This window comes from Numenius arquata, chromosome 1 (assembly GCF_964106895.1).
Source record: "Numenius arquata chromosome 1, bNumArq3.hap1.1, whole genome shotgun sequence".
Lineage (NCBI taxonomy): Eukaryota > Metazoa > Chordata > Aves > Charadriiformes > Scolopacidae > Numenius > Numenius arquata.
In genome coordinates, this window is record NC_133576.1 from 32,063,959 (window position 1) to 32,208,137 (window position 144,179).

Consider the following 144,179-nt stretch of genomic DNA (forward strand, 5'->3'; position numbering starts at 1 on the left):
CACAAGGCTGACATTTCAAATCAGTTCTTTATCAACACATGCTTCTTGCTTGCCGTTACGATAGCCTCAAAAAATGTTACAAAGAGCTTGGTCAGTGATGATAACCTCTGCAGAGCACTGACCTACAGCGAGGAGAGGAGTGTTTCCAGATGACTACAGTGTATTAGCAAATAAGTAGTTTGTGCTTGCACTTGACTACACTGTCACCCTTTTCAATGTTTCACAGTTGGACTAACACTTTGTGTATAATAGCTCCACCCTTGATTTTTCTGTTTCAAATGAATTTATAACTTCAGCATAAAACCTCTCTCTAGGCTAAATGTCTGCAATAATAAACTGCCTGCCTGCAATTAATTGTATTATTTAGTCCAAAATTTTCAAAATTATCCAAATAGCCTGTGAAAATTCATAGTGGACTGAGCGTGTGACCCTTTGGTTTGGGTTGGACATTCTTTTAATGACAAAAGGTGAAATGTTTTAGAAAAATTTCACCAAATGTTTTGATAGCAAAGCACAGTGGTTGCTTATGTAGATTTTCAAAGCATTTAGGACTTCACAGAAGTGGTAGTGATATTCTAAATATAAGGAAACGTTTGAGTTTCAGATACTGCTATTTCTCTGTTTAGACTATTTTCATAGCAAGAAAGTGGCATTTATTAGGCTCTATAGTGCTTCCATGAGCATCTGTGGTTCCCTGCTTGCGTCTTTGATGATTTCTGGCTTGCAGTTAAGGTAATCATTAAGTAGGAAGGACCTCATTTTAGATGTGCAGTTATATCTGAACTAGGCTTAGGGGTGAAAATGATGGAGCTGTCGCAGTGGCATCCATGGCAGTAGCATAGTAGCTTCTGCATTGCATGTTCTTTTCGTTGTAAATCAAGCTCCATGAGCTTCCTGCCAAGTTCATCATCTTGTGGGAAAAAGAATGCAGAACTGGGACCCAAAAATGTATATACAGTTTTACTGATGTCCCAGTCATGGTTTCCATAGCGCTGGGGAAAGACTGATGTGGAGACTTCGCATTTTGGGACAAAACATGGGATAACAATAAGAGCTGTGACTGCTGATAAACATAACATTGAGGCCCCTTCCCTTGAGATATTCAAAGTGAAGCTCAACGAGGCCCTGGGCAACCTCGTCTAGTTGGGGGTGTCCCTGCTGACTACGGGAAGGTCGGACTAGATGACCTTTGGAGGTCCCTTCCGGCCTGAACCAATCTATGAATCTATGAATCTATGAATCTATGAATCTGTTTCTTTCCTTGTATAGTGTTAATTTCAGCAGTATTCATATACATGTACATGCATGTGCCTGTACACAAACCTCTCATTTTCCCCTGAATTGATAGCTTTCTGTTTATTAGGAGCCCTTGTCCTCTGCCCATGAGGGGCTCAGGAACATCTCCATGCACTGGAGAAGGATTGTGAGTTTCATTACTCTTAGCCTAGCCCTGACAGATGAGTCTGTAATCTCAGCCACGTATTTCTTTGGTAAGGCCGATTCCGCAATCTTCTCCGTAAACTTGTTCTGTTGCCTAACATTTCCAATAGTTATAACATTTGCCTAATATTAAACCTAAATTCCCCCGTGCTGCATCTTAAACCCATTACTTCTTGTTCTGTCCTTGTTCTCTAATGAGAATAATTGGTCTACGTCCTCTCCATAACAGCCCTTTGCATATTTGTAGACAGTAATGCTTCCCCTCAGTCCTCTTTCCTCCAGACCGAGCAGGCCCTGCTCTCATAACCTTTTCTCAGAGGTCTTATTTACTAACTCTTTAATCATTTTTGTTGCTCTCATCTGAACTCTCTCCAATTTCTCTGTCTGTTTTAAAATGCGGTGCCCCAAACTGAATGCTGTTCTCCATGCGAGGCCTAGCCGATGCTAAGTAGAGCAGGATAATTATCTTGCTTGTTTAACATGAGGTATTCCTTAGCGTGGCTCTTGCCTCGTCTGCCAGAGCTTGGTCCTCTGGTCTCTCCATCCATTTGTTATCCTTTATAACCCCAGAGAAAAGAGGAGGTTTCTAACGCAACATTTTTAGGGCAAAGACAAATAAATTAAGTCCCAATGAATAATTGTCCCCCTTTCCAAAGGGAGACACCCCCCTTCCCATCTGTTTACAACATGGAGGAGCTGAGCTGTCAGGTCGCGAGGAGGCCCAGGAGATTCTGAGGTCCCTCACCCCACCCCAGAGCTGCTCCTCGCCACATGCCATCCACAGGGCTGGAGCACCTCTCCTACGAAGACAGGCTGAGAGTTGGGGTTGTTCAGCCTGGAGAAGAGAAGGCTCTGGGGAGACCTCACAGCAGCCTTCCAGTATCTGAAGGGGTCCCACAGGAAAGATGGGGAGGGACTCTTTGTCAGGAAGTGTAGCAATAGGACGAGGGGTAATGATTTTAAACTGCAAGAGGGTAGATTTAGATTAGACATCAGCAAGAAATTTTTCTCTCTGAGGGCGGTGAGACACTGGGACAGGAAGTGTTCAAGACCAGGCTGGATGGGGCTTTGAGCAGCCTGCTCTAGTGGAAGGTGTCCCTGCCCATGGCAGGGGGCTTGGAACTCGATGATCTTTAAGGTCCCTTCCAACTCTAACCATACTATGATTCTCTGATCCCCTTCCCTATGCCTGCCCAGGGGCTGTCACCTCCCATGCTGTCCTCTTGCCTGTGCCCTGTGTGCCACTCATGGTAGCCCACGCTGTTGGAACGCTTTCTCTGTGTGCGGTTAATGGAGACCAGGGCTGCCATGACCTGGGGCTGCTAGAGCCCCCAGCCCCTGGGAGGTTTTGCTTGGTGAGCAGCTTGGCTGTACTTCTCACGCAGGCATGAAGCTGGCAGTTTCCCCACTGTCTCCACGTGGACATCACCATGCAGTTTGGTGTTACTCCCCGGGCAAGACCACGTGCCGAGCCCAGGATGGCTGCTGCAAGGCCACGTTGCAGAGCAGTGCCTGGGCAGCCCTGACGAGAGCCCAATATCGGCTGAGATGCACCCCACCATTTTTAGTGAGGATTTACCACTGCCCTTTTGGCTTTGTGACTAGGCCATGGGATTTCTCCAGTCCGCTGCAGCTCTGGAGACCTGCACAGGGAGCCTCGCACAGATGGGAAGGATGGGTCTGGGGAAGGGGGGATGGCTGCCACCGGCATGCTGGTGGCAGAAATAGCAGGGTCAGAGGAGTAAGAGGACATTAATTTTTTTGGTCACACCCAGCAAGTGGAGGATGTATTTATCTTAATTCAGAAACGGTTATCAAGGCAAGGGTTTTTATTTTGTCTTCATGCTCATACCGTGAACGGTTTGCTTGAGCATCGTTCTGGATACTTGTTTGGGCACATGGTGTGGAATATCTGAGGGGTGAGGCCACCTTGCAAGGGCTCCCCAGCAGCATAGGAGCTGCTGGGGCAGTGTGGCCTCACAGCTGGTAGCTCACTGCCCGTGGCAGGCAGGCAGGCACTGTTTCCAAGCTCCCTTGCAGATGGCAGCTAAGAGTTTTTTTCCAAGTTCTGTGCCAGCTCACACCAGCGAGCACAGAGGTGCTGCTACCCTCAAAGATATGTGATCCACAGAGAACCCAGAGAAACACAGGATATCAGTTGTAATAGTAGACACCACAGATTTGCGTAGGAGCCTTTAGCAAAACTTGGGTCTCTTTATGTTACAATTTACGTCCATAATACAGGGACAGCAATACTTTCCAAGGAATGCCGTGTGAGATACTTAAAATGTCTGACAGGCTATGGAGCTGAATCCAGAGCCCTCTCTTTCAAACATCCCTTTTGACTTTGCAGTTTGGAGACGGCCCTGGAGACCCTCCGACTGAAGCGCTGCTGAAGGTGATTACTTTTTTCAGAGAGCAAGACAATACCTGCTGACACACTGTTTTGCCTGCAAAAGAATTAAAAACTCAGCGAATGAATTCTGCATAAATGTTTCAGTCTCAGACTTCAAGGGAGAATGCAAGTGGTAAAAATACACCCGCAGCCCAGGCTCTGTGTTCAGCAAAGGCGCTGGGCCAGAGCTTCAGCTTTGCTGAGTCCACGTTTGTTGAAGCAGAGTGAGGAACTGGTTACGGCTTCCTAACTCCTTGCCTGGCTGCCAGCCCACAGCCAGGCTGGGGCAGCCAGGGAGCTGCTCTGGCACGTAGCATCTAGAGGCATCTCCAAGGCCTTAGTCACAATGAATATGGATGGACAGTGTATAACCTGGGTGCATCCCCTGCACTCTCCTTTCTCTTTCTCGTCTCTGCCGCTGACATGCCCCTTGGAGCAAAGGTGGCAAGGGAGCAGCTGCGTGCTCTGAGGGAACATTTCAGTGCTGGCGATCAGTCATGCATGCAGGTAGCACAGCTTTTCTCTTTTACCTCAGCACCTCTTAAGCGATGCAGAGAACGTGCCCACAATTTACGAGGCTCGTGCTGAATGCAGCCAGTGTCATTGACTGCTACATTTTTCCACATCGGTGCACCAGTATGCTGCTTAATAGACCTCTGGCATAATGTGCAATGGTACCGAGCTCTATACCTTAGAGCTAAAAATGAGGAGACAGGAAGAGATGAACAGCATAGTTGTTTTTCATGCTGCTCAAAGTGAAATTAAACAGGAAGTAAGTCACCTCCTGAAGAGACTAGACACAAGAAGAGTTATCTCAGTTAAATTAAAAAGAATGATTAAATGCCAGATAGTTAAAACACATATGGTAGATACTGCACAAGCACTTTTCTTCCTAAAAAAGTGACCACATTAAGTTACCAACTGACTTTAAAACTACCGAGAAAGTGTAGTTGTGAAAATCGCTACCGCTAGTTTACCTTCTGGCAGGAGTGGGAGAAACCAGCTTTGTCTGGGCATATTCCTTCATACAGTATTAAAGTACTGTGGCTTGTATAGAGCACCTGAACATATGAGGGCATGGTGTCTGATTTGCTCCATGCTTGGCTGATGAACTTGCATGGCCCTCACAAAAGCTTCACATATTGAGCAAAGAACTGTGAAACCTAAACCCAGCTGACTGCATAGTCTGCTGTCTCTTTTGGCTTTGCAAAGTTATGGGACACTGGATTCACGTAAGCTGATTGGAGGTGGGTGACACTGGAACAAGGTCTCCTCAAACCTCTTCTCAAATCCAGCATCTCTTCGGCATTTCCTGTTAGCCAGAGTCAATACACCTGCCAGACGAAATCCTTTTCCCAGGGAATTTCTCTTGCTGTCCCAACGCTAACCCTGTTCTGCCTCAATTACAGCAGGTAAGCTAGACCAGAATGGGCCCTCCAAAGCATTAGAGGGTTTTCAGCACAGCCTACGTGGCAAATATCTCTATATCAGATCTTGTATCCAAGGAAAGATTTTTTTTTTTTGGCCTTTCTGATATCATCCCTTTCACTTCTCACCAGCTAGCACATTACTCATATTTGAAGGAAAAGTACAATTCATTTTAAAGACCATCCCACTCCGTATCAAATACTTTCCATTCATCTCAGCAAGTATCAGCAAGTTGTAAACCTAACTGCTAAGGGACAGTCCTACAGGGAGAGGGTCTCGTCCCATCTCTAAGCTTGCTGATTCTGGAGTTCAGCAATTTTCTCGCTTTGTGAAGATTTGCCTCCTCCAAGAAATATGTGGAACTGACCTACTGCACAAAACCTTCCCCCACAACCCGTGTTTCTTCATAAAGAGGAAAGAATCGCTGTATTACAGCAGAATAAAATTGTCTGCACAGAAACCTGGCACAGTATTACTACCCCACATGGACTATTTCATGCAATCAGGCCTTAAGTTAGGATCTAACAGCTACGGGCCTTTCAGTTCCCCAGTCAGTGGGAAGGTTTGGGAGAATTTCTTCGTAGGCTCTGGCTCTTTCAAACTCCCAGCATTACTACAAATTCTCTGACTCAGTGGAATAGCAGTTAAAAAATAAAGGAGGGGATTGAGAACTTGTCTCTCTGGTGTCCTAGGCTGGAGAGTGAAGCAGAAAAACTTTATTAACCAGATCAGCAGCACATAAACTCAGTTCTTTGTTCTTCCTTGCTTGTCTTGGTTACTTCTCCAATTGCTGTCTGAGGGCAATAGGGGAAGGAGAACACCACAGCCTAACATTTTCGGTTCATATCAAAAGCTAACCAACGCAACTTAGCTTCTTTCTCCCCCACCCTTATAAATGATAGTGATAACTTTTATAGGATAGGATAGGAAGGGATCAAACAGCTGTTATTATACCTTGCTCCTTTGAAATATATAGTTCCAGTTGCCCATATCTACTTTGCTACTCAGCTCCTAACAACATGATAGGCTATCTATAACCTTTTAAAAAAATAATCTAAAGCCTGAGTGGGACAGGAAGACGCTGTATCTTTTAGAGACCACCCCTAAAAGCAGATTCCTTCTAAATCCAGCTATTCCAGTTAATAGGACTTGGCACAGCCACTACGTCTACTATCCCAGACCTTAAAAGATAATTTATAACAGAATTTTGAATGTTTCCTGGCTCAATGCATTTTTTAATATACTGAATCATTTGCATCAGTGTCTCTGTTCACCTTATATTTCATGAGTAAGTAAATTGTGGAAGGTTAACCTTTTCTATAAAAAATAGAACTTTATGTGGAAGTCAATATTGGCACAGTCTGTAGAAGAATTGTGTCTCAGCTGTATCGGTGAATGTTTTGTCTGGTCTTTCTTGCAATTCTTCTGGTTTTACTCAGTCCTTCCTTCCTTCCTTCCTCCCTTCCTTCCCTCCCTCCCTTCCTTCCTTCCTCCCTTCCTCCCTTCCTTCCCTCTTTTTCTCCCTTCCTTTTTTTTTTTCCTCCTAAAGCTAAAAAAATTTCATAAATTAACTTTAGTATCAAATTCTTTAAATTGTCAAGTCATACTCTAGCTAGCTTTTCCCTCTATATAGTGCTTTGCACCATGGTGAACAATTATTTTTATGGCACGTCCCTTCTTGAGTAATTTATAGCATTTAAAAGCTTAGATGATCTTGTGGGCTTCTTGGTTCCTTGGTGCTTAAGTGGACTCTTGGCTCTGTAGCAGTGATTCCAGATCTAGCAGGCAGCAGCGTGTCACCTCAGTGCCTGATTGCTACCATACTCATCCAAGGACATAACTAGCCGTATGAAAGATTTCTTCAAAGACTGATGCACGCAATTAACTGAATTACTTCAACAGGGTGTAGATAGGGTAGATTTAAAGTGGAACCTGTTACTGTGCCAGTGGCTGGATGAGGATCCTGCTGTGCCAGTCGAAGGGGAAGAAAATCCTTCTCTGCCAGTTCTCAGTGAAGAAGTTCTTGCTGTGACAGCAGATCTAGCTCACATGCTTGATTTAATGTCCTCAATTACCATATCTTTGTAATTATCGTCCATGTCTGATAAGTCTTGTGGAAACTATCAGGTCTTGAGTAGAGGATCTAGGAGTCTTGTAAGAATATAATGTCTTAAATTGATCTTTCTGTTTAATGTTTCATCACTCTGCTACCGATTGATCATTCTTTGAATAAAATGATAGCATAGCTGTATGCCAACACTTGTGATTCATTTTCACTTAGCTAATCAAAATGTTGTTTCACAAGACCCTGATGATGTTCAGGATGCCTTTTAGGAGGTATTACCTTACTCCAAGCTGGCTGACTCAGATGGTCTATTTCTTATAATGTTACCAGACCAAACCCCATGATTTATGAGGCATGCTTTCCTCTAGCAAATAGTTCTTATGGGGCTACAGAACTGTTTCATTGCAAACTTTTTCAACTAGTGAGAATTCATAGTAAATTTTTTTTTTTCAGTTGAAGGAACTGCAGCATCTCATTGTATCCTGGATCAATAACTGCACATTTTCTCTTTTTACATGAAACAGGGATTAGCAGAAAATTTCTAGCCTGGTCCATACAGATCAACCATTCATTGTTAGCTAGCCAAGTCAAGCATCGGCTTTTGCTCTGTCTCATGCTGAAACCATAATGCAAAGATTCAGACACTGACTTGTTTTTAGGAGGGCTTCTTTTAGCAATGGGAACAAATTAAAAGAAAATGTTTTGCTGCTTCTGTAGTCAGGGACTGGGTTCATATTTGTAGCCAGGGATGTGTCTCTTACTTTTTTATGAATACTAGTTGGTCTTTTTACTGATGTGTTCCTAATAAATTAAAGAATGTAATGCAGTTTGATTTTTAGCAATGAAGTAGTAAGTAGGAATCACCTTTAGGAAGACTTAAGCACTGAAGTAGGATGAAGCAGCGAGTCAGGATACTCTAATGTAGTTAAGAGACTGTAGTTGTCAGACTGCAATAGTAGGCAAGTGTTTCATAGGTCATAGGGACACAAGTGAATTTTACACAGAAAACTAAGCGTTTTCCTACAGTTTTATGTCTGGTATAATTATGTTTTCAATTTTTAGCATTTTTTTATATATTCCATGAGCCTCAGTAGCAGTAGCATTGGGAAAATTGCAGTGTAGCACTGAACACTGTCTGCCTACAGCAAAGATGAAGTTCATAAAGGACACAGAAAGCACAGAGCCCCTGTTAACCTTCTGTGAATGAAGGTTTGTTAGTACGCTCTGAGAAAGCAATCTTTTTCCCCCTAGGTCTTCGTACAGTCTCGCATGTTTTCTTTTCTAAAGAGAGAAGACACCACTGTAGTCATTTTATAACTGTCATCAGCTTCAAAAAGACTGTAGAAGCATCTGATAGGGCCAGAATTGTGATTCATGATGTCAGCCACTGCCTTTCCTGTTATTTTTTAAGAAGCGCGTTAAACAGCCTTTCAAACACTGGCAGGTTGGATATAAGCCTGACTTAGTGTGGTCAGCGGCTGGAATGGCCACTGGATGATGTCCTGGGAAGTGGTCAATAATCCATATTGGTTTGGGGGTTTTGTGTTTGGTTTGTTTTTTTGGGTTTTGTGGTTTTGTTTGTTTATTTGTTTGTTTTTGTTTGGCTTGGGTTTTTTTTAAATTAGTAATGTAATTTTTAACAGCTGAGAAAACAAGCATTTCTCTGAGTCCAGTGATTCAGCTGTATTTTCCTGAGTGTGATTACAAATACTATCATTTAAAGTGTTATGCATGTGCCTCTTTTACAGACCAATACGTCAGACTTCTAACCACTTGCCTTTACTTTCTACAACATTGATGGTCCTTTGAGTTAGTGATGCTTGTGCAATTCCAGATGAGAGCTCCCAGTGCTCACATGGTACCATTTCTTCCTGATTAAGCAGAACAAGTGAGCACCTGATTGACTTTTACCATAAATGCTGACATTCTGCAGCCAAAGTGGGGAGGGGAAAAAAAAATCTTTCAGTGTTTAAAGCACACAGGCCATTTTCAGCAAGGATTTCCATTTCAAGAGATTTGTTAGTGTAGTCTTAGATTAGTGTATGCATCGAAAGCTTTACTTAGGAAGATTTTCATCCTTTGAGGCACACACATACCAAAGCTCTTTGTTGTTCCATATCCATGATTATATGCTGAATAATGAATATTTTTAAAAGCCTTATGCAGCCACACTGTGACACCTCACCAATTTCAGCCAATCCTACTATCTCTTTTTTCTTTCTTTCTTCTTTTTTTTTTTTTTGACATTTCCTAACGTAAAACTTTTAGGAAAGACTTTTAGCAATCTAGAAGTTCTTCAGTGCCAGGCAACTGAATTGCTGAGATGCTGATTTAAAAAAAAAAAAAAAAGGTATCTTATGCTGATTTTGTTTTAGAACAAGCTGACTAACTGCAATTGAGGTTAATTGACCTTTATAATGGATACACAGGACAGTACTAAAGCTGTATACATAAACTGCAAGTTTATTTGAAAGCAAATTGTGTTAATTGACATTCATTGTGCATCTTTCTGTTGTTTATTGCTAGTTGCTCATGTGAATAGTTTGTTGATATTATAGATAGGACAAACATTTGTTTCAGATAAATAGGATTTTCAGTTGAATAGGTTTTAATTAAATGATTCCCTGTACTCAATTTCGAAACTGTGAAGTACTGTGCAGTATCTAGCTAATCCTGTTATCTCAGATCTTATATTGTTGAATCATGTCTCACACAAATTTGTTTATTTTTGGCAAATAATGTCTAAATTCTCTGCCAGTTGTGCCAGATTTAGGTCTTTTTCCAGAGTAAAATATGAAATTATGGTGCCTCAGAGACTTGAGTTTATGCAAGAATTGTAGGTGGTTGGTCTGTCTCACAGGACAAACCAGTGTTAACGGTAAACACACATTCACTCACTGCTATGTTAAACACGCAAGTCAGAGTATATACAGCTTCTCACATACACAGGTCCCCTTCTGCTGAACGGGAAGCCATCTTATTTCCTTTCACAGACCTCACTAACCACCTGTAGGGCCTGTCCTATGTAGCCATAGTCCTAATGCTTTTCACAACATACAATATTTTTGATCCCTTAACTAAGTTTTAGGTATGTCCACAGATTCAGTCCAAAGCAGTCAATTTTCCCATTTTTTTTCTCTGTTGAAGGGAAGCCATAGCTGACAAAGTCACTAGTCACTAATGGTCACTAACCACTTCCACTAATGGTGGTTTTCCCTTCACTCTGAAAGCAAAATGAAAAAGCAACCCCTCTAAAGCTCCGGATGGAAGCCTTTTCTAGGTTACAAAACATGTTTTGATAACAAAGTTAAATGATCAAAGATTGCAAATGCGTTTTGTCTAAAAATAAAGCAGAACTAAGAAGACAGGTAGATGTCCTGTAGGCATGTTCATAGCATTAATTGAGTGGTGCAGAGCTATCAGTTACACTAATAATCTTTTAGCTCCTTCTATACTTCATCGCTGTCTTTAAATAGCCATGTAACTAGACAGAGAGGCAAGGAAGTAGAATAAGTATTTACTGTATATTTTTACCACAAAAGGTATTTAAAGAGAAATAACTGTTCTTCCAGTAAGTTACATTTTATTTTAATATGCTGGTGTAAAGAATGATGCTAGTCATTCACCTCTTATGTTAGAGATGAGAGCAAACTTAGGAGACATAGTTAGGTAATATACAGAGAGATTTCTTTGAAATCATGCAAGTTCCTCAGTTTTGCTGTATTCATTTTTCTCTAAAGCATATTTTCCCCACATGAGTGGCTTTCTCTTTCCATTTCTTTTTTATTTGCACTCTGTAAAGTGTAAGGTTATTGCCGATAATATTTTAAGAAGTGCTTTCCCTGGAGGATGTTTTTTTGATAGCCAGCAAGGGACTGCTCTCAAATATGATGGTGAACATTTTAGAGAGATTTGTGATATAAGGTGTGTCACAGGCACAACTTACGAGTACCGGTTTGTTTTTTTCCACAGGAACGTGGCAAAAGGCTGGGGCCTGATTTTCAGCTCTGGCTGAGCTAACCAGCTCCTGGAGCAGTCACTGAGACCTGCACTGAGTACTGGCCATTCAAGCAAAGCAGGTCAGTAGTGTCCAGACGAGAGTGCTTTGAAAACTGAGAGAGTAAAAGCAGCAGAGGCTGTCTGTCAGTGACAGCAGAGTATATACTGCTGAATTCAAACTTGATCCCAATTCACTGAGTAACTCCTAATGCTTGTATGTTAGTGTTAGTTCACACTCAGGGTAGCTATGATTCACACAATTTGGCTCCTTCTGCAGGAAAGCTAAGGTTTGGGAATGATTCAGGTGGAAGTCCTCTGATGTCTTCCCTCCCTTAGCCATAAGATCATGACTGGTACCCAAACGGTGTCAGCCAGCTTCCCCACAGTCTGTCAAAACTACCTGGTGGCCCCACACATTCTTGACCTGTCTCCATGTCCCATTGCTGAGTTGCACAACATGTCTACACCTTTGGTGTTCCACCCACGTATGGCACACAAGAGAGCCCTTCCATATGTGGAGAACACCTCCAGAATCCGTGACTGAGGAAGGGAGACAGGTATTCTGGAAATACTGGATTGCACAGCTTCTATAATGGGAAAGTAATGGGACAGTAGTAAGGGTGCATGTAATCCTCACTCATTGTGAGCACAGAGAAGCCATAGAGAATCAAACTTCGAAATTCGAGATCCCTGAACATAGATCATTTGAGAAAGTCTGGGGTTTGCCACAGCCCCATGTCAGAGCACCAGTGAGTAGGGGGGAGTTAATGTAGTTGGTTGGCATGGGGAATGGGCCTTAGGAGGTGTGGACATCTGGGCTCTGTGCAGGGAACACGCGTTGTGGGACACTGGCCAGGTCCTTGTAGTGGCATTTCTTGGCCTTTCGTAGACAGGAGCAAATAGAAGACTTGACACCACTTTTGCTGCTCTTCCAGTGAACAGAGAAGCGCTTCTTCTAGGGCCAGGTAAAATATACAGCTTTCGAGAATGACTGGCTAGTTGTCAGTCTGCAGCAAGGATGCTAGCTAACGCTAGCCCTCTGGCCAGCCCTCAGCACTTTAGAGGCAGATAAGCAGCTGCAGGCTGATGGGTTGATCAGGTGAGCCAAACACTGTCTCATACAAATTGAATGCTCTATGCAGTCTCTTCCACATTCTACCCTGAGTTGTAGAGAAAAATCTGCTCATCACCTACCAGGAACCAAAGATCAGGGATGCAACTGAACACTTCATACAGGAACTCTTAGACCAAAAGAACATGCTTATACCATCCTGTGTAACATATTCTTGGAAATGACCAATGAGTGTCTTTGCACAAAGCAGTAGTACAACATACATAGCCAGCAGACATCAGTGTGATGCAAATAACATCTTCAGTGGCTAACGTAACCCAAAACCTCATCTTTGAGCTGGGAAAAAGAGGCAGAGGGTTTGCCATGCTGTTACTAGACATGATGGAAGTACTTCTCTCTGACACGAAGGAAGACTCAGCCATCTATGATGACATGTGACTCAGTTGCAAAACTGCCATTGAGGCTGTCTTAGGACAGACCCCACGCTGCTAATGTGATTCAAGGCACTGAAAGAGTCTACGGCACGTCTTCCTTTAACTGTTGACACCACAGATTTGTGTGTGTATGTATATGCATATCTGTGGGCAGAAGGAACTAACTTGACTTGATAGAACAGCTGATTTCCAGGAAAGGGGCAGGTTGTACTTATCCAGTGAACCTGGTGACATCTAGAAAGTGGCCTGTCTGGTTTACAACACCCGAGGTATCCTTTTTTTCTTTCAATATTGCCTTGTGCTCTCTGCACCAGCCTTTTTTTCCAATGGCTCCACCAGTGTGACGCAGAACCCCTGACGATGTCAAAAATTATTTTAATTGCCAGTACCTGGGAGAAAGCACTATGGTATAAAGGCCCCTTTTATATCATAGCTGGTGAGCTGTGGGCTTCCTCACATCACAGGAGAGACTGGCCAGTCAGTGGTAGGATTGATGAAGTACAGGATGGATAACTGGGCGGTAAGGTGGGTGGAAAATTGGCTGGACTGCTGGGCTCAGAGGGTTGTGCTGCAGCTGGCAGTCAGTAATTAGTTGAGTCCCTCAGAGGTTGATCTCCTCCAAAATTTGCACAGATATGCCCACGTTCTGCCTTATGCTTCATGTGCTCATTCACACCTCAGCAAAATGAATGCAACCCCCTCCTTGCTGCTCTGGCCTCTATGCTGATGCTTGTGTGCCCACTGACTTTCAGAAGTTCTGTTGCAAAGCGTGGAGAGCAGGATGCTGGCTCCCGGGATCTGCAGGCTAGTTGGCGTGGATCGCATACAGCACTATGTCTGGCCCTCTGCTACTCTCTTTGACGGTAGATCAGCTCTCCTTTAATGTGATGCCAGCTGTGAATGGCAGTGAAACGGGGCTGAGCGTGAGGCAACACTGCTAAAAGCGGTGTTAACTTTGACCAGAGGTGGTTCTTCCCTGGGGGTGAGGATGCCCGCCACCACCTGAATTTTTCTGTAGGTCACCTAAGTCTTTCTGGGTTACTGGCTTTCTGCGGTGGGCAGGTGGCAGCGCATGGTGCCAGCAGCCAGCCCAGCGCTGCAGCCCTGGGGGGAAGTCTGCCGCACCTGCACTGTGGCCCTCTGCAGCAGGGGAAATACCCACCGGCTAAAGGCTAGTAGGGCTAGCTTCGTTAGCTTCAACTCTACTATTTCTGGCTGGTTTTGCATCTCTTTGTATGCTTTGTAACTGCAGGGAACAGTGGACTCTCAGTTATCTCTGAGAGACTTACAAACCTTATAGTCCTCCTTAATTGTAGAGGAAGGTTAATAAAAATGAAAAGGGACACGACACCATTGAGCAAGTGACAGAGAGGAACAAAATCTCTGCTGCTTGCTTCTCTTCCCTGTCTCTGGGACATTTTAAAGATTACTCAAAAGTAGCTCAGTTCTCCACCAGACTTTCTCCAACAATTGCTAGAGTTATCTTTTATTCAGATTAGCCAGCACTAAAGCTGGTCAGAGGACTGGTTTTACTATTACAAACAGTTTAACTCATGATCAGTGTGATTAACGAGACCACTGAGAGATGAAAGAAGGTTGGGTGTGCTTCTTGTAGGAAACAAGCAATTTTTTTCTGTGTGGTACGAAATTTCCTCATCCCTTTTCTCAGAATAGCTTGAGAGAACATAAGTTTCTCAGTTTGAGATCTAATCTGCTCTGCCTTTGCAGGAAGTTACAAATGTCTTGAACAAGCTTTCAGTTAACACGTTTTTCTGAACAAGCCCTTTGGACAAAGCCTTACTGATTAGGAACAGCAGTGGTTAACCACAGCTCAAACCCATAGTTACCAACTAGTTAACTTACACGTTTGTCCTCTTGCCATCAACCCAAATTACGCAGGATTCAATTTCTGTAAAATAATAGCAGCTGTTGGGTGATCCGCTTTGTTGAAAGCTTTGTCTGCCTCACTGTAACTACTTAGTAAGGCCTATTTTCATTTGCAAACCTATGCAAATAAACATTTCTCAGAGTATTTGTATCACAGTACATCTCTGGTCTCTGTGGTTGTTAGTCCTTGACCCAGCTAATTGAGCTGTTTCTTGACAGTCATAATCATATTTAAACTGACCTCAACATTTTTTTACGGGTTCAGCAATTTCACAGATGTCTAGAAGAAGCAACCTGAAGACCAAGCGCCTCCACCACAAAAGCCAAAACATAAGTCCCTCTTAGAGGAATTCAAGCTGACTTTAATCCTCTAAAATGAGGAGATGATAGAAGCTAATCAAACTACATTATTTCAGAAAAAGTTATTAAAATTACATTAAGTAAAGTCAGTACTGCGTGTCATGACACACTACTGGTTAGAAAAGCATTAAAAACCAAATAAAGCTGCTTGATACAAGCTCTCATGTACTTCATCCTTTCAAGGGATTCTGCATCCCCACCATGCCTGGCAATATGGGGTCATTGCTGCAAAACAATGGCAATTGTTGCCAGCGTAAAAGGTAAGTTTAAACCAGAAACAAATCTTAGCATCTCTCATTCTTGTTTATTTTTCTAAACAGGCTTTATTTATTCCAAATCTTTGAAATCTAGTTAATGCAATCTTCTAAAACTGCCCTTTTTATACTATCACCTTCAAAGCAGATCTGTGTATTAGGAGTCTGACAGCATTAGCCATTTCAGAGAACATGAAAACTACAGAAAGCATTTCCATTGGAAAAAAAAAAAAAAAGGGGGGGGGGGGAGAAAAGCTTTCCATTTATTTATAGCTTCTTCAGAAATTCTCTTCTTGGGGTGGAACTTTCCATGTTTCATCTCTTCCGAAGGTGATTTTCTTTTAAACTGTCAGCAATATGTGGAAACTTCTTAACATAAATGCAAAATGCCTTAAATTATGAAAATTGTGTGACTAATTGGTGAGCAAAAAGTTTCTCTATTGATTTGATACACAGATTATTATGCATGATAAAAATGCTTGGTGGAGTTGCCATTTACTGTGTTAGTCGTACAACAGAGCAGTTTTTGAAATGTAATGACCACATTAAAAATCAAGTAGTTTTTAAAGGGCTCAAACACATGATTCTGTTTATTTTTGAAGGAAGTACTCTAAAAGAAGACACGCAGTTAAAATGTGTATTCCAGTGCAAAATATACTGGAAATGACAGTAAAATCTCATAGGAAAGACAACAGTGCACAATAACTATATTATCTTCCGAATTTCATATATAAACAAATACTCTATTAACAAACTTCACACCACACACAAAAGGCAAGAGCTTCACAAAAAATAATCATAAAAGCATAGCACTGATACTGTTTTTTTTGGCTCCAAGCTTGGATTCTGTGTATAATGCTTGGGAAGAATGAGAGCAGGTGCGAAAATAACAATAAAGAAATTGCCAGTGCATAAGCCATTCAGATGGCTATGTTCTCTAAAAGATAATGAACACAGAGAGCTTGATTCAGATTCACACTACATTTCTTTCGCACCTCCAGGATAAAGTGTAGGAGATGAGAGTCTACCTTAGAGCCCATTTTGGAGAAGAGTGGTATGAAAGAGCTTTAATATTAAAGAGAATTAGCTTGATACTTTTCAAAATAGGATGTGAATGTATCCACCTTTTTATTATGATGATATATCAGTGAAAATACATTCTGTACAAATATCAACACGACTGAAAACATAGACAGTGTCATCATTCTGTATCTTTTTAAAATAAATATGTACAATATTTACATGTTGGACAGTTCCAGAAATGATTATGGTTATGTAACACTACCTAAACCAATTCTCTATTATTATAGAAAATGCGTTTGCTGTACAAATATTTATAAATACGTATGTAAAAACTTTTTCAGTGAAATGTCTGTGGTTTCATTGAAAAGAAAAGCGTGAGAGATTATCAACTAACTTTTCGTTATCAAGTGTTCACATATTAAACAGTCTAGAGCATTGTACATCAGACAGAAGTAGATTTTCTCTGTTGAGGATATTTTGTGTTCTGCTTCTGTGCCATTATACGGGCAAATCTGATTGTCTTTTCTGAAAATCTGCAGAAAAGCAGCAGGGTTGAATCAGTTTGACTCGGCGATTGTTATTGACTGGACCATGTCAGACAGGGTTTCTGGGTCTACTTCTTCTTTACCATTATCTGAATTTTCTGATGAGATGTAACAGCCAGAATCTCTTGGGCAGTCATTTAACTGTGATTTGTCAAAACCATGGTGAGGGCTTAAGCTCTGCGTCTCCTCACCACCCTCACTTTTCTGCTGTTGTTCAACTAGAAAGGACAGAAAAAGACAGAGAAAAATTGTCAAAATAAGTATCCCGAGAAATAGTTTGAGATAGAAACATGACTTACCTTGAAGAACTGTAGAAACAGAGTTGTTATATACACATGACGAGATCAGTATCTTTTGTCTATCAGAAACAGAAACCTCAGCATCAAAGAACTAAAAAAATGATTATATGACTAAGTTAACGTTGAGGTTGGCTTTGATCCTGCAGTATGTTTCTCAGAGATGAATGCAGGAGACTTTGGCCTCATCCTTTAAACTAAGGTCCTTTAGGCTGTCCATAGGTGCAACAGTCACCATGTGTGGTCACCATGTCCACAGTAGATGTGGCAGCTTTTCCCCTCCCACACTCATGTATGCCAGAGCTTGCTTATGCAAGTAATCATGTAGCCTACTGTGCCTTGTTTGTGACACACTGTGTTATAGATGTTGTGTCTTTTGAATGTAACCCCCACCATTTTACCTACTCTGTGGACTGTGTAGTAAGATATAATGTGCTGGTCTTCAGAAGTGCTCAGCATAATGATGTGGTAATCGGGTTTTCTAAAGCACTGGACTTTTCAGTGGGAGTGGGTGGCTGATGGAAGCTTCCTAACCTTAGCTTGTAAATAGCTTGTCCTTGTTTAGCTGCTGTATGACTATTCTATTCAAACTCAAAAATCTGCAACTCGGGGAGAGTATTGACAGACCTCTCAAAAAAGCACAACAAGCTGGTGCTGTGCAGACAGGATGTACCTGTATATCGTGAATCTAATATAGCCTGTGGTTAAAGTTCATGTTTTCTGGCTCTGAAATACATGATGCTTACACGGAGTAAATTTCTTCAGAAAACAAGATATAAAACATAAAATCTTTCCCTTTCATACTTTTCTTTATCACCCTCCGTATTATTTTAATTCAAACCGTGGATTGATTTCAAAACAAAGTATAAATCTCACAGGAAACAGATGGGTTTACCCTAGATTTTAGCCCTTCAGAAAAACGGTACCTTTTTGCTTTTGCAAAGAAAGTTCCCTTACTTCACTTGACTTGTTACTCAATGGTTAAATAGTTAGCTTCAAATCTTTAGTCAGATTTAAGCTGTCTCAATTCAAGTACAGGCAGAATTGAAGTCCTGGTTCATGAAGGATTTTATTCTTCATCAAAATCTTAATCTAGTGTAGCTCCAGGGTAAAATACCAGAATTATAAAATTTCCACAAGGAAAATTCATACTAACATTTGTTTCAGTTGTTGGTGATGATAAGCTTTGGCAACATGGGAAAGATTTATAATTTGGATTATTATTTCTTTTTAAATCTTGTGTTGTATTGTATCACAAAGAATAAATTAGAAATTAAAAATTGAAATGTTTCAATCTGAAAATATTGAAATGGAACAGCAGGAGAGTAAGGACCTGTCTTTGTTGGGTAAGATTTCAATTAACTTATTTCACAAAACATTTTAATATATTGAGAAATATTTCTTGGTCCTGGTGGAAGTCTTGTCAATTTTTTTTTGTCTGATTAATTTGGTTTAATATTTTCTAACTTTCAGTTACCTAATTAAGTTAATAAACTAATATGATTTTGAAGAAAAGAATCCAACGTCTTAACTTAGTCATTTTTGCATGAATAAGTTATAGGCACAAGCTTATGTTAAAAAAGAAAAAATTAATTTCTGATTACTTTAAATGCTCTCCAAGGAATAGAAGTCCTACCTTGTTCCCAAATAAATGTAATGGTTAATTGCACTTGTGTGAAAGAGTACACCTTTAATCAGATTTAATTGATAACTGTAACTGTTTGATCTCCTTCTCACCTTACAGAACATAGTTTGTCATGTCAAATGTTATCTCTCTTTGCAAGGAAAATATTTGATCACGTAGGGTCCAATTGATTTCTGATTTAAGTCAGGAAGGAATTACAAAAGGCATTACACCAGTGAAGGTATTACTGCTGCTATTAGTAGCAACAGAAGTAGTTTAACACAAGTAACAGCAGATGCCACAGTAAAGCCTTGTCTAAACTGTGTCATTAACTCCTCACACCCATCCCACCGGGGCCAGGACGACCCAGGTCTTGGTCGCTGTGGGCTGACAGAGCTCAGCCGGTGGCTGGGTGAGGTCCTCCTGCATGGCAGCGGGCAGGGCTCCCCTGCCCTCTCCTGTAATCCCCTCATCAGCCTAATGCTGCTTGCTGGTGCTTTTATCAGCTTCTGTAGCATCATCTGCTGCCCTGGCAAGCAGTGACCTAGAAAGTGTTAATCCTGTTTACATTTTCAAGGTCAAAGAGGAACCTCCATCCTCTTTGTTTGTTTTACAATGGAAAGAAGACCAAGTAACTAGTGGATTAAAAACAAAATACAGTTCCAGTCAGTATATTAGTGCTCTGTAACTAGTTGTGATAATCTGAGTAGTTCCTATGTGAAAAACAGATCCTAAATTCTTTTGTAGATATGTCTTTCCCTTCCATGTTTCAGGGAAAAAGACACAGACAAGCCTGGAACTAAGATTTTTTTCAAAATCTGAATTTAGATCAGTTAGGGGAATAAGAAATTTCTATTTAGAAAACATACAGAAATGTAAAAATTCTGTCTCCTTCCATAACATTAGAAGAATTTTTTACATTAAAAACTGAAAAACAGGTTCAGGTGTTTGAGACAGTGAAAATATTATAAATATTATAAAAATATATAATGAATATATATATATAAAAAATGAATATATATAATGAATATATTATAAATATTATAGTGAAAATATATTCTGGTCGTTCTGACCAGAAAAAGTTGAAGAAAACTCTCCTATATTTAAGAAGAAAAGACTGAAAGCAAACTTTGGCACTTTTTTTTTTCTCTTTAAAGCAGCCTTAAATATTATGCAGTAATTACTAAACCACTTGCACAGGATACTGAGTATTATAAATATATGTAGCATACAACTTTAGATATTGCTTCTGGAGAAAAGAAACTATGCTTTTTTTTTTTTTTTCTTTTTAGCTTTTGACTCTTACATTCAGTTTTACTTAGCTCCTTCTTGTAACACGTATATGCTCAAGGTCCACATTAGTAGAGGTACGTTTACTGACTTAATCTTTTGGACATCAGAAGAAAGATACAATGCATAGGAAACAGGAATTGGTAAAATTAAACTTCTGTTAGATGTTGTAGAATCATCAGAAATAACTATCTTATCAACAAATGGAAGTCCTATCATTTTTCTACAGTAAAGCAGTTTCATATAAGATAAATAGCTTTCAGTCTCTATTGTCTATGATAGGGCCAGAAGAGTCCAAGATATGCATCATTTTGACGTATATATTCTAATACTACTTTAGACGGTAGGATTATATTCAGACTTCTGAAAAAAAATGTGAGGCCTTTACCCTCGGTAACAGATGTGTGATGCATACTTATCTTCCTTGCTATTTAGATTTTTGAAATGAATATTTGCTGTTCAATGACATAGATGTGCATGACATGCAGGGATAGATCTCTTTTTTTCCTTCACGAGGTTTTTTCCATTTTTTAATGAGTTTAAAATCCCGATTAGGAAGGCACTTTAAGCTTAGGTTTAAGGCAATTCAGCTCAAGACTGTACTGAGGTCACCCTGATTCCCATGCGGTTATGTCAGTTTAAACCAGATGAGTGGCAGGAGGCTTGGATTTTGTCTTGGGGAAAAAAAGGAAGGTCACCCAGAAGCAAGCCGTACTTCATGAGTGTGACGCCTGAGAGTTTGCCTTCATGAGTTTTGCCTAGAAGAAGTGGGCTAGGAGCACGGTGCTTTAGGCTGAGTCACTTTGTGCCTTCCTGGAAGGTGCAGCAGTGATGTACTGAGCAGCACAATAAAATAAATAGAACAAATTGTGTCTTCAAGGCTAGTGTTAGACCACCTAGGTACATATGAAGGCCCTGTATCAACCTGTAGTGTCTGTACCGGTTAAACCACCTAATTGTTAAAATGAAACGAAAACTCATAAGCATCAAACTCAGAAAGGATCATTTTGAAGTAATAAACGGCAATACTTGAACAAGAAGCAGAGAAACCTGTAGTGGGTCTGCATACACATGCAATACGTTGGGGACTCGAAGGAATAAACCTTTTGGAGGTATTTACAGATATGCAACTTAAAAAAATTGTACTCACTGAAGTTAGTGGCATAGCTTTTCAGGGAGGGATACTGAACTGATGTGAGAAGAGAGTATATGGTGAAAAGAGAAACAAAAAGGTTCTTTTTTTCTCTGAAATCTGGAAGCAAACAGATGTGCCTGAAAAAAGGTGAAAAATACTAATATGCATGCAAGGATGAGCTTCCTTGGGAAATCTGGAAATACTATGTCCAGGTCAACGAGTTGCACCACGGTACAGAAGGGGAGATTGTCTTTGAGCACTATTTGACCTTGACATGATATTGTGTAATCCCTTGTATTTAGAGGAACTGCCCAGCTTAAAATGGTACTCTTGATGCTAGGTCATCACATCAGGAATCCAACTGAGAACTGAAAGTTGTGTCCTCGGTGATCTACTATCTTGCTCTCCAAGTACAATGAATAAGGAACAAACCTTATCTGGCACTGAAAGTGGGATTTTGAGTATGATCTGGCACTTAAATATGAAAAGTAAAGTAAGGAAGTGGGTTTGGGGAGATAAGCTTGAAATATTACACATTGCACATATGCACCCTTTCTTTTTTCTATAAAATGAACTGTATGCACATATCCAAGGAAGTTTAATTCTTCTTTAACCCAGAATAGCTTTGGAATAATGTAACCCACTGGACTTCAGGAATTAACCTCTTGATTTACACCACCTCAGTGAGAAGAGAATCAAGGCTGTTTTGCACACACAAAAACGTATGTCCTGGGAAGCAGTCAAGAAAAAAGTTCCAAACTTCTTTTATTACGTTAGTCATTAACTATCCAACAACTGCTTCACTTTAAAAATAGCATCCTACAAAAGCACAGACATCCATCTCCTGTCTAGAAGCCATCTGGGAGAAGAATGGAAAGCTATTAAGAAATACTTGATGAAAAAGAGCTTTTTTTCCCCTCCCCAGCCATGAATTCATGGAAACCAGTCATTTTGTCCCAAATATATAGGTCTGATCAACTTATTGAAAATCTAAAAAGAGATCTGAAGGGGAAGAAGGTCACGAGCAGCTTACAAGACCTTGCAGTTCTAGGATAGCCTTGCTACCCGAAGTACTTGGAGATGGTGAATTTGGGCCTGGACTTCCAGGAAAGGTGGAAAGAAGGTAGTGCAGTGCCAGGAAGCAAAATCTGCTTCAAACCCACTATGTGGTAGCATTTGATAAATAAAACTTATGTTTTAATTCCTGGTATGAGGTGAGTAAAGTTTTTCCATTCAAATTCATTCATGTCTAAGTCAAATGTAAAATGAAAATATTCTCACTGCCAGAAATCCTACATTTTGGATGGCTTTAAGGAGCATATAATGCAGAAACTATTGCTGCAGGGCTTTTGGTTAGAAAACTCAATAACTGTTTATTCTGCAACATGAATTACATAGTCAGAAGTACGTTGCGTGAAGAAATCACTTCTTACAACATACACTATATGTCAAGAAAAAGCCAAGGGAAGAAAAAGAAATTAAAAGCCCTGTAAAAACATCTGGACATTTCACAGTATCAGATATCGCATTACAGAAATATTAAATCTTGTTTTACTACATTTATAGTAGACTCTAGTAAAATGAGGCTATGTTCTAGCACGCTTGGCTGTTCTGAATAATAGCAGAGTCACAGAAACTCAGAAACCCTGGCATTTCAACTCTGGACCATACCTGAGACTCCATCCATTAATCAAACACATGCTTCATGGAAGCACAAATGTAATGTAAAGACATGGAAATCTTCCAAACTCTATGAGAAAGGCAGGCTTAGAACAGTAAATATGGTCTATGACCTTAATATATTTTTTCACAAAGCTTATAAAAACTGTGAACTTTTACCTGGAAGATTGCTGAACTTATATCTAGAATACTCTTGGCCAGTAAACAGATTACCTTGTAGTTGTGGGTAATTATGCTGCTCACTTCTAAGCAATGCAGAAAATCAATTTTAATTAAAAAATCATTTATGCTGGACTGAGTCATGCCCATTTAGAAAAAAAAAAAATATTGACCTAGGAAAGTTCAGTTCAGATGCAGAATTCACTTTCACAGTAGCACCCAGCTCTTCCAACCCAATTTTCCAATCAGATTGACAGAAGGACAAAGAGGTCAAATGATTCAGATGAAGTCAGACTCATGCTGAGCTTATCCCCAAGATCATCTTGACTCCCCGTCTTTCGTTATAACGACTTAACAGATGGCTTCTATCAATTTTAGTCTTTAGTATCTTCCTTTTCAGAGCAAGTTGTTAAATCCTGTTCTGTCACTACCAGTCACGTGTCAGACGCTATGAACCTTTGGCAACCAGATAAGGCAAGGATTTGATTCATGGTTTAGTCCTCATTCAATACAGTATCCCAAACCAGGAAAATTATTTATGTGTGGCTTACCTTAAAATATACATGAATTTTATGAAACTCAATTAGACTTAAATGAATGCTTATAGCTGGTACGGTATATAAAGATGTTTTGGTTCTGGTCCCTGTAAGTACTCATAAATTCTGGGAATATTATTCAATATGAATAAATACCTATCTAAAGTGGATGGGAAGCAAATATTAATTTCAACTCTTGATCTAAGACTGCAGTGTCATTACTGATTTTGAAGCATGGGCCACTTTATAAGATTTAATGTTATTATTTCCAGAACCATTACAAGAATTTAAACTATTAAACTACCATACAGGTAACATCAGGGTCACTGTTTTGCCTGGAGAAGTGACTTAATCCCATGCTGCCAATTAGGAAGAACCCTATTTGGATAATTAAAGTAAATTTATTAATTTTCATTGTATGGGATAGGTAAGGACCTTCTTAAATTTGGTCCTTGCACAGGCGTATGCAGAATATTAAATGTTAAGACACCTCCAGAAAAAGAAAAACCTGGTGTCATCTTTTAAAAAGGTTAGGTGTCTAATGCTGCTTGCTATGCTTTTGTTACATGAGGAACATAAATAGTAAACCATATCCTCACTACTCCAGAATAGTTAGACACTCGTGTGGTCTGTTAAAAACCACATATTTTGGTTTTGTTTCTCACACTGATGCAAAACTCTGCAAAATTACAATCTAGCATTTTTCATTAATTTTTTTTGGTGTTAAATATTGATATAGAAAAACATACACAATAAAAGGTGCAGAAGGTGCAGCAAGGTTATCAAGAAGTACACACAAGTATACGTATTCTCAGTTTAAGGGCCAACTAGGAAGATGAACGTATTTTCAGATTATTTCCAGATAGATCCCTGCAATATGATTCTTGGAAAACGTAACACTTTTTTTCCTGGATTGACTCTTTCAATCACTTCTTCTTCATAGGCAGCCTTTCAAGAGTCCTTTTGTAGCCTGTCATCTCACAAAGCTATAGACCAGAAAGAAGTAGCGATCCTGGTGGGCAAAGAAAACCCTTTAAATGCCTTTCCAACATGTTTGCATGAATCTTACCTTTCCCTGGACACTGACTAAGAACAGCAAAGACTGCATGTACAAATAGGGCCCCAAAAAAGCCCAAACGAATAGTCAAAAAAATAGGTCAGCAAAGGTACGAAGAGGGAGATTAAAGAGCATCTGCAGGGAAAGCTGAATGGAGGAGGTAGCAAAAGGCGTTCTTAAAAGCCCAGAGAGATTTATGTATTGACACACATAGGGTATACACGTACATGCAGGTATGTGTATATGTATGTATATGTGCTGAGTGACAAATGGAAACCAACCTATCTACTGAGGACAGAAAAAGTGGACAGCTGACAAGAATTGATATTAAAATATCCCAGAAAGATTGCTTTTCCAGGTCTCCTTTTCTTTCTTTCAGATGCTTCTCAGTTGCGAGTGCACTTCTGACAAAAAGACTGCTCAGGATAGACAGGGAGTACACACAAATATTAATGAAGAGAAAAACATCTCCTGTTTTGGCTGAGTGTCTAATTAAGTAGATGCTTAGCTGAAGCTTCCAGGAACTTGACATAAATTATTTAAAATTAGAAGTCAGGCTAGAACTATTGTGAAAATATCATGAGAACAGTATTTTTTGTTCTGTATCCTAGTTTTTCACTCCCCGTGAAAAGAAGAAGTGAAGAAAACATAATGGTGATCAATAGCTATACATATACACACATCATACGATCAGCTTTCAGAAGCTCACTGGAAGCATGTGTCAGATTCATTTTGAGAGACGAAAGGAAACCAGCTATTAGATTTTTGTTGGTTGGTTTTGGGTGGGTTTTTTTGTGTTTTGTTTTTTTTTGTTTGTTTGCTTCGTTGGTTTGTTTTGTTTGTTTGTTTTTTTTTGGTTTTTGGTTTTGGTTTTTTTTAACAAAATCTTCCTAGAAATGAAACTGATTTGGATAAGGATTTAAGTGTGGGATGAAGTGAGTGATGGAAAAACTGTATTCTTCTGCAGAACGTCATTTAAAAAAATATAGAAAATTCTTTACTGTAGCAATTTGAAATAAGCTCTATTTTGGTTAAGATACTACCGCAGAGTTTGGGAGGTTTTATTTTCTGCTCTGGCACAGACCTTCTGACTTTTAGGAAGTCACTTAACCTCTCTGGGGGTTGGTTCCCCAACCATAAACAGAGTTGATCTCAAGCAATGGTTGCTACCAATCTCTAGTTTAGGAGTTTTAGTTTCTATAAATGAGAAAATTTAAATCATTCATGTGTTACTAGTATAGTAATCGTGTACATATCTAGAAGAAATGTACAGTTTGCTATCTGAACAAATACGAAAACCATCTGATTCCATGTTTCATCTTTAACAGAAAAAGTGATTTAACAGATCATTGGGAGAATCACTATTTCTTTAACTGTGTTTCTTTAATTAAAACTTGCACATTACTCTTAACAAAGCTTAAACACTTACTGTCATAATCCTGTAGATTTTCAATTGCTGATAACAATCTTGCCCTGTCTTCTGGGTTTGAAATATTTAATTCAATCAGGTGGCTCTCCTGTAGATCCTTTAAGTCCTCTAGAGTTTCATAGCCATTTAGCAAGAGGGTTGAGGCATATTCCTACAAAAAGAAACAAGAGAATCCTCTCATGTAAACACGCATCATGTTCAAAAGAGGAATAGGCACAATTTCTCTTATACTTTTTTGTCAGGTTGAAATGGGCTCCATGCTCCAGTCTGATCAACCTGCCTTTGGCATCAAACCAGAGTTGGAGAGCAAGAGAGAACAGAGGCAGAGATGTCTTGGGGTTCTCTTGACTGTCCCAGCATCTGTGGCTGAGTTGTCTAACTGAGTACGGCAGCAAATTGGACCAGGACAGAACTCTGCCAGGAATGACTGAATCTGTGGAGCTTCCAGACTTTTGTGGGTCGCCCCGTAGAGTACCTCCCATGCTGGGTCCAGGAGGGCTTCTGAGGTAGGGTATGCTCTGCCTGTGCACGGAAGGAGTCCTTCAATATAAGTGAGGGTGAGAAGCTGAGGGAGCCCTCAACTGTGCTGTGTTACACATGGTCCCCCCCTGAGCTGTGTGTTGACACTATATGAAACCTTTTGTGTACTCCAGGGAGAGGAGTGTTTGGATCAGCACAAAAGCAATAACTGTTATTAAAAATGTGGCCTGTAAATCATGACCTAATTATGCTTTGACACTCAGTGAAGAACTAGGGTTGCACAGAGGGAGAGGGGGAAAACACGAGCATAGTGCAAAAAGACTATTGCTCCCTAAAGATCACAAGAAATTAAAAACCCAAATTCTAAATGTTGTCACTGGGGTCAGACTACAGTCCTGTCCCTGAGGTGTCCACGGTCACACATCTCCTACCCTTAGGCACACAGTTGCAGTCAGGTTACAGTGACTTGACAGGTCACCACTGTGCCTCTTTGCATGGAGTCTCTTAGCCTAACTAAATGGTGTGGTAAAACACAGTTCTGTAAGCCACTCATATCAGATAAAAGACAGACACGAAGTTGCTTTGCTGACATCAACACTGCTGAAATCTGCCTTTCTACTTCTGCCTGTAAATGACATCAAAACCCGGGCGCACAGAAATGAAAATTTAAAATACAGCTGGGAAATACGTTGGCTGACCTGCAGGTGGACACAATCCAGGAGTTCTTGCAATGTTTTAGGCTTGCTCCTTTTGCTTCCTCGGTGTGGCTTTATCTTTCTGGGTGCAGCTTCCTCTTCCAAGATAATATCCACGTAAATGAACTTGAAGTTTCCTACTTTGTTGTTCAACATGCCTGTCCATATGCCCATGGGGGTTTTACAGATGATATCTATAATGTCTCCTTTCTAGAACCATAAAAAAAAAAGGACACCACTGCTTACACATCTGGTTTGTATATGTAGCTTTTCCTCTATGGACCAAAACCAGCATAAGGAACACTTTTCACCTTTTCTGTGCTCCCCTTGGTCCCTGAAAGGGGATAGGGTTGCATCAGCAATCAACTTTTGCCATGAATAGTGGGCATAGCTTTGGCAAAAAGCAAAGGAACACTGTGATGTTATTTTCCAAATATGTGCCAAACTATTTACACAATAATCTTATTACCCAGCATCTCAAGGAGCTTCAAAAACTGATAGCTGAGCTATGTGAAAGGTGGACTCTTACCCATTTTACAGTAAAACACTGGCTACATTTTTCAAAGGCAATAAAGAACATTTAACTCCCTTCATATCTTCCTGTCAGTCCTTCCCAAAGGACTGACAAATTTTCCCACTATTATTAACACAATTGACTGAGAAAATATTGGAAGGTGCCTTAGCAGACAGATCTAAAGTCTTCAACTCTCCACGCTTGTGTATGCAATTGCAACTGTGAGTGCAAAAAAGAATGACAACACAGCAACTTCAGGAGGTGCTTTTTGGCAAAGGTGTTCAGAGCCATGCTGTGGGAACCAGGGTCTCAGCTCAGCAAAGCAGTCACTCTGAGTAATTCTCATAGTCAAAATGCTCCCTTGTAAGTCACACAACTTGCTCTCATGACCTCAGAACTGACTCCTCTCTTCTGGGCAGGTACCCCAGAACTTATAAACATGTTGAAAGTCTTTAAAGAGTTGTCCAGTAAGTCCCCATGTACAGACTTAATTTGGCATGCTGTTACAAACTTAAAAATCAAACTCAGTTTGTTAAAATATTTGTTAACAAGTCCAAGACTTTCAAGTCTTTTCTGGTCTGGTCAAGAAATTGCAAGTAAGTAAAGCAGTCACCCTAGTTTTGGTACAAACCCAAGTATGAAATTCACTGTGTTCCAGTGACCTGGTTTTGTTAGCGTATGGAGCTCAGAGCTATAAGCATGTTTGAAATGGAAACTAAACAAACACTTTTTTAAAGGTCTATAAGCACACATATTATTCTACACACTCAGGGAGGCTCAGGAACTTCAGATGTGGATGCAGATCAGGATCAGGCAGTGGCTCTAAGCCAAGCTGCAGACACACTTTGAATTCAGATTCAGGGTACTGAAATTTTGTGAGATAAATTTAGGGGATTTCAACCCTAAATATTAGTTTATAATTCTAAAATACACCACCCAGTGACTAAAAAAGGAAGCTATTTGAGCCACCAGACATTTGCCGCTTCCTCACCAGCTAAACAGAAATAAATGCCCTAGGTATGGGTGGAAGTGGAGGGCAAGTAGCGAAGACTGCAAGTACTGGCAGAGCAATAGCTGTAGTATATATAGGCCAGAGAGGAGGAGGGGGAGACTGCAGCAAGACACAGATGCGGATTTTGACAAGAAGAAGAGGCTGTGAAGGAAAAGAAAAGATGCTGAAGTGTGAATATAATCTGGATATGAAAGTGTTTACAACGAAGGAAAAGAAAGAAGTCCAGATTACAGACAAGAGTAGTGTGAAGGATGATGATGTTGAATGTATCTGTGCGTGGAAGGAGAAGAAAAGGGCTGGGCTTTTTTAGCAATGTTCAACTGGGCCCATCTCTGGAGCTCCTTTTTCTCACTTGCACAGCCTGGACACACCTGCCATGTTGTCAGGGCCAGAGATTCATAGTTCAGAGGTATGCTTAAAGGAAAGCTTAATGGAACGCCAACTGTTTCATTAAAGACAATGGGTGCCACTGAGCTTATGATATATCCTAGTTGTGACTGAAAAAGCTGAGGATGCAACTTCACATCCCATGCGACTCAAGTTTTTCTTACTCCAGACGTAGTACATGGGAAGTAAAATGTATTTTACTGAGGAAAGCTGTGATATCCACTTAGATACCAAGATGAGATAACTATCTGGAGTCTATGTCTTAACAAGCCTGTAGCAGCAGTTGGCTTTGCAGCATTGTCTGAACTAAGTTCTTGTAGAAGCATTGCAAAATGAGACTGGTCTTGCTTTTAGAGCGTTGCGTATGCTCAACAGTTAAAAATGCATTAGTAAACATATTCTTTACATGTAAGAAATGTCCCCCTGGCATTCTCACTGGAAAAGAGGAAATCCTGGTGGTTGTCATACCTTGATTTTCAGAGAGTCAGTGTCATAAGGACTTGGTGTGAAGTCCGTGTGAACTTTGGCTCGACCACAGAAGGGCCCACTGTAAGGGACTTCGTCATCAAACCGGAGGCTGTCCCTGTTGCTTGTTCCATCCGAGCAGCTGGTCACCCCACCTTAAAGAGAATCAAGTTGAGAGATCTCCTGCACCACATGCCCAAACATGCAATTCTGCACAGCAGCCAAGAGGAAAGTGTTCAAAAGTACAGAATTAGAGAAAGAGTGTACTCTGTGTGGTTTTGACACATTCCAGGAAAAATACATTTAATAAAAAGCATACTGTGAGAGACTGAGGAAAGCAGGTAGGAGATCTTTCATTAACATCCTCCCTACAGTAATCTTTTTCTGGTGATGATACTAATAGACTACACATTTTGCTCACAGACTTTTTGAAATATTACCTCTGCAGATTAACAAAATGTACTCTAAAAGTGCAATTTAGGGAATTAATTCTGCTGAACTTCTCCTGTTTATTCAGAGAAATGAAAACAAGTGCTGTAGAAGTTATTTTATTTCATTACAGAGCTAGCTGAAACATCAAAGGAACCTGCATTGCAGAGGGAAATTTTAATCTTATCAACATTTCTGCCTGTCATTTTATCCAAGTTGAGCAATAAAATATCGGCAGAGTAATTCAAGCAAATTTGAGCAAGCTCTGCAATATCCCATCCAAATATGTTTTTAGATAAGAGCGGCAGTGTGTTGGAAGTAAACTCCCATATACAATTTTCACAAATCACATCATAGAAAATGATCATAAAAATGGTTTTGTTTGAGGTGATTGCTTAAGTGCATAGCTCCATCTCAGGGCCAGATTAACTACTAAGTGCAAATGATCTGGACTGCATCTCGAGTCCCCACTTAGGGCTCACGTGGTGCCTGTGGTGACGGCACAGCAACATCACCATGGACAGCTGTGGCCTGCTGCCCAGCAAATGTCCACAGCAGAGCAACAGATGGAGAGGTGGAGGCAGACTCCATTTCTCATCAGAGATTCACCTGCTCTCTGACTAGGACTACCCTGTTGGGGGAGGGTTTTCAGTGGGTTTGCGGAGAAGCAGACTGTGTCTCCCTGCATCATGACCTGAAGCCACCAGGTCAGGCCCCCATCACCCATCGTCTCAGGGAGACCTCGCACTTTGCCTCACATCTACAGCGTGTTGTATGAACTCACAATCACTACCCCCCAGAGAGGATGCTTGTGTGGCTGTACCCAGTGAGTGCAGCCCTATGGGTGCCAGCATGATAGCAGTGATAACCCCCAAAAATATTTATGGCGTATATACCAGCAACATCCCCTATAATCCATGTGTTTATTTTAATTCAGTTAATATTTCCACTCTTAAAACACTCAGCTTATTTCTGGTGAGAGGTATATTTACCTGAGCTGCCACGCATTTAATCAAATTACACCTTTGTCTGCCAGACTGAAGAGCTCTCTGCTATCACATTTTTGATCACCAGCTCTGATATGTCAGACTTAAACAATAACAATATTGATTGAGTGACTGAATAAGAAGTATGGATATCTGGTACTTACTAGATGAGCTTTGGCCACTATTCAGGCTATAGAGACTTTCCATAGAGTCACTGGCTTTTAGGGAGACCTTCTCAGTGTGTATACCACCACCAGGATCACTGTCATCTTTTCCTTCTTCATTCTTTAACACAAAAATCAAATGTTAACCACCAAGACAAACATTTATGTTTTTTTTTCTTTTAAATCATCATTGGAGATTACCTCATCATTACACTTGACTAAGAGCCACTCTATGAGAGAAAGCATTTTAGAAGTTGATGCCTGGTACTAAGGATGCCCAGCACCACCCCTAGGACTTTATGATCTTGGATAAATCCCCTGCCCTACTTGGATAAATCTCCTCACTGCCTCACTCACTCCATTCCACTCCTGCTCAAGCAGCTAAAGTGATTCTCCATCTCAGAAGACTGCAATATACCACAACCACAGCATCCACAAAGGCTTGTAACAGGAAATTCGCAGGAAGACAGATAAGGTGTTTTTTCTTATTGTCCCAGAGGAAGAAATACAAAGTTTAATTCTGAAAGCATGTGGTGAAGTGCTAGCTGACACAGCTGTGTTTTGCACTGAATGTCTGAAAATCGTGGGCACTTGGTGGCAGGCTGGCACCCCAGCCAGGACTTTCAGGAGACAGCTTGCACACATGTACGGCATCGGTGTGTTCCATCACCGTGCTCACCACATTGCCCGACCTACACATTGGCATCAAAATCCAGTGCATTTCAGAATTAACAGAGGCATGTTTCTCTCACAAAATCTAATGGTGTATGAAATTGGCCCCTTGAGTTTATAACGTTAAATCACACCTCAGGAATCACAGAGTATTCAAAACAATAAGTTCCATACTTCAGTCACAGGTAAGTGAGGGGCGATGTAACAACTAAATGAAATAAAGACGGAATTTCAAAGGAAGGAATTTCTTCAGCAGCTTTCATCATGTTGTCAATATGCATGATATCCTGATGCAACTGGAACATCGTGAAGTACTTAGGATGTTGCGTTATATTTGGGGAAATACTAATTATTCATCAGTTGGCTGACGAAACCAAGCAAAGATGTCAGTGCATGTATGAAGTAGAGACCCATACAGGTACATATAAGGCATAGCATTGAAATGGAAGACTGTATCGTTTTTTAACAAGGACAGTGCTTGTTACAGCAGTCAGTAGCATAACCCGTGGTTTAATCAGTGGGCCTGTATTGATTGTCATCTTCTCCTGCAGGAATGAAGATCATGCTACGTGTGTGTCCAACCAGATAATTCACTGAATTTCTGCCATGTGAATTGTTGCTGTAAATGTGCAGAAGGTAAATGCTGTAATTCTGTTTTTTTTCTTATAATATAAGAATCGTGGATTGCAACCTCTTGAATTTTAGCAAAAAATGCAAACTAAACTAATGAAATAGGAATCCTTGTCTTTGACCTCCAAAAACTGTCTAAAGGTATTCTGTGAAACAATATTTTCTACTTGTGAAGTTTCTTAGTTATTTTCCCTTCTTATTTGATATTGTCACATGTGTGAGATAGGATGCTTAAATATGACAAGTCCTTTTTCCTTATGTTTTTTAAAATTTGGAACTCACTGGCACAACATATTGAGAAAACAGAGTTTGCAGTGTCTGAAAACTTATATGTTTTTTATGTTTAATAAAGATAGGTTCACTAAGATTAGATAAGGTAAAAGCAGATAAGGCATATGAGTTGTCATGCTCTAGGATGCTGGCTGACCTCTACAAAATTGACTTTGGAAATAATTCGAGTATTGAAAGTTAAGTTCTTCTAATGAAGCATTTTTTACAGGTTGAGTATCAGCCTGCCAGTGGGGTTCATCTGATACTCCCTTCGGTCCACATCAGGAGATTTTTTTGGGGTGCTTATACAAATGCTCCTTGATGAAAAGCAAAATTAAATGACGTAAAAATCCTATGTTTACCTTCAGCCCTTACTGTGTGATACTGTAAAGAAAGGGTACATATCAAAAGCTGTTTTAATTCAGTACGTGTTACCATGGTTTTATAGATTGTCATAATTGAAGACAATTAAAACGTGAACAGGAAAAATGCACATAACATTTTTACGTCACACACACATCAAACATGAGATTCTTAAGCTGTATTTACCATCTCCTCAGAGAGTGCCTTGATGTACTTTTTACCCATCTTTTTCTTCATGGTAAGGGAAATAGCTCTCATCTTCTTACCCAAACTTCCTCCATTATTTGCTGCTTTTGTTTGTACTGCTTCCCCAATGTCACTTATAGTCTCCAGCTCAGATATCTGATTTGAAATAAAAAACAATTCACCATGAGAATGAGATTCAGTGTAGTGGAATAGGAATTACAGGAAAATATTAAGGACAACAATGCTGTTAGGATAACAAAAGTCTGTCGTAGCCATTTTCCTGGGGAATCGTGTACAAAAACAGATTTGCAGCACACCACTGTATGCATGAATGGCAGAAAGAAAATGTATTTTATACTATAAAATGTTGTTTCCCATTGTTTATTGTCCTTAATCCAAATAGGAATTGAGGGGGTTTTTGCAGAGGTCTTGAAAAAGAAAATGACACATCTGTGGGTTGCATACACATGCTGGTTACTTTGGGCATGCACCAACATGAAGTGCACTTCTGTCTTCTTGAAAAATTGTTGCTAATCTTCACATCAAAGTACCAAAGTTTAGGTGTCATTGTCTTATTCATCTTGGCAAGGAGTCAATCCACCAGACAGATCCAGGTACACAAGCAAAGTTCTCACCCGACTAAAATTTACACAATAGTTTCCCACTGGTTTTGCATAACTGTTGTGGGAAAGTGAACTGAAGAAAGTAAGACTTTGTGTTATACAGACCTCAGCTGAATCATCTGTCTTTGATACCGAGTGATGCCTGAAACGGTCAAAGCTTCCAAAGCTGCTTGTGCGCTGTAAAAAAAAGAGAAGACAAACTTTGACTCACTGATGGCGTTTTGTTCTGTTATTAAGACTTAAATGCAACTGTCAAGTCACCTGTTTGTTAAAAATTCCTCCCAGATCAGTGGACCATGAACAGCTACATTCAGCTGGAAACAAACTAGGAGGTGACTATAGGGGAAAAAAATCGTGACTGCACAGCCAGAAGCAGAAAAATGAATAAGAGAAACAATACTGCTTCAAACACTATGGATATGATTCTGAGTTCCTCTACATCAGTTTCACATTCCTTATACACAGATATCGATGAGTTACTTCTAGGTTTGCTAACTATGAGCTTAGGAAAATTTCCATAATATTTCCATAAATATTATACAAGTTATAGAGTCGGTGTAAACTGTGGCAATTTATACAGTTTACTTTCACAGCTGGGGACACTGTTTAAGGTTCTTTACCAATAGGAATCAGCAAGGACCATGGAGCATTATGAATACATTTTGTCCAAAGTGCATACGTTGCAGAGGGAGTAAGTAACAGAATAATCAGGCAGGCATTGTGTTTTTCTTTCCAATCCTCCAATTAAAAAAATCTGATTTTTAAGAATAAACAGGCAAAATTTTTCCCTGTGCCACAGCTTTGCTTAATATAAGAAAGGTTGCATCAGAGCTGTGCATTAAGAGACTGTGAACGGATTGCTTCTACTCCCTTCTAACGTTCACCCTTTGTCCATGTGGCTAAGTGACATGGAAAGGAGGGAGGTGGTGCAGCAGATTTTTGCGAGAGAGGTCACACAGAAATACCTGCCAGACATACCCAGGCAGAGTGGTCTGATGCTGCACTGCCCGTGGTAGCAAACTGCATAAAATTGGCATTGAAGACAAGTCAGAAGTCCCTTTAAGTGTGGCCCTAATAACAGCCAGAATTTGGACATTTATCCACTCTACAGTGTCTTTAAGAGCTTATTTTTATATCTTCACCAATATTCAAAGCTAAATCCAGAACAGCTTCTTTTTTAAAATTCTTAACTCTTCCATACTAATTGAAAGTCTTTTAATGCAGTACCAGAGTTCTTGAGTAGGGTTTACTATTAAGTACTATACAATACCATCTCAGGATATTTCTGTGTATTCAAAATCCCCACTGGAGGAAAAAAACACTGAACTAAACAGCAAATCACAAAAAAAAAAAAGACAAATGTCCTGAATGATTTAATAAGTGATTTCAGACTATCTGGCTACAGGTTTTCCTGTATTTATTCAGCCATTTACCTTGCCCTCATGATTTCAGCCAAACCAGTTCCTTCATTGATTTCTTCCCCCATCCCTAGCCACAAGAGCCATCTTTTCCTCTCCCCCCAGGTTTCTAAAGGACCCATTGTGGCCCCTGCCCCTGACATCTCCAGCTACCTCCTTTCACTCTCCATCCAGGAATGCCACAAGCCTTAAAAGGGCCTGTGAGCTCCTGGCTTTGCTCTACCATTACAGCTTTCCAATCTTCTCTGCCGGGTAGGAGTTCTCAAGAGGTAGCCTCAGAGGCAACTGAGGTAGACCATCTTTTGGGCAACAAAAGAAGGGAAGAAAAGGACAGTATTAATAGCTGGTCCCATTGCCTGCCTTCGCATTGCAGGTACATGCGCATGCATGTAGCATGAATGCATTGCAGGCAGCATGAACTTGCTTCCATAGAAGCTAAGGAGAAATCTCTCAGTGATGGTAAGAGGAGCAGAACTGCCCAAACACTGAGCGCTGCAGGGAGCGCCACCTTTGCTGGACCCATCCTCCAGTTCCCAACCCAGGCGGCAGGGTTAGTAATGCTGCAGGAGTGCTGTGCTCTGGAAAGCTGGAAAACCAAAGACCTGTTTGAGCTGAGACCTAAGTAATGATTTCAGCTTCTGGCAAATTTCTGAATGCTGGTACATCTCCATACCTGTTCTGCCCACAGCTACCAAGCTGCTGTCTGCTGCTCGGTCTCCTTACACTCTCCTCTCCTGGCAGCGGTCAGTCCTCTGTGGGACTCATCAGTAACAACGTCAGGATCCTGGTGCCACACAGGTGGCATCCAGGCTTCGCCACCGCGATCTTAAGGAAGGAGTTCATCGAAATGATACCAGCTAGCTGGAGCACACATAACTCCCCTGGGTGTTTCAATCCAGGAAGGACCTCATTTTAGTCTCTCCCTGCTCATAAATCACAGGGTTGCTATCCGTATTAGCTCCTTTATCTCTTACATGCAGCCACTTTTAAACTAAAAAGAGTTTGCCAGATGGGGGGTTGGGGGTAGCAGGGAGGAGGGGAAGAGGGAGAGGGTTGGAATATGACAGAGAAAAGCTACAGGAAACCATGTGAAAATGCATTTGTCTTAAAGTCTCCATTTGAGAAGAAGAAAATCAGCATCCCCTGGAATACAACTGAAAATAAAAGCTCCTTGCTATCTCATTTTCCTGTTTTCCGACACTTATTTATTAACCAGCTCCCTTCCAAAAAAAAAAAAAAATATAATATGGATGTAGCAATGGGAGACTCCTGAGCACAACCAGGTGCAAGAGGAAAGTGTACCCACATTTAGGGTCCATGTTCTAAGCACTGCAGCTTAAGAGAAAAAGAAATAGAATAATTTTTTTTTCACTACATTTCTGGGCACATCTAACCTGAAAAATATTTCCAGCCAAAGGTTATTTGAAGAAGTTGACCCAGATTTGTGAATATTTTTGGACATATAAAATGACATTTACTATCCACTGAGGGGAAAAAAAAAAAAAAAGGAAAAAGAAAAAATCACACAGCTCGCCTCTTAATTGTTTGTAATCTCTGAGAAAATCTCTGTTGGCTAAACATTGTGGTTTATTTGTTTGTTTTTACCCTGTGAAACTAAAAGGGACAATTTGGATTGTACACTTTAATTTTATCTAAAATTCCCATAAAGAACTTTGCTATTAAGTAGATGAACAATATCCTGTGACAAGGGGTTAGCTCAATAGTATGATATAAAAACACAGCCCCAAGGATTATGGTTCTATTAGACAGGATTAACACCTTTCACTGGCTTGTCAACCCAGCCAAATGTGCCCTGCAGCATGGAGCGGGAGGGATGGAAAGAGGGAGGCTGGGATTCACAGCAATATTGGGAAAGTATAAAATAGTCTCACACAGCGATCTCTAAACATACAATGACCTTTCTGTTGCATTCAATCACTTCAAGATGTCTAGTAGGAATAACTGTATATTAAAGTGCAGATGTGCTGCAAATACTTTAAAAGGAACAAGAGGAAAAACATTGTTTATAGTTGGTCTTACCTACAAACAGCTTGAGCACAGGGAAATCAGTTATTCTTTTTTGACCCTTGAAACAACTTTATATCCTACATGTGCAGAAGCCTTGGGCTATTTTGTAGTGTACTTCAATGTTGCTTCATCCCTATTAAATATTAATAAGGGTTACAGGATGATTTCCACTATTCTAGATAATGGTCTTGTTGCACCAGAGAGCACTAAATAGGGCTGCTTCAGCAATTCTCTATACTAACTTTTTCCATTAAGTAATCAATAGCTACCACCTTTTAAAAATGTATTCAACCCCATTATACTGATAACAAAAAGCAGATTTAGGAGCTCCGGGCTGCAAAGGGAACAGGACTATTACTTTCAGTAGTGTCAGTCACTACATTAGTGTCAGGGAACACCTACTTTGTGAAGATATGGACAGGTCTTATTTCCAGGTGAAGGGAAGCTTTTAAAGTAAATGCAAAGCTACTAGGAGAAAATATGCTATTGACTTTTGATACCAGGATTCAGCTTCCTTTAAAGTTAAGAGATTTTTCTGGCGGGATTCATGCAAGACCTACCAATAGATATGTTAAACAAATATGAATTTGCTCAGTAAAATCTAATGGAGGCAAGGGCAGGGGAGAAACACTTGGTTTTTCCCCACACAAGGACCGATCAAATAATTTCTACAAATCAATGCATTAACTTTCATTCCTTCCCCTTAGGTATACCAAATTAGCGTAACAGAAAATATCAAAGACATTTTTCAGCATTTCATATCCTTCTTCCATCTTTTCCTATATCTTCAATTCCCTTAAATCCAGGAACTTTAAATAATAATTTTAAAGGCATAAGTGCTATGTAGTTGCTGTTTATTTTAATTTGGACAGTCTTCAGTTGGTGATCTGGTTTGTCTGTAAATAGCCTATCATTTTCCCCAGAAAATAGTATGGTATACAAATAGAAAAACAACAAGAGATCCTGCAATCCGTATCTTTCTGTTATAAAACATCCTTCCCTTGTAGGGCATGTCATAGGAGAAGTCAGTTAGTTCTTATGATAAACCAGTCAGAGCTTCTTCATGTCTAAAGACAACCTTTGAGCCAAAACTGATGGCAGTTATCTTGCTAAATAATCATTATGGGTGATATTCATCTCATATTTTCTGTTAGGCAATTCACACTGCTGAGAGATCTGGTTCCCTGCTGTGAGAAATTCTGGCCCATTATGTTTTGCTTCGAATCCTATTCAAAATAGCTTTTAAATCCAGCATGACGCAATGGCTTTGTACTGACCCTCTCACACAAGTACATCTCTTCAAATTCCTCTGTGCATTTTCGTTTTTAGCTTCCATTCGTGCTTAGACTACCCAGATCATGTAAGCTGTATAGGGGCAAATGCAGTCCCCGAAAGTAACAAAAAAGGAGCTCAGCATGTTGCCCAATTTCCTAGCTTGCCACAGACACTTGTATTCTTCCCTCTCTGCCTGGAAGAAGCCACAGCAGCTCCCAAGAGGATGGTCTGTGCTTGCTGCTTTGATCAATGGAGATGCGGAGCCCAGGATTTGATTCATTTCTTCTATTCTCTGATGCTCCTAGTCCTTTCAGAGGGAGGAGGTTACTCTGAGAATGAAATTAAGAGTTACCAAAGTAGGGATGAATATTGCCACCCTGCTAGTTTATCTTCATGCATAGATAATCAAAGAAATGGTCTCCTACTTTCCCAGAAGACAAGGTAGCAATTTTTAGCTTTTCGGATGCTCAGTGAAAAAAAAAAAACAAAAAACAAACCAACAAAAAAAAACCCCTCACTTCTGTATAAAGAATGAGAATTTGCATATAAGATTCAGTAACTCATCAGAGTAGTACAGAAGTAAAAAAAAAAAAAAGAAGACAACGTGACCTCCCTACCTCAGGCTATTTTTCCTATTTACACATTAGTTACACATATAGAACTTCTGACCACTAACCAAGCTATTAATATAACTTTATATCCCACACGAAACATGGCCTAAACCTTGTACTTTGCCAGTCAAAAGCAATAAAAAAGATACAGCTTGTTCTTGCTAACTCAAATAGGGCAATCTACTGAAATGGCATTTTTAACTGGCTTAAAAATGACTCTATAAAAGGCTGGTTGTTATCATGGTCGGGTATTCGGTAACTGCATGGAGGTGGAGAGAGAGGGGAGCAAAGTGGTCTTTGAACAAAAGTGCTACCATGGAGAATCAGAGCAAACACCCTAATTTTAATGGAGGAAAATGATTGGAAAAGAAAAGCCGTAAAAAATGAGTTAATCATACTTAATGCTCCTCCAGGTCAACAAACTTCACTCTCCAAAGTAAACACTGAGCGGCTGTTTTATCAGTACTGCTATCTGGTACCAGCCTCAGTCTCCCAAGCCTGAACCGATGCTGCCACAAAGCACGTAGCTCCCGATAACCCAGTCTGCACGTCAGAGTTTCCACTAGAAACTCAGTTCTCGACTGTTTTCAAAGGGCAACTCACGCAAGGCAGGCACTGAGGCAGCTGAGAGCAAGGGGGAAGCTACTGTTCATGAAGTCAAATGAGGGCAAGATGGTTTGCAAGGTCTGTAAGTCTTCCTCAGGAAGAGGCAAGCCACGCAGGAAGTCTGAGCAAAAAGGCAATTTCATCTGGCAAAAAATATGCTGTGTTGATTAAACAGGTTTATGAGGAACTAAATAAGGAAGAAATTTAAGAAACATTGATCTTAACACCAACAAAGTTTTTTAAAACTGAGTGTTGTAAAATGTGCAAGGGGGGAGGGGTCTGACTCCTTTTCCTTTAAATGCACATTGACCCTGGATTTTGAGCACCATCTTTCCTGCCCAGTTGCTGCAGAGCACTCTCAGCTCCCGGTGAGAAAAGTCACTCCAAGTGCTCTTCTAGCAGTCTGTCCAATTCTGGGAGTGTGCACACAGGTATTTGCAATAATTATGTAATTAAGACTTTATTATTTATATGACATTTAATTAAAAGTGACTTTCAGTAGCACACAAAACCATGAAAAGAAAATGACTTTAAAAGAAGGTTAAGGATGTGTGACAAACTCAGAGGAGCTATGAAAGTGACAGTTAAGGACTTGGCATGATGTGCACTTCTACCTCCCTGCTATCCTTTTTTACCCTTCATTTACACGTGGGCAGAAACATCGAGGGACAAGCCTGGAAATCCACCCTCCACAGAACCGTGACTGCAGTAAAGGGGAGTGCTGTCTGAGTAAAGACTGGTTAAACACTACGCAGGCATTGCAGGCTTTGATCTTTAATCCCTTAAATACCAACATCTTTCCTCTCCTGAAACTTTCTCCTCTCCGAACCAGAGAGGAATTGTCATATTTTAAAAATGAATCAATTTACTTCAATTTAAGTCCTACCCCTGCTTACTTATACAGCACGATTTTATTAATGCTGTGTGTTATCTAGGTCCTGGCCTTGCAGGGTTCAGCTGGATTTTTCGTGTGAGAGAAATTACTCACGTGTGTTTGCAGAACAGGCTGTAAGTGAAGATGAAAATATGTGTGCCCAAAGATGAGCCAAGAAGCATGCAGCCCCCAGGGCTCAGTTTTAAAGGCAGCCCCATGGCTGTCCCGCAGACACGGAGCAGGGCAGCCGGTGTGCTCCTCGAGCAGAGGTGGGGATCTCCTGCATGCAACTGCCATGAATGCCCCCATGCCAGAGCAGAGGTGACGATAAGGAGCCTACTGCCTTGTTGTGCTATACATAGACCGTGCACAGAATAGCACTGGGAGACACAGCACGTCCAAGGGCTTTGCTGTTCCTTTCAGCAAACCTGGGAAGCGGCCACAGCTGCCGACTGCAGCACGCTCGCCCGCCAACCCTGCAGCAGAGCAGCAGGGGACAGGCAGAAAGTACTCCTGCCTGGTGTGATGGTGTTTTGATCAGAGCCTCTCTGCCTCAACCGTTGTACCACAGCCATACAAGATCCTTTACAGGGGATATTTCAATGGCAGACAGCCTCCTTGCATACCTTACAGTTCATTCATGCGTGACGTGGGAGCTGGTCCTGCTCCCAGGGAGTCACCGAGAATGAAAGGCAGCTTCTGCATTCCTTGCTAGGGAGAGGCATGTTTTCAGCGGAAGGTGTTCCTTCAAATAACCTTCCAGAGGGAAACAATATTAAAAAACCCCCTCTAAGTCACAGTTAAATCTGACCGTCCCAAAAGGTCATTTGGCTTTTTGAAGAGTAAGCAAACTTTAGAAAACCCTTATACAAGTTTTACTGCCGTCCTGCAGTCTTAACCTTGACAACAGGTAATGACCAACAATAAGCTAATTCTAAGAAACTTGGGGGAGGGGGGAGAAAGAGAGTTAGTTTTTATTACTTTTAAATGAGTGTTTGATACATCATGTTGGTTCCCCTGATTAATGTTCACAGCAAACTCAGCCATTGGAGTTGTAATGTTTCTGCAAGCTTCCCTACAGCAAAGCTTAGCCATTAATTCAGTGGCATATGTCAGCTCAGCAGAGCAAGGTCACTCTTCTCTTTCAAGGGGAACCTTTTTAGAAATAATAAAACTGACAGAAAGTTCTTTTTTGCATGCTTTATGTCACCTGAGGTTGAGTGCTGCAGTTAATATCACAGAGCTTATAAACATTCCCATCTTCAGCACTCTCCAACCCCACTGGGCTCTTGGAACCTCAACTTTTTTTTTTTTTTTAAAGTAATATAGTGACAGCTTTATGTGGGGCAGATATACAGTATGCAATCCTAAATGAGTAAAAAATGAGTAAAAAATGAACAAATCTTTTCTTAGGTTTTTTAGAGCAGAAATTTTGGAAGGCACTAAGAGACTGCCGATACTGCAGTATGCATTTAGGATGTTAGTGCTTAGAGAAAAAGATGTAGGGTTAGGGACTTTGTCTCCATGCATGCTTGCACCTTTGGCTAAAAGGGAGGAAATTTTAAAATGCTACTGACCCACCTTGTTTCCATTTCACTGGTAACTGATACTATAGGCTGGAAATCTGTATAGGCATGTGATGTAAAGAGAACACAAAGTTAATTGATCTATTTATGGAATAATTTTGAACTTGTAAGTAATTAAGGATGTGTTAGTCATCTGTTATGATAACTAATTGTGACTGGAACTTATTTATCAGGATACAAATATTACAGAACATGATAAACAAACTAACTAGCTGAAGAATAAGATCCAAACAATAGGATAGTTTTTTCCCCCTCATTATCTCCCTTCAGACATCCTGACTGCACTTGATTAATGAATCCATAGTGAGATTAGCTGAAATTGCTTTAATGGAGATGCACTACAGTAGAGAAGCAAAATTCAGTGCAGTATCTATTATCAGTCACTGTGAATTTTAGTGTTTCATCAAATCTATATGTCCATTTATTTACATTCTTTTTATCTTAGAAAACAACAACAACAAAAAAGACTATACTCATTACACTGGGTTAACTTTTGACTCCTTTAAAATGATGACCAGTGGCACCCTTTTCTTCCCCCTTTTATCGTGCCTTGTCAGAAGGCTGTGTTCCAGTGTTGGCTTATTGCCGTTAGTGGGACAAAGTTACCCTTATTTTCCAGTGGAGGAAAGCACACATGCAACTTCATTGCAGACTTGCAGGCTTCAAAAACTGGACGTGTTTGCACAACATATGCCTGGGAATCAAAAATATGCTCCTTGAAAATTTGAACTCATAAAGTAAATTCAGTAAACCTTTGGTTTTCAACCAGTATGGAAAGTCGAAGATGGTTCACAGCTCAGGGTTTCCTTGTGAGTTGGCACTGCGTAAGAATACTTCTTAGTGCAGAAGTTACGATGTGTCAAATTCTGGATTTCCTTTGTATCATAAATTCCACCTCTGCAATCCAGGAAAAAAATTCAGTAATCTGTTGACAAGATAGCATCCTGGTTCTGTGCAGGTCAATCTTATAACAGACAGGAATAAGTACAATCAGCAGCTCACTGCGAGTAGTGGGTACGGCAAATGGTACTAGTCTGGTATGAGCACATCAATTCCCCTCTCTCTATTCAGTTATCTCTGTGGCATGGGGTTATTGCTATCACAGCTCAGTGGAAAACTACAGTTTCATCTCATAAAAACCAAGTGTACTGGATGTTTGAAGTGTGTTTTCGTTCTTACACACAACAAAATTGAGACTAAGCTTTTCACCCCTCCACTGTTCCCACAACCTCCATGGAAACCACACATAGTTGAGAGACACTCACCAGTGAGATGACGCTACTGAAGCACAGACAGCAGTGAGGGCTTTGAGGTGTTATGTGAAGCCCAAATTCGAGGCCATACTCCAAATCCTACTCAAATCTGCCTTCCATTGCAAAGGAGATTGTGTCACCTACAAGTTTTTAAGCTTGCATGAACGGGTAGGAACATATTTGCTTTTCCCATTCCCTCAGATACTAACCAAACACATAATTTTCAAACATTTTACCCATCTAGACACAACCACCAAGAGGCTAATCAAACGAATATAAGCTCCATTGTAGAGACAGGAAGAAAATCATGGAAACAGCCCGGTAGACAATATCAGAAGAGCCTTGTCATGTACTTGTGACTAGAGCTGACTGCCTGTTCTACCATCATCAGTCATTTCATGCACCCTCTACACAGACTCTGAGCTGCTCATCCATCAGTGAACCATGTCCCCTTTCAGCTCTGTGAAGCAGTTTTTGAACTTAAGATCTGACCTTAAAAAGGAGGCAGACAGACAGAAGTATAGGAGAAAAACAGCACAAATGCGGCAAGTGAAAGCAATTCATGAGTGGTAAAGCTCAGCATCCTCTTTGCACAGGTGAAGGCAGCAGAGAGTCAAACTGCATGAGCTCACTCAGCTGTCTCGGCCACTTTGTCAACTCATCTTCACACATCTGCTTTCGGCTGTGCTGTTGCTAAGTAAAGACAATTTCTTTATCTCATGGCTGCAGACTGTTAGTGACAAAGCTCCCTCTCTCTCTCAAACATAACGGTAGAGGGAAGACATGAAACTGCACCATAGCTTTTCCGTGCTTTCTGGTTGAGCAGCACTCCTATACTGCTTCTCTTCTTCCTGAAGAGAAATCCTGCAGAAAAACCTAAACACAAATACTCAAGTATTCCAGTAGCCCCGTATCTACCTTGCCTTGCAACTTATCTGAAAGAACAGCAAACCAGCCACACCTTCTGAATGAGGTCAGCATGACCAAGTAGAGGAATTACAACTTCCTATGGTTCCCAAGGAATTAACCGTTCAGCATCCCATGTAAGTCAAGGACAGGGGTGTGAGGTTACTTGGTTGCTCTTGTGGAGACTATAAAAGAGATGACGGCATAAAAGGGTAGGAAAGGGACTAAAAGTCCATCCAGGAGACATAATGGTGCAAAATATTAGGTGGATCTTTTTCCCAGAGAAAGCTTCTTGTCATCCTCAATTCTGGGTGATGGTTAGAGACGACAGACTGTTTACTGTTGACATTCAGCTTATCAGAAAGATGCCAGTAGATGTTATGACTGGCAACTAAGCAGCCTGAAGACTGTGTACAGGTAAAGTCATTATCCAGCTTTCTGTGTATCCATGGAATAAACCAAAGAAGCATGGGGGAAAAAGTGGCAGTATGGTGTATAATATGTATAGTCAAAGAAGCAGCTTCCCTGAAGCAGTTACAAATCTCCAGATTTCTCTATGCTGGAATTTCAGTCTCAAGTTTGGGAAGAACAAAAGAAGTAAGAACATGCTCTTGGGCGCACTGTAAAGTGGAATAAGACTTAAAAAAGCTAGAAAGGTAAGAGCAAGCATTTATGCAGGAGAGATTTCACTTGGGGGAAAAAGTAGGTGATCATTCATCTTCCTGAGGAATATCAACACACGTGCACACAGGTGCCTTCATCTGGTGTACAAAACAAAGTTTTCCGTTAGGATGGTTTAAAGGACATATGACTTGATAAATATTCAGAGCATATACAATCTGTAGCCTGGTGCCAAGCAACGGAATGTCTAGAGCAAAAACACCGATGTTGCTAATTTGTGGAAGAGAGTATAACTGTTTCTAAGATCTGAAGTAACTCTGCTGTCTCAGTTGCAAGCTTTCAGAAGATAAATGTTAAAAGGTATTGTGATTATAAAGGCCCAGAAGACTTTTTATTTTCCTTCTCTGTGGTGGGTATTGCTAGAGGTTTCTGCCTACGTCTCAAGGGGTTCAGTCTTCTGGCTAAAGTGTTTGTAGCAACCCAAAAAATGACTATACCACCTGGCCAACGAGGGCCTTATAATTACTTCAGTCTGGGTTTACACTATGACACAGATTACTAGAAGAGTGTTGAAACCTACGGAAAACTGTAGGCCACATCCTCTGTCTGTTCTGCCTGTACACAGTTACTGTTTTTTTCAGCAATGACAGGTATCCTGGCCAATGTTTAATTTGGGGTATTTTGCATTTCCTAGAAACACAATATTGAAGTAGGTCAACTGCTCTATAAGGCTAATTAAAGAATTAGAAGGCAACTAATGTTGATTTATGTCACCTTGGTAGCTGTGCTACAGTATTTGTGAGAGACTACAATTATAGCTGATGTGGTTCTAAAAATGGCCACAGAAGGTGGTTCAGACATCTTGAAATGCTCTTGCTTGCATAGGAAAACAAACAAAGAACAAAACTGGGTTTGTTACTCTAAGAAAAATTAATATTAATGTGAAAATATTCCCTTGAGGAAAATTGCTCTCACTTGTTTTAAAATATTCTGCTATTTAGGACTTAAGCCCGGTTAATGAAGGAAAACCAAGACAGGGAAGAAATAAGAAGTTACATGAATTTTGGACAAAGTTGGTCAAAATTTAAAAGATATTGTAATCAAGGGAACACACAAAAGAGGTCAGGACTGGACCAGGCCACACATGTAGTTTTTCCCTTTGGCACACAAGTTAGGCTAGAGTTGTGTGAGCCCTCCATGAGCCTGTGTGTTGATCTGGACACCAAACCGTGGAGTCTGGACATCCTAATCATCCTTCTGTCAAGGGGCATGGGAGAGACATATGTTCTTTCCCCACAAAGACCCTGGACCCTTACTTTCTGGTGAGAAAATAAAATTCCTCAAATATTAAGACCTTACTAGAAGAGATATGCTAACATATATGTTAAGACATAAACTACTTTCTGAAACTGCTGTTGGAAAAAAAAAAAGAAATGGCTGATGATCAAAAGCAAAATGATAATATAAATGAAGAAAAAATAGGAGAGGTAAGAGGAGCAGTAATGATTGTAAAGCCTTCCACTCACACAAGAAAAATAACCCAAGGTTAACTCTAACCTTGTTCTATTTTTTTATGAAGCCTGAGGGAGACAGGAAACACCTTCTGAAGTGTCACCTGCAATCCCTTTTTTACCCATCTATACACACATGGTTATTACAAGTATCATTTTTTCTTTCTCTGAGCCTTCCCTGATAAAGGCCCACAGGTATTTCCACTGTAAACCAGGTTCTTAAAACTACTTCCCAGAAGTTGTCATCCATTTTTGCTTATTTAACAGAGTTCAAATGGATTTTGACAAACAGTCTTTCTTCAAGAAACAATGCAGTAAAAGACCTTTAATGACAGAACTATGTGTCATCTTTGCCTATAAGCATAAATTTGCACAGCGGGCAGTACGGTGAAAACAGCTTATCATCAACTCATCACCTCTCATCATTGTTAGAATGAAATGCAAATGGAAACGAACATCACTTCAGTCATGGTTGTGAAAATTAGCAACTGTGACATTAGCAGTGGCTCATTTATTATGCACTCAAAATTTCAGGGGGAAAGAAAAGAATATAAAACTTGCTATTTTCAGAAATCTACCAGTCTTTACCTTTGAAATAAAATGAAAACCATCAGCTTTCCCCACTCAGGGATAAATCCTAGTTAATATTCATTAACACTGAGCAATCTCTTCACTGCAGATCTTGTCCTCCAGAAGATCTAATTATGTCTTGAATTATTTTTGGTGTTTAGGTTTGCTGTACCTATTTTCTGGTTTTTTTTATTTATTTCCCCATTGGAAAGTCACAAGCCTCTGTCTAAGAAAAAAGCAGCACCAAAAAACTTGCTTACAGCATTTGTCTGCTCTACAGGCTCCAAACACTTAGGCAAGCAATAAACTTTACTCAGATGACAAATCCCATTGAAATCAATGGGATCTCAGCTAATTTATTCGTTTAAGTGTTTTCAGAATCAAGATCAGACCTTCTGTGAAGAATATATAAAAAGGGGAAATCCTGGCCTCGAGTCTATGGCAAAAAAGTGCATTGATTTCCATGGAGGCAGGGTTTCATTTAATGCTTATAAAAAGTAAAATTATTGGTATGAAATAGAGCTAGGCAACAAAGTTTCACATTAAAATATTTCCTCCCATTGGATTTGCCACTAGTTTCTCATAACCCTGAAAATAAATAATAGTTTATCACCTAAGTAAGTGAATATTGATTTAATTAGAATCTTGGACATATTTTTGCCTAAACAAAATGTACAGGCATTGACCCTGAATTGTCTTACACACCAGAAGTAATCTGAGTTTCAAGCACCAAGAGCATTTGGAAGCAGAATAAGGAAACAAAAACGTCTCAAACCTTTAGCATAAACATAGATCAACTGTCATGTAAAATAATGACACAAGACTTTCTTCAGTCAAGCCAGAAAAAATGGCACAAAGTCATCTTTGCCTCAGCTTGAAGTAAAGCCAAGAATCATCAGGCAGTTCTCAAGTTTGCTCTTATATCTGTAAGAATTTGAAAGAAAGAGAGAAAGAAATAGGCTCTATCCAGCACATTACATCCTATGAAGTGGGCAAGAAAATTCGGGAATGTTTCACAGATTATTTGCACCTTCCATTGTCATTTGCACCCCATCAAATGTGTAAAACAGTGCAAAGTGGAATGCTGAATAGCTGCAAAAGGCTTTAATGGTTTTTTTGGTTGTGTGGTGCCAGGATACGGTGCTGCCTGAAGCATATGAAAAAGAGAGTAAGTCCTGCATTCCTGTATAATTTCTTAGAATATTTAGAAAAATATTTCTAGATATTCTACTTCTATATTTCTTAGAATATTTCTTAGAATATTAGACAAGGGGTAATGGTTTTAAATTGGAAGGGGGGAGATTTAGATTAGATATTAGGAGGAAATTCGTTACTGTGAGGGTGGTGAAGCACTGGAACAGGTTGCCCAGGGAAGTTGTGGGTGCCCCATCCCTGGAAGTGTTTAAGGCCAGGCTGGATGGGGCTTTGAGCAACCTCATCTAGTGGGAGGTGTCCCTGCCCATGGCAGGGGGGTTGGAACTCGATGATCTTTAAGGTCCCTTCCAACTCTAACCATTCTATGATTCTATGATTTTTTTTGGTTCATCTTTCTAAATTTGTCTCATGCCACTCCCCAGATACACTGGCCTCTGTAACATCACCGTCTTAAGTCAACTGCTCTCCTCCTCCCCAGCTCTCTAAGGGGTGGTGAACAGACTGCACAAGCTCATACCTAAAAAAGCTAGTAAAAGCATCGTTCCCCCTGCTTGCTACAGTACTTTCCTGCTCTGCAACTAAATCCCCAGCAATGCAGGAAACACACGCTCTCCTTGCAGTGAGCTGCTGGAGCTGGGCTGACTCTGGCCATCAGCATGACCACAAACCTCAGGGCTAGGTGCAAGACCTTGTTTGTTTGACCTCACTTGGCCACAAATAATACTGCATCTCAGGACGGCTACACCATATGAACCAAGCCACATCTCGTCTGACAGAAAATAAAAGTGTGCAGGTGAGGGCTGAAAGGAAGCGCTGAGAGAGAGCTGCCTCTTGGTGGATGCCAAGGAGACATGGGAGGTGCACAGTCTCTGTTGTGATAGAAAGTCATTTAAGGTCCTGGATAGACAGGTTAGATTAGACAGGCTTGAAATAGAGAGCTTAGCCCTTCAATTGGTTGAATTTCTTCAATATTACGGAAGGTATTTTAAAGGCTTAGGACTTTTCCTTTATAGTTAACTACCTGGGTCCTCAGCTGATGTACAAGGTACAAATATACAGTTCCACAGCAGTACGTGTAGCTACAATGGTAAACATTGGCAAAGGATCAGAATCCTTCCCGTGTATCTTTTGGAAATATTTCTTACGTCGTCTCCCTGTTTTCTCTGGAATCACACCAGGTGGAGATTATTTATTTTTTTTTGCCTAGCAATAAATGCTTATTTATTCAGTTTACATACAAAGCATACAGCAGTTATATGCATATCCATGCATATGCAAAAGCAGCCAGATATGCAAAGAAGTTATTAGCATGACTGCAGCACTACAGAAAACCTGCAGTATAAGTAAACAAATGGCAACACTACTATTTTATGGCAATGGACAAGTATCAACCCTTTCATATCACAGACTGAGAGTTGTAAGATGGTACTTTTTGTTTATGTAGCACCTAATGCATCTGTAGAAGTCTCTTAAGCACCACAGTAGTCATCTCAGTGGCCAGTCCAGCCCAAATCACGACATCAATAAAGTAATGCATTGCACACAGAGAACTGTCAGTTAGATACTGAAAATCAGTATTAGTCCTGCACTGGTCACTGACTTGCCCACAACTACTAGAGGCTTTATGCAGGGACAGCAAATTGCCCCAAGAAGGGTTTTAACACCAGCCTTGAATGGTATTCCTTCGTCTTTATCAAAAAGCATAACTGGATGCCTATATTCTTCACATTAAAAAGTTATAAAAGCAAAAGGATTAAAAAGAGAATCCTTGTGAAACACTTGAATTAATACACAGAATTTCATCCAATTGTGATAAAGACAACTGGTTACTATGGGTAAGATCCAGTAACCTAAAAAGATCTTTTTGGTGCCCTCTTTGTGGGCCTAAGGTAGCAAACTTGATTTTTACTTAATACACCAGCCCCCCATGGCTTTCCCATGGGTCTTGTATCAGCTCCATATGCAGACAGTGGGACATCTAACCCACCTAAAGGCAAGACGAAGTAGCCCAAGACCACCACAGTGACAACGGCATCCTGCCCTATGCGTATGAGGAGGTACCAAATGTTGTCTGCGCAGAACAGGGGCAGCCAGGAAGTGATCTAGGGAAGTCACTTGTGAAATCCTGTAACTTCTGTCTGGAGGTAAGGACCTGCGCCCCATGTTACCCAATTCTTTATTAAGCAACTTCAGTGTTTGCGTTGCTTCCACGGGGCATGTTTCGAAACGTGCTACCACAAGCTAAGATTTCTATTCCGTGTGACGTGGGACTGTCCCCTCCCATGCCCTTTTTGTGAATAGCACATTCAGCGAAAACATTCTGTCGTGGAAAGTTTACACAATTCTGTGCAAAAGAGGGACTACCATAGGTGAAGTGTTTCAAAGCACGCTACTGAGACAGAAAGATATCCTGAGCCACTTTACCAAGACCTTTCTATTTTTGTAAACATTTACACTAAGACAAAGTCAGCACAGCACAGCACACAGTCAGCACATACTTCTTCCCTGCCTTTAAAAAACAGTATGATGATTGAACAGAATAAAATACGTACCAACCAGTGATATGCTTAAAAAACCATTAAAGTCTGTGAGAAAATGGATTCAAAATTGTTTCAAATCCATGGAAAAAAAAAAATTAATTGTTAATGAGTCATAGTCCAAAAATTGCAAGTTCAATACACAAAAGCCAATGTCTAAAACCAGAAGACATTCCTGCTGGAATAGTGTCTGCAATAATCTTTTAGGACCCAGCAGTCACAAAATGAGGTGTATTCCAAAACACTGAGAAGATGGGTCTGTAAACTAGGAAACACTGAGTTACTGAGAGCAGAGATATACTGAAAGGCTTTTCTAATCTCTTAGTTAAATTTTCAGAACTGGTAAATTGAAATAGAAATGAATATTGAATCGCTCAGGTCTAGTGTAGCCATTTCTCTTCAGACTTACAATCCACTTGCAAAGGTCATTTTGCACCCAGTCCAGGGACAGAAAATACATTTCTAGCATAGGACACATCTTGCAAAACTCTCACTTTCTTTCTTGCAATTCCAGATTGTGGAAACTGTCCAGTATAGCATACCATCAATTTATTCAGAATATTTCTTTCAGGCTGAAAGTATAATCATTCCCAGAAAAGTGAAGACGACAAACACGGATTGCCAAGTACCCTCTCCTCCTTTGGTTATGATGATGCAAAAGCAAATTTATTAAAATAAGGAACAAATTTAATAGCTTTTCTTATTTTTCACTGGTTCTCAGATTCTTTTGTGGGACATCAACAGTTTATCGTAGACCAAAAGGAGAGAGGGGATTTTTGTGGGCCTGTTAAAAGACTGATTCAGAGCATATAACAACAGAAAAAGTCCAGTACCAGGACTCTTTGGCACAGCTACAGCAGCTTCACAGTGATGATTCCTTGAATTGCATCATTACTTTTATAAAGTGAGTATATACAAATAGATTCCTGAGATTATAACGCTGAGGCACTTGCTAGCACATCAGGAAATCCTGAAGCTGGGATTTCAAAGGACAACCTCTTTTAAAAAACTGTTAAGAATTCCTTCTAATATTTATTGACAATAAAAATTAAACATTCTTACCTTTGGCTTTTGACTTTTCTCCTTATCAGACACATTAGATGGTTTTCTCTTCAACATTTTTAATTCGGGTTTATTCAACTGATGTGCAACTGCTACTAGCTTGTGACCAAACTGAGTTCAACAAAGTGTACTACACAAGCATACACCACTTACGCATTTCCTTATTCTATCAGGATGTGACTTCACGCAGCTGCTTTGCGGCACGGGTGAGTGAGCTGATATCTACATTTGGGGAGAGAGGGAGGAAGGAGAGAAGGAAGTGCCGGGGAAAAGAATGAGAGAGGTGCACTAAGGAGATGAGTTGAAAATGACCACAGGGTTCAGAGTGAGAAATGCTTTAAAATTTATCTCCTTCTGTGTCACCATCAGGCCTCAGTAAGACTTTGGAAAACCTCAAGAAAATCATCCTGTTTTCCTCTCTCATTTTTCCCCGTTGTGGCACTGACTGTACCCTTCATATCAACTTCTGCTGGGACTCAACATGAAGAAGGTGTGCTGCTGTTCAGAGGACCAAGGGATATTACTGCCCAGCAGATTTGCACTGCACTGTGGTACATGGTCTAGCTGGTCCCTAACACCTCACTTTCTCTCTTGGCTCTACAGCAATGCAATAAAAGCAAAGAGATTAAAAGTCACCGTTTAGTGGAGGGGGAAGTTTTCTAAAGCCATCTTTTTCTTTTGCATGGTGGAATAAATTTTTGTGATTCATCACAGAATTTGAACACCCTGAAATAGCACTTTTCAGATCTCCATTGTCCTTGATTTGGTGACAAAGTCACAAGGAGAAGAAGCAGTCTAAAAGAAGGCTTACAACAAAGAGGCAGAGGAGAATGACAAAAGTCCTTTATAGTCCCTTTAAAAACAGCCCAGAGGCTAAATGAAAGTGGAGGTATTAAGGTAGCTTTGAATTTCTCCTTCATTTTGCTTGATATTATTTGCCAAAGTCAAACAAACAAAAGTCTTGACTATCCTAAATAAAACTGATTTGTTGTGAATCATAGGCCACAAAACTTGAAACCATGAAAATTCCCAACTTTTTGCTGGAAGATGGAGACAAATTCTCAATTTTAAGCCCCAAACTTTTGGGCTACCCACAGAACTTCAGTTAAATCTTAATTTAAAATTACTACAAATGAAAACCAGAGGTTTTTTTAAGTAAGTTGCAAGAAAAAGGTTCAAGAGTAAGCGTCAAAAAAAAAAACAACCGCTGGTAAAAATGAGTTTGTTTGGTTTTTTTCAAAATATTGATAACATTTTTAAAGTGGTTTTTTTCCTAGCAAATCTATTCTAAGCAACTTTTACTCATAAGTTTTGCATAGACAAAAGCTCTTTTAAAAAGCAAGTCACTGTGGAGGTCTCTTGTACCAAATAAAAATTCAGAAATCCTTGTGAATCCAAATACTCAGTGCACACCCCTTTCTTTCTCTATGTCATCCTTTCAATATTAGATTTGGTTGAATTTTAATTTCAAGTAAAGCTTAAACAAGAAACCATCCAAACTGAAAACGAAAAGAACTGATGGCTGAAAACCAATGAGAAATGCACAGGTCTTATTTCTTAGAATTGCCTTTCACAGTCCCGTAAACGCTTCTGACCTTTTGAAGCATGCATGAGGGGATAGGCAGATAGTCTCTTGGCTGAATTGCTCTCTTCTTCCTCTGTCATGAATACTCCAGGGAGGGATAATATACTGCTCATCAGATGAATTCCCATTTCAGTTTGTTATTTGGACTTCTACTTAAATGTTTAAGAAAAGTTTTGGAGGCCTTCTTGGACTGTGATCAACAGACAACTGAAAGGACTGAGACTGACTGGTGAAAGAATAACTATTATATGCTAATGGTATAATGAGGCTTTCCTTTCCAGACCTTCTAAGAACTGGGTGGGTAAGAAGGGAAGGAGGAACTGGAGTTAACGTGCTGAAATTCTGCCAAATATAATGCAAGATTGTTCTCCATGTTATTGGATTGCAGCAGAGTACGTGTTGAACCTCGACCCATTAACCAAGATGTTTCACTTCACATTTTAATCTGAACTACACTAATATAGAACAGAGTTAAATTTATTAGTGTTATTATTAATAATAACATATCAATCAGTATTCAGAATAATTGCTACTATTAAGAATCAGTAATTAATAAATAATAATAATAACAACAAACTGATAAATATGCTTCCTTCCTACATTTGATAACAACACCTAAAAATTCTGCTTAAGTTTCTAACCATAACGAGATTTTACCCTGGCTATTTAATCAATCTTAGTAATTCAGTAGGGCCATATGTTTTTACAAAAGCTGTATGTATGTTTTATAGTAATTAAACCTACATATTCATCTACATATAAGTACATTACAGTATATTGTTTTTCTTTTTAATCTGATCCAAATATAAGTATTAAATCAGACTCTGCTAATCATTAGACTGTGATTTCCTGTCTGAGGCCACTGTTAAAATCTTCATGATTAATAAAATGGGAACTCATCTGAAGAGTAATATATGAGCTTCCTTTCTGTAGAATATTTATTGTTAAACAGGAGGAAAGAGGCCATTTCAAGAGATATAGTACCAACCCATATCTATTTCCTTTCCTCATCCACATATCAGAAAAATTATAGCAGCTTGAAAGCTGACCTGATTATGTTCTTGCCCTTGGAAGGCTGACCCACACCAGTTTTAAAAAGTAACAAAGTGAAGAAAATCAAACACATCTAACATTAAGTTCATTTAATTTAGTTAATCAATACATTTCAAAGGGGCCACTTTTTGAATTAAAAATTAATAATAAGCTCAGTGCTTATATCCTCTGTATTTGAAGCTAATTTTTCAAGGGGGAATGAATATCTATGTAAAATTAAAATAAAAATTCTCATACTTAGTTTTCTATTGAACACAACTGCAGGTAACTTATTCCATTTCCTTGCTGGTCTTTGAACCTGATCCAAACCGTAGTGAAATCAATAGAAGTTTTTCAGGTGAATTTTATGGGGCTTGGATCAGAAATACCCAGGCAATGTCACTCTTCTCTCTGGAAAGTCCTATGGGGAAAAAAAGGCTATCCACTTAAAAATAATTAAGATGACCCCATGAGAATGATTCCCACTGTCGTTATATTTATAAAAGGCAACATACACTGTAACTTATTATTATCATTGTTCAGTTCTAATGAATGGACCATGATGAATGTTCCTGGATATTCAAGTGCTTTATGTGCCTCCCTCCCACATGATATTAAGAGCCACACCAGTGCCATATCCCCTCAGTGGCTCCATTCAGTTACCTTGCCCTGAAAGAAAAGATCCAGTCTAAACTGCAAGTGTAAACCTATTCCTTCAATATTTGATTATTCTAATACAAAACCGTAGAGTGCAAAGTAGGTTGAATGGTTCAGCATACTGGCCACCTGTCAAAAGGGAAATTAAATGAGACTTTTTTTGTGTTAGCAACTCGTTTTTCATTGTCTGAGAGACAAATCTGGTCTGAGTTTAACCGGAAATTCAGAGATACTTGGGGCTGTACGTTGCTTTCTTTAATACTAAGCAATTCTAGAGTGTGTTAGTCTGTTTATTTTAATTAAAATAAGACTTGTGCTTTGTACAAGAAAGGAATCATGCCTTCAGCCTCTGCTTTAATGGCCATGCCTCTCCCTGTATATTCTAGCTCCCTTAGATACTGCAGAAATCTCAGAATAGCAAGTGGAGCTGAGTGAATAATTTGCAGTGAATAATTTACTTAACAAATTTAATCTCTATTTCCTCAAGGAATGTTCATGAACAGGACACAATTTCCTCATATGTATTAATTATGGGCCAGAACATAGCTAGATACTTCCCTCTCCTGGTCTGATCTGAGCAAGGGCCAGCCACAGTTACAGTCACTGCAACTCCTCAGCAGAGCTCTCTCCATAAACTACCATAGAAAGACTCTATGGAAACTAAAAGGAACTATGTAAAAAAGTGAAGTTAAGCCCACCCTTCCCTGTCAACAACCCATGGAAGAAGCCAGATGTTGCAGGCTGGGCTGTCTTTATAACTATTTTAACTAAACACTCACTTTTAATTTTAGTTCCAAAGATTAAGGCTGTGATTTTCCATTGGGAGGCTGGGAAATGGAGATGGATGCTTAAGGTCCTGTTTTTGAAACTCCCGCACTCACTGCAAACTCATCGCTGTGAACATCTAGAACTTAGTACTGAAAATTGGTCCAAAATGCTTAGGGGCTTCATGCAACAGGGTGTGTAATTCCCTGTTGAATAGGCTCCTATGTGCTTTTCATCAGGAATAAAAAATGAAGAAGCTACAGAAACTTGAAATTTTTGAGAGACAAGGCAGGATTAAAGAATATTTTAAGCTTACACCCTTGATTTGGCAGGGGGTTGACACTGTATCAAGAGGACTCCTATCCTGGATAAAGTACAATTCTTATGAAGCCCACAGAAAATGGCTATTCAGTAAAGCTAATAACTAACATCTAAAGTTAGCTTCAAAAACTTGATCTTTGCTAACTAATTTACGTTGGAGACATTTTTAATGCCATACATACGCTGAAACAGCATGAGGGAACAACAACAGAGTGGAGTCTAAGCTTGTTTAAGCAACTTTCAGGGTGAAGAGCAGCAGGAATACCCTCACCATGGCAGGTCCCAGGAATTGTGAATTTGTCCTTGTTCAGACTATGGGACTTCCTTCTCTTCCTGGAAAAATATTTTTGTGATTTTTCCTTCTCTTATGCTAATCCTTTGCCACTAAGGTCAATGGAGTCACAAAGAAATATGGCAGGGACAGGCTATAGAGCATCACTACCAGAGCTTCTACTGAATTTAAGGATGTGTCTTGTACAAAAAGCAGTTGCTACTCTATGAGTAAGAAAAAGTGTCTCATTGCCGAGCCCTCAGACTGTGTCCTTGGCATACTCCCAACACTGCCTGGCCTAAAGGGAAAATGAAGTACCAAGAACTTATCTCAAACTTTGATCCCAACACATTCTCTTGCATTAGCAGTAGATGAGCAGATCAGTCATACCTACACTATGTCAGGTTAGCACTAACGCTAATAAAAATCTATACTCCTGTGACAGAAGGATTCTCAAGGAGATTGGCTTTCACCTATTGAGCAAATTCCCTTCTTATTACCTTGAAGACTAAGAGCCAAAGTTGCGTCTCTATCTTCTAGGTATTCCTGTTGGGAAAATTCAAAGTCAGCAAGGTTGGTGTCTTGTAAAACATAGCCATAGGCTTATCCTGCATCCGTGTAATAATTTCCAACAGAAATATGTGGGTCACTGGTGGTTTTCCTGTACAATTTATTGTAAGCAGAATACACTTTACTGTCTGTGATGAATAACAGAAAGTAAGCGGCAGGGCGATGCTGCTGTGGGTTCAGGCACATAAGTAAGTGAACAGCACACTGTTTCTTGGAGTGAATGCTAAAATGTAGCTCAAAGCTACATCACAATGTTTGTGCCTGGAACATCTCAATGGATTCTGTTAGCGAACAGTGCAATTACTAATCAGTTACAAGGGCACTTTATCCCACGTAATTTGCAGGTTTGTTTTACAGTTATCCAGCAGAAGCTCAGGCTCCCAGAAATGCATTTACAGATAAAGAGTGACAGTTGCCTTGCACATCTCTTCAGAAAACCCAAATATGAGATTTTCAATAAAGGGAACTGATACAAAAATAAATTCAGACTATCTGTTTTAATCTCATACACAAAACAAGACATGCTTCATTCGGCATTTAGAAGACCAGCTTAATGCACAAGTGTTGGCAGTGCAGCAGGGGATTTTTTCAAGGTATTTACATGATATCTGCCTGCCTATCTCTGATTAGAATCAAGATCAACAAAAGTAAATTCTGATTAACTCTAACGCGCAGCCTGCTGTCAGGAAACTCTTTGTAGTTTGAGCCGTCTTTTACCAGTAAACATCTCCTGCTGAATTTCTTCACTGATGTCAGAGTGTCAAGTCGCTGTGCCATCCTCAGCGTTAGGACTGCTGTGCAAATGCTAACATGAAAAGGAATAAAGTGTGGTACACTGCATATTCACTTGCAGGGCTTCGATTTCATTTTGATTCTAGAGAAAAATCCTATTCTCCCTTTCTCTTTGATCATGGTTTCAAGTGGGTGAAAATCAAAATTTGGAAAGGACAGAGAGGGACAAGCTGGCTTTATTTGTAATTGGTTTTAAAACTAACTTTCTGCCCATCTAACTGATGTGATACCTGATTGATAGCCAGCAGAAACACAAAAAATGTTTCATCATCAAGAACAGATGATTAGCTTCAATCTTACATTTGATTTTCTTTTCTTAAAACACTCTGTACCAGAGCTGTGGGCTTATCTGTTGCAACACTTGATTCAGGTGCTAATAATAATGGCAATACCTTCAAAATCAAGCAGGATTTTGTTTGATAGCCTGTGGGTCAGGCTAGCTCCATCAGCAGACCTGCCAAATCACACATACAGGGAATGAGACTTCAGTGGTTGATTTGCTCTCATGCTCGCTTCCAGGCCTGAACCTCGCTGCAGGAAGGTCTGGCACCTGCTCTGTATGTGTGTCTGGCAGGCATAGGTGGTTACCCCAATCCACCAACTACTTGCTCCAGTGCAGGGGTGACGGAGGGTGGGAAAGCTGCAGCCACACTGAGCTCCCCCATAAAGAAGAGGAGGCACTTTTCCTGCTGGATTTTGGCACCAGGTCCCTCACTGGGGACAACTGGCCAGGTGACTGCTGCACTCTGTGCTGGTCGTGGTTAGTGTCCTGCTTGCCTCACCTGGGGCTCCCTGGGATGCTTTGGGTGGGGGCTGAAAGCTCACAGTTGAGTAAGTTGCTGCAGGTCAGCTGGGCCTCACTGAGGGCATGGGAACGTGCTCTTAGCCCATCGCCAAGATGAAGTGAGGCACAGTCACATGAATTTATTTCATTAAGGATTTAAGATAACATGCTTTATCTTAAGCTGTGGGCTAAAAGCACTCACAGGGACAGCCAGGGTACTCAGTAGGTATAAGATAATTACTTATGTGTCAATAACTTGTCTCTGGGGAGACAATGAAAAGGGAAGGCTGTCTCTGAAACTGTGCTCTGTGGAAAGGGGGATGGATGCTTTGCCTCTTCACAAACACCCCACTTTTCTTCAGGATTCTCTCCACCAATTTACATTGTATTATCAAACTCCTTCCCCCCTCACTTCCCTACAAAGTATATGAGCTTTAGACTCACTCTTTTCATACCACTTCTCTAGAGAGTCTTTTTTTACCTCTTACCTATTTGAACCTTTTTACTTCCTTCACATATACTATCTTGTGTGTTTTCTGTCTCCTTTGCATTGCTGCTGACACGGAAAACAGAGGTTGATGAAAAGGCAACAAAACTTTTCTCCCGAACAGCTCCATGGTCTGCTAAAAGTTCTACTGAGGTACAGACAGCAAACTGGAGAGGAGTCTCACTCCAGGAGCAGCAAAACTCTGAAAGCTAGATATAGGCCTGCTAGTTTACAGCAAGTAATTTTATAATACATGTAAAAAAATGGTGAGGTGAAATGTTAATATTATGCTCCTCTAGCTTATGAGGTGAAAGTTCACAAAAATCTTTGAAACATCTTTGAAAGCCGAGGGAAGGGAGAATTAATGCTATCTGTGATACCTGAATCTCACCCCTATGCGTGTATGTCTTATGATGTAGTTTTAATGATGCAGCTTTAATATTTGTCACATTTTCTTTACCAAATGTCTTTCTCATTCAGCACAAAGGATGAATCAGAAGGGAGATGTCAGAGCCTGCAAATAAACTGTGTGAACTCCTGCTTTTCCGATGCACGAGTTGGTATGTGTATTCTTGCTTGTGCAACAACTGTCTGATGTGTAAAATAGCATACTAGCCCCATTTTGCAAATGAAGCCTGAGGCAGATAAATTAAGTGATTTGTCTAATATCACACAGGAGGTCTGTAGAAGTGCAGGGAATTCAATCTGCATTATCCACATCCTTAATCACTGGATCATGATTCAGAGAGTTAAAGAAGCTGTGCTGCTATGAAGAACTGGAATAAGGATTTATTTTGTCAGTGAAATGCTATGAAATTGTGTTAAAACTTATTTACTTTGCAGTTGATCATTGACTGCACATAATCCTAAGCTTTTGACCCTGTAGTTAGACATGCAGAAAAATTGAGCGAATATAGCTGCAATTGAAGTTTTGGAAGTTTAACTTCAAGGCTTTCAGACTAAAAAAACTAAGTACTATCCTACCTATCTTAAAATGGCCACCAGAATTAACTGATTTTGCCCTTTTGCACCTGTACACATCTTGCTGTAGCATGTGAGCTGTTGTCTGTATTTATTTGAGAGCAAAGCATGGCAGGTAACATACTAGTCCCCTGTCGTAACTGAGGCCACACGTATTGCTGTATTGCCATGCTGGTTAATTTTTAGGGGAGCTATGAGGAAGCAAGGATGATCTGTGAGGAAGGAAATCTAGGTAATAAAACACCTACACAATCCAGAACTAAATATAGAAATCCTCAAAATATCTGCAAAAGTTTCTATCTCATGATCTTAAACTATCTGGACTCTTGAATTTCCCACTTCCCACGCACTATTTGTCGTCACTCTTTGTGGTATGCTATCTAACATAAGTTGCAAGTAGAGGTAAGTGAGAAGTTTCATGTCATTTAACCTAATTAATTTGGTCCTTTCATGAAAAATATTTAGCCAGATTTCTTCAAATGGATTGGAGCGTAAGAACTTCCAGCAAGAGTTATGTTATGTTCAAGTTTCCAATTTGCTTTCGTTATGTATTAGGAAACACGAATTTCTTCGATCAATTAAAAGTCTACAGAAAGTCAGTCCAGAAAATTCATTACCATAGGTGAATTCCCTTCAAAATAAAAGAGAATACTCAGATACAAATCATTGTCCAGTTCTTTCCAAAAAGCCCCGGTCTTTGTCTTCTAATGATCTGTTTATACAACTGAGAGTATTTAAATAGCAGAATTAGAAGTGTGTCCACTGTGTGTCTATTGTTTCACTTCCAGTCTTATTTTTAAGGCCCTATTCTTCGTTTTAGCCACAATTACTTTTTCAATGCTGGATGAAAACCTAGTTTTCAAATTAAATTTTCAGTTTCTAAAAAAAAGTTTGAAATCATGCAAGACATACCCTGCTTTTGGAGAATGTCACAACAGAAGTACTTCTTTTACCGGACTTTGAAAAATGTTCATTATAATAATGCTGCAGCCCTGGAAATCTTAATGCCTTTCTGGCATTGAAAATCCTCACTCTTCCATTTATGCTGTTACAGAGCACTGATATCATGTAACTTTTCCTACATTTCTATGTGAGGCAGATGAAAACAGAACTAATTTCCTCTGATTTATGAAAGACATTTCACAAATAGGCTTTACAGGAACACTTTAAAGCATACAAAAATGACTTACCAAAGAGAATAACTAACTCAATCTACACTGAGAAAACAGGCAAGCAAACATAATCAGCTCCTGAGGCAGTCCAGAACCTCCAGAAAATGAATGTTCCCCAAACGAAAAGTCACTGAATTAGCTAGGGAAGAAGACAAGGAATATTAGACATTGTTGTATGCACTGCTACCTGCCACCTTGTAACTTAAGGTCAGTAAGTATCCTCAAGTCATCTTGCTGGAGAAGAGAAGGCTGAGGGAAGACCTTATCAATGCTTATAAGTATCTGAAGGGTGGGTTGAAGGAGGAGGGAGCCAGACTCTTTTCGGTGGTTGCCAGTGAGAGGACGGGGGGCAACGGGCACAAGCTGGAACATAGGAGGTTCCACTCAAATATGAGAAGAAACTTCTTTACGGTGAGGGTGACAGAGCCCTGGAACAGGCTGCCCAGGGAGGTTGTGGAGTCCCTGTCTCTGGAGATTTTCAAGACCCGCCTGGATGCAGTCCTGAGTAACATGCTCTGACATGCTCTGGGCAATCCTGCTTCGGCAGGGGAGTTGGACTAGATGATCTTTATGGTCCCTTCCAACTCTAAAAATTCAGTGAAATTCAGTGAAATCTTAGGTTGTGGCTTCCTTACTGAAGCCTTAGCCTCAAAATCCTTATCGAATTAGTCATGTGGGTAGCACTTTAATTTCAGCTTCATCAGGGACACTGAAGAAATGTGAAGCTAAGCTTGCTTTTTCTCCTGAATAAAGATAAGCACACATAAAAGGCATACTGAGCTAATGCAAGCACAGTGAGGATTAAACATTTCGACTACAAATGGGAAACTTGTCACCAATTCAACAAACACAAGATCAGGCCAAAGTTTAGGTTTCAAAAGTGAATCTATGCAGAAGTAAAACTGCATTACTTTGTGGAAGGAGATAAATTGCACTTACAAAGTTGCAGTCTTGGACAGACAGATCCCAAGACACCTGATGGTTTCATTGGTCAAAACCTTCCTGTCAGCATCAGGAGCTAATGCATTAGCACAACACAGTATCTAAACACAGCCCATATTAGCTGATTCATTTGGCAGGAGAACTGTTTAAGCAAAGTAATGTATGTCTTTTTTTCTTTTCTTTTTTTTTTTTATTTTTTGCTTTGTATGGTGTATGGGAAGAAATGATAGCTTTCATAATTTTTTTTTTTAATATAAAAAACCAAGACAAAAAATGTCAATTATAAAATACTGGACTGACAGCAGATCCACAGAAGGATAATATTATCACAGTGTAGGTAGACAGACAACACAATCTATTTCTTTCGTTATGCAAAAGAGCATCATTTTGGCAATTCTAAAGGATGCTAACAGGAAGTCAGGAAGTCAGCCTTTCATCAGACATTTTCTTATCAACAACTGCATTTAGTTTAATTATATTTTGACTATTAATCATGTTTCATGAAACAGGTAGCATTCATTTTTTTTTCTATTAAGAATTCATATGCCATTTACAAAGAATATGTATATGAAATGCACAATTTTCTCTGTTCTCTCAACAATTATATTCCCCTCATACTACACTCATGACAGTAATCCAAAATAACCTTTCATTTTTCTCTCTAGCTGTAGCTCTGCAGCACCTAACAGCTATGTCAGAAGCAAATTCACGAAATCTGCTGAGGTGAATTAAAATGTTCTTCTGGAGTTATCTGTAACCATATTAAAAATATTGCAGTATTTTAAAATACCGTTTACTTCAAATAAATTCTCTTAAATATCATTCTGCCTTATATATGCTAGCAAGTACTAGCAATCCAACTTCACAGAACAGTCCAACAATGTTTGGATGGAAAAGTTTGGCATTGTTAGGCTTTTTAGTAGAGTTAGGTATACATGCCTCTAAGATTAATGTAAAATGTAACAAAATTCTTTATATAGTTATGAAAATTCCAGTAAGGTATTAAAAATATAAAATAGAACAAGGGTTACCATAGTGAAGAGCAGCAGCATCAGATTTTTCACGTTTTCTAAAACCTACTTTGAGACTGCATGGTCAAAGTCACCACAGACAAAAACATTAAATTCCTAAATTTTTCACATTACTATTCAGGAAGTAGCACAAATCACTGTAGGATGCAGAATCGCAGTGGCAGGTATTTGCTATCAGCACAGTGCAATGGTGCAGCTATAGTGATGCTGGACACTCTCCCAGGCTCCTCTCTTCCAAGCGCAAAGCTTGAGAGATGAAGCCTTGCGCTTTAAGAGGTAATTTTCTCTCACTTTTTGTATTTAACTGAGGCAAGCCATACAACATTTACCAACTTCCTGATGTAATAGTTTCTTAAATACAGCTCCTGTGACAGGACACAAAGTAAGACTCTAAAGACATTGAAGTATGAGGAAAATGAAAGCTCTCGAGTTCACTAGCATTTGTATATTTTTGGCTAAGTCCATGTTTTACTTAAATTTCAAAATAAGATTTCACAGGGTTCTAGGACAGGGTTTGAACTGGCAAATGGTGAGTGCCTTTGAAATTAACCATGTGCTAGATTTAGTTGCAGCATTGTTTGCTTTTGTCTACCAGTTTGTGTATCTTCAAAGACTCTGCAGTCTGGGGAGCGTGGCAGGGGGAAGTGTTTCTAGTTTTTCTAGGTTTTCTCTTCACCCTGCAAGAGAAGTGCTGAGTACACAGGGTGAAGGGCTGAGCTGGTGGACTGATGGGGAGAGCAGGGTAACAGGTGAAATTAGCTAGAATGTTATAAAAAGCAACAGGAAACCTGTCGGAGGGCTTGTAAATGAAGATACGATAAGATGTAAGAGAAGCAGCTGTGGACAGTTTCATATCTTAGAAAACAAGTCCTGTTTTCATGTCTCAACTGCAGCTTATCACCTGAACACCCAATTCACTGCTTTGTTTACTGCAACTCTTTCCATTGCTCTTCATCTCTTCCCTGGGCAAAGCCTTTGGGCCTCAGCTTGGGTACAGCTGAGCAGGACTTCCTAACACCAGTAGAGAATAGATTTATACTTGGTGAGGAACTGGCTTACTACCTTGTCACGGAAATAAGAAGTAAGAGCTACAGCTTTTAAAAGGACCACTTATTACTGACACTGAAGCAGCCAGAGTGACTGGAGCAGTTGAAAATTGATGTCTCAGAGAAGCAATTCCAGTCATTCTTTTTAGTGCTATATTTGCGCCAAATGAGGATTCAAAATGTAATAGAGAAAACTCTTCTAAGGCATGTTCAGGTGTTTCTCGACAGAAAGACATTTCCTGAAGAAAGAAAAAAATGCAAAAAACAGTGAAATTGCTTAAGAAAACTGAGCAGTCATAAAGTCCATTAAAGCCCACAGCATTCTAATGCGCAGGAGAAACTGCTGGCTGAAATGAAGTAGAAATCTTCCTGCAGCCATTCTCTAGGTTGTGCAAATGGTCAAATGCAGCTTTCAGCTTTGAAGCACATTTTGCTAGAAAAGAGCACTATCTGTCCTGTTTGTTCATTACTGGCTGTCTATACTCTTCCTCCTCTCTCCACTAACCTAGGGAGCAATGATCAGTCACAAGAGATCCAATAACCTGTGTAAGCCTCGAGGCAGTACACAGCACCTCTTTGAGAACCAAGATGTTCAGGAGCAGCAGAGGAAGTACAGGTGCAGGGTAAGAGCAATCATAGCAAGCAAGCAAGGCTGTTATGGGGCAAGCAGGAACCAGAACCTGTTAAGTATAATATATTAGGAAATTTAGGACTAGAATATGTCCAAAAATACAGCTTAGAAGAGTGTTTCTTCAACAAACCAATGAGTGTCAAATGAGACATGTCTACTAAGGGCCAAAGGGAGATGCTGAGAAATGGCTTGACTGGCAAGAAAGCACGTCAGACCAGGAGGAAAGCAGAAAGCCATAGGGTCACTGAAATGGCAGAGAACCATGGCAATAATAGCAGGGCTAGCGTAATGACGATAAGACCATAGCACATGGAGAGAACAAACATAGGCGTTGGCATAGTCACTTGCCATTTTCCCAAACGTACTGTTTGTTCCACCACAATGTAATGCATTCATATTGGATAGAAACCAATCGTGAAGGTTTCTACTCTCCTCTTAACCTGAAAATAGAGAGAAAAGGTACCTTGCTCTGCAGCACCCTTAGATTTTTTCTTTCTCGTCACCAAAATCCCAAGTCTTGTTTATTCTTGGGAAATTACTCTTGTCTTTTCATTCTCAATCAATATCAAACACAGGTTGCAACAGATAAATATTCTTATAGTATCAATGACTAAGTCTTTCTTCTTTAAACCTAACCATGCTTTTAAGATACTGCCAAGAAGAGAAACCAACTTCCAGTAGTTGTCTACTGATCTATCTCCAACAGGAGATGTTGTCTCCTCTCCTTTTCCTGTAGAGGATGCCTGTGTCATCCTTTCACACAGCTTTCATATTGCACAGTTATTGGGAGAGTGGATGGGTCAGCCAGTGAAGTAGCATGTTAAAGTATTGAGGGAGAGGAGAAAGGTACTTATCAGCTTTTCTCCCTCTGTCTCAGGCTGTCCAAGACAGTCTGGTAACTCTTTTGTGAAGAGAACCCCTCAGTTGTGACCTCCACTCTGTGCCTTTCTCAGGGCCAGTCAAGCCCACCAAGGTCCTGTACTTTCCAGTCTTCTGAATCTAGATTTTCCATGCCTTACATGAGGTTGTGAGAGTCTGTGCAATTGCACAGATCGAGAAAAAGCAAGAGAAGGCTGAAATGGCTTGTGTAAAAGTCATATGGACATAGCACTTCTAAGTATACTACTTTGTCAGGGTAGTGAAGATCTTAGCATACGAATAGCAGAAGGGCAGCTTCTAGTAACTACAATTTAAAAAAAAAAAAAAAGAAGAAAAGTATTCTGAGACAGCTGAACTGTTTTCTGCAGGGCTAAGCTTGAGGAATAAAAAGAAGTATAAAAACCAATAACCTTTCACATTAAGGTCAATTGGTTGCTAAAGTGGTGTCTGGACAATCTTTTCTTCCATCCTTTGCCTGATTTTTTAAACTGATTCATAACATTACAAACACTGGCCTGGATCACTCATTTCTCTCCCCAATATATTTTGTGGTAATATGAAAATATGCAGCATAGTAGTTTCTTTATCCAGGCATATATTTTTCTTTTTTTGCTGAAGTATTCAGTATTTTCTTAAATATATTCTTCTACTTGCTAAGGAAGAACTATTTACAAATTACATCTCCTTAGGAACAATATCAGTAACAATAATTTCAAATGGCAATTTGACGCACCAAAAAAAGCAATGTTCTATGTTGCCCCTAGCAAAATTTTGACCAGCCACTAATTATATTGTAAACAGCTGAACAATGCAGAAAAAAGTGACCTATATCTAGGTTAACTTTGCACAAAGTTGCTAATGGTGGCACCGTGGCTATAAAATGGTAACGCAGCATACTCAGTTCTGTATTTAATTAAAGGACAGAAATACAGACTTCTAAAATGTTTTCATAATACATGAAGGTGGGCAGGATGGGTGAGACTTGAGTTGTTTCCAATGTCCCTGTGCCGGAGGCACTCAGATAACACAGGTGGTTATTGTGCTCTTAACTGGGGGAGGCTGAAGGAAGAGTAGCTGGAGGAGCCTGGTGAGCCTGCTGAAGCTGAAGACGGATGTGACTTTTGCAGTCTATTTTCACAGTTCCTATTTCGGTGACCATCTTGGATAATGTCTGTCAGCCTTTTTATTGGTTTAGGTGAAACAAACAATGGCAATATGAAGCACCATAAGGGAGGCTGTGTAAGTGTTGCTGGTTTTGGCTGGGATAGAGCTCCTTTTCTTCATAGAAGCTAGTATGAGGCTGTGTTTTGGATCTGTGCTGAAAACAGTGTTGATAGTACAGGGATGGTGTAGTTATTGCTGAGCAGTCAAGGCCTTTTCTCCTTCTCATACCACCCTGGGGTGCACAAGAAGCTGGGAGGGGACAGCTGACCCCAACTGACCAAAAGGATATTCCATGTGTGGCTGTGTGGTGCTTAGTTGTTGGCTGGGGTTAAACCACAACAGGAGGAAGAAAGGAAGAGGAAGAATGGAGTCAAGGGAAGAAACTGGAGGAAGGGAATTAGGATCACTCGTATTTTGTCTCTCTAAAGAGCAATCTATCATGAAGAGATCCAGGTCTTTTTCCTTATACTTTACCCATAGAATCAGAAAGAGTATTATAGAATATATTTGGTTTACTCTAAGTAGTAAATCGACATCAGAAAGTACATCTGCATCATCCCCAATGTCTGATCCCCTCATAGCAAAACCACCAGTGTTGGCTTGTTTGATTCTTAAAAAGCAAAACTGAAAATCCAGTCTTTGTAATCTTCAATTGAGCCAGTTGGTAGAATGCAAATGCAAAGAATGAGATGTCTTGCCATTGCCTGTAATCTAAATCTAAAGACGCTAAGCCCACAGAGATACATTAAAGTCAGGAAGCCCATCAGGAAAGCAGATGGCAAAACAAACAATAATGCAGGAAAAAAAGCACTAAGCCTCTTGCTGGCACTTAATAGTAACATGGGTAGGACAAATCTCACCAGGGTGGAGAACGTTAACAGCCTGTCTGTGACAAAATGAAATAAAATTATTTGAATTGACACTTATGCTCTCATAAATCTGACCGAACATCCATTATTACTATTTTGCCCTGGGACTTCAGCCTTAGCTTGGAATACTGAAAGTTGCTTTCTTTAGGAGCAGGCGTATGATGGCGCCCAGCATCCCTGACACAATTCGGTTTCTACAGAGTGTCTTATTTACTGGCAGCCATGAGGACTCACCCGACAGAGCACAGTCTTTGTTCACAGTTCCCAACCTATTTCTGCCAATGCTCTGCCCTGAAGGTCTGTCTCCAGAGGCTCTTCCTGGGTTTCACTGCTGCACCTTTCTCAGCTTTTTTTAGGGGTAGTTCACTTCCCTCTCTTTTAATCACAGTTCCATTAACCAAAGCTTTAGCCTTTCTGTTTTCTATGTCAAATCCCAGGAAAATCTTCTGGGCTACATTCAGCTAGATAAATCCCATGTTTCAGTTAGTGCCTGTTGTTATATCAGCTACTGTGTCATTGAAAATAAAATTAATTACTACCTCTATGTATTCAGAAATATGGTTGCTATATTGATCCACACATCTATGTGTGTGTACCTTTCCTAATGATATAGGAGCACGTGTTAGAGAAAATGCTGTTTTCAGCAGGACACTCACTGATCTAAGGTTATGGTTGCTCAGGTCTCCATTTGAACATTCAGCTGGCAGGTTTCAGCAGGTATCCTGCCTCCTGTGGTTTAGATGCACTTTCCCGGGAGCTAGCCTTATTGCACAGTGCGAACCAGCTCTGTCCCTGGAGCACTGTAGAAGGAAGGGGCATAAAGCAGTATCTTCCCTGATATATTTCAGTCAGCCAGTCACCCTCCATGTGCTTACAACTATGTGGAGTGCCAGAGGGCCTGTTGTGCCCAGTGAGGAGAGGGAGAAAAGCCTCATTGCAATGTCCACATTTTTTGTATCTCAGCAACTAAAATTTTTTATTTGGTTTTTCTAGTTTTAAATAGCCCCTTAAAAAAAGGCAGCAATTAAAATAGAAAAGCCTCCTCTAGATAGCTATCCAGAAAGATAATTTCAGACTGATTAAACTCTGCTCCCTGTATCTGGCCCTAAAAATTTCTTGTTGCCACAAAGGTAATTGCGAAAATAGGCTCCACCAGCTGGGCTGATCCAAGAAGGCAGAAACATCAATACCTCTTCAACCTCTGACATTTGTCTAAATAACTAAAGTCCTGTACTAGTATTGCAGTGACCTCTAGGGGTCTGATCCAAGCCCACTGGCTTCATTGGCCCTACCTGACTTACTCCAGACTTCCAGAAAGTTTTCTAAGCCTGGAAGGATGAGTATTTAATGTACACATGAAAAAATCAGTGTGTCTGATGAGAAACAGAATAGCCTAAAGCCTTCCATCTCAATGCTGCTGATGTCTGCATGGTTAAAAATGAACTACCTAAGGCTATATGAACCCTTGGTGTTAGCCTGAACAATGCATTCACATCCATTTACCTGAAAACTAAATTTGGTTTATTTCATTTCATAACCACATGGAAGATGACAGGATCTCTTTAATGCTGAATCAGAGCAAAAAGTTTCCACTTTTTATGCATATCAGCACAAAATAAACCACTTCCACTTACCCAGGAGTACTGTAGATCCATATCAGTTAGGGAATATGTAAGATGTGGCTGATGAGAAGAGCAAGTACAGTTTTCCCATTCTTCTATTTTTGAAATCAAGAAGTCACAAGGACAGAGCTGGTTATTAGGAAATGGCTTCCAGTCACTCCACAAGTGAAATTCGGTTTCTGAATGGATTGAAATAGTTCCTAAGTTATTAAGTCTGGAGGTGTATGAGCGGCCCAGAGATGCAGAAATAAAATCTGCCCTAGTCTCAGTTTCTTCTTTTCTCCTCACATTTTCTTTCCAGGTCTTCTTTTCCTGAGGTTTTGTCAGTTTCATGCAAGAAGTTAGCGCTTCTTCATCCTCTTCAGAGAGATAAGCATCTTCAAATGTATCTTTAAAATTGCAAATACTTCTGTTATGTTGCAAGTCATAGACAAAATGGCACACTTTTTTCTTAAATCCTGTCTGTTGCATTCTATATAATGAAAAAGCCAAGGACTCCATAAAAAACAAGTAATAATGGTAATTAGAAAGATGGAAAGGATTTTGTACTGGGTCAGACATCTGAGTCAAAAGCAATCTTTATTCTCTATTTGGTAAATTTTTCTTATTCCTTCAGAAGCCTGGAAAATTTTATTGGTTCTGCATCAAACATGAAAATTTGCTAATTAAATGTCATATTGCTGCATAGCTGCAGAGAGCTGAGTCTAGCTGAAATATTGGAAAATTTCAGGAAACTTTCCTGGATAATTCTTCTCCCACCCCTTGCCAGTATGTATGTATGTTGTAGTCACAAAGAAGTTACTGAAATCTAAATTTCCTCATATGTTTCAGCTCAAGCAGTGATTTGGCTGGAGCAGTAGTTCATCAGATAGTATTAGTTTAAAAATAATCATGTACTCAAATGCATCGTACAACAAATGCATGCACTGTTAAATTAACACTGGCAAAACAACTTCAGATTAAGAACTGCTGCACAGTCAGATCAGTGATCTATAGGAGACTTGAGAAAATAACCTGAACCCAGTATTAGTTTAGAATTCCCGTGTCTTATGGCCCTAGGCAATCAGGTATGATGAGAGGCTTGTCATGCCGCAGACCTTCTTGAGCACTCCCAGCTGCTACTGACTCATGGATTAACACTGAAAGTTATCTTTGCATTTGTGAGTTTTGCCTTTCTGATCTGAAATGTGATACAAAACTAGGAACTACTCTAAAAACAAATTGTCCCCAGCACGGAGGCCTCACTGTTATACAATTCTATTTAGCTAAAATCCCCACTTGCAAGATATACTGTTACAAAACTCAAGCTAGTGTGACAGGAAACAGGTTTTCACACTATGAGGAAGTCAGCACTGAAGTGGTATCACAGTAACATCTCAGTTGGGGTTTGAAAATCGTGGGTGGTGAATGACAGACCAGGACAGGATTGTTTACAGTTATGTTCACTACAGTGTCATTTGCCAAATGTTGGAAAGAATGCTGATATGATGCTGTACTTACTGAGGGGGAGCAAAACATGTTTGACATCCTCTAAGCTTTGTGTGCTTGTTTTTTTGGTTCGGACGAATTTCTGCAATCGTTTTAATGTTCCCATGGACTCTGCTTTATCATCTCGTTCTGTACCCTGGCAAGAAAAACAAAAACGATAAAAGTATTCAAACCCTACAAATAAAAAATGAGGGTAACATTTGGGGAATGACAAAGTCTCAGTTTCAAAGAATTAATCATCTCCACAATGCTTTAAAAGTTAGGCAGTTCCTCGCTTGAGACCAATGGATCCAAAAAAGAAAAAGGTAAGTCACAAGAGACATCAAACTTAGATCAGTGTTCATATTGCTGTTTACATATTACTCTTCTTTAATACCCCAGTATTATTTAATTCCAGATTAGTTCCAGAAACATTCTAATATATGCATCCACTACATTACCCAGAAGCATTTTAGATATGCATAGAAATCCCAGATATGGCAAGCTACTGCATTTAAATATGTATGGGAGTACGTTCTGAAACACTGGTATCTTCCTTTATTCAAGGCCTTATTTCCTTTCCTAGATTCAATGACAATAACGTAAATGACAATTCAAATCTGTTATTGTACATTCCAACAATGTCCTGCCAGAGAAACTCAGGGTTTGGGTACTACAGGCTCCTAAAGCAGGAACTTTGTGTACATGCAGCCATCTCACGTGCTTTCACTTATGTTAAACCAGCTGCTATCTAGAAAATCGGGCCAGAAACACTGGAGTTCACTTCCAGTCTGACTCTGAACTTCTCTGTGAGCTTCAGAGAGAAATTTCATACTTTGACAGCAAATAACCTCTCTTCCATAGTTATATGCTCTGTTTCACATAGGATATCTGCTTTTCATTAGAAACCAAAAAAAGTAAACATATGAGAAATGAGTAAAACCATAATTCATTGAAGGCTACTTTTTGGAACAATACTATCTGGCTTCTATGGATGTTCACCTATTTACGCCAATAACAAATTTGGCCTATTGTGGCCATGCATCTTTGGTGATACTACAAGTGATTAAGTGCTGGCGCTGATGTTATCAGAAGGCAGAAACGCAGAGGCCTTTATTGCACTCTCCCCAACAATTAGGTCACACATAATAGATCCTTTCTGCCTCCTCATATGCATAATCCTTCGAGACAATGTAATCAGGGAGTTTGCTAGAACAGTCTACTGTATAGTGGGCAGGCTGCTCAGGGATGGGTCTCAAGAGATTCTGAACTCCTCAGCTTTCATTTGGGTTGCAGGCTTTTTGCAAAGTCTTAGCATGAAGCACATCTGAAGCCCCAGCATTCACGTATTACAAGTTACGTCTATCCCCTGCAGCAATGGTAAGGGAGAGGGTGTATATTAATTCAGTTTTAAAAAAAAAAAAAAGACCACCGTTCACTTGACAGACACTTGCTTATAAAGATGGCTGTGCTTCAAGCACCAAAGGTTCAGATATTTTTCTATGAAAAAGACATGAGGTTCTGTAAGCAGAAAGAGAAGTCCAAGACTTCTGTGCCTAGGCAAAGGACATTTTCATGTGTATTTAGTTAGTTTTGTGTCACTAGACAATCGTGTTGAAATTATAACAAGTTTAAGCAGAGAGTTTGTGAAAGCTAAGTGTGAATAGGTGACATGCTCCCCTGTGTACTCAGTTGTTTGATTTCAAACCTTGAAAGGGTTTGTACCTAATGACTTGCACCACCGGTTTGCTTTGGTCCAATTATAAATTGGCATGGGGGTTTAATAGCCTACAGAATCTGGTATATCCTCCTCCTGTTAGACCAATGGACTAACAGAATATTAGAAATTGTCTTGAACCAAGCATGACCTAGTGAAATAAACATATACACACATGTGTAAAATTACACACTAACAAACCTGAAACTATTTTATTCTTTCAGGCACTGTTCTGATGAAGTGTTCTTATCTATGTAAAACATTATTAGTAGTCTGTCTCTAGATACACCTTTAATGGCTTCCTTCATGGGTGATAAAAATTAACATGACTCCATGATGATGGAATTATGACTAATATGATTATCTGACTTCTTTCCTTAAGGACAGGACCTTAGGACTCCTCATCTTGCTAAACACAGTGAGTAATGCAGAAGTTCCCATGATGGACAGCATTTGGCTGTTGACTCCCTTTTTCTTAGCAGCATGTTACTTTCCTTGAAGACTGCAGACTGTCCTGGGAACTGGGATTCAATAACAGGTACACAGCAGGAAGCCAGAGAGTTGAATGTAAACATCTTTTCATGCCTCCAGTGTCTTTTGTAAATTACAGCTACATTAGTATTTTATTTTCGATCAGGGGCATATATTTGAAGCGAATTTCACAGCTATCCCTGTAAGCTGTGTTTTGGTCTCAAAGTGCCACAAACTGAATTCACAGCAGATAAAGTTAAGATGAAAGATGCTTTCCAGAAGTTCAACTGATGAACTCCAGCTACTATTGGATGTCCAACAGAGAGGATCTGAACACAGATCCCCCATAATGCATATATTGTGGAGATCAGCTCATCTGCACCGACTGTTCTGCTGTGCTGATACTCACATATTACTCTGTGCTAGTTACTAATACAGACAAAACCCAGGTGCTTTCAATTTCGGCCATTTGAAGAATTAATTATTGTATTTTGCAGACTGATAAAAACTAGTGTTGTGGAGTTTAAAACCCTTTATGTCTTCTTGAGGATCTTCACTGTAGGATAAGTTCTCAGCAGATTGACCTTAGTTTAGGGCCATTTTACAGCTTCTATCTCAGTAGTCATCATCAACTGTAGGCCAGATCCAAGCATCCTTAGATTAGTCATGTTCTGATTTGTATTTCAAGCCCTCTCTGCCCTCTTCCAAATTCAAGACAGCAGGACTGCAGTTTTATCTTAGCTAAAGAGAAAAATTGAGGCATAATTTTTCAGTCTCTCATTGTGAGAAGTCTTTGCACAATAAATCACAGTGGGTTTAAAATGCTAATGTTGCTCTGATATAAGATCCCTTGTAGTAATAATCATTTGTTCACTTATAAGTAACGATACAAAAGCAACATGATGACTCTGAGTTATGATCTGGGATTTCCATCATGTAGACATCAAGCTAAAGGGAAGATAATCTATTCAGATAATTATATTAATGGCAAACCCTAATCTTCTTTACCTTAAAAGCACTCATTTGGTAGAGTCTATTGTTAGCAAAAGGTCATAAGTGTTTAAATAATAAATACAGTAACCCTCTTTTATGGAGAATAAAGCTCATGCAGTATCAGTTAGTGATGGGACAACTTTTAAATTTACAGTATTTTATTTCGGTTTACCGAAGCGCTGAAGTCCAGAAGTTTAGCTGCCTATCCAGAGGTATAACATTCTTTGATGGAGAAACCAAACAGACTATCAGGTGAACTGACCATGCTGGTGTCACAGTCTAAGTGTACTGTCCTGGCAACCCTCAGCCACAGCTTAGGGAAAGCATGCATAAAAGTGAGAAAACCCCATTATATGTTATGCTCCGGTGTCAGGCAATTTTCTTCTTGTGTTATCTGGAATCTGGTATCTTTAGTTGCCACTGTCCAGGATATGAGAGAAGGAAGAGCACTAACAGAATGTGCAGTACTACTGGCTGGACCAGTAATGTAAACTAATTTGGAGTATGCTACTTTCCAGTACCTTCCTTCACTGTGGAAGGGGAAATAAGTTCCAAAAGGAGCTATGGGGGAATACTGAAGGCCAGTGCACAGAGCAGTACATCTCCACTCATAAAAAGCTGTTAATTTAAAACACATTTAAAGCCTTTTAAATTTCCCCCCCTCCATGTTCTAGGATCAGAGCATTTGCTCACTTGAATTTTGCAGCTGTACTTGTGTTTTGCCCAATCTATAAGCAAAGATATCCGTAAGGGAAGAATTCGATCATGAAGAAGAATACTCTTTATTTCACTGCTTACCAGGTTTTAGTCATGCAAAATCATGTCACACCGCAAATAAATATGAATTATGAAAAAAAATAAGGCTGCCCTTTAATTCCAAATAATTTGCATGAAGTGTGCATGAATGCTTATGGACAAAAAATATACGTTTTAAAAATGTATTTATAAAAATGTATTGCAGAAAAAGAGACCTAAATTGTGTCTGATAAACTGTTTCCGGTTTGTCCTAAGATATTCTAAATATGTTAGAAATCTTTGCTTAATGAGGCGTTATGAAGATTAACCTGGTGACAGAAATACAGCAATTTGGAAGCTAAGTGTAAAACACTGTTGGTCAGATTCCAGGAATCTCAGTCTTATTGAGCATTCTTTTTCCTGGGTGTAACTGCATTAGTTTTAATAAAAGTACTTGCATAGCATGTCACTTCTCAGCATAAAGAATTTAGTCATGGCAGAGTCTAATCTCTGTGATTTTTCCTCAATGGTTTGCCTTTCCCAAAGAACTGCAATGATTTAATCATAATTACCTATACACTTAAATTCAGAGTACAGTGTAACAGTGAGAAGACAAAACTTACTGCATGTTTACTGTGTCAATGGTGCTATCATTATTGTATCATAGAAATTTTTTGAAAGTTTCAGCCATACCCTTGCTGCACATAGTGAATATTAAAATAGTACATGATGATAAGGAACTTTCTGCTCTATTTATACAAAGAGTTAGTTCTGTAAAATGCACTGAATTTGGATAAATTTTATGTTAAAAATGTCAGTTAAGCCACGGTCAACCAATCTATAGACATGCACTGTACAGACTTCTTTCATGTGTTTCTGCCCATACATATCTGACCTTTAAATATTCCCATTATTTTAGCCTGGTACTCCAGCTACTCAAAACAACTGCATAGTCAAACTAAACAGGCTAGGATTATGGGCAGATTTTCTCCTGGGGATCACAGAGCAATAATAAGATATTCTATAAAAGATAAAGAAATATCACTATTAGTACCATGGATATTGATAAAGATCTTCCAACTTTTGGGGAAGCAACATACAGTAAAGGAAATCCTACTAAAACAGCATGTTCTTACAGGCTGCTAGCTGCTGATGAAAAAAATTAACCATTTTCATGGCAACTTACCATTTCACTGTTACCAGCCATGCTTGAATTGTGAACTCGTGGTGGAATCCACTGCTCATAGTTTATCACCTAGATAGTAAGAAAAATAAAATAAAATAAATCCGACATCAATAAGACGAATAAACATATTTAGCATCTTGTCATTGAGTACAGGTTGAGAGCTCAGCAGTCTTTCAACCCAGTACCGTGTGCATATAAAAGCAATGGCTGACATACACCAGCTGACACCCATTGAAATCAGTTTGATATTGAGCTGTCTTAATTTCCTTAGTTATCTGGGACTCAGTAACAACTTGAAGACATCATAGCCTATGTGGTGCGGCGGCAGAGCCATGCATTATCTCATGGGATGCTTGGGTCTCATCCTAGATCTTGGCTCTCTTTTCCCAATGAGCGGGAAAACCACAGAAGACTTTCCTCAGCAGCAGCCCCCCCAGCTGAAGAGCAAGTGTCACTGATGCATTTCTAAAAAGGGTCTTTTTCAGTTCGTCTCATTTTGCCTGCGATGTTGAATCCCAAGTGTGTGAGTTTGAATTGGATTAACAATGCAGAGAAAATGGGAGGATCCTCAGAACTAAGCAAAGACAAGACTATATATACTTTCATCATCTGCCTATAATCCATTTCTTGGTCACAATGTCCTCATGATAGGAACACCATGAGAATACAGTTTCCCTGGGGCACTGATGCAGTCCCTAGTGGGCAAGCCTGACAGTGCTTATAGCTTATCAGTGAAAGTAATGAACACTAGCCTTTTTTCTTCATGAATATGAATGACACTTTGAAGGCTGAATGCAACCTAAGAATTTACGTGAGAAATGAGGCATGAAACATTTTTGAAAATGTATTAGCCCAAAGACTGTATTACTTCATGTTTTATGTCCTTCCCAATATGCTACAAAGGGTTTGAGCCATCAAGGAAGCCCTGCAAGACATGAAAAAACAAGAACAAAGATATGAAAAATAAATGCAGAAAGTAAAGCTGTTTTTTATGGTAAGGTACAATTGTAACAGTGTTGTTCATGCTGTGTTCTTCAACCGGTACTTCTGTTTCAAGCCCCTGTTTTCCAGCACTTACAGAATGAATGGAATGAAATCAGCATCTATTTAGGGAATGGAGAGGGATTAAAGTTTTTGTGAAGCACTCAGGGAAGCTTATTTGCTTTCTTTTTTTTTGTTGTTTGGTTTTGATTTTTCTTTTTTTTTTTCTTTTTTTTTTGTTTTGTTTTTTGCTGTTTTGTTGTTGTTGTTGTTGTTGGGGTTTTTTTTGTTTTAGAGGGGAAAACCCCTAAAATGTTCACCTATTCTTTTTATTCTTGCTTGTAAATTTGGGTCTTCCATGTCTCATAGAATCACAGACTCACACAGACTAGCTGAGGAAGGAAGACACCTCTAGGGATTGTCTAGTCTAACTCACAGCTCAGAGCAGGTCCACCAGAGCAAATTGCATAGGTCCGTGTCCTGGCAGGTTTTGAGTATCTCCAAAGATGGACTTTACACAGCCTCTCTGGGAAGCCTATTTCAGTGTTTGACATCCCCTCACAGTAGAAAAGTGCTTTCTTTATGTTAAATGACATTTTCTGTATTTCAGTTTGTGCCTCTTGTCCTGTCCCTGGGCTCCACTGAGAATAGTTTAGCTCTGTCGTCTTTACTCCCAGCCTGAAATGTTTGTACACATGTACCAGGTCCCCCTGAGCCTTCTTTGCTCCAGGCTGAACAATCCCAGCTCTCTCAGCCTCTCCTCATATGACAGATACTCCAGTCCCTTAACGATCATCATGCCCTTTCATTTGATTTATTTCAGTATTTTCTCTGTTTGCCGTGTACTGGAGACACAATAACTGAACCCAACACACATAGGTGGTGGGTCAGCTCACCACTGCTGAGCAGAGGGGAAGGATGATCTCCCTTGTCCTGCCAGCAATGCCTTGCCTAATGAAGCCTAAGAGGATGTTGGCCTTCTTTACTCCAAGGTGACATCGTTGGCTCATGGTTGGCTTCACCAGGACCTTTTCTGCAAAGATGCTTTCCAGTCAACTGGCCCCCAGCCTGTATTGGCAGAAGAGGTTATTTCTCCCCAGGTTCAGGACTTCGCACTTGCCTTTATTAAACTTCATGAGGTTCCTGTTTTGCCATTTCTCCAGTCTGTTGAAGGCCTTCTGATAACCAAGCACTACTCTGGTGCATCAGGCACTCCTCTCAGTTTTACACCAACTGCAAATTTGCTGAAGGTGCATTCAGTCCCATTGTCCGGGAGATTAATGGAGATGATAAACAGTACCGTACCCAGGATCAACCCCTGGGGTAGACCACTAGGGACTGGTCTCCAGCAGGACTTTAAGCCATTAATCACATTCCTTTGAGCCCAGCAGTTCAATCTGTTTCCAATCCATCTCACTATCCTCTTTTCTAGTCCCTATTTCATTAGTTTGTCTATGAGGATGTTATGGGGGACAGCATTGAAAGCCTTAGTAATGTCAAGATAAACAACATCCACTGTTTTCCCCTCTTCCACAAAGCCAGTCACTTCCTTGTAGAAGGCCCCCAGGCTGGTCAGGCATGATTACCATTTCATAAATTCATGCTGTCTACCTCAAATCACCTTATTTATCTTCATAAGTTTGGGAGTAGTTTCTAGGAGAATTTGCTCCATCACATTGTTAGGGATTGAGGTGGCTGGCCTGCAGTTCCCTGGATCTTCTTTCTGGCCCTCCTGAAGATAGGAGCAACATCCATGACACTGGAGTGACATCCCACCACTTTTCTGAGATCCTAATGAGACTACAGCCTTGCAACTGCAGGCATACCTCCACTTCCTCCTGGTTTGTTCCCCATGCTGTGTGCATGAGCATACAGGCACTTCCTAAGGGCACTCATTTGTGCTGATTTTGCAGAAAAAGTGTGAGAGCTTCCCCCATAATGCTCTGTTGTCAGCATTCCCGTATTTGTATGCATAATGCAGTACAGCAAACAAAAACAGATAATCAGACTATTTTGGAAGCTTAAAAGGGTTTTATATCAATGTTATCTTGATGATAATGAAGGCCAGAGGTAATAATCACTAAAACTCAAAATAATGTCATAAAAATGAAAATTTTATAAAACAAGTTCAATAGGTCTTAAATTGGTACCAAAGCTTGGAGGTATCCAAGTCTCTACAACTCGTCACATGTCCCAAAAAAGCATCTTCAAAAACTTAGAGAAGTCAAAAATAGAATTTTGCTTTTAAAATGGGGCAAATGGTTCATGGGGAGATGATTTAAGGGATTTTAAGGAAACACACTTTAAAGAAAACATAGGCCTTATTGCCTATTATTTCTTTTTTCCCCTTTTCACTCCATATTCTATCATCTCTGGGGAATGGCCTCTAGGGTCTTAACACGAGTCAGCCCAGAGGGTACCATGGCAGAATAGGGACAGAGCCAGAGATCCCTCACACTGAGAGAAGAACCACTGTGGGATATCAAAGAATAATCTGTCTTCTTAATACTTAGAAGGTGAGAAGAAGAGAACAGACAAAGAGAATGAGAGACACAAAAGAGAAAACTTCCTCCCCACCTATGTTTTGGCAGCAGAGAGAGAAGGCAATCATGGGAACAAAATAACAGTGCAGAGACACATAAAACCCTGAGGGAAAGCAGGAGAAACCTGGAACATACTGGCTTTAAAGTCACCGATACGGTCGTCTGTCCCCGGATACACAGATCATTTGACTTGTCTCCTTTTTAAGCCAGATCATGTTTCTGTCCTACACTGTAGCTGAGTACTGCCTAAAGTCTAGGTCTTCACAGCTCTCTGTCTTATCTCAGATGCCTTCAGGGTGATGCACGTACAGTTTTTTCTTTCTTCTAACCTAAACATCCAAAGGACTCCTGACATTGTATAGAAACAGCAGAGGAAACTCCATTTGGAGCCTTTTATAAAGTTTAGTACTTGCCTTGAATGCAACATTCTTCTGTAAAGGAAAATTTACAAGATTTTCAGCTTTTAAAAAATTTATTGTATAAATTCCTTGTTTAGAGAGACACACGCATATATAGGTGTGTGTTAGACACTTTTAGTCAGATTCCCAAACTGGGTAAACTGTTGTGTCATGTGAAATCAGCAGATTTCAAGCTAATTTGCAACAGATATGAATTGGCTGTTTAAGTAACATATTATCAGGGCAAACGTTGGACTGGAAGTGAAATAACAAGCAAATGCCAGTTGTTATAATTCCACATCTACAAGTCCTTCTTCCCATCTCTCTGCCGGTCACCAGCTGATGGGTGGTTACCTGCCTTTATGTTGTTACTATTCTGCAAACCCAAGGGTCAGAATTCCTTAATTGCTCATACTAGTGAGAGAACTAATGCAGTATTATGAAGAGGAGATGCGGTATATGTTTATAGAAATTCAGCAAACATAAGGATACCTATGCCAGTGTGGATCACACAAGACTGATCTAAATACTTAGTATAGATCATGCTAGACACAACTCCAGCACATCAATTTAACAGAAATGTATTAGTCAGGGAAAGAAAAAGTTTTCTAAGTATTAAAACCCATATGGTCTGCATAACAATAATGGTGCACAACTCAGGTAGTTACTAGAGTTTTCTTTTAAACTCGGCTTCTAAAACAGACAGGCGTACTGAGTATGAAGTTTAGGCTGGGCAGATACTGAATGAAAGCAAGAAATACACATTATATTTTAATGGAATTTTAGAATCTTAAAAGAATAGTAGTTATTTCACCTGGCATGTGGTTTCTTCTATCTTCTTTCCTTGCAGAAAATGTATCCCATCACCAATAATATTATCTTCTGTGAATTATGACCCAAAAAAAAAGAAAAAGAAAACATGCTTTAAATGTCCTGGTTTAAGTTATTCTGAGGGATATCATTTGAATTGCACTTAATGTTTTAAACTGTCATTTTGGCTCTCTGAAGTTAATCTTATATCATTTAAGCATGCATTTTATCCCAAACTGCTTTGAAGTAAAACTACAGAACAAATTGGCAAATTGACTCACATAAAGAAAACTCATTCATGCTTACTTCTTCATATGTACTTAGTTCTCAGAGTTTAGTAACCCAGAATCCCAACAAGTGCTTCCTCTTGCCCTGCTAATTTATAGCAGAAGAATGTAGATAATTTGTATAAAAAAAAATGAAGGCCCTGGGAAAAAAAGATCTTTGCAATTTAGATCTGTTTGCTTAGATTAGACTAGAAATAACTTTCAAAGGATGAATGTCCTCCCATTTCTTTCAAGATATTAATGCTTTACATGGGAAGAGTATTTTCCTTCATTACAACAATAAGCGATAATACATCAAACAAGTCTTTGAAAAGTTTACTTTTACTAAGTCTACTTTGAAAGATCTACTCTTACTCCTACTCTTAAGGCAAAGAATCCACCATTACACTACTGTAGAAAGGTGCTAGTGATTAGATTCCATCAACACAGATATCAGAGGCACTCAGTTATTTTGCAGGATTAAAAAAAGAAGAAAAACTATTTGCTAACCACAACCTAAAGTGCTATCCTATTTTTCCAAAGTTACTAGTAGGAATGTGTTGCTTTTTTTTTTTTTTTTTCATGAATGCAAACTTGGCCTCCTTATTGCTGCTGAGGAATAGCTTACAACATCAGTAATTCTCCTGTTTGCAAAAGAACAGCTAACAACATACAGATTCTCAAAGGCTAGCGGTAGGCAGGTGAGACTGATTACATTTTTTTGTCTACAATCAACAGAAAAAGAAAGATTAATTAAGTGAATAATTCTAAGTGAATGAGATTCTTCAGCTATCAAATGAAAAAAGCTATTTGAACACGACCATGAAAATTCAAATTCAAAGAGGTAAGTAAGATCCCAGACCTCAAAATGTCTATGTTTAGGTTGGAATTTCATGAGACCACAATGTGTGTAAAGCTAGCCAAAAAAAAAACCCCTAAACTCATGTGAGTGAAACAATTTAAGGGCTGCAAGTTAGCACATAAATTTTCATATGTTATTTTTAAAGCAAATTCTGAGTCAAGGGACTTTTTTAGGGTTCTTATTTTTCCTAAAAGAAAATCCTCTGCAAACAAAAATTGCAACACAGTAACAAATAATATTCCTTACAATTTTGCAACTTGGATGATATTAAAACTCAGAAATTGCTATGTGGACATCGGGCAAAAAAGAGCAACACTCTTTTCATGTACTAGTTCCGCCTTGAAACCATAGGTGAGCTGCATAGAAAATACCATCAAACAGTTTCCTTTATTTGCCATGTGCGTCAACAGGAAGAGGGAAAATGAGTCACAGAAAATTTTATTGCACGAGTTTGCCTTTGGAGGCTTCTGTAAGAGCTTCTATGATTATAGGACAGTGTCTTTCTTCTACAGACTTAATGGTTAAAATAAAACAAAGAGCTTCTCCAAAAAATATGTTACATTCCAAAATCTAACATGACTGACCAGATTTTAAGGTGTCTCAAGCACCTGCAACACTCCTTGAAGTCACTGAGGGCCAGGTGTCTGACAATCTAGTTGTGTATTTAGAGCTAGCTGGTCTTCTAGAAGCAGCATAACTCATGTCAAGCAGTGCTTATGCAACACCAGTTTAACATAACTGGGTTGTTTCTGGTACTCAGGCTAATTTGTTTTCATCTCCTGCAGGCACCTCTGCACACCATGCCCCTGTGCTCTGTGAGCTTACTCTAAAACTTGTCTTGCAGTGTTTAGTCCAGTGTCCACAAATCCTCTTACAGCCTCGTCCAAAATAGTATTGCTTGGCAACTGTTTTCAGCTGAATCACAGAGAACTGTGGGGCAACATGTAATGACCTTAGTCTGAAAGACTACTTACAGTGACACTTTTTTAATGCAATTTTGGTCAAAACCAAATAAACAACAGCATGTTATTACAGCAAATCTTAGTGATCCCCCCCAACCATGATCTCTTTTGCTAGCCATAATAACATCCATCCACAGTAATTTTGCTTAAATCAGGTCTCCAATCCATTGAAGTATGGAATAGGGTATATGGGTAAAAAACAAACAAACAAACAAACAAACAAAAACAAACATGCAAAAGATACAAGTAAGCTGCAATGTTCTTTTCCTCCTAGTCTAGCAATGGGCACCAGTGACTTTACTGTAGAGTATTACTGTTATTAGTAGGAGCAGTGGAGAATTATGTCCACTGACTCTGAGAGTGTCAGCTCTTTTCTGTTTTTCTCTCTAATACTCTTTCATAGAAGCCTGATGACTGTGATTTGCATATTCTACTTTTTCAACAATGATACATATTGGCCAGCAAATCTAGTACTGATGATTTGGGTTTGGGCTTGTGAGCAAAAACAGGTGTTCCGACTATTGTGTCTGTGGGATATATATGTTTTTACTACCTTATCAGTCTGGAAAAATGATTTTTGTAGAGGTTATACACACAGCAGCACTAAGGACCTAATCCAAAGGCTACCAGCATCAGTGGATGTGTTTTTATTGTCTTCAGTGAGATTTGGATCGGGTCTGTGAATACAGCTTTGAGCTAAGCAGAGAAGTCTATGCTGGATACCACCCATGGTTTATTATACCTAACAGAAATTCATATTATGCAATAGACTTGCAGGCCTTGGGGGATTATCTCTGTTAAGAGAAAGGTTTGATCAACAGTGACAAATTATGTTGATCAATAGCAATACACTGTAAATCTCCTTGCAATGGTTTTCACCACTGTGCGCGAAGGGGACTTCCCTTCAAATCAGTTTACTGCAGTAGGGGAAAGGGAGATTTTTATTTAGCTGCCAGCTTTGCTTCCTGTTCCCTCAGGGCCCCTGCCCTTCAATTACAACACTTGTCAGCTTCTAAAATGTGCTCTGCTTCTTTTGCATGCTTTGGATATTTAAAGGGTAAAAAAAGTCTTGAGTAGAGAAGACTCTGGAGCAAGGTCAAAAACTTCTGTTTTCTTATTCAGCATTTTTCCACCTCCAAACTGATAACCTCTGGAATAGTTTGAGGAATCATTCCAAAATGGTTTTGGTTAAAATTAAGACTTGTCTGGAGAGAAATGCCTCATTTTTCTTTCACCTATCATTACAACCTTCTCCTTTGCAAGCCGATGAGACACACTGAAAGTCCCTTTCTGGTTCTGGTTCCAAGAAACCCACTTTGCCACACATGGGCAAATGCAATAGCTATTGCAATTTCAGATCTATCTGCCAAGTATTTAAGAGTCTGTCTTCAAGTGGTGAAGTGAATGAAATCCAGAGGGAAAGCTGGTACCCTGTCCTGTGCTTTCTTTGGCATATCCAGGTAACAGTGAAATCTCCTAACAGTGGATGATATCTAGACCATTTGTACACGAGATATTAAAAGTTAAGACAATGGCCATCTTCCCACTTTGATGGCTTAAGAAGAAAACAAAACACACAACCACTTAAATCTCACATATCTTAGTTTCTGTTTCTGCTGAATCTTGTCTGGTTTGGTCTGATTAGGTAACTATAATGCATCTACCTTGACTTTGAAATGTATAAATACAAATTCCATTCCTGGAAGCAATGTTAAGCAGATTTTCAAAGCATTTTGATTTTTAAAAGTCCAGTTCATGTTTAAATAGACAAAGTGACTGCTTACTTGTTATTTCACATAGTTATTTTAATGATTTTATACCAATCAACTCTTAAACGGTGTCACTATCAATTTCTTATATTTATTAGCTGTAAAGTTGCTTCAACAAAGTTGGTCAAAACAGTTTTAGAAAGAGAATTGGACAAAACAGCTGCCTACAAAATTTTACCAACTCTCTGTTGCATGTGTCACGAGGTTTTTCTCTGGAAAAGTTACTGTTTCCCTGTTGGATAGCTGGAGCAGTGAAAAGTATACAGGGAACATGAATTCCTACTATAGGCTCATATGACAGTTGGCAAGCCCTATACAACAGGACTATGGCAATTTACTGTAATGGAAGTCTTCTTAGGTCTGTGGACTGCAGACTTTATTGCTCAGAGAGTATTCTTAGCCTCCCAGTTTTAAGGTAAGCTTTATTTTAACTACTTTCCCCCTCCCCCCCTTAGGGACAAGAAAAATCTCAAAAGGACTTGACAATTTATTTAGCTAGATTATTGGTGAAAAATGAGAAATTTTCCTAGGTGCCCTTTAAAATACTGTGCAGAAAATGCAAAATCAGCTGAAATATGTTTAGCAATTACCTTCAAGCTGACAGTGCCTTCTGATGTACGAATCATTCTCCAGCTTCCTGGAACCCTGCCAGAGTGTGCCATTCACATTTTTCCTGTCTAAAGTAAAAGAGAGCAGTCACCTGAATTCACAGCAAACCTGCGAAATAACAGGAAAGTCTATAAAAATAGCATCAGAACGCAAATCAAACAAGCTTGCAGAAAACTGTAGTGTCTGCTCAAACACAGAAATGAACTGATGATTTCACAGTATAGGAAATTTGATGGACGGATGGTATTTATTGTGGGCAGACCAAGTTTTATCATCTTTTGCTGCTGTCTAATATCTCTTTTAACACTGTTAAAACATGATCAGAATGTTTTTTATCTTAACCCTGGTTTTAAGACCTAGGAGCCCACAGAACATCTGTGCCTTTAATTTGCTTCCAGGAATTGTATAAATATTATTTAATTTTACAGTTAACAAGCTAGTGTGTTAGCAAGAAGTAGCATCAAAGACGCCCACATCTATGTCACACACGCTCCAAGGCTAGTACTGTCTCAGCTTGAATGGGAGAAACTAGGTTGGCTTTGAGAACAAGATGGCTATTCTTCTGTTCTGTCAGTGAACTTCAAAGCTGTTATGCTTCACAGCATATTGATAACTATTAAGTTTTTGTGCTTTCTGGTTTTGGTTTGTTGGTTTTTTTAATGTTAGGTTTCACTCTATGTCAGAAAATTTTCTTTATGAAAGCACATGTCGATTCTGTCAAATACTGTGAATTCATTACAGCCTGAATGCTGTAGACCAAGTGATACTGTTCTGCATGAAAGTCTTCCCAGTGTGGGGTTACGGAATGAAGTCTTAACATAGGGGAACTTTCAGCTGTCTGAGAGACATTGTTATGAAATATTGCTGCATTGTTACAGGCAGATATAATAACCTTTTTACTCAGTAAGGTCTAGATACAACAACTAAACCCAAACTCCAGAAAATAAATAATAGAATGTTAACAGGAAGCTCTCACTGAAAAAAAAACCTGTAATTTTTACTTTTTAAGAAAATGATGATTATTTCCTACGAAGGATTTACAAAACAGAACTCATTGAATCACAAGTGTGGATAATAATATGCAGTGCCAGCATAGGTTTTAAAAAAAAAACAACTGAATTTCTTTGGTGAACTTGTTTATGAAAGCTGGAGCACAGTAGTTTAATATAGGAATGGATGGGGACCTGAATTTGATTAGATCAGAGAAATCTGAAATTTTTATTTATATGATTACAAGAAACACTGCTGAGTATTTCTCATGCTGTCCCATAAAAGGCTCTTTAAGTCTCAGTTATGTTTCTATGTTTAACTAGTTTGCGTTCTATATACCTACAAATGTGTCTGTGAAGGGAGAGGGGGAATATATTGGTAGCTTAACTGTATTTTTTCCTTTGCTTTGCATTTGCTCCAACAGTTGTAAAGCAAATCAGACCCTTAATTCAAGTTGGTTCTGTGAGCGTATATAGTAAATGATTTAAGCAGTTACTAACCAAATGCTTCATTTTCAGACATGGACTTCTGGATGGATCTAAAAGAATTAGAAGAATTTACCGTTAGTTGAAAGTCAGAATGAAAAACGAAAGCACATTTAATCAAATATGGATATTTTCAACCTAATTCTTCAAAGCAGGGCACAGGGATTTATCTGTGCAATTCCCACTGGCTTTAATTGGAGTTACTTGGCTTTCCTCATTCACCCAATCATCTACTCCCATATGCCACACAAAGCTCTGCAGGCTTCTGAGTTTTTCTCTAAAATTATGTTATTCAAGATCCTTTTTGGAATGAAGGATTCATGACTGAATCAGGGAGCCCATCAGGAACAAAATAAGAGATACTTTTCTTTAGACATTATCTGAAATGCCCTACAACTTTTAGAAATTAATGTCTGAAGTTTGGCGACATAATAATGGCTTGAGTCAAAAAGCTACATATGAACATACCATCCACACAACTTTGAGTGATATTTTATTGCCCAAATAAACCTTGAGCTTTTTGAACATTTATATCAAGGAATAGTCCTAACTCATGCTTCCATCTATGGTCGGGGTTTTATAAATGATGACTTAAAGAATATACTAACTTCATTGAAGAAAAAGAAATTTTTGAACTAACACAGATTTATCCTGTGAATTAATTTGTTTCACTTTATCCATAAAAATCCCAATGGGTAGTAAATTATAAGTGCATTATCAGGGGAGGTATCATGTAGTGACGGCTGGACACTCATAATGAAATAATTTTCATTGCAAAATCTTTTCATGTTGAGAAAAATTATTTTCATCTGGCTTACTCTTTTTATATTTAGTCAAATGATCTGGACAACCATTCTAAATTCACGTAATTCATTTAGAATGGGATTAATTTTAGAATAGAATAGTTTTATTTGCATTGTAAGATTTGATACTGTAGTTACAGACTGCTATTTAGGCAGCAAGTGATTGCATCATATTTGGTAGAGCTTGGTAAGGTAAATCTCGGTAAGGTCTACACGGTAGTTTGACTTCCTTAAAAGTGTTAAAGAACAATGAGAAAACCATGAATAATAGACTTATGTCCATACCTTAGTTAATGCAATTTTGGGAACGTTTTCACAGGGCCCTGTCTGGTCACAGATAACTGAGATCTCACAGCTCTGAGTGCATACATCTCTGTGTTTTCAGTTGATAAGGTACTAGTGTTTTTATCAGATGACCAAAATAGATTCAAACTGTTATTTAAGACAAAGGAGCGCTTGATTTTCTTTGAAATCTTTATCTATTTTGACATTTCTCAGTAATAGACACAGATAACATTGATCTTCTGAATTTAGTTGAACCCCACCTAAAAATGAGAAAAAATAATAATAAAAAAAAAGCGTTCAGGGATTTTCATGTCTATCACAGCCAGACAGATTAAGATCTGTCTTTATCATTCCATTAGGCAGGATTTCAGATTTCATCTGAAGGGGACTACTTCAGTAATGCAATAGCCTTCAACTTGAAGCCAAAAAAGAATTTTCAAAATGATTTCCTCTGCTTACTAATATATATTAATCATTAGCCCAAACTATAACATTGTGTCTTAATGAATGGATGTAAAGCATGCTCCTGTCACAAATATACTTGATAAAGTACAGTCTGACCTGCTTTATCTGAATCATTTTGCAAACTAATTTTTTACTTGGATTAAAAACACAAACAAAAAACTCTTCAGGAGATTATCAGGTCAATGGTACAAACATGCTACAAATAGGTTACCACTTCAATCTTTCAGAAAAGCAGACATATTGTTAAACCAAGCTCAGATTAACTGCATTTGATTTTAGATGTACTGGTTCTGAAATTTTGGAAGAAATCTTTATGTATATGAAAAAATCATGGCAAAAGAGCTTTAGTAATGCATTACAAGCTTGTTACTTGCTTTCCAACTGCCACATTAATACATGTGCTCTATGAGAATTAAAGCAACATTGGAAAACATTAATAAAACAACAAGTATGAAATGTACAGACAAATATAGTGACACTGTATAGACCTCAAACTGGTCTCAACTTACTTTCTTTTTTTGGTCACTGTGTTCTCAAAGTCAGGAAATTCCTTTTAAAAAGATAGAGAAAAAAAGTCTATGAAAATCAAAAAAAGTTTAATCCAAACAATATTTTCCTCACTGGAAAGACACTGAATGTGGTGCTTCTGATGCATGTTTTTAATATCCACTAATGTTTCCAGACTTTCTTTTTTCCAACAGCTGAAGCTGTGGAGGACACAGTGCAGAACAGAATATATGTAGTTATGTGTCCTGATTTTAGGACGCTTCAATATCCATGGCTCCCAAGAAGTTGACAACCGTAATACCCCTGAAAAACCAGAGAACAAGAATATTACCCCAAGAATGAATATCATATTTCTTCTACAGTATGATTCTTTTAAATTTTATGAGGATAAAAACCCCACATTACAATGGGATGTGGCTTTCTGAGGGACACAAAAGGATGCAGCCTCTGTAATCCCATTACATGCAGAGGAATGTGGAAAAGAGCAGGAAACTCTGCAAGTAAAATTGAAAATTGTGCAAGTTGGCCTGGCAAAGCTCTGAGGGGGACCAAATCAGAATCAAGCACTGGCCTGGAGGCAAGGTCGCACAGCCCCCAGGGCCCAGATGACATGTACCCTGACAAGATGTGGGAAGAAAGAGAAGAGTTATGTGGGGGATGAAAGAGTGAAGAAAAGGATGCTTCACTCTGCAAGTCATGCCAAAACATCTCACTGCATTTTTGCTGTCGCAGTTACCCTGGGACTTGAAGTTAATTTTAACTTTAAGAAAACCCGAGGATGTCTTGCTAGGACAGAACAGATCTCTGATCGCTATACTATTTTGATATCTCCTGAGACAGAATATCAAAGCACTGTATCACTTTCATATCTATTTCTTCCAGCCTGGAAAGCAGAAATGAAACTGGGATAAAAATGTCCATGATGAATGCCACTTCAATCTGCTGTGCAACAAGAGACATTAAAAAAAATATATAACCATTCATTATTTTATAAATATGAAAACTTCAGTGTATGGACCTATTTCTCATATTCTTATGTTTAATTTATTTCCTTCGTGTAATACTATCTACATCTGCGTAGCTCTGGCCACAGTAATTTAAAAATGTCATCCAGGTTGCATGATGAAAAGCCAAAATATGTACTACATAAAATGATGTAAGTGCATAATTGAGCATTTTATATTTTTCCCCTCCTCTTGGTAAAACCAAAAAAAATTATAGATTTTTTTTTTTTTAAGATTCTTCAGGAGAGTGCATTAAGAAAAAGCTGGTTTACCAGCTGCACTGAGGTTATTTTAGCTGTGCAGGAGGTCCTATTAGCACCTGGACATTTGTGAATGCTAATAATTGTGTGCAGTTTCCACAGAATTTTTTTTTTGCACTTGTAGATTTGTTCACAGATGCTGCGTGCAGATCAAAATAGTAAACAGAATTTATCATCTACTTTGAAGTACTGCAAGCAATGTAAGGTAAATTTCTTGCTGAAAAAAATTCAGCATTTTAATCTTGGGACAAATCTTTTCACTAGCTCTAAAGAAATGAGTAGATGAGAAGTTGAAAAATGTTAGAAAAGTGATTTTAAGGGTCTTTTAAAAGGTAGTGTCAACATCTCATTGAAAAATTCAAACATTTGATTTCAAAGAGGCTTGTTAAAGGAAGCATTATGCATGGAGATCAGAGATCAAAGAATATTGTAAGTTAGAATCTGTATATGATCCCAGGAAAAAAATGGACACAGAGCCCTTTCTAAACTTCAGTGTGGCCATATACTTTGAAAAACTATTAATTCATATCTTCACATGCCAAACACCTGGTGCAGAACATGAAACAAGGAATTGTAAGTTGAATCTTTTGCTCCATGTTCAAGCTAATGCTTCAGCCTCAGTTTCTTAAAATCCAGCAAAAGATACTTTATGGCATTACATCATATACTGAGGTGATACTGATGTGACTTCACTGGATATCATGGGGCGCAGTACCACAACGAAATATGACAGTGAGTTTAAATGGCCATTTAAAAATGGCACCCTTTATTTGACACCCTTCTTCCTGCTATGTCTGAATCAGATGGCTAAACTGGGGTACAAGAATAAATTACTCATTTGTACTGATTTTTTTAAATATCTCTTCAGTATTTGACTGCACTTAAAATCCTATGTGACTTGAATCTGAAACTAGGAGTCAAGTAGTTTTAAAAATGTGTTTGATCTTAGAATGTAAATTAAGTTTAATCTGGACTCTACCCTCCACATTCTCTGAAAAGCATAACTACCTTGTTTATGGGAACAATTCTTTCCTTCCTTCCTTATACCAAACATGAATGATTTGTTTCCTAAAAACAAACTGCACATTTGGAAATTCAGCATTATGAAATTCTTAATAAATGCCTTTCCTCCCTGCTTTTATTGAATAACTCTGAGTTAAAGAATTGAACAAATCCCTCTGGTGTTTACAAGCTGTCTGAGAAAGCCAGAGCTCCTGCATCTGTTAAGACTTGCAAAGAGGGAAATGATCATTTCAGATAACTAGCCCTCTTCTTTCCCTCACTGGAATTAACTGTCAATTATAACACTGTAGATTAAAGCAGGTATCATGACTGATTGTAATTTTCCTGGCAATGACTTAGAAAGACTGATAAATTATTTGGCACTTTTCTGATATACAGGGTAGTTGATCATATCACAGTCAAAGTTGAAAAATATGTGGATCTCATGACATTTGGTGATTCCAATCTGACAGGAAATATATGAAAATAGTTGTAACACTGAAGACTTTTTCTTGAGAAGCTTAAGACAGCTCATGAGGTAGGAGTCTGTAACACCAAGCTGCAAAAGGTAGAAATTCAGTTTCCCAGTTAATAACATAGTTGAGGTAAAGAGCACCCATATGATTCATCACTGTTGGCTACCAGCAGTTTCTAAGGAAGATCCGTTTCAACTTTGCTATGTATAAGGTTCAAAATCAACTCCAAAAATCTATTTTTTGTTCTTTCTGTCTGAGAATATTACTGAAGCTGAGCAACAGGCAAAGTAACCAAAAAGTTAACAGGCCAATTCCTTGGGTGGATTAAAATCAAGAGGTAAGCGTGTGTAACAGGCACGAGACAGCACTGTATGAACCCAGAGTGGGAACATCTCAGGCAAAACATTTTGTATACTAAACAGGTCTTCTAGGTTATGTGAAGGAGAAGAACAGTGTACATGAAAGAGAGATTATTCTTTATCCAGGAAGTGTTATTTGGGCAGATATTTGTCCAGGACCAAAAATAATCATGGTTCAAAAAGGTGCCCAAAGAGTATGTTCACTGAATTATGTTCTGCACAGCTTCAGTGAGCACAGTACCCTGTATTTCCCATGTCTCCAGAAGAGTGTCACAGCCCAACTATGATTAGGACAAATCACAACAGACAAGATAACTGCAAGAAAATAAGTACCTTGCTGCAGTATACGGAAAAATTTCCTCTAGCAATAGCCTCCCTTTAAGTTGAGGAGAGCAGACCTTGAACGCCTGCCCTGTTGATTTCCAAAGTTGTATAGAAAAAAGGAAGGGGCAAAGCCTCCTAAGAAGTAAATGTGCCATGCCAGGCTGCTCCAACCTGAGAAGATTTAACAGCTCTGTGGAATCTGCATGGCCATGGTTCAGCCAAGCATTCAAATGTACACTCAAACCCATATCTACTTAGCAGTGCACTTAAGTGTATGCATTACTGAATAATGATAGATGGCTGAATCAGGGCCTGAGGGAGCCAGTAATGTCCTGAATTTATCATGCTATGGGGGCCGCCCTGCAGCCTGGAACCAAGTGACGGAATTAAAAATGGGAGAGAAGTACAAATGGGCTCAGTTAATAAGCTTAACGGCTTCATCCAAGGTGTAGGTCTAATAACTCACATGCTAGAAATAGCAGATAAGATTACACATAGTCCTTTGGCCTTAGTGGCATTTTTCCATAGGTCTTACTGCTGACACGTCATCACTAATCTTGTTTTCCATTTCTAGAGAGTATTTTATAAATAATCATGTTGATTCTACAGCCAGCACAGTGACACAGCATCCAGCCATTATTTTTAGTTTAGTGCTGAGCTGAATATTATCTCAAAACAGAACAAAATAAAACTCACAGCCAGTCTTAGGAAGCTTCTTGTTAATATCTAGTGAGCCAACATGTTGCTTACCCATTTACCATTACTTTTTTTGACAATTATATTTAAATTTAGTGATGAATACGTGTGCCCTCACTAAAGTATCCTCTTTAGGAAGACAGAAACGTATGATAAGAGTTAGAAGAAAGCAAAGTGCTAGATTTTTCTATTCATTGTTGTACATGTATCTTTGTGGACTATGCAGCGCCATCCCACAAAACCAGCAGTGAGCAGTGTGAAAAGATGTTTTGCTACAACGTGTTCAAATTAACTACAGGGGTTTTAATCTTACACTAGTAGCAAACCTGCTTCTCTAGGCTGTCTCAATGAAAATAAAATTCTGTACTGAACACGTTGATTACTTCTGTTTAGCTTAAAAATTTATGAAGCCTAACTCTATACTAATATGATGAAGAGTCTGAAGTAATGCCGTCAAATCAGAAAACAGAAGAAAACAAGAAAAAAACAAGAGACAAAAAGTCTGAGGTAAACTATCACTGCACTTTTAATTCTTAGTCTTACACATTGTGAAAACCTGGTGTAGAACACAGTGCTAGGGATGTGGCTCTACCATACCTTGAGAAGATAAAGGATAATTTTCAGTAGTTACCTATTGCAAAATATATTAGGAGGTGATATGTCACATGCTGGACACAGACTGGAAAACAAATCCTCTTTCACTTTTTGTTTTACTTTGTACCTAGTAGATAAATGTCTGTTGGACAAAGAAATACTAGTGTAGTTGTCATTAACTATTAAGTTGGTTTGTAGTCACAGCAAAAGACTGTGACTGGGAAAAAGACTGAATAGATGTAGGAGCTGAACTATGATGTCCACCTTTGTTACTAGAATGGCATGTTTCAACACAGCTGTGTAACACAGCCCTAGTCAAATAGCTAGAGCTTCACAAAACTGAAATACTGCAAGCATGCTTGGATCAGGTCACAGCCATATTTCACAACCATGATTAAACACACTTGGCTGGAACAGAGTAGAGGTGGCTCATTTTTATAGTAACAAGGTCACAACCTGATAAGGGGGAGAACCTGTCACACAGGAGAACATCTCCCACCTACTACAGTAAAATTATATTGCAAGCACATGCCAGAACCCAGGCTCATAGATCTGTGGGGATGCTATGTGGAATCATCTTGAGATCTCTGTGCTGCTATGCTCTCAAAACCAGGACCATTATATAAAGCATCAAGGTGATTATCTGGAAGAGAGACACATGGCAGAGTGAGATGGTTGCAGCAGAAGGGTCTGAGCAGAACAAGTTATTTCCATTCCTCTAGGAATTCAATAGCTGCATGCCACAATTCCCAGCCATTCTCCTATCCCACTCTATCCAGCACTCTCTCCACACAGGTCCTGTGCACAAATCTGCTTTGTGATATTGTGACACCGTAGGCCCAGCAGTCTCATAGGCACATGGTACCTAATCCAGAGTGTGTACAGGTAAAGCCTGGCATAAATTCTGAAGGGAGGACAGTCTTTCTTCTTTGAATAATGAACTTCCTGTTTTTTCTTTATTCCTTCACCAGACTGGATCATATGTTGCTATAGATAGAAATAGTAATTATAAATGAAGGAGCATTGTAAAGAGAGAACAGAGATTATGGAATGAAAAAGATTATGAAATTCAATATATTCTGTTAAAGTATATGTCAAAACCTCAATGATATATTATACAAATAACATACCAATAATAAAGGATTAAGTAGAGTAACACTATTTAGGAAAAAAAAAAACAACAACAAAATACAGAAGACAACCTCCTTGACATGTTTACCTGATGAAATCTTGTAAAATGTAAAGGTTATTCCAGATGTTGTTGGTTAAAAAATTCATACAACTCACAATTTAGAAATGCATTTTTTTTTCTTTTAATAAAAAGGACAAAGACACCAATAGTGTAGCTCGTAGAGACAAACTCTACCAATATCTGTACTCAGCATTTTCATCTGTTATTACTTGCAAAGAGAAATTCCCTCGTACACTGAAGCTGCACTAATCTCACTTTGCTGCTAGCTCTATAGAAATTCATGACCTGTTTTTCAAGTGTGCTTGTTAAGACTGGACAAAAATCAGGTCATTGACTACAGGGATGAGATTTGAACAGTGGCTATAAAGAGCCTAAATAGTTCAAACTGGTAGTTAAGCCAGCTGAACACGTGTGCCTGCATAAAAAGCAATAGTTTTTTTTGTAAAATAAATTGCATACTTTGCAATTAAATTTTACTTACCAAAGACATAGACCTATCAGGTGGTCCACAGTTTACATGCATGCTCACTGGACTGCTAGCCCGGCTGTCAATAGTAGTTGTATCCTTGGGTTCTTGATGTTCTGGGACAGGCTCATACAAGCTGTCCATTGAGCCCTCCTAAAATATATTTAAACACTTGTAAACACATTAAAATAATAGTAATTTTAAAAGCAAATAGTTTCTGTGGTTTACAAAATAAAAGGAGTGTCTTTCCTTCCTTATCTTTTGAAATCCTTTACTTACTTCTTTCTCTAAAAAAGCATATAGCAATTGATTATATTCAGTATCTAAATGCTGAAGTTCACAGCATCATGGCTTAGATTACATAGACTGGCAGGGGTAAAGCTGAGGGTAAAGCAAAAACTAAAATTACTTGCTCAGGAGGAGTAAAATCAGGTGTATATCTCCACCTGAAAGCTACATGAAAATTCCTGTGAAAACTATGAAAGCTATAAGCCATGAAAATTTCTATATAAACTATAAAAACCTTTTATAATTAGTACTTCTTCATGGGAAAAAGTTGACTTGATGCAGAAAGGTAACTCTATTCCTCAGAAATAAACGACAAAAATGCTGCCAGACCCCAGAATTTGAGAGTCATGATTTAGGCCCCCAAGATATTGAGAATGGATAGAATTAAAAATAAATTCCATTTGCATTCAAGTTTTTGAACTCTATGTTATAGCGAATATAAACATTTTAACAGAAACCAAGATTTTCGCATTTATCCCATAGCTCTGAGAGATAGGACTACATATACACCCCACCATTCCATAATTCAAGAGTTAAATGAAAGCAGATGGCAAAACTAAAGACACTCTAACTAATGATCCTAGATTTTAGATGTTGCCACTTTGATCTACACTGAATATTTTCCCAATGAATTTTGATTACTGCTTTTAATGCATTAATTAAGGAATAAATCAAATTTATAGCAGTGTGACTTACAGCAGAGCAACACCATTGAAATTAACATGGTATATTATTATTTAAAAGCATTTGTTCATCTAGTATAGAAGATAAACACAGATGTATATTTGAAGTTATATTGTTAACATGTAAAGTTTTACAGGCAATATTATTGACTGGTGAAACAGCAGTTCAAAGACGTGACTAATTTTTGGAACCACAATGTTTATCTATGCATCTTTATTTGTTTCAGTCTACTAGAGTCTCGATAAGCCAAGACAAATGTTGTGGGAGAAATATTACAAGCTGAATCTCTTGAGTATGAAAATACTCAAGTTATATACTGGAATTTATTCTAGGAACTAATGAGTTAATGCTTCCTGGGAGTGGCCCATGGCTTATGAAACACAACACAGGGGGCTTGTGCTCCTAACAGCCATCTGAGCCTGGGTTTTCACTCGCAGCTACTGCATTTATTGGGAACAATATTATTTTTTGTTCCTGTAACTATGTTGCCATGTAGCAACAATGTTCCAGACTCCAGGTCTGAAGTTTTGGATTGAGCATTCCTAGACAAAGATGATGCGTTTAATACCTTCTAACAGACTTCCAGTATTCTACAATGCAAAATGTAACCATGTACTTCTCCCTCAATAGGGAATAATACAGGACTTTGGTGAAGAGAGCATTTAATTAAGAGATGGAAGCATAAAAGGCAGCTTGCGTGAAAGAGAGGGCAAGAGAGACAGAAAAACATAGGGAAAAGAGAGGGCAAGATAGAGAGAGGGAGGAGAGGACAAGGATAACAAAATAGAGAAAAAGAAGGCAGAAAGAAAGAAAAATATGTAAAGGAGAAAAGGGAGGAAGAGAGCAAGAATAAGAGAGGGAAAGGAGATGGGGAGAGAGAAAAAGAGGGAAGAGACTGAGAAAGAGAGAATACATAAGGGGGAGCATGTGAGAATGAGTATTCATGAATGGGAGAGAGGGAGAGCATGAGAAAGCTCAAATGAGAGAAAGTTCATGTGAGAAAGATGAAGCACAAGGGTGCAAGATACGTCAGGTGTGTAAGGAAAAGCAAGTATGTGGAGAAAGAGCGGGTGCACATTAGAAAGGGCATAAGGAATAACAAGCACAAGAGAAAGTGAGGGCAAGAGAAAGAGGATGCATGCAAGAAGGGGAGCACTTGAGAAAGCATGAGCAGACATGAGAAATAACACAAGAAAAAGTGAGTGCACAACAAAGAGCATGCACACAGAAGAGAAAGCAGTTGAAGAGAAAGAAAGATACAAGATAAGAAGGGAGAAAGAGTGAATGCATGAGTGTGAGAGAAACCATGAGAGAAAGTGAATGAGGGTGAGAGAGGGCAAGAAAGAGAACATGAGAAAGCTATCAAATGAGAAAGAGAGAGCTCACCTGAGGAAGAGTGAGCATAAGGGCACAGGAAAGGGTGTGGGTGCATGAGGAAACGTGAGCGTGAGAGACAGAGAGTAAGCGCATGGGAAATAGTGCATATGAGAAAGAGCCAAGGAATGAGAAAAAATGAGGGCACAAGAAAGAGAGAGGGCACCAAAAAGAGCTAGGGCATGGAAAGGGGCAAGGGTGAGAGAAAGGGAGGGCACTCAAGAAAGAGGACGCACAGAAAGAGCGTGAGCGTGGACAAGAAAGTGAGCAAAAGAGTAAAGGCATGAGAAAGAACAGGTGCATGCATGCAAGAGTGTGTGAGAAAGACCACACAAGAAAGAGGGAAGTAGTGCATCAGAAAGAAATTGTGTGGAAAGGTGCAAGAAAAAGATGGCAGGAGGAAGAAAGTGAGCATGAGGGTGTGGGAAAGAGTGAGTGCACAGTTTCAGGAAAGGTCACAACATCACAAGGAAGAGTGCAAGGTTGTGAGAAAGTGAACCTGCGACAAAGAGCGTGACAATGTCCAGAAAGAGCAAGCATGCAAGGAAAAGTCCTCATGAATGAGAGAAGAGTGTGAGCATGACAGAAAGAGAGGGAAAGAGAAAGTGAGAATGAAGGAGCAAGAAAGCAAGAAAGAGCAAAAGCTAAATAAAGCAAGAAACAGGGAAAGAGGGGAGGTGAGATCAAGAGAGAAAGTGCTAAACAGGGGAGGGAAAGAGTGCACGAGAAAGATCAAATGAGAAAGAAAGCCCAAGTGAGAAACAGTGAGTGTGAGGGTATGGGAAGGGGTGGGCACAAGAAAGACAGACACAAGGGTGGGATAAAGCACATAAGCATGTAAGAGCATGGCTGCATGATAGACTGCAAGCATGTACTAGGAAGAATGAAGATGTGAGAAAGAGGGAAGGCACAAAAGAAACAAGGCCACAAGAAAGGGGGAACACTCCAGAGAGCGGGAATGCACAAGAAATAAAGAGGAAGACAGTACAAGAAGGAAAGAGAAAGGGCGCGGGACAGGGTGTAGGGAGTTGGAGTGAGAAAGCAAGCATGAGTATGTGAAAAGGATCGAGCACAAGGTTGTGAGAAAGGACGTGAGGGCACAAAAAAGTGAGAGCGTGAGAAAAATCAAGGGCATGAGAAAAGGAGAGGGCATGAGAAAGAACGTCTGCATGCAAGAAAGAATGAGCATGTGAGAAAGAAATTGCACGAGAGAGAGAATGACAAAGCTAATGCAAGTGAAAGAGTGAGAGAGAACACATCGGGGGAATGGTCACAAAAAAAGAGAACACTCACGTGAGAAAGAGCAAGCATGAGGGTACAGGAAAGGGTGGGAGCAAGAAAGGGCAGGGTTGAGGGCAAGAGAGCATGAGAGCACAAGAAAGCAAGCCCACAGGGAAGAGCAAGAGCAGAAGAAAGGCAAGAGTGTGAGAAAGGGCAAGTGCTTGGAGAAAGGAAGTGTGCAAAAAAAGTGCAAGCATGCATGAGCGAGAGTGCAAGAAAGTGTACATGTGAGAGAAAGACAAGAAATAGAGTTCAAGAAAGAAGGAGGAAGAGAAAGAATGTGAGAGAGTGTGCTGGGAAAAGGTGGCATGTGAAAGAAAAAGAATGAAGCAAGCAAAAGCGTGTGAGAAAACCAGAATGCAAGGGTGCAAGACAGTGTGAGGTCACAAGAAAGGGCACAACAGTGTTTCAAAGGAAGCACTAGCACAAGAAAGGATGTGATGGCCTGAGGAAAGGAGCAGGAACAAGGAATTTAGTGTGGATGGGAAACAGAGTGCCTACGAAAAAAAAATAGGGGAAACAGAGTGGAAAGTGAGAGAAAGGGAAGGGAAGAGTGAGAGAGATCGTGAAACAGCTTAGAAAGGGGGAGAGAGATCATGTGAATAGCGCAGAGAGGGTGCATGTGAGAAAGAGATGGCATGTGAAAGAGAGATTGTGCAGAGTGTACAAGAAGGTGAGTGTGCAGGCATGAGAAGCAGAGTGAGGTTGTGAGAAAGGGGATGAGATCATGACAATGGGGAAGAGACAGTGCAAGAGTGGGTGCAAGGCCACAAAACAGAGAGGGTGTGAGAAAGGGAGCAAATATGAGAAAGAGCAGAACAACTTGTGAGAAAGAGTGTGCCTGTGAGAAACAGTGTGTGCAAGGTAAAAAGGGAGTGCTTGTGAGAAAGCTCTCAAGAAAGAGGGAGAAAGAATGCAAGAGAGTGAGCACAAAGGCTCAATGAGTGATCGTGAAGTCTCAAGAAAGGTAGCAAGGGCATGAGAAAGGGCATGAAGGTGCAACAAAGTGAGGTCATTGGAAGAGGAGCAAGTGCGTGAAAGAGCAGGACCATGTACAAGAAAGACCAGGCATAATAAGAGGTGGATGTCTGGGCACAGGAAAGAGAACTAACATGTGAGAAAGAGAAAGTGTGCAAGAAAGATTTTGAGTGTGTGAGAGATGGCAAGAAGGAGATAGTGTCTGAAAGAGACCAAGAATGAGGAAGAACAAAGGGGAAGAGGAAGAAAGAGGGAAAGACAGAAGACAGTGGGGGCAGATAAAGCTCAAGAAGCTTTATTAATCTCTCTCAAAAAGAGATTGAGAGAGAGACTGCACCAGAAACCAAGAGTCAGAGTATGGCAGAACGAGAGAAAACACACATGAGAAAATGAGTGTGAGAGCATGAGGAAGAACAAGGATGAGGTTGAGAGAAAGGGTGTGAGGTCATGGGGGGTTATCAGAAAAGGCGTAAGGACATGAGAAAGAGAACAGGTTGATAGAAAGGAGGAAAGCACAAGAAAGATCACTATCAACTTAGAGAAAGAGCAAGTGCATCTAACTATTCTATGTGAGAGAAAGAGAGCTAGACAGAGGGGGAAAGAGACAGAGAGAGAGATAAAGGGCTGCCAAGAAAGAAAGCTGTCAAGAAAGAGGGAGATAAAGCTTGCATGAGAAAGAGCGGGCATGAGAAAGGATGGGTGTGAGGGCAGAAGAAAAAGAGCCAGCACACAAGAAACAAGGGAAAGCAAGCATGCAAGAAAGAGCAAGGTGGTTATAAGGGGAAGGGCACAAAAAAAGAATAAGGACACAAGAAAGAGAGGTAAAGAGTGAACACATTAAATAGTGACAGAGAGGGAGAGACAAAGGGGGCACAAAAAAGGAGAAGATAATATGAGGAGAGAGAGGGAAAGAAATATATGAAGCAAGAATGAGGCAGGGGGGAAGAGGGAGAGAAATAAGACCTAAGAGAAAGAGGGGAAAGAGCACAGCAGACAATGAAGGAGTGTGAATGAGAGACATAGGGATAGCGAGGGAGACAGAATGCATTAATAAGACAGTGTGTTTAGGAGAGAGACGTGTGTGAGAAAGAAAGTGAGCACAACATCATAAGAAAGAAAGAACAAGGTTGCAAGAAAGGGTGCAAGGTCACAAGAAAGAGGGTAACATTATGGGAGTGGAGGCATGTCCGTGAGAGAGTACAAGGACACGAAAAGGAGTGCATTGGTGCAAGAAAGAGTGAGGGAATAAGAAAGCGAGTGAGCAAAGAAAAGCATGATCATGCTCTCAAGATCTCTCAAGAAAAAGGGAGTGTGCATGCAAGAAAAGGGATAGTATTGAAGGAAGAGAGAACGTGCACGTGAAAGAGTGAGTGCAAGGGCATGAGAAAGAGTGAGAGTGAGGTTGCAAGAGAGGGCATGAAGGCACAAGATAGGGTGTGAGGAAAAGCATGGATATCAGAAAGAGAGTGACCACAAGAAAGAACATGATCACTTGGAAGAAAAAGCAAGGCTGCATATAGAAGAGAGATAAAGAGGGAGAGAGGGAAACACAGAGAGAGTGGGATAGCATGCAAGAAGGAGAGAGGAGAGGGAGCAAGAAACAACGAGAGTACAGGAAACAGAGAGATGGCACAAGAAAGCGCATGCGAGAAAGCTAGTGTGAGTGGGTAAGAAAGAGCCAACACGAATTTGCAAGAAAGGATACAATGGCTTGTATCAGAAATAGTGTGGCCAGCAGGACTAGGGAAGTGATCATCTCCCTGTGCTGGTGAGGCCATGGTGAGGCCACACCTCAAATACTGTGTTCAGTTTTGGGCCACTCACAAGAAAGACATTGAGGTGCTGGAGTGTATCCAGAGAAGAGCAACGAAGCTGGTGAGGGGTCTGGAGCATAAGTGTTATGAGGAACAGTTGAGGGAACTGGGATTGTTCAGTCTGCAGAAAAGGAGGCTGAGAGGACACCTTATTGCTCTCTACAACTACCTGAAAGCAGGCTGTAGAGAGGTGGCTGTTGACCTCTTTTTCTAAGTAACAAATGATAGGATGAGAGGAAACAGCCTCAAGTTATGCCAGGGCAGGTTTAGATTGGATATTAGGAAAAGTTTCTTCACCAAAATGGTTATCAAGCATTGGAACAGGCTGCCCAGAGAAGTGGTTGAGTCACCTTCCCTGGAGGTGTTTAAAAGACATGTAGATGTAGCGTTGACGAATAGGGTTTAGTGGTGACTTGGCAGTGCTAGGTTAACAGTTGAACTCAATAAGTAAGCAAGGAACAGAGAGAGTGAGAGCACATGTGAGAAAGAGGTAGAAAGAGTAAGAGAGGGGCACGGTGAAAGAAATATTGTGTGCCCGAGAAACCAAGCATGAGGTTGTGAGAAAGACTGAGTGTGAGATTGCAAGAAAGGATGTGAGGTTGTTAGGGTGAGACATTGTGAGAAAGGACATGAAGTTGCAAGAAAAGTTACAGTGTTGTGAGAAAGGATGTGAAGCTGCAAGAAAGGGTATGAAGATATGAGAAAAGGAGCAGGCATAAGAGGGTGTGCATAAGAGAGAGAAAGGGAAAGAGAGAGATAAAAAGTGAGTGAGAAAGCAAGCAGTCAAGAAAGGAAGAGAGAGAGCATATGAATAAAGAGAGTGTGCTGGAAAAACATTGCATGAGGGGAGAGGTGGCATGAGAAATTGCATGCAATGGCATGAGAAAGCACAAGAGCCAGATCACAAGAAAAGACATGAAGTTGCAAGAAATGGCATGAGGGCATGTGAAAAGGCATAAGAAAGGGACTAAGCGTGAGAAAGGGAGCAGGTGCAAGAAAGAGTGACTGAGAAAGAGCAAGCGCTGGAAGTGATTGCGTGTGGAGAGCAAAAACAAGAAAAAGAAAGAGTTAGAGAAAGAGCGAAGGAGGGGAGAGAGAGCTTTCAAGAAAGAAACTACTCAAGGAGGGGACAGAAAGATATTGTGAGTGGGAAAAAGACAGAGATGGCACAAAAGAAGCGAGAGAGCACAAGAAAAAACTCATGCAAAAATCCAAACGTATCTGTGAGAAAGAGCACATGGTCACAAGAAAGGGCATGAAGTTTTGAGGACAGCAAGGACACAAGACATGAGGCAGGTGCACCAGCATGTAAGAAAGAGTGAGTATGTTCATGAGAGAAAGGACAATTAAAAGAGGGATAGAAGGAGGGAAAGTAGAAGGAGAGAGGGAAGGGGAGAGGGAGGAAGGGGAAGAGAGAGAGAAAGAGAAAGGGAAAGATAGTATGTGAATAGAGTGTGCAGCAAAGACAGACATGGCAGGAGAAAAAGAAAGCATGTAAAACAAAGTGAGGGTGTGATAAGGACTGAGAACAAAGTCACAAGAAAGGGTGCAAAGTAACAAGAAAGAGGTGTGAGAAAGCACATAAGGGCATAAGAATGGTTCAAGAAGGGAAGTTAGTGAGGTCATGAGAAGGAGGAGCAGGCATTAGAAAGCTTGTAAGTGTGTACAAGAAAGCAAGCATGGGAGAGAGTAAGTTCACGTAAAAGAATGAGAATGAGATGGTGAGAGAGAGAGTGGGATGCAAGGGAGAGAGGGATAAAGCGCATGTGAAAAAGAACGAGTGTGGAGGTGCTAGAAACATTGGGCAGGAGAAAGGGTGTGGGACCATGAAGGCATGAGCATTTCCAAGAGAGTACGTATGTGCAACAAAGCAGTGAGAAAGAGCTCAAGTATAAGAAAGGCAGAATGTGTGTGAGAAAGGGAGAGAAAGAGTGATAGAAAGTGAGAGTGCAAGAGAAAGAGAGATATCCGCAAGGGTCACGAGAAACAGCATGTGAGAAAGAGTGTGAGAGAAAGAGAGCACTAACAAAAAGCACAGGAATGAGGAACAATACCAAGAGTGAGTGCAAGAGCTCAAGAAAGGGTGGGCTCAAGGAACAGCAAAGGTGTGGGAAAGAGCAAGGGAACAAGAAAGAGCGAGGGTTCATGAGAGAGTGAGCTTAAGTAAGAGCAGGCACAAGAAAGAATGAGCACACATGAGAGAGAGGGAGGGTGCTACAGAAGATGGCCAAAAAAGCAAGTGCAAGAAAAGAAGCATGCACAAGAAAGCACAAAAGGGTGAGAAAGAGAGAACCTAACAAAGAGAAAGTGCGCCTCAGTTTACAAAAGAGTTTTCTTTGCTGACTGGTTTTATACTTTGTAGGAGTTTGTTTCCCTTGTAAGAGGTAAATATTGAAAGAAATAACTTTCCTTCAGGGCAACCCAAAGTATTTAACTGAAATTGAAACTTTCTTGCTTCCTTTTTAAAATTTCTTTTTAAGTTAGGTCTACTTTTATAACAAAAAATGCAATGTCAGTAAAGGCTTCCATTTCACACGTCAACTCTTTTAGTAGTCCTGAGCACACTAAATATCACAGAGCAATATGAGAGACAGCAGAAGAAAACAATAATGTAATTCTAGAGTAATTAGTACATTTCCTTTCTCCTGCATGGGATGAGAAAGCCTATTGAAGCCCTTTGCATCAGGATTTCTATGGGAGAAAAGATCCTAGTTCAGATCTAGAAGAAAATAATTGTCCGTAGCTCTTTGCTTTGCATGATATTATTATCATGGCATGCAGAGACTAGATTCATCATAAGGCGGAGAGAGGTGCATTTAGTAATGCAGTCAGGTCATTCTCCCGCTCAGTGTTTAAACATGAATTCCTGTGTATGATAAAAATCCAGCTAACATGAACAAGGAGTATATGAAGATGGGAAGCACTACAAAGCACAACCACTCAGATCTTTTCTACTCAGACTACACTTTAGAAGATGGTCTTCTACATTCAGGTAATCCTTCTTTGTTAAAACAGATATTTTTAAGTCAAATCCATTTCTAAGTAACATCTTATCCCAATAGCCATAGCAACATTAGCATCTTTCTATTTATTCTGTGGTTTCTTTAACGTATGGAGGCTTCATCTAAGTAGTAATGTATCTATTACATCACTTTTATGAATACTTACTTTCTCTGCATCTTGCACCACAGAAACATGCACCAAGGGCTGTTTCAGTTTATAACATTAGATGTGATACATTTTACATGGTGCTTTCAGCACATCTTTAAACCAACTATTGAAATACAATATAGAACTAGTTCAATTCTAGTGACAATCGCTAAGGCGATTAGACTTTGACTCAATACTTAACTTTATGCTTTACTAGCAACAGTGTTGGTTAGCAAGCCACCATATGGAAGAAAAATGGACAAATGAAAAGGATCTTATTTGGTTTAAACCCTAAGAACATTGCTCAACTTGAATAACTGATCTGAGTAACCCTGTGATTAGGAGTGTTATATCGTTTCTCTGCTGCCCTCCTCACACAGGTTTCTGATAACAAGATGTCAGCACCTCTTAATTCTTCCCTGTCTTCATTAGTTCCATTACTAATGCCACTGTCTACTGCCAAAGAAGGTAGGACCTAGTCTTTGAGTATTGCCTTGTGTAAGGAAGTCTTTCATGCCCTTCACATCCAGTTTCTCATGGAAACTTTACTGAAATTCAGTTTTTCTTTCAAACAGAAATGTATCTGGCTGCACCTTTCTTAGTAAATGAAATGAGGGACAAGAATGAACCAGGGTACTGTAACATGATCATCTGTACTGGTGCCCCTTGCCCACGCTTGTCTTACATCAATTAACCGACATCCAAATGACTCCTTGGCACAGTCGCTTAAAACACCATCAAAACTGTACTTGATGGGCAGATTGCATGCAGCTACCTTGTTTTGGAGGGTTTGCTAGAACACAGGTGCTTGTGTGCTGAGGAGGCTCAATGCCTGGACCCATTCCTGGACATGTGTATTTTTTTAATTGGAGCCTCTGTAGAGAAATATGTGAAAAGCCTGTTATCTGGGCTAAGTGTACAATCACGGTCAAATAAGGCCCCATCTAAGGACACACTTTTGCTGCTTCCAGGAGCAAATGCTACCAAACCAGCAAAAATATAACCCGTCAGAAAACAGAATAACTCAGGACAGGATTAACTGGTAGTGTTCCAGGTGAATTGGTGCTAACCCCAGTGTGTCTATCTTGGATATTGGAGAATTGATTCAGGAAAACAATGTAAGAAAAAAATTCTACCTTAACTAAAGGACTTGACAATTCAATATCTTTTATTTCTCAGATTCATAGGATGCTGTCATTTTTTAGGCAAAACATCAAAATAGACGGTTTGTCAATATAATTTCTTGCAATTCATACAGAGAAGTGCTTGGTTGGGGCACCTCTCTGTATATTGTCCATAATACAAATAATATTGTTCTGATTTAATTGTCTGACATGCTAACCACCATAAGATGGAAAAGACACTGCGAATTCAGGGTCTAGGGTTGACCTTTTAACATGATATGTCTACAAAAGAAGCAGTGTTTATGCTTCTGATCATTTTGTAAATGGAAAAGGGACACAAGGTTTTGAAGGCAAATCTAATTTGTCTGTAAATCCCTTGAGACCAAGGCAATAAGTCTGATGCAAAATTAATCTCAGTTGAGAAACCAAATAATTCTGAAGTCAACTCGGGACACAAAGTACTGCTGGGGAAACACCCCATGCTGGAGCACTCATACTAGGAGATCAAAGGACTCCCAGGTGGCACCAGATTGGAGTGATTTCTGTCTGCCTCCCTTGGAAGGAAGAGTCCAGTCCAGGCTCCAAAGCCTTTGCAACCATCTTGTGACTCTTGAGTGTCTTCAGCCTCCATGTCACCACTTGCTATACTGACCCATAACACTGTGTCTCTCATGCTAAAACTATGTCTCAGTTTTATGGACAGTTTGAAAGCAAACCCAGAGAGAGTCAAATCCAACAACATAAACTGATGTTCTTTAAACTAGCATAGTAGTTGTACCACCTTGGATCAGCCAGAAGTCTGGTTCTACTCTATTTTTAAAAAGAATATTCTTGTCATTCCCTCAGGTTCTTGCTTATTTCAACCACTATACTCTGTAAGGTAGAAAACTATTTACTGAGCTATAAACCAGTGTATGTTACAAATATATGCATATGTGTACACACATACACACAGTCACACACTCATAGGCTGAAGTCTTGTCAGTCAGTCTATGTGAGGAAAATACTTCCATGAAAACACTGGTTTTTTTGAAAGCTCTTTTTGTTCTGTCTGCCGACAGTCTAAACTTCTCTTCCACAGTTTCAGGTTTAGCAGTTACTCCAGATGTTCATTTGACGTAAATCAGCAGTCATTTCTATTCATCAGTGGCTATTTGCATCTACTAAGGAACTGGCTCCTCTAGTGTCTTTAAAAGATGTCTTTAAAGCCTAATTATTTTTTTGCTGTGCATTATTTCTAACTTGCTTCTCCTGAAGAGAAAGATAGCCTCGTATTTATATTTCAACCACTTTATTACCAACCTTTTCACTGTCACAGGCTGACAGATAAAAGTAGCTAGTGTACATACTTGGGTCACCAGCTCATTTCCAAGCTAGACAATCTGATTATAGAAAGCAACTGCACTGTGTCGCATGCATAGGGAGGGCTGCAAAGGGCTGTAAGTTTTATGAAATGCATTAGTGACCTATGAAGTATCTTTAGATCTTGATAGCTTGTGAGATGTTTTGCCAGGTGCTCAAAAGATTACCACAGCGGCTCTCATGGAAAGCTTGTAAAGAATGGAGGTTATCTTCTTAGCAGCAATCTTTAAACAGAACTAATTATTTCATTACAGAAACTATCATGGCACTAGCTTTCACTTGTCTGAACCGTCCATTATTGCTGCAGTCATTATCTCTCTCGTAGAAACTCCAGTTGCTGTGTACCCAGTTTATGAGAGAAACTACAGCCTGACCTACTCTCACCCACACAATCCACCCTGCATTTTGTCTAAATGCCGATTTCTCAACTGATACAAAGCTCAACATCTTTTTTAAAAGTGAACTATATAGAAAGCAAGAAGCTGCCCCAATGGAACAATAAAATATTGCTACAATGGGTCTGTCCCAAAGAAGTGCAGAAATGAGTATTTTCAAGCTGTGACAGATTGTATCACAAAGCCATTATTAACTTTGAACAAATACACAGGTATTCACATTAAACTATGATCAAAAGTGTCACTGAATTCCCAGGGAATTATTTTTTATGAGTGACTCATCACAGAATCCTAAAATACCACTGCATTTTACTTTAAGTACTCCAAAACAGCTTTTAATCCTTATGATCTGGAGAACACCAGTACTCTGCACTAAGACAGCATTAGCATTTGGGAACAACAGTTTACACAAAGCAGTTCGCCTATTTGAATTTGTGTCAGTGCAGTTTGAATATTGATTTTTACTGTTCTTTCTAAGCACATGGGGAAGCTACACTAAACATCTGGACAAAAGATGAAAAATGGGCAAGCAGATCTACTGCGCGGTGTAAATACAGAAAATAAACTCATCTAATTACCACTACTAATACTGAGCACTGGTATTGACAGATGGTTAAGCTTTGAAAAAAGAAACAGTTTCCATGGATTTCCTATCCTGATTTACCTGTTCTTTCTGACCAGTTGTCTTGGGGTAAGGAAAGAGAGGGGGGAAAAAAAGAGAAAGTGAAAAAAAAAAGAAAAAGAAAAGGGTTTTAAATTAACTCCTCTGTCTGTGAGTAAATATTGTCATATGACTGGATTAGCCCTGATGACTATGAATTTATGCTTGGCTAATAGAAAACTAATGCTTTAAATGTTCTAGCAGTTCTCCCAAACTACTTAAAAAGGAGATACTACTATCTCAAAAAAAAATAGCGTAAAGCAAATTATAGCATACATATATTTAGGAATTTTATCATACATATGAGACGCTATACTGTGTTGGGGTCAACACCTCATGTTTAAGTCTGCATGTTTTTGTGATAGTCACAGGTAGCGCACAGTACATTTATTATATACTTTTTGCTTCATCTTATTTTTACTGAATCATATTTTGCTATGTATAATTTTTCATACATAAACTTTCATCTCTGCTAGAAATACTATTGTTACACAACCCTTGAACAGTTTCTGATATAACACCTTGATTTTTTTTTTCCATCCATATACACCCACAAGTTCAGTTTATCAACTCAGAAACCCACTAAATAAAAACATGTGTGTGTACACTTACCAGAGAAAAACAGAAAAGATTCATGTTGGTATTGAGATCCACTCCAGCACCCCAAAATTCTGCTCCACAAACTCCCGCCGCACAATGCAGCTCCTCCTTGCTCTCCCAGCTGTTTGTACATTTCCCCCTGGAGATTACTGCAAGATAAAATCCCTGCAATAATCCACTGGATTCAGAGCCCATTATCAAATGAGACAGGCTTCCCCAGGCCAGTACAAACTGTTTTCTGAATTAAAGAACAATGTTTACCAACAAAACAAAAGCATGGTCTGAATTATTATGATGATGGACTCGGGAAATGCTCTCTTGCAGGCTGTTGTTCCCATTTAGTTTATCATCTAATAGAAATAAAACTCTTTCTGCCTAAGACCACTGGAACATACAGCTAGCTCTAAGGCAAATCTTCTCAGCATGCTCTGATTACCAAAAGACACACAGAAATTCTTGGAAAAGATTGATTTTCTATACAGATTAATTAATTAATTTACAAAATGCAGTAGTTATTATTGACTACATTTTGAATGGAAGCATCTTACTTAGGGACCTTGGAAAAGAAATCTGCGTGCCACAATCAAATTATTTAAAAAAAAACCAAACACCACAAACAAACCCAAAAACCCTCACACTCTGGGCCTGTACACTAAAGAATAATTACCAAACCGGTGTCCGACAAGTTGACTGCTTGATGATGTACATTAGGACTAAACCAATTTTGCTCTAAAAACATGGCAAACCTGGAAATTAAAAAATTGGGAGTACTCAAAGCTGATCCACGGGTTATAATGAAAGGTATTATAGTCTATGTGGGCAGGCAGATGAGGGATAAGCAATTGTAAAGAAAAACTGTAGCCTGTGTCACTAACTGGTATAAATCAGCAAAACATCATCACCTGTAGTGGAGCTCAACTACTGTCTAATGAAGAAATAATGATGAAAGCACTGTGAGTCTCAAATTGTTTCAGATTATGAAATACCTGAAATTAGACTGGTTTTAGAATAATGTTACCTCCCAACTCACAATTAATTTCCCATAGCTCTTATGTGAATGCTATGATATTTGGTTACATGACCAAGCAGCAGTTGGTAATAAAAAAAATAAGCTGAAATTCAACACAAATGGAGAAATAGTGTCATTTTGTGACCAAGATCTTGGTTTACTTTCTTTGGGCCCTCAGCTTCTTATTTGTAAATGTCAAACATTTCTTTCATTACTCATTCTTCTGACTACAGTTTATTCTAGTAATTTTGCAGTTTGATCCTGCACCCTGGTGAATTTGAAACTTCCACATTTTTGCAGGATAAATACATTTTAACATAAATTGGTTTCTACCCTGAAAAAAACCCAAATGAGGCTCACACAAAGGCACACTGACAAACACCAGAGGAGAGATAAGATTCAAGATTTTAAAAGGAAAAGATCTTTAGTTTGCACTATTCCTATTTACTGTGTAGCATATAAAAATCTTTTTTAAAGGTTTTCCCAGGCCTCCTTTTCAGTTATCATTTCAGGTTGGTTTCACATATTAGAAAAGTAGGGTTGGCTATGAAGAGCTTCATGAAAACTGTTATAGATAAGAAGCGAATTAATGAGAGGTTTCTCATTTACTTCTCTTACAAACTTGAGGAACACTGACAGATTTTGTCAATTACCACCTAGTGACACTTTCCTAATGTGATTATACAAAAATAGACATCTGAGAGGCCTAGCTTGCCACAGATGGGCTTGCATTTACTTTGTGGATCACTTGCTAGTTTCCTTGTGAGGGGGCAAGTTCTTGTCCTTCTTGTTCCTCAGGTTGTCCAGCTGGAAAAACTGAAATAACAGCACAAACCTCATGTGCAAAGTACTATGAAAGTAATGATTAGAAATGTCCCATCCCAGCAATAGAGAATTACTTTTTTTTTCTTTCATTTTTAATGCTTATTTACCCTAATAGCTATCTGGAAAACTCCAGAAAGACTGAGGAGCTAGTAAAATGACAAGATATAATGAAGAACCAACACCTAAATAATTCAAGGGGGTTGTTTTTTTCATTCAGACTGACTTAATCTCTTGATTTGGGATTGTGCTTTTTGAGGGGGTTCTGCCATGCATATTTTCTCAGAAAACTTTAGGAAGAAGTTTCATAATTTCGTACGTGTCATGGTTTAACCCTTCCCCCCCTTCCTTCTTCTTCCTCCACCTTTACATACTGAGCATGATGTAACATGGCGTGGAATATTCCTTTGGTCAGTTGGAGTCAGCCGTCTCAACTATGTGTCCTCCTAACTTCTTCACTCACAGCCTACTCACTGGTGGGGGAGTACAGGGAGCAGAAAAGGCCTTGACTGGTTAGCAACAACAAAAACCATCACTGCGCCGTCAACACCACTTTCATCCCAAATCCAAAACATTGCACTATGCCAGCTGCTAGTAAGAAAGTTAACTCCATCCCAGCTGAAACCATGAGAATACCACAGATCCTCAAGGTAAGAGTAGCTAAGAAAGCACAGATCTTACACTAAGCTACTCAGTTTTCATTTTGCTTATATTAGTAGACATACAGAAAAGAGAATAATTTAAGGGAAAAAGCATATTAAAAAGCAGCCTGTATCTACACTTACAGGCATACACATATACGACAAACAACTATGTAGGAAGGCAAAAATGCAGAGCTGTACAAGACAACCTTTTGTGAAGTGAGCTAAATGCTCATCTGGAAACTTTCTAGGGCATTGGGCCAACTCTTGTTTCAGTTGTTCTTGGTTCACCATTTGGACAGGTGCAATTCATCACATCAAGCTTGAAATCTGATGAGCTAAGCACATTCCACTGAAGTAAAATGTGAAAACCAGAGGCAGGCTTTTCGCAAATACAGAGCTGGAAATTGAAGCTGGGAGTCATACCAGTTTACACTCTACGGATGTGCCTCCTCCGTGCATGCCCCAGATGGCTTGTCTGACTTCCTTCATTCTCCAAAAAGCAGAATTCCAACTTTCAATTGCTCTCATTTCATATCCTGGTGCACCCATCTTTTTTTTTCCAGCTGTGTTGGCTCTCAGCATATATCTGTACTGAAGGCATTAAGGTGAAAGCATTGGGTGAAAGTTATTCAAGTCAGGTTCAAATGTCTTGCTTGAGAAACAGAGAAATTTAACCCACTCTGATTTCTATTCTGCTGGGCTAATAGCTTTACAAAAAACAACCTTCAGTGAAGACTTCAAGTGGGAAGTGCTGCTGCAGATACTCTAGATGCAAACCATTGAGACCCTAAAATTAAAGACTGAAAATTTTTTATTACATGTTTTTGAGTAGAGTGTTAAGACTTCTCTTATGAAGAGGTAACATCTTAGACCTCTACTAATTCACTGATACAGCCATCTGTAAAGGTCAAGCTTTTTGATAGGCTTAAACCCATCAGGTTCCAATCCTAGGCTAATAAATTACCAACTGTGAGGAAACACCTACTATAATAATTAAATTAAGATGCAACAGCTTGTGCTCAGTTGATCAGGATGAATAATATAAATAAAATACTTAGCAAGAGTTCTTAATGCCACTTGATATCACAGCTGTCTGTGTAAAGAATTAAGCTTTGAAAATAATTAAAAAAACTGTAACTAAGTAGAACAAATTTGAAGGTAACATCAGTGTTGTGACATTTATGCACATTTTCTCTGGTATAAATAGGAGCAATTTGCAGCAACAGCATCATACCAGAACAGCAAACCCACAGCATAACAACGGTACAGAAATCAGTTTTACCAAACAGGAAACACTTGAACCTTCACTTCCCAGCTCTAATCTTGCATTACTGTTAGCATTTAATTCTCTTTCTTCACTGCTTCATGATTTCTACATCCTTGCAGTTCAAACACATTTAAAAAGAAAAAAGGCCCACAAATTGAGGCTTTAATATACTGAGGTTTCTATTCCTGCTCAATGAAAAGACTTCATAGCTGAGATCTCTAGGCACCCTCGGCCTTTTCAGGAAACTGGATTTCAGCTGTGAATACACAGCTAAGTGGCAACCCAAAATCTAGCCTGGCATACAAGCTGTTATTGTTGTGCCATGATTCAGGTACTCATGATTCCGCCTTGGCTCCAGGCTCCCAGCCCTATGCTAGCCATTCTACTGGTGCAGCTTCATCTGTCACTGGAAGAACTCACCAACAGAGCTGTGCAACTCGCAGATGTCTTTGGTTTGCTGGACAAAGGAGAAATAATGTATTAGTAGTCGTTAACCTGGACACATTTCAGTAAATCTGGAACTAATACTTACTCTTTTTTTCTTTTCCCTTCCTTTTTTTCTCCCACAGCATAGCTATCTTTAATGAAAATGTGCATCTACTACTACTCTGATCATCATCTATTTGTCATATGAGTATCTTTGTATAGATTTAAAACTAAGAGCAACAATGCTACTGTCTGATATAGTATGAGTGTTAAATATATAACTAGTCAAATGCTAAGTGGTCATATTTATCTATTCACTCCATACAAAAGACTAAATTATTACTTTATCATGAGCTCAGGGTAAGCATACTGTGCTGCTACTATGCTCCAGACACTGTCCTAGTGGAAACTGGGAAATTCAGTCAGTTACAGGCTTCTTCTTGGCTCTCTCACTTCCTTGGGAAGAGACTGTGTGTCTACTTTCAGCAAGTGTCAATTCAAAACACCACATATTCTCTAACATATGAAGGCAACCATGTAGGTGGCACACTGCATAAAACCCCTACCTCATTTCACCTCCTTCTGTTCACTTAAAATAAGCCGATGAATCATAGAATCATTATGGTTGGAAGAGACCTTTACGATCACCAAGTCCAACCGTTAACCTAGCACTGCCAAGTTACCACTAAACCATGTCCCTCAGTACTACATCTACATGTCTTTTAAATATCTTCAGGGATGGTGACTCAATTTCTCCCCTGGGCAGCCTGTTCCAATGCTTGATAACCCTTTTGGGTAAAAATTTTTTCCTAATATCCAGTCTAAAGCTCCCCTGGCACAACTGGGGTCTGTTTCCTCTTGTCCTAGTGCCTGTTATCTGGGAGAAGAGACCAATACCCACCTTGCTACAACCTCCTTTCAGCTAGCTGTAGAGAGCAATAAGGTCTTTCCTCAGCCTCCTTTTCTCCAGACTAAATCCCACTTCCCTCAACTGTTCCTCATAACGCTTGTGCTCTAGACCCTTCATCAGCTTTGTTGCTTTTCTCTGGACACACTCCAGCACCTCAGTGTCTTTCCTGTAGTGAGGGGCCCGAAAGTGAACACAGTATTTGAGATGAGGCATCACCACTGTCGAGCACTGGGGGATGATAATTTCCCTAGTCCTGCTGGCCTCACTATTTCTGATACAAGCCAAGATGCTATTGGCCTTCTTGACCACCTGGGCTCTCAGCTGGCTTGTACACCCTCACATCCTTTTCTGGTAGGCAGCTTTCCAGCCACTCTTCCCCAAGCCTGTAATGCTGCATGGGATTGTTGTGACCCAGGCGCAGGATCCAGCACTTGGATTTGTTGAACCTCATACCATTGGCCTTGGCCCATTGATTCAGCCTGTCCAGATCCCTCTGCAGAGCTTCCTACCCTCAAGCAGATCAATATTCCTGCCCAACTTGGTGTCGTCTGCAAACTTACTGAGTGTGCACTTGATCCCTTCATCCAGACTGTTGATAAAGATATTAAACAGAACAGACCCCAATACTGAACCTTGGGGAACACCACTTGTGGCCGGCTGCCAGCTGAATTTAGCTCTATTCACCACAATTCTTTGGGCTTGGCCCTCCAGTCAGTTTTTCACCCAGTGAAGTGTATGCCCATCCAAGCCAGGAACAGTCAGTTTCTCTAGGAGAATGCTGTGGGAACCAGTGCCAAAAGCTTTACTAAAGTCCTTTACTAAAGGTAGACAACATCCACAGCTTTTCCCTCATCCACTAAGTAGGTCACCTTGTCATAGAAGGAGATCAGGTTAGTCAAGCAGGACCTGCCTTTCATAAACTCATGACAGAGCAATTCTGTGCAGAACATTTTCTTTGTTGATGCACAATCCATGACCAAGTCCTATATGAGAACCCACTATTTGAACTTAGGAAACTGCTATTATAAAGCAAGTTTAACACTTTCTATCATGAACACCCCCTGAAGATACTTCAAATGGTAGAAAGCTCCATTTCAGACCACAAACACAATAACATCTCTAAGACAGAGCTAATAACATTTGATATTCCTGAATCAAATGTTCCAATCACTGGCTCTAAATTACATCTACTTAATAGTTTGGAAAGGACCCATGAAGTACTAACTAAAAATCTGATTCTTTAAACGTTATTGATTTTTTTTTCTTTTAGAATCTCCTTCAATTTAGAGACAGCTTCTTAATTTCCTCCTTTTACATTCAGTAGCTAATTAAAAATTGGTAAGAAAAAAGCTTCACAACCCCCCTCACCTCTACCAAAGTGCAGTATTCCCCTCCTCCTTTGAAAAGACAATTTTACAGATGTAACGATCAATTCAGCACAGCAGCTTTTACACCTTTGCAACAAGGATTTGCAACAGAGTTTAGCTCAGTTAAAGATTATTTTAAGCTCACTTAGCATAAAGAGCCATAACATTTACTTCAGCCCAGAAAATCAAGCAAATAATGACACAAAGAGCCGATATTCTATAACTCAAAATCAAATAGGCAACTATGCTTTCACAGTTTCCAGAATCCCAGGGAAGGGTCTGTGCCTATTAAAGTCACTGGCAAAATTCCCATCAAATTCAATGCAATCAGAATTTCATGCACCTTCTCCTGCTAACTGTTTAATCACAACATCAAAAAAGCACATGGTGTTTCCCATACAATTCCTTGTAACATTCAGCCATGCCTTGAAGCTACTATTCCTTCTAGAATAAATAATCACATTGTTCTTTCCCTTGTCCCAGAAGATTTACATTTTTTTCAGAGCAGTTATATTTTAATCAAATGAAAAACTGCATCTCTGCTCTAGTGAGGAGATGTGTATTTCCTAAATGGGAATGCCAAATCCTCTGCTCTATAATTTTACTGAAACTCAATGAATCTGACCCACACATTCTTTATTGCTATCTAGCACTATACTGCAATTTAGAGTGAAAACTGCTAACTTCTATCATCAGGCCAATTTATGTATTATCAGACAAAACTGATGTCTACAGTGAATTATGGGTATAGGAGTCATTATCTTCCAGGAGCACCTTGAAAACGAGATGTCTAATCTCAATAATGTAAGTTTCCTGGTTAAATAAATCCCCTGTGCTTAGTAATTCTATGCATTTATAGAAGAGATGTCACACACACATCCCCCTCCTTAGACTTTAAAAAACATTTTACAGCCTCAAGGGGATTTGAATCCTCACTAAACAGAATTGATTTCTGTACTTACTACTTAGTATTCTTAATCACACAGTTCATGCATTTTTGTTATGTAATGGATTGGGAAATTCAAAGAACCAGTCTGTTTTGCAAACATTTGGCTTCCCATCACCTTACTTGCCTTTTACTTTGATGGCTTTTTTTTTTTAATATCAAGATGACAGTCTTATTAAGCACACCCTGCTTGAAACAGCTCCAAACAATCAACATTGCCCTCTAAGTTTGTAGCCACCCAGGCCTTGCGTGAGCATTTAAGAACAGAACTTTGAAAGGCCAGCAAAGGTTTTCCAATTCACTCTGCAAGAAAGATTGCCTCTCCACATTTGCCTATAAGAATTCAGGTTAAGGACTTTAGTCATCTATTTCTTCCTTGAGATCCTGATCCAAAGATAAACGAAGCCAAAAAGAATCCATCTATCGATCTGGGCACTTATGACAACTTATTTCAGAGTTCCTCTACCAATTTACACACTAAGTTGGATACAGCCTGAGGATAGTCTCTCTAACCTAACTTGCACCCACTGCCTGCGGCCACTGGTACCCACTCCTGTTCTCACGCACCACCTTACCTCCAGGAGATATCCACAGATGGCTGCTGACAGCCCCAAGCTCCAAGTGAAACAGAAAGAGCCAGCTGGCTCACACAGCCCACAGCACCTAGATGAGTAGCCTCTGAGCAGAATGTACTATTTTGTCCATACCACCATCTTATCTGCAGTTTTCTGGGCTGAAGCTGGTTTCCAGCCAGCCAATTCAGACTTACATCTGCCTATATTTGTAGACACAATACCAGATTAAAAATATTGTTCTGACCTTCAGGGGTCTATACTAGGATTCTTGGGTCCTGTCTCAGCTTTCACTCTCATACAAATCAGGAGTAATTCCCTGGAAGACAGTGAAGTCACAGTAGCATCTAGAAGAGAAAAACTAAAGCTTAATTTAATTGGTGAGTTTCTGGCTTACGCTCTAATTTTCTTATCAGGTGTGTGCAAGTCTCACCTTTGTGGAAATCAAGATTAGGAACTCATACGTTCCCCATTCAGTTTTCATACATTTCATGAATCTTTAGCTGATCTAGATGTGTACCTGCTGCCAGTAGCTTGTTCTTTTCTAAATCATTCCAAATACATTCTCTACTAGCACCGTATTTTGACTATGCTAATTCTAAATTAAACTCAGTAGCTTTTTAAAACCAACTTCCTGATAAAAAGCAATTCTTTTATACAGCCAGAGAAGAACAGCAATCCATATCAGCTATACATTAAAAGCTATACAGTTGCTGTTGTGCCAGATAAAGCTTTTCTCTAACACTCTGCAATTTAGGTTTCAATCTGTACTTAGTAAAATACAGTGATAAAACCTAATGCCGTAGGCTAGTTCTGAAGTGCGAGTACCAACCCATCCAGGAAGTACAAAATTTTCTTAAAATACAAAGATCTAAACACTTTAGGACTGCAAATGTAGCCATGGAATAAACCACATGAAATAGTTCATGTCACAACAACAAATACATGCTGCTGCACAGAGCACTTCTTCCCACCACCTTACTGTTTTCCATAGCTTAACAGATCCATATTGTTTGGACAGACCCTTTGTATTAGTTGGAAATACCTCTCGACAGACCCTTAGTTGTTAGATATTAACAAAGCTTCATATTTTTCATCTGAGTTCTGCCACCTCATCCAGTGTCACCAAACAGTTACAGCCGTGCAGCTAATTTTTGCAACAGTGCTATTTTTCAGAGGCAAGGATACATCAACTAAGGCAGTGGCAATTTGAGCTGTTTACATCGCCGTGCATGTGATTTGCAGAGCCTCCAGCTTGGAGTGTCCTCGTTTTTGACTATCCATGACCCCGATATACTGTCTTACTGCCTCTCCATGTGTGATAGCACTTTCCTTCACTTCTACAAACATACCACGCCATGTGAGAGACGAACTGTATTTGCCTCTTAGGGCCCCTTTAAAAAAAGTGGCAGTCCTCATGTCCTGTGGCAACTCATGCCCTTATGTACCTGCAAAATATTCCCTGTCTTTACCCACTATTGCAGAAATTACTGCCTTTTATTAAGGTAATTAAATATGCAGAAGAGGCTGATGTTAAGGGGAAGAAGTCTGTATACTGCTGTCAGAACATGTTGCAGGAGCAACACATAGGATATCGGTGTGTTCTGAAATATTTGGGGGAAACAAAATTTAAATTTTATTATCTCCTGCCAGTAAAAAATTGCATCAGCTACACACTGTCTGCACCAGGCACATTAAACTCAGGCTTATACAGTGGGAACTGTAGATGCCATCTGCAGCCCTAGAATAACCTTGGCAGCATACCAGCACATATTCATTTCTGTGGAGAACACCCTTGCTTGCTGTAGCTGAGTCCTCATGGTACTTCAGACTGCCAAATTGTCTCAGAGCTAGTAACTGGATATTATCACTCATTTAAATCCATCCTAGTTAAACAAGATGCTTGGAGTTGCCAGTTCCTCAAACTTTATTAAAGGTTGAGTAGGTAACCTTTCTCGCCTCCCCTGCCCTTATTTAGCAGAACATGGTTACCTCAGGCAACTCAGCAAAAGTCTATGACGAATAACTTGAAAACTGGAACATACATGACGGAAACAGAAGAGAAAAAACCTGTTGAGGAAATTTAAATGTTGTTTTGTTTTACGTAGAACAGGATCTTTCAGCAGGAGAATTAGTATCATCTTAATGAATTATAGACATACTGAGAGGGGAGACAGAGGGAAAACTGCACAGCAGTATTTCTGTATTTGCATAGGAACTTCTACCTGCATAGCTTAATTGTTTTTAACTTATAAGAAAAAAGAACAATCAAGACAGTTGTTGAAGAAGACTGGCATCCAGAGATGTGCAAAAAGGGTACAGACAACAGACTGTTACAGATCAAAGACTTGTACATCAAAGTGACCAATCCCCCTGCGGCTCGCCCTGCTCTTATTTCACTCAAATTCTTCAAAGTAGGATTCAATGGAATAGATGACTTTTTTTATCCTGGATAACCATGGAACAGACAAGATTTACTCTAACTCTATTGAAACCAGATGTGGTTTAACAACCTGTTACCTTAATAACTCACAAAAGAAAACACTGCTGTATGCAGAAAGTGATGTCCACCAATAAGCTCCAAATGTCCATCAGGAATAGCTTAGTGAATCACACACATATTGGTCTAGTGCTACAAACCCCTAGAAGCAGTTTTAGCCAGTATAGTGCATAAGCAGGACTTCAAAGATGGCTCTTCTAGGCATACATTCCTATCTTCACTGTAGGCACTCACATGATACTACTATTACCACACTTAAAACTTAACAGTCTTTGGTACAGCTATCCTTTGAACATCCCTATGACAGGGAATGTGGTACTATTTCCATGTCATCATACAGTTGAGCCTACTGTTTGTATCACTAAAAAGCATAATCACATACATATCATCCAGTGTTCACTGATGACGATGTCTGAATCCACAAAACTGATTTTCAAACCTGTAGTTTAAGTTCCTTCCTCAGTCTTAAGGTGCTTAAAGGTACTTAGAAATGTAGTTTGTCTGTAAAGAAATCCAGATACTGTAGAAATCTTGACAATATTGAGCATCTAGACTTTGTTGTAGCTACCCTACATTTAATTTAAATCAGGATCTATAATTTATGCATTCATGTTCCTATATTACCTCTGTGATTAATCTGATTGCTTTCCTCAGAGCAAACTTACCCAAAGAAGCTTTGTAGAGAATAGGGGTAAAGAAGTGGACAGGACTTGCCCCTCCTGCTGTCTCTTACCTGTCAGCCCACCAATCACAGCCCCGCAGTTGCAGCATCTTTTCTCATTGTGGGGCTTAGGGTTCAAATTTTCTTCTGGGTTTCTGTTCTCCTTTTCTATGGGATTTCTCCAACCCAGTGAGAGACTTTCTTCTTCTCCAGAACCTTGAATTATCTGTTCTACTTCATACAGACGAATTATATACCAGTTGAGCTAAGGGGGGTGGGAGGGTAGGGGGATGTGTGTGTGCACGTTTGCATGTGACTGGCCTGCTTGCTGGAGCAGTCACTTGACAGGGGATACAACTGGATTCCCCAGTCCCAGGCCAATAAACATCAAATATTAATTTAGTTCACTGGAGCAGAAATGAAAATTGTTGCAGCAAGTAAAATAAAATATTTTGGAGGACTGGCTATAGGTGCTCAGGCAAGAAGTCTGCAGAAGACAGAAATCTGAACCACACTCCGGAGTTGTAGATTTGTGTCCTGAGTACCCAGTGAAGATACTTGCTTGTCCTAAGAATGAAACTGGAAACAGTTTAATTCTCCAGTTAGTTTGTAAACTGTGCAGTATATGTAGTACAATTGCCAGTCTCTAATTTCTTTATTATCTCTAATGTGTGACCTCTGGAGGGACAAAGGATGGTATGCATGTTTTCACTCTGTCAGCTCCCTCTGCTCACTGCTTACCTCCTTCCTCCAGTCTCTGGAAACTTACAGGACAGAAACTGTCAGGGTGAGGAAGGAACCATTTCATAAAGGCAGTGGTAAAGCCAAACGCAATGAGCTGATTACTAGTAGCTTGCTGCTGTGTGCAGCATTAACCACAGGAAAGTCAGACCATTTTGTCAACAGTGCCTTGCTGTAAAAGCCCAGTTGGATTGAATGGATACAGGGAATCTTATGTAAGAGAAAATGATGATACTATGTGAAAATTGAATAGGAGAGGATTAATGTTTATACATATGTCATAGCCCAGAACCGGAAACTCTTACTGCTACTACAAGTGGTGTTAGCCACAGCCATAACTTTTCTGGAAGTCAGTTTACGCTTACTTAAACAAGACATATTCTTACTTAAAGCCATGTTATTTATCTCATATACAGAAACTGAGGCATAATGTATTATTAAGGGATTAGATAGTCAAAAAGAAAAAACACAATGTGAGGGCTGGAATTATTTTTCTGAATGTGACTGATAACAATTTCGGTCACTGTTGGAGATGGAGTTACTCATCCGTTCTTGCCCAAACATCTCAGAATACTGAACAGTATGTCTGCTCATGTGGTCTTAAGTACTCCAGAGATGCTTTCCCATTTTCAGAAGGTATTCTACACTTGCACGTTACCTGTTGATTTTATATTAATCCTAGTAGCAGAAGATTAGCTAGAGTCCAGCCTACAAAAGCCAGTGGGAGCAAAGATAAATAGGAAAAAAACCTCGGAGATGAGAAATTGATCTGTAGCAAATGTTCACAGTGGAAACTGAGACAAAAATACCACATAACATAAAGATACAGTGCAGTTGTCTGTGAGAGAGATCCAGGCTTTCACACAGAAGTCCTACTGAATTTGACAGAGAAATCTTATGGAAAATTTTTAAATCAGCTTATAGAATCATAGAATGGTTAGAGTTGGAAGGGACCTTAAAGATCATCGAGTTCCAACGCCCCTGCCATGGGCAGGGACACCTCCACTAGACCAGGTTGCTCAAAGCCCCATCCAGCCTGGCCTTGAACACTTCCAGGGATGGGGCATCCACAACTTCCCTGGGCAACCTGTTCCAGTGCTTCACCACCCTCACAGTAAAGAATTTCCTCCTAATATCTAATCTAAATCTCCCCTCTTCCAATTTAAAACCATTACCCCTTGTCCTGTCACTACATTTCCTGACAAAGACTCCCTCTCCGGCTCTCCTGTAGGCTCCCTTTGGATATTGGAAGACTGCTATAAGGTCTCCCTGGAGCTTTCTCTTCTCCAGGCTGAACAACCCCAGCTCTCTCAGCCTGTCTTCATAGGGGAGGTGCTCCATCTCTCTGATTATCTTCATGGCCCTCCGCTGGACCCGTTCCAACAGGTCCATGTCCTTCCTGTGTTGAGGACTCCAAAGCTGGATGCAGTATTCCAGGTGGGGTCTCACGAGCGCAGAGTAGAGGGGTAGAATTACCTCCCGCGACCTGCTGGCCACACTTCCCTTGATGCAGCCCAGGATCCGGTTGGCTTTCTGGGCTGCCAGTGCGCACTGCCGGCTCATGTTGAGCTTCTCATCCACCAACACCCCCAAGTCCTTCTCCTCAGGGCTGCTCTCCAGCCATTCTCCGCCCAACCTGTATTTGTGCCTGGGATTGCCATGTCCCAGGTGCAGGACCCTGCACTTGGCCTGGTTGAACTTCATGCGATTTGCACGAGCCCACCTCTCAAGCCTGTCCAGGTCCCTCTGGATGGCATCCCTTCCCTCCAGCGTGTCAACTGCACCACCGAGCTTGGTGTCATCGGCAAATTTGCTGAGGGTGCACTCTATCCCACTGTCCATGTCTCCGACAATATTGAACAGCACTGGTCCCAGTACCGACCCCTGAGGAACACCCCTCGTCACTGGCCACCACTTGGACATTGAGCTGTTGACCACAACCCTTTGAGTGCGGCCATCCAGCCAGTTCCTTATCCGCCGAGCGGTCCATCCATCGAACCCATCACTTTCCAATTTTGAGACGAGGATGCTGTGTGGGACAGTGTCAAACGCTTTGCATAAGTCCAGGTAGATGACGTCTGTTGCTCTGCCCTGGTCCACCAAGCCTGTGGCAGTATTGTAAAAGGCCACCAAATTTGTCAGGCACGATTTGCCCTTGGTGAAGCTTTTTGCCCTTGGTGAAGCCAAGCCAACCTACCACGTTCAGGATGAAATGTATACTCTTGAGACTGAGAACTATATGTGTATATAAATACTGGATTCTGTAAACTGTTTTAAAATAATGTCTAGAAAACCTGCAAGTATAGATCTGCTGCCCTCTTTCTTATTAAAACCCATGTTATAGTAATGGGTTTATTTACAAACTGAACAAGAACTCTATGATGTCATCTGTTTTACAGAAAATTGCAGTAAACTTGCCACTTGAGCATTATAAATTTGCATTTGCCAGAACTCTGAAATAATTGAAAAACTAATGCAGTCACAAAACTCTGCTAAATCTAAGTGCACAGCTTAAACAAAAGTGTCTAGAAAAAATAGCAAAGCATACAAGTGAAAACAAACATGAGGGGGTTATAATTATAAGGGATAACAAGACTTTTGTTGTAATCTCTTGCATGTATTGGTATTATCAGCTGAATCTTTGGATAGGCCTGATCCAAAGTCTGCTAAATGTTAATGAGGGTATTTCTTGTGATTTTAACAGGTTCTGAACTTAATCCTAAAACATTTTGGATTTGTGATGTGAAGCACAGTGTATGAACACAACCCTTATATGACATGAAGTATCACCAATAGTGTCTCATTATTCTTTATTTGTAATGCAGCAAAAATAGCCTTTTTAGAAGTAAAGACGCAGGAAAATAAATTTTTCAGCAGTGCATTTTGTGAGTCCATGCACTTAGATTTTGGCTTAGATGTACTATGATCAATATTTCCAGGTGAAGCAATTAATTTCCTCTATTTGGCATGTGAATAAAACTCTTGCAATGCAACTTTGACTTTCATTTTAGTTGCAGTCTGTTATTGCTAATGAAAAAAAATACTTCCTAGCTTTTCTAATGTATCAGCTAGATAAATTGTTAACACTTAAGAACTCCCCAGGCAGTAATGAATGACACAGTTTTCTGTGTTATCCCTGATAAACTTTAGGATATGGAAAGCAGTTTAATCCTCTTTCTATACTCTTCCATCTGTGCTTTAGAGCTACCATAGTAAATTACTACATACTGAAGCACTGCTTCAGATGCAATTTCATATTTTCAAAGCTGAGATAATTTTACTCCACAGTGTATTTTTTAATCTTTGTAAAAAAAAAATAAAATGTTTAAGGAAGCCAGGTCAGATAAAAATGTTGAATTTAAGAGATGGATTGAAAGGTCTACTTCAGTGAAAACTACAAAAAGGTTGCTTGGAATACAGAGTTAAGCCAAACTAATCACTTTGTTTACAGAAAATCTGCAATGCAAAGTGTTAAGATTTAACTCAATTGTAATCTTTTGTTAATTATAAAACACTCTTTATGCAGGAATAGTTGCTGACAAATGTGGTTTGAGACACTTTTTGTTGTACCTTAGATGTCTTTGATTCTGCTTTCATGTTGCAGGATGAATTTACTTGGTACAATTTTGCCATTAACCTGTTCAGTCACGCTTAGGGCTCATTTCTTTCTCTGTGAGGGAAGCTTAAGCTTTGTGTTGGATTTCTCCACATTTTATCAGATGTGCATTTTGCTGCTGTCTAATCATTATGGATAAAGGGACCAATTTAGTATCTATTGGAGTAAATTGACTGACTCAGTTCAGACACTGAGCATAAGCAGCTGCTCCAAGAGTAGAAGTGAACACAGAGAGAGAGAGGGAGGGAGACCGATTTAATAAAGTTCTCCATCTTGCATTTTTCTGCATCCACATAAAAACCTATATTCAATAACACCGCAGAAACCCAGTCAGTCCAGGGTCTTGCTCAGGTCACCATATGGTTGTGGAACAGCTGGTTAATGTTAAACCTTCACAAAATTGAGATTATACTTACAGGAAGCAGCAGATACTTTGAAGAATCTGCAGCCACAGTGCGGCATCTAAGACAGACAGCAACAAATCATCAAAACATTCTGCCAGAGAAAGAGCTCCTCTGTAACCCTTTGTTACTTTGAATTTCAAAATGACATCTTACTAGCTATCTTATGTCCAGAGACTAACCTGGAGAACACAGCCCATCCCACCTGCTGACCTAAACGCAGATACACAAATGTCTGTCACCTCACAACCAGATTACAGCAATCCAGCACTTTATCTGAGACTTGACAATTGCTTCTAAGACTACTGAATTGTCAAACCTGAGTTGAATCTCCTGAATTGGGGGTGGAGAGAAAGGGTCTGTGGAATTTTGGGGGGGAGGGGGCAGGTATTCCAGCTCTGCAGAGGTTAGCCTGGTGACAGAGAAACAGAGCTGTTTCATGCTGCATATGCTAATAAGAAACTCCTCCTGCTCATTTAATTTTCTCTGGGCCTTCATTGCCACACACCCACTGCTGGGACTGCTAAGGAAGAGGCTCCTGTCTTCACTGCTCTACCCACACACATCTGCTCCTCCCGTGTGGGGTGGGGTGGGTGGTCATCAAAGAGCATCTCAGTTGCAAAACCTGGATTTGTGCTCACCAGTGGGAGAAGTGACCCAGGGAGTTTGAGACAGCTTGGTTGAGATCAAAAACTAGCCATTGTGTCTAAATTACGGTTGTATATTGTAAGAATAATGAAGTGGTGCAGCCATGCTACTGTAAAGATGGAAGTTTCAGAAAGCTCTTGAAAAAATAGAAATACCTGAATATAAGGTGTTCATGTGGTCTTAAGTCTGCCCCTTTGGGTACCTAGTATGATGTTATCAATATTGACAGTAATCCAAGGGATCATGTAGGAGAAGCAGGGAGGGGCTCTAAACCCTGCCTTCAAGGGGGGAGGAAACCTCACTTCAAAGCTTATGCCTCAAGAGGCAAGAGAATGAGTTACCTTGAGCCTGAGAAGGTTGGAGGATAGGGGGAACTTCTGGTCACAGCTTGCTTCTCCCCTGCTTCCCTCCTCATCCCTGTGCTATCACCTTCCCTGGGATCCTGGATGGCAGCCCACAGGCCCGCTCTCCAGAGACAGCATTTTTCTCCCCGCATGCCCCCAATGACTCTGAAGAACAGGAGCGGGAAATAAAAAAAAAAAAGGAGAGGAGGAGGAGGACATGGCTACTCTTCCATAGTTTAACCTGAACATTGTTTCATAAAATTAAACAACAGATGCTTCTCAAGGACATGACACATTGTAGAAGCCTCCTTGAAGTAGGGGAACTGCTAAAGCCTTCCAGCTCCTTAGCTGACAGATTTTCTGATAACAGAAAATGAAGCAGTCTAAAAATATGCCCTTCCAGCTACCCCTACAATCAGTTGCAGGTAGATCATAACATGTTTTATAAATGCCAAAGCAAGCTGTCCTGACATCATTAGTCCTTTATTTAAGGCACTGATAGAAGAAGAGCTAATTATTTATGAATATTTGAAGTGTTATTAGGACAAACAAAGCATATAAACAGATGGATATGAACACTCTTAACAACCTGATCCAAAGATAATTAATGGTTTCCAGTCCCAATTTTTTTTTTTTTTTTTAAGTTTTTGTGGCTATGATACTACTTGACTACTTGTTGTTTATTATACTGCTATATGCAATAACAATTTAGAAGTGTATAAACAGAAAGCAAGCAGGTTTTGAAATCGCTAGCTAAAACTTAGCTAGCTTTTATAACTTGTCGATAAAAGAATGGAAATACTGTACTTGGTATAGTAGAAATCAAGTTTGGACCTTGGATACAAATGTAGAACAAGACACATATTCTTAATGGAATAAGAAAATTAGTTAGCCTTTTAGTGAATTTGTGTGTTAGGCTGGAAATCTTTCTAAACAAGGTAACTGAGACATTTTGGAACTGAAAATTCATATAAACTGCTAATGAAGTAATGCTAGGATTTCTGAGACATGCAAAGTTACTGCTTGAATAAAACCATGACTGCAAACATCATAATATAGGAGAGATGTAAATGAAATACCAAATATATCCAAAATATTAAGTATTCAAAGTATATTGTGGAGCACCAAGCCAATGGAAGTAAACTGCTTAACTTAGGCATATAGGCATCAGAGGGTTCAGTCACAGGAGGATCTGTTGCTCTTTGTCAAGTCTTGTGAAACCACAGAAATCCTGACTGGGATGTAGGGGTCTGCTTAATACTAAAGAATATTAACAATAAAGTGTTTAATTTAAATGTCACTATGTCTACCCTGCAAGGGTACCATATTTCCTACTAATTTTTTAATAACATTCATGGAACTGTTTAGAAGGCATTCAATAGCCATCAGAGAGATTTACCTGGCCTACCATTATCTGACAATCAACATCTCTTCGCTGGAGCTTGGGATACAGACAATCAGAGTCTCATTGTGAAACCAGAATGTATGACATGACAAGCTGGGAGAATGTTTAACAATAGAGTAAAATGACAAGTAAGAAGGTTTTGATAAAACTATGAAAAGAATTCTTTGTTGTTTTTTTAAAGGAAAATTTGTGCTTCCTCTCAAAATGCTTTCCAGGAAACACTTATTCCCTAATCAGTTCTAATCATAAGTTATTATGGAGGGCAGTAGTCATTTTTTCTCCCTCTGACAAGAAAAAGAAAAAGCAATTAAATGACACAGATGTCACTTGTTCTCATGAGTATGTCCAACTGTGCCAAAATAGTATTACCCGTAAAAGACAGTAAGCAGCATTTGAAAATATTAGTGTAACCAGCCAGGGACAGATTACATTCGGGCTCATGAAGAACAAGAGTAGCAAGAAGGAAGGGGAGGGTGGGGGTGTTAGAAGAAGCCGGAGCAAAGGAGGATACAAGAGAGCTCCATTCATTCCCTGCCTTGAGTTCACTTGCAGACACAAGACCTAGTCTGTTTGTTGCAGCTTTGTAGAAAAGTCAAGAGTGCTGAAAGCGGCATCTGTCGTTTCACCAAAGGGGACAGGGATTTGACCCTATTCACTCACGCATTGGCCCACAGAGCTGGCTGCGTATGTATGCTGTATATGTATACGCACTCTATTAAGAAGACTCTGTCAGAGGCTACCAGAGGGCTTTCAGGAGAACTGTGTAATGTTCTCTGAGTGACTCCCTCTGTTCTTTGGAGATGAGGTATGTCGTGGTTTTGACCAGATTAGTCAATCAGAACGACAGATGGCCCCTCCCTCCCCCCTCTAAGGAAAAGAGAGGAGAGGAAGAGATAAAAGATTTATGAGTTTAGAAAAAACTAAACTACCTTAATGAAATTATTAATAAATAATGAAATAATAAATAATAATAAGAAAAGAAAAAAAAGGAAGAAAAAGTATACAGTATATACAAAACCATATCAAGCTCCCAGGACGATGATCACGTCACCAGCAAGCACAGGGGAAAGTCCCAGGCTGGACTCAGTGATGGGCAGGAGCTGGATTCCAGATCTGGAGTAAGGAATGCTCGGATTGGGATCAAAAGCAGACGAACAGACAGGGTCGTCCTCGGACGTTGCCCATTGAAGGAAGAGCGTTGATCCTTTGATCCCTCAGCTTTTATACTAAGCATGATGCAGATGGGATGGAATACCCTGTTGGTCAGTTTTGGGTCACCTGTCCTGTCCGCTCCTCCCTACAGGTGTGACCCCTCTACGCTTTTCCGCTTCCGACCCTCCAATGGGGCAAATAACAAATTTACCTGACCTTGGATGTTATAGCAATAAGTATAAGCAAGGGCCTCTCTGCATACCATTCCTTGGTATAATCAGGTCTTATCACTATGAGAGCGAGCAGTTTCTGAACAATATGCTGTTAATTTCAGAGTTGAGTTAGTTAGAAGAGGCCCAGCTAAAAAGGTAAAATTACTGAACAGAAAATTAGTTCTGTTTTACCTCAAACCAGGACAAGGTATCAAAGGAGTAGCTGGCACAGACAGGCCCAAGAATCCTTGCACACCTTCATGTTGGTTAATGCTGTGCTTTCCACATAGTGTGTATAGCCAGTCTATACACAGAGTTAAATAATTGTGGCTAATCAATGGGAGCCTTAATTAAACTTTTGCCAAGCAAATTTAGTTAATCATTCAAAACACATTTGTGAGATTCTGCAAAATGAACAGCTTACCCTCCACCTTTGTGAAATTACTGTTAATCATTCACTAATGTCTGCATCATCCTATTTAAACCTTCCCCCTGTGGTTTTAGACTTCTTTCTGCTTGCTAATCCACCACAGGGGAGTGATATGTAAACATGCAAATACATTTTTATAGGCTTTGCCTATTTGTGGTGGTAGGTTCTATCAAGCCATATTTATAGCCTCACGAAGAATTATTTATAATTCATTCGTCTCACATTCAATTGAATTAATTTAAAGGTATAATTCAATTTAACAAACATGCAGCTCAGTGTACTGAGCAGTGAGACATACTGCAGCTGTTTCAGGCATGCTGCACTTCACCCCATCTTTCTGTTTTCAGCCAGCCTCCTGGCTCAGTGGTATTCTTATATATCAAACCAAGTACTACACCAGAACAACAATGGACCATAACAAGGCAACAGCTTTTAAACCTTCAAGCTGTGTAACTATTACCTAGCTATCCCAAATTTCTCTAAATTTTCCTTCTCCATGAAGAGTATGTCCTTTAGTCTCTATTATAAAATCCTGTTGATATGAACTACTGCACTCTTGCTCCTGACTCTGCTGAAGTCCATTATAGACAACCTTTTCCTGTGATTTATGCCTCATTATAAAAATCAAATTTCTTGGTTGTCAAAAGTAAATTGACTGCAGCAAGCTGAAGGAACTAACTCCCTGACATACAGAGCCATCACGCCAGTCTAAGGGTGTAACTTCAAATGTGATGGAAGGATATCCTATAAATACAGAGCTCTCTTAGAAAGGAAAATGAAAAACCGATTATCAGGTTGAGTGAAAAAGTGCAAACTGTCTCTCTCCTAACCTTAACCTTAACCAGCAGGATGGGCCGAGACTTGGCCCACACTCAGAAACTAAGACCTGGATAAAAAAAGCTGTCAGGAGAGAAATTGTTCTGTAGAATACCACTCCTCTTGCCAGCCCTTTTGCAGCCCCACTACAGCTGGAGACCTAGACACTGTCTCTCTCCTAACACTAAACCTAATCTTTACTGCACTTTTCACCATAAGCCTAAAATATGTTGTGCTCTGAGCCATAGCCTGGGACCCAAAGCCATAGTTGAGATGAAAAAGTTATTACGGAGGAAATCTTTTTGTGGCCTACCCCTTCCCTTGGCAGCCCTCATGCAGCCTCACTCCACCCAGAGGTTCAAGATTTGTCTCTCTCCTAACCCTGTGCCTAATTATAATGCTAATCCTAATGGTGCACATGGACTAAGCTTCAGCTAAGGATGAGCAGCAGTGATTCAGAAAAGAAACATTTTGGCAACCTATCCCTTCCCTTAGCGACACCTCTGCAGCCATACTCCAATGAGGGGATATAGGCTTTGTCTCTCTCCTAACTCTAACCCTAACTCTAAAGTGAAGGATGAGCTAAGCCTTAACCCAGAATACCAGCTATGGCCCAGATTTCTCAAGTGAGAAATACTTAGCAGCCTAATCCTACCCACAGTGTTCTCTTTGCAGCCATACTCCAATGAAAGCTCAATGTTTTGTCACCCTCCTAACCCTAACCCAAAAGCTAGCCAGCATCATGGTGCTCACCCACCACTGCCCTTGGTAGCTCCTTTCCAGGAAGCAGAAGAACAAGGTTCTGCCTCTCTAAAGCTAAACATAACCCCAACTATTTAGCTTGGCATTAACTCAGCACTAGCCCAAGACCCCCAGGCATGGTACAGATTAAAAAGTAGTCAGGGTAGAAATCTTTTTTCAGCCTACCTCATTTCCTGGTATAGATTTTGCACATCCACTCCAACGAGTGCTCTAGGTTTTCTCTTTAAACCCAGATGTAACCTTCAACCCAACCCTAACCTCAATCTTATTGCTGAATCTTAGTTAAAGACCTCCCATTGCATGGAGGAGTAAATCAAGAGATTAACACTCTTCTATCCCACCACACCCTTTTTCACCTGCTTTGAAGTTTGACTCCGACAAGAATCCTAGGCTTTGCCTCTATCTTAATCCTAACCCTAACATTAACCCTTGCCCTAACCCAAGGGCTGGCCTTTGCTCAGCACTGACCTGACAATCCCAGTCATGGACAGAACTAAAAAGTCAGGGGAGTAAGGTTTTTGTAGTCCATCACGTCCCTTGGCAGCTACTTTGCAACCCTACTAGCCTTTGTCTCTCTCCCAGCACCAAATGCAAACCATTTTAGGAAGTTCAGGCTTGCATCATGGCCCCTGGGCAAAGCCCAAATTTAAAAAAAAATTGAGTAATATTTTTCTAATCATTGATTTTTATAGCCAATTATTTGCTGACTTAAAATAAGAAGCACAGGACATGTTCAATAGACCCTTCATTATATCTTTCTTCATTGATCTAACCAGCCATTTCTCATCAGTGCTGAAACACAACTTAAATTCAAACCTTCTTTCCAACCATTGGCAATTCTAGCAAAAGAACAATTTTTAAACTGACAAGGATATACTGTATGGGTCATACATTTAAAATAAAACAAAGGATCCAGATTTATGTTTTCCTTAAAAAATATAGATGTAATAATGAATTTTTTTAATGGGAAATTTTTGCATTAAAATTAATGACAGTAACTACATGAAGACACGTAGGCTTTCTTACACACATACAGAAATATTACAGACTAGTGCTCAGCACATTTCCTCAGATTTTCATAATTTTCCTCAGCTATTTTGCAATCTTTTTAAAACATTTTTCTTTTCTGTATGTTATCGGTCTTAAAACATTATTTTCTTCTTCTATTTACTTTGAGGACGTGTAAATTAACTGTTTGAATGCACCAATACTATTAGAGGTCCATAGGCTACCCCATATATCCTGGACCCTTTGTTTCCAGAGGATTAAAATTACACCAGCCTCTGCAGCGAATAACACTGAAGGTATCACATAAGTGAGCTGTGTTTCTGATTGACTTTGACTTCCCCGTGCACATGACCAAGAAGCTATTGTCAGGAAGGTTAGCAATAGACAGCTTTGGGGCTGAAGCAGGAACAAGGTATGAACTCCCACATCCAGCTCTGCAGAGAAACACCTATCTCATCAAAAGGTCACAGTTAAATCAACTTTGCTTAATATTTTAAATGGTATATCCTTATGCTGCATATATTAAATGCTAGTAGATGACATATAGAAGTTTAGAAATTAATTTTTTTTACTACCTTTCTGTATGTAGGAAATCTTAACATATTTACATTATCCACTTCATTCTTTATCCTGTACTTCTTTTCTGTCTATTCATATATATATTCACATATATGTGAAGTCCCTTGTTAGTTTTAGCTTCATTCTTTTCTGTTATTCTTTGTTGTTACTAATCTACCTTAAAACTTGGAAAAAAGCATGTACTACAGTTACTGTCCTGTGTGTTCCATACCAACAGAGCAAACTACATCATCAAAATAAAAAAGCTGAATATGTCAAACACATCGCATGAACAAACTGAAAAGGAAGAAAACATTTTCTCTACATTTCTCTGTTTTGATGCTTCCACACTCATTTATCACAATAGAGGGGGCCATATTTATACTCTGATAGGTGATTCTTCAGTTGGCATGCCCCTTCAAACTTTAAAGGCAACCACCCTATTAACACAGATTCTGACTTTAGTAAACCCTGAAATTAACAATTATACCAGGCTTTGGACCAAAATGGTTTATTGGTGGTCCACCCATCCCCATCCCCTTCCCCCCACCCCATCATATCTGAAGAATGTCATGGCCTTACAATGGCACACTTTTTGAATCTTTTCCAATTTCAGATATTTCCTTTCTCTTTTAATACCTCATTGCTTTTGCATCAATTACAGCCTGACCTAAAGCCACACTGGCAGTGAATGTGATATAGAGTAGAATCCATTTAAATGAATTTCTGATGAAAGAATAAAACTGTTAAAAGAATAAATTTACTGCACAGATTTATACAAATCCTGTATATGCACTGAAATCCTCTTAAAGGAAAAACTGATGGAAGATTAAAATGTTAAATGAATTAAAACTCAGCATCCTAGTGAAATATAATGATTATTTGACCTATTAAATGAATAGCTCCACTGACTGTATAATGGTAAGTATTCAAATATATGTCAATTTTAAATATGTAGTGAAAAAATGTAAAGCAAACAGTGATCAATGGGAATATCTATTAAGACAATAAACTTACAGAATAGAAGTGAAATGTTCTTGAAAGGTCTTTGTTCACCCAGGCATGAAGCTAGCAAGTCCTTCATTTCAGTTGAGAAGAGAGACTTTTAATGATTATTAAAAGTTATTAATTGCACAGCATAAATGTAATTTTTGCTTTGCTCAATTTCAGCATATTAAAATGTCTGAGATAGCCATTCTCTTTCCTTCCAGCTGGACTCCACCTGTGGCAAATTTTTAGGGATCTGTTTTAAAAAGGATATTGATGAACGTCTGCCGTTAGGGCTGTCTGTATTCCATTTTATGGAAAGTATCTTTTAAAACAGTGCCAAATTTTTCCTCACCAGTGAAACATACAAAACTATAAATGTTGAAAGCACTGTAACATTTATTTAGTTTTCATAATTTTAACATATAGTCAAGAACATAGCCTATAGACATATTTCCAATAAATACTACATATATGTGTTCCAATGCTAAAATAGAAATAAAGCATTCTGTCTTTCCCCATCAAAAGCACTATTTTGTTAGCACTAAAACCCTGTGAAGTGATCCCATTTTGAAAAAAATGTGTGCTTTTTTTGTATTTCTTGGGTTTGACCAGCTCTTTAAGTAACTGTTCAGGTTTAAATCCCAGATTAAACCACTGAAAACGTGCACTCTAAATCCCTTGGCAATGAGTTGAAAATTATTTTATACATCAGCTTCCTACCTGAGAAGAGTTGAGTTCATATTCAGTTTAGGTCATAGGTGAAATGAGTTTGTCAGTCGCAATCTAGTCTGTAATGAATTTATATCTTGATCACAAAATTACTGTACTACCCAATTAAATATTGCCTGAAGGTACTGTTCATTAAAGATGGAGACCCAACAATGGATATTAGAGACTGAAGTGCATTTTCAGTATATGAAGAACTGTAAATCTCTAGATAGTTGTGTCTTGGTAGCAAGATGCTATGCATGGAAATGGTGTCCTTCCTCCTGTCAGGTCTTCATGTTTGCACCACTTTGTGTTTATATGATCTTACAAATTTCCAAAATTTCCTACCAAGAAATACTATTAAACTTGAGTCACAGCTTTCTCTGCAGAAAACGCTTTGTAGAAACTCAAGGGATTTTTTTAGTGACTACTTAGGCAACTGTGATTATCCTTTTGTCATTTAGCTCAAAGTCTATATTTTTGAAGCATGTATGGATAAAGCGAAGCTTTTATTGGAGGGGTCTGGCTGGCAGTGAAGTGTGCTGAAAGCTACAACTTCCCTATACTGAGGGAACAAAGAGTATATGCGAACTGTAGGCCACCAGAAGAATGCACATGTAATGGTACAAAAGTAACAGTCCTTTCTTACAAAAGATGATGACTCCTGTCTGTACCTTCCTGAAAGCAAAACCAGGTGGATATGAAAGGCCAGGAGCGATACTTAGGCCTCTAGATGAAGTTAACTTCAAGTCCTTTGAGTTTCCCTGTGACCCTCCTATGAGCTTCAGAAAAATTTGGGCAAGGGAAAATTTGACTGCCTGACTGGTGAAATGCAAGGAAAATGTGTCTTGGGAGATTTGGTAGTGGAAACCTTTCAAGGGATAATTCCTCCTTGAGTTTCCCTTGTTACAAGGGTGATATCCCCCTTGTCTTCCACTCACACTGAGATCTGGGACTACAGAGAAATTTTTAATTTACCAAAACTCCATTCACCATTACATTTTTGTAATCAGTACACAATAATAGCCATAAAAAGAAAGCTGGAAATAACAATGCGAACACATCAGTTGTCCCTAAAATCGTGTCCTACTGTAACTTAGAGAGCAAGAATGTACACTGAAAATACACATAGCTGATAATAGGGAGACACAGAAGATTAACTCCAGAAATACAAACATATTGGGTCAAGGTTTTGCAAATTAGAAATTTGATGAAGAGATGATCATATTTGAACTTTGATGGTCATGTTAAGATAGTCAGTGAGATTACCTTGTTGAGAAATGCAATCTAGTTGAGAGCTGGGAAATAAACAGCTCCCGTTGACAAGCTGCTAGAGATGCCAACCACTGAAAAGAACGGCAGATGGCTGCATAAGAAACAGGGGGTATCCAAAACCAGTAAGGAGTCAGCAAGACTGGAGAAAAGCTGCATGAGAAATATAGTTACAGAACCCTGTTTTGGTAATGGTTTTACTGGGCCATACAGAAAAAGCACTTTTTCTTAATGATGTAGTGACAAACTAGATGAAGTGTGGAGCACATTCCAAGAAACCCTTCAAGGGGCAAGCTCCAAGCAAGGATCGAGAGGATGCTGCATATACATGCAAGAATTAAATACATTTTGAGATATATGCAAGTGTTAATAGCTTTATGGGACAGCAGAAAAATGTCAATGTGAGGGAGGTCTTGATTTTCTGTTGCCTCACATAAATAACAGATTGCATAATCCAATATTCACAGTAAATTCTTTGGCCACACGCCAGAGAAACCCGCATTTCCACCCTCATCTCTTGGGAGTCCTCTTCTGAAAGACTCCTCCTTTTTAACAGTTCATTCCACATCCCTTTCTATTAGTATGAAAAAGGAGAGTCAGCTCACCATAGCTGATTATTCGTCTGATTGAACACTCAGATCAGGTAGCTGCAGCTTGTCCTCTAACCCCTTCTTTGCCAAACTCTTCTCTTAAATCCTTGCTTGTCACAGTGGTGAAAATGACTGAATCAACACAAAAAGGTCTTAAACATCTTTTGTCTTCAGGAAAAGAAATAACTGAATCAGGATCTGAATCTATGAATGATGTTTAAGTGGGTTAATCTGATTTAATCCAAGAAAATCAGACTCAAACCATGCTCATTGAGAGGACTTGAACTTTGTTTTGTGTTTTTTAAACAACCTAGGAAATATTTGACCTCCCTACCTATAATTTCTCTGTACTATTTATAAGTATTTTTGAAGGTGCTGATTACGGTGCTGAATGTCAATAGGATTCTGTCTACTATTAATGTTATTACTATTGTTGTAGTACTTAAAGCGACAATTATGGAGCAAAGCCTCACTGGGCTATAGGCTACACAGATCCAGAGTAAAAGACAGTTGCTGTCACAAGAATAATATGAGAGACATTAACAGTTAACATGGATCTACACAAGGGAAAACGTGAAACTGGTCAGCATGACAGAGGGGAGGGAGTTGGATCACCAATGCCTTCATTGACAAAGAGAATTTTAAGGAATGATAAAATAATGAACATGATAATTTTTTCAGATATTTATTGGGATCATTGCCCAAGAATGAGGGTTATCATGAGGAAGTTTTGATATGTTTGATACTTGATATGAATGTAATTGATGTGTCAAGAAGAATGAACCCTGAGTAACAGTCCTGGGCACTTCCGAGAGAAAAGTTCAGTGGGAGAGGTCTGGTGGAGCAAGAGGGGAAGAAAAGTGAGGATATAACTGGAAAAGTAGATCTTCAGAGTTCTAAACAGAACTTTCAGATTAAACAGAAATGAAAAGGAGAAAGAAAAGGGTGCATATGAAATTTGTAGTAAGATAGGAAAAACTGAATTATGATTGTACTGTGAAGAGAAAAGCTCAAGAATAGTAAGATAAAGGACAGGCTAAAGGAGGGAAAAATATACAAATACAAGGCAGATTGAGAACAAAATAGGATGGTATTGGGGCAACTAGATGTGATTAGAGAAAAAGTGTGACTCAGGAGCTTGCACCTGAGTCAGAGGAGGTAACAACACTTGCAGAACCATTACAAAGACTGTAAGGCAATCTGGGATGGTGCAGGGAGGTCAAATGAGCATTTCATGGGATAGAGGCATATACAGTTTTCACTGGAATAAATTGCTGTCAACATGTGCAGAGAAGTCAAGAGTAGGGGTGTAGAAGGTTGAAAAGGGGGTGCAAGGTGGGAAAAATGTGACTGAGGTTGTAGGCATGGGGTTTGGCTGAGCTGGAAGAGAAAAATTACTTAGGAAGACTGTAGAATTGAAACAGAAGAGAAATTATTTTGCAAAGGTAGGGAAATGGGCTTGGAGAAGGAGTTTCATTGAAACACTGCAGTGTATATGCACAAGTGCAGGAAGTTGAATGCTGAAAGTGATTCTGAGTTGCAGCTTGGTGGGGCAGACCACACAATTAGAGAACACATTGAAAGAACTAATGGTAAATGAGAATGGAAAGAAAAGAATGCTTCAAAGTATAAGCTAAAAAAACCTCAAATAACAAACCAAACCCACACCCTAAAAAAAAAAGCCAAAAAAACCCCAAAACTAAGAGTGGATGAGAAGTTATCTGTTCTTGGCTATAAGAAATGATGGGGAAAAAGATCAAGCAAGAAGTCCTGTGGGTGACACTGACCTTAGTATCTTGAGAATAAATACTTTCTTACCATGCGTTCTGCAGGGTGGAGAAATGCCACACTTCAGATCAATTCTATTGATACAGAACAGGAATCTGTAATGATTGAATTATTTGTGTGAGGTGACGCAGAAATCAAAGCCAAAAATTGACTCCAAGATCCCCGAATCCCAGGTCAGACAGTTTCTGAGCTAATAACTGTCAGTTGGCTGGTATGGAGAGAAGACTGACATCCCTCTACTGTCTGCAGAGCCTCTCTTTCCTTTCCCATTATAGGTCTATTAACAGAAGGTCATCTAAATTAAGATGCCATTCAAGCTAAACAGCAGATTATGTCTCAAAATATTTTGCCTTTCTCATTTTTTTGTATTCACTATGAACTCTGAAATGCTAGGAAAAAAGGCACACCCAGAAACGCCTCATTTTTAAATCTGCTGATAGGTGGGCAGAGAGGAAAGCAAACTATGCTCCATTACATCATAGAGTTTAATGCTTCCCATAGCACAGAGAAAGAGAAGGTAAAAATTTGCTACTTGTGAAGTATCTACCGATGCCGACAGCTAATTTAGGCCCAATATACCTGCTATGCAGAGAAAATAAATTCTTGTGACACATCAAGTCTGGAATCCAGGGCAGGCTGGTAGTGATATTGAAGCAACACACTGTCAGCATACTGATTTCTGTGGTACTGCTCTTTGTTTTGGAAAAAACATATTTATGCAGTTTCACTGGGAGTATAGGTGTCATAGCCAAATAAATGAGGAAATCCAACCAGAGTGACTAGTTTGTTAACAGCTCATTCCATAGCTGGGGAAAGATGCCTTCTAGGGTTTTGGAGCTTGGATTCTGTTTGTAAAATAAAAGTTAGGGATACCCTTCTTGTTCTCGTTTCAGATTTTGGAGATATACAGTATCTCCTTGTCTATTCTTATAAATTCTGTGTACCCTGTGGAATCATTTTATGTATAATTTTGATTTACTCATAGCTCACTGAACATTTAGAAACAACATAATTCACTAACTTCATATTTTTTATTTGAAGGATCTTTGAGACTTTTTTCTGCTTCTCGGCTAAGTACTTCTTTAGCCCTGTATGCTCAGAATTTTCAGAGTTGCGTTTAATAGATCTGATCTTGCATGCACTTCATCTGCACAACTCCTCCTCAAGAAATCTACAGCACAATAAACAAATAAAAGAACTTCACCTCAGTGTATCTCCTCAGTGGTTTTGCATGACTTTTACTTCACCTCTTGAACCTCTTCAACACACTGTCAAACTGACTGTCCCTCTCTGCTTATCTGAGATTACTTTCTCTCCACTGAAATGCAGTTCATTACTTTCTTCAATGGAATTCTAAATCTGTTCTCTAATAGATTTCTAATCCTTAGCAAGCCCACGCATTATGAAGCCACCACTGCGCCTGCCATATGGTTAACCTGATTTTCAGTGACCCTGCCACATAATTTTCATTAAGAGCATGTGATTAGGAAAATACCACACCAATCAGAATGTGATTCCCCTTTCCGGCTTTCCCTTATGATTCTGAGGAGATTCTGATTATCACACACCCGCCAGTCTCTACGAAGAACTGTGATTGTTTCCCCTTAGAAATCTCCTGTTCTTACTTTTAATTCAAGAGCATGATAAGACCTTGCTTCTCAAGCTCAGACCGATGGGTGCACTGTTCCCTGGACATCTGTAGTTTTCGTGCTTGTAGAAGAACCAATAGATCAATAGACTTCTGATATATTCCAATAAGGATGGCACTATAGTACAAAGCATGTTTCCATATAAGCACACTGTTAAAAGAAAAATGTTGTGTGTTATTTTTATCCTATTTCTGACCATGCAAAACATTCTGACCACTTGTGATCATTAATAATCTTGTGCAGCTTTTCACAGCAACAGAGGACTTCATCAAAATGTGTTTGGAGAATTCCTGCTCATGTAACTGTATATCACCTCACTATATCCTTATTTCACCAACTGTGAGTTTCTATCTCATGTCCTGTTCCAAGCTGTCCTGAGATTATACTGAATATTTTTCAATAGTAGCAACTGTTAACTTCTAAAGTATAGGAATTTCTGTGTTGGAAGGGGGAAAAAAAAAAACCCTATGTATGTTGTGGTTTAACCCCAGCTGACAAATAGGACCATGCAGCTGCTTGCACACTCTCCCTGGTTGGGATGGGGGAGAGAATTGGAAGAGTAAAAGTGAGAGAATTTGTGGGCTGAAATAAAGACAATTTAATAGACTCAAACAAAAGACATGCACACAAGAAAAGCAAAACAAGGAATTCATTCACTGCTTCCCATCAGCAGGCACGTGTTTAGCCATCTCCAGAAAGCAGGGCTCCATCACACATAACAGTTACTTGGGAAGACAAAATGGCATAACTCCAAACATCCCTCCCTCCCTTCTTCTTCTTCTTCTCCCAGCTTTATATACCGAGAATGACATCATATGTATGGCATGGAATATTCCTTTGGTCAGCTGGGGTCAGCTGTCGTGGCTGTGTATCCTCCCAACTCCCAGCCTACTCGCTGGTGGGGGGATACAGGGAGCAGAAAAGGCCTTGACTGCTTAGCAACAACCAAAAACATCAGTGTGCTATCAACACTATTCCCCATCCCAAACCATAGCTCTAGTACGAAAGTCAACTCCATCCCAGCTGAAACTACAACAACACATCAGAGGATAGTGATGCTTAAGTATCTGTTGCAATATGACCACAATAGTGAATCGGGACAATTAGTCTGCTTAGTATTCAAGGAAAATGAAGTATCTAAAAATACAAATGAAGGATGTTTAGAATCACCACATTTAGCAAGCGTTTTGAGATCTTCAGGTGGAAGATATTATATAAATGCTGAAGTTTTCACATTTTATGTTATGTTTTCTTTGTTGGTTTATTATGGTGTGGAGGGTTTTTTTTAAGTAATTATTTTAATATTAATTTTAAAGGTACTTCCCAATGCTAGGCTATACCAGGCATCTTGGGAATGAGTCCTACTGAAGAAAGCCATTTAGAAAGTAATTTTTAAGTACTCAGGTGAGTGAATATATTGTTCTTTTCACAATTAAAACATACAGAACTTGTTGTTTTCAGTTAATATTGTGTTACCATGACAGAACAACTCCCCCTTTATCTTGTATATACACTGGAGTCAGGACTAACAGCCCCAGAGTAACAGTGACAAGAATCAGTCATGGGGAGTGTACAGGCAGCTGAGAAGAGGCGTGACAACAGTTCCAAAGCAATGATACAAACATGTGATGATGCAGTGCTTGAATAAACTTCTGTCTCAGCATTTTTTGCATCATCAGCTATTTATTTCAATATTCTGTATGTCATCAGTACTTTGGCAGCCAGCCTGTTTTATTCATTTTAGTACTCCTTTTGTATAAACAGCACATATAAGAGCTGAGTTTTGGAATAGCTCATTAATCTTCACTTGTTAAAGCCTAGTTTATCAGCACACACTTGGTAGCTGCATCATTTGGGTTGTGACAAAGAATCATAGAATCATGGAATGGTTAGAGTTGGAAGGGACCTTAAAGATCATCTAGTTCAAGCCATAAGAATGCAAATAAAGGTGTTCTAAATCTTTCATTTCTACGTTTGACCAATAATTTCACAGTGGAAAAATATCTGGGTCATCACTTTCCAGAGGCACAAGTGCCTGTGTTTCTGTTCCTTGCCAACATTAGAACGTGTTCTAGTGCCTGCTCGCATGATGTTTTCCCTGCTGATGTAACTAGCTAGATCAGACAGAACTATAAATGTTATAATGAGACACAGTGATTTCCATGTGGGAGTGGGGCTGATAAGCATACACTGCACATTTTAGAGAGTTTCAAACTACCCTATTTTGGCTCAAAGAAACCACCAGTGCTTTTATTATACCCTCTTGATTTAGCTGTTATTGTTGAAAGGGCAGGCTCTGATCTGCTACAGCCAGAGGTTTCAATGCTGTAAACAAGCTGCATACAAGTTTTTAAAGATGCTCACAGTTTGGGAACAAGTACCAAATCTATGTCAGCAGCTTGGTTTACTTGTAACTTCAGTGGGTAAAAACCAGCCCCATCCCATTTGAAGTGGCTCAATTCCATATATCAAAGTGAGATTGAAAACTAGCAATGACACAATTCTTTCTGTGCCTTTGAAATGACTATCAGTCTCAACAAATAGCACTGACTGTAGTGAAGGGGGTTCTGGCACCAAAAGCTGGTTATTGAGAACTACCTCGCCTAGAGACACAGGAACATTCTTCTGTCCCTCATTGCTTCATTAACACTTCAATGAACCCATAGACAAGGGCTTCCAGAGCCCTCTTGGAAAAAGTTTTGCCGTTTCAGGACCTGACATTTCCCATCTGGAACTGTATCTGTCTCTATGAAAATGAAAAAGCAGGTGTATTTCATGGCTCTTAAATCCCAATTTTTTTATGTGCATCTATCATTCATGCTAGTGACCTAAATCCCTGTGAAGTCAATGTGAGACAAGGAAAGAAGACAATTCATAGACCCTAAAAGACCCACACACCCATTCAGAAGTCTTCCACTGTGCTCCTTACATATGAGTTAAAATAAGAATTATTTGCCAGAAAAAAATGACAAAGATTTTAAAGTAAGGAACAGTTGGGAAAACAGTGACCTCTTCCACAGACAGTTCATGAAGAAATTAATAGAAAAAGAAACATTCCAACTTACATTATTCACAAATGATTACACAACCAGCTCTCTTTTCTGTCCATCCACTGCCAGTGGAACATGCCATAGCCACAACCGCGTTTTTCTCTTGTTTAATATTTTTATCTCCTACGATCTTCAGAAATGTTAGATTTGCAACCAGTGCAATTAGGTATCTCTCACTTACTTTAGTTGTTAAGTGATTTACACCAGACAAGGACCAATTTCCAGTTCTACTTCTCTCCCTTTTTTCTTCCTCTACTTGCATGAAGAATTTGTTAACTCACATACAAAATCCCACTGAATTATTCACCAGTGTAAGCAAAGGTTACATGATCAGGCTCTCTGAATCAGACTTCTGATGTGACTTTAGTTACAGACTTTCAGTTTTTGTTTTCTTTTTCCAAACAAAATTGTATGGAAAAGAATATGCACACGGCACAACTATATTCTAAACAGCCATAACCAACTGCTTGTTGCTCTATATCCAGCCCTCCTGACTGATGGCAGCTGTGTGCGTGGAAGCATTTAGATTCACCCAGAGCCTAGGAGAAAAAATAACATTTGAGTTCTATATATTTATTCCAAGGCCTTGAGCTCTGTGGATATCTCAATACACCCAAACTGTGGCACACTCTGGAAATCATGACTCACCTCACTATTTCTCTATATCTCTGGTCAGCCAATAAATACATGTAAGTAACTCATAGCATCAGTGCTCCTTGCAGTGCTTTCTTTCACTTCCCATGGCACACACAACATTCATAAAATGGTTACCCAATTCCTGTCATGCCTACTGACACCATATCTGCCAGCATATATCATTCAGACCCGTGACACTGTTGCCACCTGACCTCTGAAGAGCCCACAGTAGCCTGGGTTCAAAACTACAAAATGCTGCCAGCTGCTCAAGATGTATTTCACCTGCAACATTTGATGGCCTTCCTCCTCATTTAAGATGCATAAAACATCCTAACAAACATCACTATGAGAAATGGGACCTTTATCTAACTCTCCTGGGAGAATTATCCATCATTTGGAGTCTCTGAAAACAGCCTATCCAATGACCCTGTAGGCACAAAGAAGCCACAGGTACCAAAGAACTAGACATTCATGTTCACAAATGGTGAAGCCAGAAAAAGTCATTACACTTAAGAGGCAACCCTCTACTTAGGTCAGATAACTGTACATGGTTATTAAGTTATCCATGTAATGACCCCCTGCATTAAAAAATTTGCATAACTGCCAGGAAGGCACTAAAACATCAAGAGATGGTGAGCCTATTGTCCATAGGTCTTGCAGCAGTTACCTAAGCTCACTTCTCAAAGTTCTGACTCGTTTTTTTTTGTTTTCCCCTCCAGCATTACCTTTAGTGATATTGTTCAGGGAAAAGGAACACTGGATTAACAGGCTATACAACCAGGAGCTGCTTGGAGAAACCAAAATACAACGCTGAGCTCCAGACCCTGAGTTGCAGGTGAAGGCTCCTCATTTACCTAGGGCAGTTTTAAGATCTCTTGAAGCTATGCTGAGTTTTGTTTCATGTCAGTGTATCTTAGAGCTATTTTAAATTGGAGTCTGCCAAAACCTCCAAGGGGTCTTTATGACAGCCAGAGATTACCAATGAATGAAAATTTCTGGTATGTCCCCTTGCTGCAGGCTTGTAGGATGAAAATTAAGGACACTCTCTCCTTAAAGCTCTCCCACATTTTCTGACTTTTCAGATAATCTTTCTCTTCTCTAAATCCCTTTATCATTTTATCTCATTTCCCCTGGCTTCTTCCATTGGCCTCACCGCTGGTTTTTCTATAATCTGCATCCTTCCCTCCTCATCCTGCCCTCAGCAGCTCCATTTCTCACTGAAAGCCCTCTCCAGTACTAGCTTTCAGCATTGCCAGGTATGCTTTAGGCCACTGTCAGCTTTCCTCACACTCA

The 144,179-nt window shown here is 39.5% G+C and overlaps 2 protein-coding genes across 2 annotated transcripts; both read right to left on the bottom strand.

Annotated features, from left to right (window-relative positions):
• Nucleotides 1-15,899: 15,899 nt before the first annotated feature.
• LOC141467708 (SAM domain-containing protein SAMSN-1-like) lies at nucleotides 15,900-52,113 on the bottom strand. Its single transcript, XM_074152360.1, has 8 exons — nucleotides 51,998-52,113; nucleotides 34,090-34,161; nucleotides 33,362-33,517; nucleotides 31,241-31,361; nucleotides 29,665-29,816; nucleotides 27,287-27,493; nucleotides 26,109-26,259; nucleotides 15,900-17,120 (listed from the first exon to the last, which is right to left on the bottom strand). Exons 1-8 carry the CDS (start codon nucleotides 52,052-52,054, stop codon nucleotides 16,915-16,917), a joined length of 1,122 nt encoding a protein of 373 aa, XP_074008461.1. The 5' UTR covers nucleotides 52,055-52,113; the 3' UTR covers nucleotides 15,900-16,914.
• A 15,804-nt stretch (nucleotides 52,114-67,917) lies between these two features.
• Nucleotides 67,918-95,422, bottom strand: LOC141478107 (uncharacterized). The gene is made up of 10 exons (XM_074167273.1): nucleotides 95,291-95,422; nucleotides 88,905-88,945; nucleotides 86,858-86,895; nucleotides 85,349-85,435; nucleotides 80,904-80,971; nucleotides 76,168-76,236; nucleotides 71,099-71,222; nucleotides 69,611-69,987; nucleotides 68,573-68,577; nucleotides 67,918-67,993 (listed from the first exon to the last, which is right to left on the bottom strand). Exons 1-10 carry the CDS (start codon nucleotides 95,417-95,419, stop codon nucleotides 67,918-67,920), a joined length of 1,014 nt encoding a protein of 337 aa, XP_074023374.1. The 5' UTR covers nucleotides 95,420-95,422.
• Between the last annotated feature and the right edge of the window lie 48,757 nt (nucleotides 95,423-144,179).

Excerpts from the sequence above, each read along its gene's own strand:
- LOC141467708 (XM_074152360.1), bottom strand. The coding sequence starts at position 52,054 with ATGTTGAAGAGAAAACCATCTAATGTGTCTGATAAGGAGAAAAGTCAA. Across the intron at positions 34,162-51,997 it reads AGAAAAGTCAAAAGCCAAAG|CGCACAAGCAGCTTTGGAAG; the intron begins GTAAGAATGTTT and ends TTTTTTTTACAG. Across the intron at positions 26,260-27,286 it reads TGGATTGTGTCCACCTGCAG|GAATATGCCTCAACCCTCTT; the intron begins GTCAGCCAACGT and ends TTCTTTTTGTAG.
- LOC141478107 (XM_074167273.1), bottom strand. The coding sequence starts at position 95,419 with ATGGACAGCTTGTATGAGCCTGTCCCAGAACATCAAGAACCCAAGGAT. Across the intron at positions 80,972-85,348 it reads AAGGCACTGTCAGCTTGAAG|AAGATAATATTATTGGTGAT; the intron begins GTAATTGCTAAA and ends CATAATTCACAG. Across the intron at positions 76,237-80,903 it reads TAGAAGAAACCACATGCCAG|GTGATAAACTATGAGCAGTG; the intron begins GTGAAATAACTA and ends CTTACTATCTAG.